This window comes from Mchenga conophoros, linkage group LG7 (genome assembly GCF_057382185.1).
Source record: "Mchenga conophoros isolate Kocher_MC1m ecotype Shallow Benthic linkage group LG7, M_conophoros_male_GT1.1, whole genome shotgun sequence".
Classification (NCBI taxonomy): domain Eukaryota; kingdom Metazoa; phylum Chordata; class Actinopteri; order Cichliformes; family Cichlidae; genus Mchenga; species Mchenga conophoros.
The window spans coordinates 50,396,980-50,541,158 of NC_140532.1; the positions used below are offsets into that span (position 1 = coordinate 50,396,980).

Here is a 144,179-nt window from a genome sequence, read left to right on the forward strand (position 1 = left end):
CTGAAACCAAATTCTATAACAACAACATGTCGAAATCTGCTCAGAAAAGGCTGAGTAACTCGGGCAAACCACATGCAACTAGCATGCTAGCTAGCGACCATAGCTACATGAAAGAAATGGAGTGTCAGGAGATGGTTGAAGAAGAATTTCCACCTCTACCAGTTACGCCTTCCAAGCCTCCAGTGGCTAAAAAACCAACACTATCTACCAGTCACTCTGGTGGCGACTCCCTGAAAGCTGATGCGGTCAACACTTTGATTAATCTGATCAACACCAGAAGTGACGCCATTGAAGAAATGGTAGGAACAGTTCGTACGGATTTAAAGGACATAAGGACAAATTATGGAATAATTTGCCCATGCATGTTAGAGAGGCCCCTTCACTGTCCACTTTTAAATCACGTCTTAAAACCCACTTTTATTCCTTGGCTTTTAACCTCAGTGAGACTTAGTTTCTTTTTTAATGCAGTAGTTATTTAATTAATGATTTCACTCTTCTTTTATTTGTTTTTTATTTATATCTCATGTAATTTTATTTTACAGTTCCAATGTACAGCACTTTGTGTCAGCTGTGGTTGTTTTAAAGTGCTTTATAAATAAAGTTGATGATGATGATGATGATGACATAAGTGATAAGATTATGGTCATTGAGAAGAGGGGTTGAGAAAAACGAAACGCTTACACAGAAATGTGACGAACGCATCTCTGAAGTTGAATGCTACAACCGCCGTTGGAATCTGAGACTGTATGGGGTACCGGAGTTGGAGAAAGAAGATGTGCGCACAAAGGCGATTGGGATATGCCAAACGGTTCTGCCTGCGGAAAAGGAAAAGTTTTCAGAGGTCTTAGACATCGCTCATCGAGTGGGGAAACCAAAACAAAATGACCCGAGACCCAGAGGGATAATCATCCGGTTCATCTCAAGGAGAATTCGTGATGCGGTGTGGAAAGCTGCCAAGAACAATACTTTCCTTCAAAATAATCATCTCCGGTTCACTGAAGACCTGACGAGAGAGGACAAAGAAAACAGACTGAAGCTGTGGCCCATTATAAAGAAAGCACGTGAAGAAGGGAAATCTGCTTACTTTGTTGGAGGTCGAGGCTTTGTAAATGGTGCTGAAATTCACACATAATCTCTTCAATATTCCCTGACCCTTAGTTCTTCTCAGGTTTGTTTACAAGGTGTTCTTTATATTGATGTGCCTGATATTTGTAGATATTAATGTTTGGCTGTCTAAATTGCTCTTTGATGTTAGCAAAAAGCAAACTTACTGTTAAATAGGTAAAACTTTTTTTGTTACGCTTTTATTAGGCATCTAAAGTTTATTTATATATATATATATATACTCTATACTGTGAACATTTTCATATTCTAGTGCTGAACTCAGTGTTAGGTTAAAAAGTTTAACTTCGATTTACATTTTAGTACATATCTTTTCTTTGTCAATTTGTGTTCTTTGTTTTTTGTTTCTATTAATGCTAGGGGTCTTCGTAACAACTTAAAACGTAAAGCCACTTTTCTTTATGCAAAGCAACTTAAATCTGACTTTGTGTTTTTACAAGAATCTCACTCTACTATCAACGATGTTAGTTTTTGGCGATCTCAATGGGGAAATTCTATATGGTTATCTCATGGAACTGAACGATCAGCTGGGGTATCAATCCTAAAAAACAGATATAATGGGGATGTTTTACATACAGAATGTGATGTCAAGTCATAAAATATAATGATTTAGTCTTAATTGTAACTAACATATACGGGTTTAACACGAAGCTAGAAAATGATCATTTATTTTTGACGATTGAAAAAAAATATCTAGCTGGTTAAATAAATTTCCAAATGCAAAATTATTACTAGGTGGAGACTTTAACTGTATTATGGATGCTGAATTAGATAAATTTCCTCCAGGACATTCGAACAGAATTAATACCACTGTTATGGTACGCCTGAAACTTACAGACATTTGGAGATTCAAATTTCCTCAGTCCAAAATGTTTACTTGGTGCAACAATTCTAACTCGAGACATTCAAGGATAGACTTTTGGTTAGTTTCAGAGAGCTTTGACAGCAATAGCATAGATGTAGGTGCTTGGCCTTCTCCAGCAACAGATCATAAAGCCATATATATTAAAATAAATCTAACTTCTCTATCTAATTCTTCTGTTGTTAAATTTACATACTGGAAACTAAACAGCTCATTATTACAAAAAGACAATGTGAAAAAGGAGCGTAAAGAACTGATCTCAAACTTTTGGTCTATAGCTCAAAAAGATTTAAAGTATGGAAATAACTGGGAATTATTAAAATTTGAAATTGGCAAATATTTAAGGAAGGTTGGCGGCCTTAATGCAAAATCCAAAAGATTAGAGGAAGAAAATATAATCTTTCAAATCACACAGTTATCTAATAAACAAATTGACACTTTAACTGAAGAGGAAAAATGAACCTTGCTAAATTACAAGATAAATTAGATCGTTTATACACAGACAAAACAAAACGAGCTTTTATCAGATCAAGGTCTAAATGGCTTGAAGAAGGTGAGCGTAATTCCCATTATTTCTTCAGTTTAGAAAAGAAACACTCAAGTATAAATAATATTAGCAAATTAATGATAAATGGGGTTATAATAGAGGATTACAGATTAATCTCTAAATATTGTAGTCATTTCTATAAGGAACTTTATAGCTCTACATTTTCTCAGGAAGCTGCAAATCATCTCTTAGAATCGCAGAATGTTAAATCTATCAGCCAAGAAGATTCTATATTATCTGATCAACCCATCTCATTATAAGAAATCAAAGATGCAATTGGGCTATTGAAAAATAATAAATCTCCAGGTATGGATGGTCTTACTACTGAATTATATAAAACTTTTTCTGAAGAGTTGTCTCCCTTTCTTCTTGAGGTATTTGCAGAAAGCATAGGAAACCAACAGCTTCCCACTACGATGAATCAAGGTTTGACTATGTTGATTCCGAAGCCTAATAAGGACCTATTGATGATTGATAACTGGAGACCAATTAGCTTGCTAAATAATGATTATAAGGTATTTGCTCTAATTATAGCTAACAGACTTAAGATTTTGTTATTGATGAAACACAATCTGGCTTTATGCCCAAAAGACACATAACTAACAATATCAGATTGGTTTTAGATATTCTGGATTATTCTGACCTCATAAATTGCAATGGTTTCATATTATTTTTAGACTTCTACAAGGCCTTCGATACGGTGGAGCATGAATTTATATTTCAAGCTCTGGATAAGTATGGTTTTGGCTCTTACTTCTCTACAGCGATTAAAACATTATACCATAACAGCAACAGCAATATTAAATTAACAAACGGTACTTCACCCAGATTTAACATACAAAGAGGGATAAGACAAGGCTGTCCCATTTCTCCATACCTGTTTTTGTTAATTGCCCAACTATTGTCTAACCATATGAAATCAAGCTATGTAAAAGGTATATCGCTAATTGGCAAAGATTTACTCATAACACAGTTAGCGGATGACACTACATTATTCCTAAAAGATGAAAATCAAATCTCTATTGCTATTGAAACTATCTCCATATTTTCCAAAGCTTCTGGATTGTACTTGAATATTCCTAAATGTGAACTTATGGCGATAAAAGAAAGTTCGAAAACACCTTTGTGTAACATTCCAATAAAACAAGAAGTTCGTTATTTAGGTATCATAATAACCAAAAATCAGGAAAGTAGAATCACTCAAAATTTTTATCCTATTCTAGAGAAACTCAAACGCAGATTTAATCAGTGGCTCTTAAGAGATTTGTCGTTAAAAGGCAGAGTATTAATAACTAAAGCAGAAGGCATCTCTCGTCTTACATACGCTGCATTGGCATTGCACCTTGATAAAAAACTTATAAAAGAGGTTGATAAGTTACTTTTCAACTTTATCTGGAAAAATAGGACACACTACATTAAAAAAACAGTTCTTATGAACTCCTATGTCAATGGAGGACTTAATGTGTTGGATTTTAACACTTTAGATAACACATTCAAAATAAATTGGTTGAAGAATCTAATTACTAATCCTACTTCCATTTGGAATACTATACCTGTGTTCATGTTTTCTAAGTTAGGTGGCATTGAATTTTTCCTTACTTGTAATTTTGATATTGATAAAATCCCTTTAAACATCTCTGCTTTTCATCGTCAAGCTTTTTTAGCATGGACTCTTATTTACAAGCATAACTTTAGTCCACACAGTTATTATATCTGGAATAACAAGGATGTTTTAATTAAAAGAAAATCTCTCTTCTTAGATAGTTGGTTTAGGAATGACATTGTTTTAGTCAACCAGTTATTTGATTCAAATGGTATTCTTTTCTCCTATGAAGAATTTTGTTTACATTTCAATTTAGCTATAACTCGTCATGATTATACCAAAGTATTTGGCTCAATACCGTCAGGGGTTTGTATGCTGTTTAAGAATCAACCTAATATCACTTCATTCCACAGGCCGTTGGCATCTCCCATACAAACTTTTGTTGGCAAGATTTGCTTTTCTAAGCAATCTAAAAACAACAATAAATCGATTAGAGCTTTATTTCAGAGTACCATAACCACGCTACCATATGTCATTTTTTTCTGGAACCGGCTGTCAGATGGTATTATGTGGAATGAAGTTTGGAAACTCCCTAATCAGTTTTTAATTACCAACAAAATTAAAGATATTTCTTATAAATTAATACACAGAATTTATCCTTCTAAAGATTATCTTCAAAGCAAATTCAAATTAGACATTGATACAAGCTGTAGCTTTTGTAAAACTTCCAAGGAATCTACTATACATCTTTTTTGGTTTTGTAACCTTGTACAAGATTTTTGGCAGAGTTTATGTGTTTTTATTTCAGAAAATATATTTAAAGGATTTTTACTGTTTTGGAAATATGTTTTGTTTGGTCTGCACAAAAACCAAAAACAATTCAACTTTGATAACAGATATATGATTAACTTGTTACTTTTAATGGCTAAATTTCATATTCACAAGTCCAAATGTTTAGGAAGACATCCCTCTTTTTATGTATTCTCCTTTGAATTTGTACAGTATCTTAACTCAATTAAGAACTCCACTAACCCAAAAGCTATAAAAACTATTGGTGTTTGTGAAAAAATCAAGATCTTTCAATCACTTTATTCTTTGGCTTGATCAGTTACTTTCCCCCTAGCATATTTATATTGTTGTTTTTGAATACTGTTCTTGTATTTGTTTATCTATGCATACAACTCTTTTGTAAGTACAACACCATTATTGTAGTACTGTTTAATTCCATTTTGTATTGTACTGATGTTTAAATAAAGGTTTGGAGGAAAAAAAAAAAAGAGGACATTTTGTACTTCAATAACTTTTCATTGCTCATTGGTCATATTTTACAGGCTATGCTTTCTTGAAGCAATACTATTTGGTCAGTTTTCACTTCTATCTTCATCCTGGTGTTGATCCCGCTGGTGCAGGGTCCGCTCTTCGGCAAAGGTTTCTTCATTTGGTTCTGTCCAAGGCGTCCTCAGGTGATGCGTTGACAGTCGGAGCATGTGCATCTCCATAATGTTTAGGGCCTGCTCATGTGTGGTCAATGCAGGCCAACATGCGGAGCCATACGGAGCTATTGGGCGGACCACCGTTTTGTAGATTTTTCCCTTGAGTTGATCTGGCATTCTTCTGTCACAAAGGACACCAGTGACCTGTCGCCATCACTGGTGTCAATCGTGTTTATTTACAAAACTAATGATGTTCTCTCCAATATCAGCTATAGTTTATGTTTAATGCTAATTAGCAAACAATAGCATGATACCTGCCTTGCATTTTTAATCATGTTGGCAAACAGAGCTTCTGTATCTATCTTTCTGTGTCTATGCCCACATGGCTTGAGAGTTGTCCACCTTGTTGAATATGATGGAACTATCCGGAAAAAATCTGTATTTCCTGACTGGAAGTTGTTCCTGGAGGTTGCTGGTTGTCTCTAAGGGAAATTGGTGACAAAGAGAGTGCTGCGCCAAAAATGTCCTTGTGTTCACCTGTAGTTTGTGTGAAAACAGACATTCACCTTTGAAGTTAAACTTGTCCCTCAGTGCTGCAGGTTTCAAAAGGTTTTTACTTTTTACTTTTAAGGGAAATGGTATCTGTTTCTGGTTTGTGCCACACTTCTCAGTTTCACAGAGAAAAGCAAGCTACTCTCAGAGTGTTTGTAGACAAGCCGGCGTGTTTGATGACGGCTGCAGGTGACAGAAAACTGACAGAAATCTGATAGTAACCAAAAAAATTACAACACGGTTTCTGCCAACTGGTTGAGGAATACATATTTTTTACCACTAACTGTTCTTTAGGGCTATGTAGCTGTGGCTTTAGCAATCAACCTCAGCAATCAGTTGCCAATTGGTCAGGGATTACTCATTTTTCCCTCACAGCCAGTTGCAGACAAGTCTCCAGGCTTGTGTCAACGGGGCCTTATTCACTTGACCCTGCCTTGTCACAATAGTTGTCACACATGCAAAACAGCAGACAAGTTAACATCATATGGTTACTGGTTACGTGTCTACAAAACCTCAATACACTCTTATGCAAGATTTTACTCATTGATATTAGAGATGGACTGATTTGATATTACATATCGGTATTGGTCCAATACTGACATAAATTACTGGATCGGATATCGGAGAGAAATAAAAAATGTAATCCGATCCATTAAATATCAAAAAAGCACCTCACAAAACTTGCGACATGGCGTAACTCGGCTCATAACCGTAGCACGTCGCAGCAGTATGCCTCACGTGATAGAGCGGCTGTGTGTATTTGTAGCCTCGCTACCAATCCAGCATTTCATCTCCGAGGAAGTGATCACAGAGAGAAGTAAAGCAAATGTGTAAGTTCATCTCTGAATGTTAGTAAATCATAACCACATTAAGCTTAACAACTGATATATGGAGCGACTGCCTCTGCCTCTCCCTCCCTCTCCTGTTGCTACTTCAATCATAAAACTGATCAATGATCAGCTGATCGGCTTTTCTGTCAGGAGTCCGTCTCTCTTGTTTGTTTTTGGCCCACTTCATGCCAGAAAGAGGAAACCAGCAGCTGAACAACAGCAGCACGTTTAAGTTTGATAAGCTGTTGTTAGAATTTATTTAATATTACTTTCTACACCAGGATCCTTTTCTACGCAGCTGACGGCTGGTAACTGTGCAGGGGCGGATCTAGCAAAGTTTAGCCAGGGGGGCCGATGGGGCATGAACAGGGAAAAGGGGGCACAAAGACATACTTTTCTTTCTTATTCTCATTTAAAATGTCTAGCTTTTAATAAATAATTATCTGAATCTTACACCCAAAATTTTAATCTGATGTAAAATGTATAGAAGTCCATTACTGAATATAGTAACTATTAAGTCTAATTTACTCTAGTAAGCTATAGTATTTTTTCCTTTGGGAAGGTACCATCTGTGCAGTCTGCAATTCTGTTGAAGAAAGATGTTGAATCTATTTAATTATTCTTGAAAAATAATTTATTTCTGTGCATTTTTTTTCCACACTGCATCAAATTAAAGTTGATTACGTCGATTAAGCATCATGAGGTGGAGGGTGGGGGGTGGTTCCCTATTTTTTTTTTTTTTTTTTTGCTGGGAGTTTGCAACCCTATTGGTTAGGTTGCTTAGTCTTTAAAATACCAGGTTTAAGTTTATTAGATTGATCAGTGTTGCTGAACTATGAAATATTTTGGGTGCAGTGTATTTTTTGCATACAGGTATAACAGAATAGCTTTAGTGTTTTGTTTTGGTTTTTTTTAACTTGAGTATGAACTTATACAAAAAGCAGCAAGATATTAAAAAACAGTTTTGTTGATTAAAAAACACTATATCGGCTTCATATCGGTATCGGCAGATATCCAAATTTATGATATCGGTATCGGACATAAAAAAGTGGTATCGTGCCATCTCTAATTTATATTGTTATCAGAGGATGAACCCTAGTCTTAATGACTTAGTCAGAGTGCCTGCCAATGTTTTGTGACTGTGTACATTTGTCCACAAGACACTGCACAAGAATGCACCAACCGTGTGCGGCAAACATCAAGTGAACTTGAACAAAAGTATAATAAAAACAGCTATTCATCTGTAGTGTCGGCAGCTGTCTGTGTTCATATTCACATGGAAAGCATAATCGCAGCCTGAGCTTTAATCTACCTTTTGCCAACTTCCTATCTGTATGGTACAACAGTGCTCATCACAGAACAAGAAAAGTTAGTAGCAACCGGTCAGGTGTTACAAGAAACATTTTGCAGTCATACAGTATATCAACAAAGTAAACTCCCATGTTTGCCGCACCGTGCTTCAGATAAGAAACAAAAACACAAGGGAGTGCGGTAAAGTCTTTACTTATCAGCGTTCCAACCTTTAATATCTATAGTTGCGTAAATTCACAAACAAGCACGCCTGTGTACACACCCACAAAAACACACGATTTTTTTTTTGTCCTTGGTCTCTGAGGTGTAGGACAAAAAACAGCATTTGATTACTTATGACAGAGAAGAAAAACTAGAATGCAGCTAAGTCTTCAGAAAGTAACACACAAACCAGGTGTGCATTCATTTAATCATCTATCCTTTGCAAACTATTGCTATTACTGCTGACTTCTTCCTCTCTTGCTTGCTTCATTGTGCACATTTTGCCAAACATGAATTCTTAAATGTACGCACAGCAGAACAGAAGGTTGCTTAGTAAAGTTAAAAAAATATATATATATATATAAACTATATAAAGTTAAAGCTAAAGTGTGTGTGTGTGTGTGTGTGTATTTTTTGGGAGACCATAGAAGGAGGAAGGAGGAGAACAATGGGTGGTGGTGGTGGAAATGTGGTTGAACCTTCATCTCTTGTTTACATTCCACACCCCCAAAGACCCTAACCACAGTACCAGCACCTAATCTCATCAGTAAATTTCCCACTTGAACAAATATCTAAATATCTCCTCTCACATAATCAGTCTTCGTGTTCACACACTCATGCACAAACACATAACTTCAAGACACACAGTTCCAGTTTGGTTCCCTGGAACTGTGCAAGAGAGTCAAAGACCTTCCTCTTGTTCTCCTGCCTGGTAGCTCCATATAAGAACTGGAGACTTTTGTCAACTTGTTATTTCTGGTGTGGACTTGCAGCACGTCCACAGGAAGTGCATGCAGAGATCACATCCTTACTTCTGTCTTTGTTTTTTTTCTTTTGTTTCAGCTGTTTGACAATCAGTAGCTCTTTCTCCGAAATTCTTTTAACTCAAAAACAGCTGTGGCTGTTCAGCAGGGATAACGAGTGTCTTTATTCAGCGCTCCAGCATTTGGCTGGCAGGAGACCCTCACTGTCATAGTGGTCACAGAGAGAGGCACGGTGTGGAGGTGGATATGAAAGGCTATATATACAGGGAGTGCAGAATTATTAGGCAAGTTGTATTTTTGAGGAATAATTTTATTATTGAACAACAACCATGTTCTCAATGAACCCAAAAAACTCATTAATATCAAAGCTGAATGTTTTTGGAAGTAGTTTTTAGTTTGTTTTTAATTTTAGCTATTTTAGGGGGATATCTGTGTGTGCAGGTGACTATTACTGTGCATAATTATTAGGCAACTTAAGAAAAAACAAATATATACCCATTTCAATTATTTATTTTTACCAGTGAAACCAATATAACATCTCCACATTCACAAATATACATTTCTGACATTCAAAAACAAAACAAAAACAAATCAGCGACCAATATAGCCACCTTTCTTTGCAAGGACACTCAAAAGCCTGCCATCCATGGATTCTGTCAGTGTTTTGATCTGTTCACCATCAACATTGCGTGCAGCAGCAACCACAGCCTCCCAGACACTGTTCAGAGAGGTGTACTGTTTTCCCTCCTTGTAAATCTCACATTTGATGATGGACCACAGGTTCTCAATGGGGTTCAGATCAGGTGAACAAGGTGGCCATGTCATTAGTTTTTCTTCTTTTATACCCTTTCTTGCCAGCCACGCTGTGGAGTACTTGGACGCGTGTGATGGAGCATTGTCCTGCATGAAAATCATGTTTTTCTTGAAGGATGCAGACTTCTTCCTGTACCACTGCTTGAAGAAGGTGTCTTCCAGAAACTGGCAGTAGGACTGGGAGTTGAGCTTGACTCCATCCTCAACCCGAAAAGGCCCCACAAGCTCATCTTTGATGATACCAGCCCAAACCAGTACTCCACCTCCACCTTGCTGGCGTCTGAGTCGGACTGGAGCTCTCTGCCCTTTACCAATCCAGCCACGGGCCCATCCATCTGGCCCATCAAGACTCACTCTCATTTCATCAGTCCATAAAACCTTAGAAAAACCAGTCTTGAGATATTTCTTGGCCCAGTCTTGACATTTCAGCTTGTGTGTCTTGTTCAGTGGTGGTCGTCTTTCAGCCTTTCTTACCTTGGCCATGTCTCTGAGTATTGCACACCTTGTGCTTTTGGGCACTCCAGTGATGTTGCAGCTCTGAAATATGGCCAAACTGGTGGCAAGTGGCATCTTGGCAGCTGCACGCTTGACTTTTCTCAGTTCATGGGCAGTTATTTTGCGCCTTGGTTTTTCCACACGCTTCTTGCGACCCTGTTGACTATTTTGAATGAAACGCTTGATTGTTCGATGATCACGCTTCAGAAGCTTTGCAATTTTGAGACTGCTGCATCCCTCTGCAAGATATCTCACTATTTTTGACTTTTCTGAGCCTGTCAAGTCCTTCTTTTGACCCATTTTGCCAAAGGAAAGGACGTTGCCTAATAATTATGCACACCTGATATAGGGTGTTGATGTCATTAGACCACACCCCTTCTCATTACAGAGATGCACATCACCTAATATGCTTAATTGGTAGTAGGCTTTCGAGCCTATACAGCTTGGAGTAAGACAACATGCATGAAGAGGACGATGTGGACAAAATACTCATTTGCTTAATTGTCACGGTCTGGCTGGGGCAGGCCATATGTGTTGCAGAGGAGGACTCAAGCGCAGACCGAAACGTGGTGTGGATTAACAAAACAAGCCGTTTAATGAGACTAGTAATGAGGGTACAAAATAATAGGGCATCGTTGAAAACTAAACAATAACCTAAACTGGGTGAACTAATAACAAAACATTAAAAACCTTAACCATAGTGAACTGACATGGGTACCTGGAGATGAGACATGGATGAGCAGACGACCTGACAAAGAATGGCTGAGAGCACACAGACTAAATGGACACAGGAGGATAATGAGGGAAGTGGCAACACATGGGGAACCAGCTGACACACATGAACATAACGACGTGACAATGGGAGAGTAAAACTGAACACGATGAACACAGACACACCAGACCTCTTCACAATAAGACAGGAAACAGTGAGATATAAACATGACAACCTGGACTGACAACATACGCCACAGACATAAAATACATGAAAGCAGGGGAGATTTAACATAGTGGAAACACGAGGGGAAAATAACTAGTAACACCTAGGCATGATAATGATAAACTTAGGAAACCTGAAGGCTACATAAACTAAACACAAAACGCTGGGTCAGCAGACCCAGGATCATGACACTAATAATTCTGCACTCCCTGTACAGGGACTACTGTGCCTTCCTTTGGAGACACAGAGCAGAGCATAGACTTCCAGCTGTGCAATCCCAACTACTTCGTGCAACTATTAAGGTTTGGATCAGTGGGCCTGTAAAGACCAACCGCCTGGCCTGCTGCACTGCTACAGTCCTTAGCCAAGGCTATGTCCATTTTTTTTTAAGGCTTCAAATGTCTGCTTAGTGGAGCAGCAAATCTAATTTGTCAGATCTTGGGGTTTTTTCTTTGGGTTTTTGGGGGGGTGGTTTGCTGATGTAGATTATTTATGTATTTGTCTTGTTTATATATAATAGTGTTTTGGGACAACTCATAGAAAGTTACGTTTTAGTTTTAGGCTGGTGCGGGTGGTGGCACGTCATTTAGGGAGAGCTAGGCAATGCCTAATGGCAGTGAGGTACTGCAACACATAAGTTGCCAGCTATATGCAAGGTTCCCCCATTCAGCTGTGTTTATTTTTTCTAAATAAAGGTAGTTGAATTATCACATTACTATTGTGAGTTCATCCGGTTGTGGTTTGAATTCTTTCACCAAAATATCATACTAAATTTGTCTAACTTAAGTCTTCTCATGGCTAAGTGCCTGGGTGTGTTTGAAATTAGCGTGACTTACATACATGTCTAAAAACCGAAGGTGAGGGCCATCAGAGGGAGGTGATAATTGGGACATCTGAGGACCTCTGTTGTTTGCTAACACCCCAGAGGTGTCGGGGGTCGGGGGAGGTGTTCTTCTCAATGAAGTGCTTTTCTTTTTCAACCCTTTATCTCCATGTAGCCAACAAAAAGGATCGTTTTCCTACAAACAGTAGCCAATGCACTCCAAACCCTTTAGTCAATACTTCATAAGATTCGCAGACACATAGGTGTGAACTACTTTCAGCTTGGGTCGATTTTGCAAAAAATCAACTGTTTTCTCAGAGCTTTATCATAGGTTTGATCCGATCATATGAAAGGCTTAGGAGATAGGGTGTTTTATCTACTAATCAGAAATTTGGTGGCTCGGTCCCTGGCTCCTCCAACCTGCATGTTGAAGAATATTTGGGCAAGATACTGAGCCGGTGCATCCATCAGAGTGTGAGTGTGTGAACTTTAGGTTAAACATGTTTAGGTTTGACAAAAAAGGATGTGTCTGAAAGGCTTGTAGTAAGATCTCTCTCTGGGAGTTCAAAGTGAGTAGAAAAGCGTTACATAAGTGCCAGTTTGTTTACCATTTGCCATTCTTCTTTTGGCTCTTACACCAACTCTACATCCATGAATCTTTTCTGTGGTCTTCCTCTTTTCATCCTGCCTGGCAGCTTAATCGACAACACTCTTTGCCCAGTATACCCACTATACCTCCTCTGCACCTGACCAAAACATTTCAGCCTTGCCTCTCAGACTATATCAGCCCTAATTTCTAATCTTGTCTATCCTGTTCACTCCCAATTAAAATCTTCAAAAAAATCACTACCTTGCTGCTAAAGTAGAGAAAATGGTACCTGGTAAGCTGCTTACTGTACTTTTTTTGGTCAGTTAATCCACAGCAAAAATAACCAGGTTGAATTTGAAGGAAGGAAGTAGTACGATTTTGCTGGCCTGTGTCTTTAGTGCTTTCTTGCAACTTCCTGGCTTTTGCTTTTTGGTGTGAACCACAAGTAATATCTCCAGCTCTGCTCAGGCTTTAAGGTCTGATAGTAGGATGACATCATGTAGAGAGCTATTATCAGGGCCTCAGTCCTCGTTCCATTCCTACTAGCACAGAAGGAAGGAAGAGAGTCTGATTGAAGGAAAATGCAATGTGCTCTAGGTCAGACTCTGAGCAGCCAGAGTTCATACTACAAATGGCAGCCACATTTATATAATCTAAAAGAAATCACTGTGTTTTCTTGAACTTTGCACCAACCTCTCTAGGTTTTGTTTCTATATTAAGCTTTGATAGAGCTTGTTTTCCTAGCACTGGGTCTTCCCTCACTCCAACCTTGTGAATCTGTTGTGGAGTATGTTCTCATGGCCTCTTATATACCCTGAAACAAACAAGCATTTCAAATCAGAGAGAGTGAGAGAGAGCGCTCAGAAAGAAAAAACGCCCCAGTATCATGACAGACAAACATGCTCTGCCAGCAATTTTGAAAAAGCTGCACGCTCTGACCAAACCACACCTCACCACATGTAGTAAGGATGCAGAAGGGCAAGTATTAACAGTACACTATGACTTGAGCTGAGCGTGTGCCTGATAGTTTTGACGTTTCTCACGGTGGGTCAGGTGCTTTCTTACTACAACGCTGCATGCCCATGCACATCTCCCTTTTATTTCCAGCAGTTTCCCTCACCACTCCAAATTTGCTTTTCTCTTGTGCAACACATTTAAAGGTGACTGCACGCACTCCCTCTTTTTTTTCCTCATTCCTCCCAGTGTTTCCCACACTTCGCGCACCTTGAGAGATCTAGCGCCCTTTGGCGCTCATCCATTTGGCTGTCATAACAACAGAAGGACCAACATGTGCGTAGGCTTCATAATAAAATAATCTTTGCCCTGGGGTGCTGAAACTCTGCAGCTACTCCCAGACAGTTTCACTTGCCCTGAGAGAGAGAAAAAAGGAATCGCTGAAATCTCGTAGAGACATGCACTCTCGCTTGTCGTGCAATGCTGTACGTTCGAGGTGAAATACAGAGCAACGGAATGTGCAGCCTACTTGTGCACAAGAAAGACGTAGATGTGTGTTGAAGAGCATGCAAAACTGGAAATGTATCCATATTTTATAATGTTTTTGTAGTTTTTGCTCCAGAATATCAAAATTCATATGGACATGTCAAGCTTGAGCTGTTGCTTTAGCACTTGACTTTACATGAAGTAAAAGCCACATCCTGGGACTATATTAAGGCAGTTTTACTTCCTTTAGTCTTAATATTTTAAATTGCATAAAGGTTTCATGCATAAAAACAATCTCTGTATTCTATTAGTAGATAATCATGACACAAGATGGTTTTATTTAGGTTTCTTTATACAGCATACTTATTTAGAAAAGGAAAACCATTTGAATTATTCATTTTCGATTCATCTTAAGAGAAATAACTGTGATTAAAGTAATTAAAAGAAACACATGCATTGAAAAGGAAATACACACGTACACACAAAACAAACACACAAACAGAAATTGAGTTGTCATTCACTTTCAGTGCAGCAGTAAGTTTTAAAATGCACGAAAGGTGTTTAAAGATGGGATGCATTTGAGATTATCAGTGCCACAGTTGGTTTCATCTGTGGTTTACAATATGAAAAAGCAGGTTCATCCTGTTTGCTTCCAAACTTCTGCTACTTGACTCCTTCGTGCAGGATCTAATGGCCCTGTTATTACAGCGTGATTAAGAAGCCTGTTCTATAAATTTTGTGTGTATAAGGGAGCCAGTGTAAACAACTAAAGCATTCTTTTCTCCTGGTTCTCATTTAATCTCTGGCAGCAGCAATTTGAATGAGCTGAAGTCATCTGACTGTGTCTTTAGGAAGACAAAAAGTGTCTGTTTGACGCATTTCCACCCTCCTGCTGAATCATGTTTGAACACAAGACTTATGGTTACATCAGTATTTATTTAAGGTGATAAATTGCTCATTTAGTCATAGCCTTAAAAACGCAGATCTCAGTCAACATGACACTAACATTTGTGACATGGGCTTTTAACTTTTTAGCCCTGCAATCAAGCATCTTTTATCATTTCTTTCCTGATAAATGTAATGTAATGGTTTACAACCTGAAAAGAAGTGACAAAGAAGTGACTTTTAACACTTAACACTTATACAAGGGTACTAGAAAGCTTGCACAAGAGAGTTCAGGCTGTGTTGAAGAATAAAGGCGGCCATACCAAGTGTTGAATTTAAAGTTCATTAGAAATACACAAGTTAGAGATGAGTGGAGCCATCCAAATATCGATATTATTGTAAAAAACATACTTCAAACATGCAATTTGAAAGATGTGTGAACCCAAAGCACTTTAAAGACAGGCACATTTGCATCCCAGGTCTCCAAAACAACCAGTTTCAAAAAACATGAAAAGCTGAAAGGTGTGTTTTATTCGTGTTAGCTAATTATTGTGGAAAGTAAAAACCAGCTTGATGATGGTTCATCTCGTAACTCAGGACACACAGCTCTCTCCTACATAAAATGTGTTTATAGGTTAAAAGTATCAGTATCAGCTGCAATACTGGTGCTGTAGTTGCAGTACAATTTGCAGTATTGCACACTGCAAACAATCACACAAATTCCAAACAAACAAACAATGTCCCCTTTACCTGGCAAAGAAATTTGGAGTGGCTTGAGACTTTTGCATGGTGCTCTGTGTGTAACACCCCTAAAGCAAACCTATCACTTTTAAAAATTGTTTATAAGACTAGGCTGTAAACATTCACCTTTTTTATTTTATTTTTATTTTTTATATTTCTGGCAAATTTAGCTGTCAAATAAAGGTTGTGGAAGTAGAAAGCTACAAGTGTAAGTATTTCTTTTAATGAGTGTTCTTTGTTTGCTTAGTTGTTTAGGTAGTTGTTTGCTGAGTGTTGGGGAAACATTCAGATCTTTTTTCTTGATATATTAGTCAAAGCAATAGCACCACACTGTAAAAATATGCCATTACAACCTCAGTATACTCTTATGTACATTTGGACATTAATTATGTGTTGTTACCAAGTATATAGTATATGGTATATTATACTATACTATAATGGTATTACATTATAATTTGATTTCTGTTACTGTTATGGTTGAATGCCATTTCGGCTGTCTTTAAAGGTTAATGTTAGTAACTAAATGGTTATCCTGTATCTTGATTTTCATTGTCTCAATTTATTATGAGTGAAAATTTAAGTATGTTTCTTTGGCAGGCTAGGAAGTAGATGCAAGCTTTAATGAAGCAAAGAAAATGGTTAAAAATCCCTATAAAATGCTGCTGTTTACTATTACCAAGTTTACTTTGAGAGGGACACTGTTTCTTCCCCCCAGAGAGGAAGCGTGATTTCGTCCTGTGTGGGAGGAGGGGAGGTGTGGAGGAATAGTGGGAGGAACTTGTAGAGTTGCCCACCGATTTCATTGAGAACTCGGAAGGCAGCAGGTTAACATCTATGAACTGAGTCCAGCTGAAGACTTTCTCTCACCCATCTCTCGCTGTTGGATTTACCTTCATATTTTTTTTTCTTGGATATTTATTTCAAGACAACACCTGGATTCATCAACTGCGGATCTATGCGAACCCAACGCGGGAGTCAACAACATTTGTGAAGTTGAAGAGAAGGAATGTATCGTTTCTTTGTGAAACTAACATTTCTGATTCCAGCAATCGCCATCGCACAAGGTAAACAATTTTTATTTATTTATTTATTTTTGAGCGTGCATTGCCACAGAGCATGACCGAGACTTATCTGTGATATTCGCAACAATTAAAGTGGGCTTTAGAGAAGTTTGTGAATTATAAAGAGGAAGAGAAAGACACTCGATTAAACTGATTTGAGTGATTTAAATGTCATGCTGTATAATTATGATCGGAGTATTAAAAAGTTGCATAAATAAATCTCGATGAAAGTTTTCCAGCTTCTCTTGGCCGTGGGAAAGTGAAGAAACCAGAAGCTGCAGTGCGCTTGGCTGGCTCCCCCGGTGTGCGCTAAATGAAGATGTCGCGAGCTATTTTGTCCGCTCATTGCAGAGCAGTCACACTAAAATCAGCTGAGCTTATGCGGTAGATGCAGCAATGTTGGAACCACGATCAAAAGCTAACTAACTGAACACAACATTTAATTTGTTTTCTTACTCTAAATTTATATCAAGAATTTTATCAACAAATATTTTTAATGCTTTATAAAAAAAAACGACATTTAGAGTTTTAGACAATAAACGGTCTATTTGTAAGCTGTTATTGGACCACTTTCATGTAAAATATGAGATAATGGAAGTTGGTGCGGAGGGACGCGGATTTTTTTTTTTTTTTTTTTTGGGGGGGGTTGCAAGCACCTTTTGTCTACAAGTGTGGGAGAGTGTTGTGAGTCCCGGGTTGGCGGGGGGTGGAGGAGGAGGAGGAGGAGGTGCTGTTATTCCCGTCTGCCCGGTAAACAATACCCGAGGAGGGTGTTTTATGGCTCGTGCTGCACCACGATTTCTTTTGTTCAGCATCTGAGCCCCGCAGCTGCTGCGCTCTCCCCGCAAAAGCGTGCGTCCCCCCGCAGCCCCCTCCCCTGAATTAAAAAAAAAAGAAGAAAAAAAGCCACGCACCACGCGCTTCTAGCCTCACCAGTGTCCACGAACAGGCTTCCCAATATCCCCTGCGGACACTTGTGGAACAAATCAATTTAAAAATCACGACGCGTGTGCATTAAAATTTGCTAATAAAGCTGTGTTAAAAAAAAAAACAACCCAAAAAACAAAACTTAACTGCTGGATAATTCCCTCATGATTTCACCTGCAGCTTAATCCCGATTAATCCCAGTGTGCTCATTTCCGTCCTGTGTGCACAGAGAAACTGTGCTGGGTAAAACATGTTTTGATCTATATATTTGTTTATGCATTCAACAGGTCTTAAATGCTCTCTACCCACCGAGGCATGCCTTAATGGAGGAAGATGTGAAGCCACCCCAAACGGAAATGGTGAATGCAAGTAAGTAACAGGGAGCCTAAGAGCAACACATGAAGATGCTGCTGCAGGCAGTGAGGAAACACCATAGCTATCTTTTTTGTGTGTTACTTGGAGCTTGTATGGTCGTAGTAGTGCACTGTGGGGCAATCGTGGTACTTCTTTACGGGTGGGGAAGAAAAAGAGGCCACATATTCCCCCTTTTAATTCCAGCCTTTGAGCGGTCTCTCTGCTCAGCAACCAGAGGCCCTTAAGTTTCCTCTGGGCTGCTGTGCTCCTGTACCCCTCCGAGAGCTGCATTGCTCTCTGCACACATTCCCTGAAAAGAAAAGACTTTAAAGGAGTGCAGAAATGAAAAGAGAGAGCAGCCTCAGAGTGCTGGGGAGATGAGAAAGGGGAGGCCGGACACACACACACACACAAAGCCCCCCCCCCCCCCCTTCATCAGCCCCTTAATGAATGCAAGTCCCCCTTCACCTGGCAAAGTGAGAGGACGCGTCCAGTCCTAAATCTTGTTTTTCTGCTCTTTCATGGGCGACAGCTGGGGCTCGCCCGCCGCCCGTCACCCATTGTCCTGCAGTCAGAATAATGCTGTGTGACTAATCTGAGTGGGGCTTCCCATCATGCCACAGCCACCCCAAACACCACAACACACACCAAACCCCTGCCATACCTCCCCCTCCTCCAAAAGGCTTCTCTCCGTCGTTTTGAATGGCTCTCTCCCCCAACCACCCCCACCTCACCCGCTTGTGATCTCCATTTGAAAGCCAGATGGCTGGGAAATGTAATTGGATTGGATGTCAAGAGAGTGAGATTAATTGGAATAAAGTGCAGAAATTTGAGGGCGAACAAGTGGGAATAGACAGGGAGGCAGCTTGTGGGGCTGTTTGTTTAGAGTGTGGATTGATGTTTTTGGGTGAGACGTTTTAATATGCAAACATATTCCCTTGAGCTGGCCTTCCTGTAAATTTTAATATAATGTAATGAGACACCAACTTTTATCTGGTCTGAGTTGGAAACTGATCCTTTCTGAAAGCATCTTTATGTGTGATTTTTACTTGTGGCGTCACTTTATTTTTTCTCCCCTCTTGAAAGAAACTCAGAGGTGGCCTGGTTTGCCCTGGGGCATGTGATCATGGCAGGCTCTCCTCTGGTCTGCGGGGACAAGGGAGAGCTATTGAAGGACCTACGCGAGTAGCCCAGGGGCACCAATTCACAATATGTGAATCTGCACGCTCTGCACACACACACAGTCACACACAGCGCCCTGCACGTGTGCGCACGCTCTCACACAGAAACTCTCTCCACCCTCCGATCCCACAAAGCTGTTATTGTGTTCTTCATCTCTGCTCAGTCCAATTAAAAACAGACAGGATAAGAGCATCACTTCACCCACCCGCGCTCTCTCTTCCTCCTGGCTTCCCGCTCATTCATCATTCATCCTTGCCAAGCTAAGCAGCTATCAGTCATGGGGACACTGTGAGATTCGGGGGGTCAGGGTAAAGTGTCTGTAGCAGAGAATCTTCCAGCAGTGGTCCATATTTTTGTGCCATGCTGTGTCACATCAAATTCGCTTTTAAATTTTGTGCTGCTGACACATAGGTGGAAAGTCGGCTGAGTTAGAAAGGAGGGGATGCCTGCACTGCGACAAGAAAAAGGAAAGCAGTGGTGGAGTTCAGCTGAGGGCATCTAAATTGTGCGGTCGCCCTCACGTGATGTTTAGGGGAAGGTCAGCAGGTTATAACACATCAAACCCACAGAACCAACTATCGGAGATACCACTGAATCATGTTCTGCTTTTGTGGTTATGCAGCATATGGTGGCACAGTTTTGAGTGGTTAAGACAGATCTGAATCCTCTTTTCGGCACAGTTCTCACGAGTGCGAGAGTCGAATCACATGCCGACAATGATGAACAACATTACACCCTTCCTCCCTCCCCCAATATTACTTCATACCTTTAGGAAATCAGGAAAAGGATTAGGTTTGTCTTCTTTATTCATGTTGCATTCACTAGAATCTGCTTTTTCTCAAGCTGATATTCAAATGAAGGATTTTAAGGTGATTTTTAACCCCAACCAACTGTAAATTCAACAAGAGTCAAAACCTCTAAAGATGGTAGCTTTAATTCATTCTACAATCACAGCAGTCAGCTTGGTAGAGTAAGGTTAGATTTAGCTAAAAGAAATATAACAGCTAGCTGTGTGGTTGACTGATTGGCTGAGATAGTAAGGTTCCCATGCTGGTTTTAAAAATGGAACAAGAATATGGTCTTAATGTGTGTGACAGCATACACCTCCAGAGAAAATCGAAACACTCAAAAGGAACAAAGGGGGAACCAGCTTTAAAACCTTTAATGCTGTTTCCTCGATTGAAGACAAATCTCTTTACATTAAAAGACTGAGTAACTTTAGGGGAAGTCGGAGAGTTTATGTAAATTGTGGCGATATTGGACACGGAAATAGCAACGAGTGTCTGCAGTGGGGAAGTACTCGGTTGCGATTCTGTGAATTAAGAGGTTATCTCAAGGTCTGGGGCTTCCTGTTTCCCACGAAGCTGCAGCAGTCTTTTTTAATGTAGGCAACTTTAAAGTTTGAGGGCACAAGCATAGTGTGAGTCAAATTTAGTTTCCATTTGTCAGACTGTAATGAGGGCAAAGTCAGGTTAAAAGGTTGTTGCCCTCGGTCTGGCCTTTACGTGACAGACTCACTGTTATTGCTGCTTTGCTGAAATGGGTGCCGTTTTGGTCAGAGATAAGTGTTAAGAATAAACATCTCAACTGTCGCCCCACATGTCTCGAATACTGCACTGACAGAAATAGACCACACGAGAGAATTTCACTTAATGTGATGTAGCTAGTAAAGGGAGCTGTATGGTGTTGTTTATTGACGATAATGCGTCTCAGTCACAACCTGAAATGATTTTTACACTCTTCCTCTAAGAATGCTGCTCTTCTTTTGTCCTCCTATAGGATTACGAGGAAGGTCTCTATAAAAGCTCAGCTCCCTGAATCAGGGACATACAAGTGCTTAGTGGGTTTAAGGTGCCTGCTGGTGTTGCCTTTTTATTTGGGGTTTAAGCTCTAATGCTGCCACTCCCCTGGTTGGGCCCATTCCCCAGATGCCAGGGGCCACATGATATAGCACTGAAAGAGGCTGGTGGGGGAAAAAAAAGGTCCCATCTTCTTACAGTTGATGTGCAATTTTCAGATATAGAACTCCCAGAAGAGAACGCATTGCATATATAATGTAAAGGCATATTTTTTCACACCTACTTTGGAGACTGATCTGGAAACCTTCAAAGCAGGAGATGCTGATGCAATGCTGTCAGAGCAGAGCGATAAGGGCCTGTGTCACTCTAGTGGGTGTTGAAAGTTCATATCTAGCAGTAGAGGCTATCAAATGAAATAACTCTTCTAGCCAGAAAATGTGTGCATGTCTTGATATTTCTAGTAATTGCATGTGCATGGGGGGGAATGTTATCTGGTTGGAATGTGAGTCACCCTTTATAGCGACCAAACAAGTAATGATGAATGAATATGTTGTGGTAACACACTTGTGCCCACCTGACTTGATGGTAATCTGAAGTAATAGACTCCAGACTACTCCATCGGCTTTCACTGATAATCATCACGAGAGGTGGAATGGCAGGCAGGTGTTTTTCCTGGTTTTGATCGTGAGCTGGGATGTTTTTACAGCGTTGTTAAGTGAGTGCAGCAGAACAAGGTGCATGACACACACACACACACACACAGGGAATCAGAGTTATGCCGTCGGCTGTTTACCGTACTTTTATGAATGAAAGTGAGCTCACTGTCAGGCTGTGCTGTTATTCAGACAGGTGCCAAATTCTTCTCATTCTGACCGCCTCTACCAACTTCACTGATTTTAGAGAGTGGAACAGAAACCGCTTTATTATTGTCCAATGATTCTTCTAAGATCCCCTTTTTTGAAGATATATGTTACTTGTAGAGAGTAATTTTTTTGTTTAGGAAGGTGGTTTGATTTCCAAGCAATAATGCGCATTTTACCGAACCAAATGAGCATGATTCAATGTTTAGTAAACACTTTATGCAGTTTAGCCCTTTTTAGGTTCAACAGCCTGAGAGTGCACAATCTTTGTATGACTATTATACACCCTTTTAATATAACAGTGTTTCTCTCTCATGGATTTTATTGCTGTAGTGGGATTTGAGAGGCTTCCAAATCCAGTGCATTTCTCATTTTCTCTAGCTGGGCTACATTGCTCCGCTCTTGGTCTTACTAACAGATGTGGACCCCAGGGGTCACATCTTGGCTAATGATGAGACACATTCAAGGGAACATCAACTAACCAGACAAAGCAAATGAGGAGGAAAGGGCAGAAACAAATATGTAATAAAGACAAAAGGACGAGTGAAAATCAAAAGAGAGAAGAAAAATAGTCGGTGATCTTGGAACGTTGTCAAGTATCATGAAAGGAAAAACCAAGACTGACAACATTATACATGCCTTTGATTACTGTACGCCACCCTCAGTCATTTCACATGACATTTTCCACAGCGGTGGCATTTCCAGCGCACAGTTGGGCACGTTTTGTGTCAGAGCATAAAGTCACCCCCAGAGTGACAGATGGTAGATCAGGCCCAGCAGGGAGAGTGGAGAGAGGGAAGAGAAGGCAAAGGGGCTGTCCCACAGTCACAAAAGTGTTTAGGGTCAGAGGTCGGGGAAGCATCTGCTCTGGCCTGAGGGGACATTGCAGCGCTGGGAGAGACCTGTTGCCGTGGTGTGTGCTGCTGGTCTTTTCAGCGTGTGGGTGGATCTTTATCTCTGACTTCAGGACAAACAAGGTCTATTACAGTCAGTTTGCGTGGGAGTTAACTACACACACACACACACACACACACACACACACACAGGATGGTACACACACACCATTATTAACACCTCGTTTTTATCATAGTGGGTGAGATTTTTGTACCTCAGCAGTGAATTACCTTTATAATTCACTCAGTGTGTTTTCCCGGTGACTTCAAAGTCACCTCAAATGCTTTTACAATCTTGCGCCAATTACAACTGTCTGGACTCCCTGTAGAGGCCCTGCTAAAAACTCCCTGTTGGTCTCACCTATCTAAGTCAACAATAGAGTTTTGAACAATCCGGTGCAACACAAGGGGAAATCTGCAAAAGGGAAACAGCTACGAGTTTAAAAGAAAAATGTCCCTTTAACAGGAAAAAATGATTCCCCATGGTAAGCTGAATGAGAGCTAAAGTAGAGAAAACTAGAAGGAAATATTTTATGTGAAAAGGGAAATAAACAAAAAAAAGGGAACAGGTAAGTAAGAGAGGAATTAAGAATAAGTCGTGTGGTTTGGAGGCACAGAAGTTGCAACAGCTGACTTCACATGGGTTCTTTATGTCCCCGGAGGAGAGGTTGGCTTTGTCAGCACCCCTGTCTGAGAAGGGGACAGAAGGGAGGGGGAGGAGGAAGGGGAAAGGAGGAGGGGACACGAGGATGGGGGAGGAGAAGGAGTCCTGACCAACAGCTGCCTTCATTAACATGCACACCTGCTCCCTGTGGAGATACTAGGAGGCCAACAGATGCCCTCCTTTACACATAACCACTCACACACTCAGGTCACAGCTACACACAGTCACACAAGCCTCCCAATTCAAATGTAAACACTTTTCTGGTGACTTTAAATGCTCCCTCACGTGACAGATGGGACTGCAGTGTTATGTACGGGCTGCATATCAAATAATGTCTGTGCATTTCATTAGCACAATGCTAAAACAGTCAATTTCTTGTACTCTTTGGTCAAAATGTATTGATTTTTTCTTTTCTTTTTTTTTTTACAAATACCCTGTAACCACAGTGGGCAGAACCCATCTTTGTGAAATTTATGAGAGAATTTGTTCAACTAATCAGCCACTTTGAGCTGTGTGACTTAGCAGTAACAGTCCTTGGTCTGGATAGGAGGGAAGCAGGCTTAGGGCCTGAATGCAGAGCTTCATATCAGTCATCCATGAGCGGCACATTCCCCTTGATCTCTACGGTCATTGTGGATGAGTATGGACAGCATGGGGACGAAAGGTAGATGGGAACAGGCTGTTAGACTGCTAGACTATTTTGTGGCGTCTGTTGTCCCGGCAGAATGTATTTTCAAGGTTCTGAGGGAAGCTAATCCAGAGAGACGTATTAGAACAACATGTTATCCCTGTCACACTGCAGTGGGACTTTGTTGGGCGGGAAACTTTTAGTTCCCTTCTACACCTCCCCCTTACACGTCAAACCCCTCATTTTACTCCCCTTTTGTTTAGATAATTGTTCCCATGCTAAAAAAAAGTCATGCTTTTCTAATCATTGCTGCTCCCTCTCTTCGCTGTCTGTTCCCAGGTGTCCCAGTGACTACATAGGCAGCCGGTGCCAGTATCCAAATCCCTGCAGTCCTTCGCCATGCCGCAACGGTGGCGAATGCCGCGCTGTTTCCCATAGCAACACGTTCGATTTCCGCTGCGTGTGCCGCCTGGGTTTCACTGACCGACTGTGCCTGACCCCCACCAACCACGCCTGTATGAGCTCCCCCTGTCGCAATGGAGGAACATGCCATCTCATTGCCCTCAATGCCTACCGCTGCGACTGTCCACCTGGATGGTCTGGTATGTATGGAAATGTTCAAAACTTGTTTTGTGACTACAAATCTTTTGCCCCTCTTTTAAGCCCTTTTTATGATTATTTCACTTTTACTATGTTACTTTCCAGGTAAAACCTGCCAGGCTGCCAACCCGTGTGCTTCCAATCCATGTGCAAATGGTGGCCTGTGCTCAGCCTTAGAATCCACCTACATCTGCAAATGCCCACGCGCTTTTACTGGTCAAACCTGCAAGCAGGATGTAAACGAGTGTGCCCAGACTCCCTCTCCCTGTCTCAATGGCGGCGTATGCGTGAATGAGGTGGGCTCGTATCACTGCCGTTGTCCTCAAGAGTACACAGGCCAGCACTGCGAGAACCCCTATCTGCCATGCAGCCCGTCACCATGCCAGAATGGAGGCACTTGCGTCCAGAAGGGGGACACCGCTTACGACTGTAGCTGTCTTCCAGGTATGGCACAAACATGAATTTACAGAGTAATGGTAGCTGCCACGTGGAGTTGTGGATGGTTAGTGTGGTAACAAAACACACAATTGTTTTTCCTGTTACATCAGTTGACCTACAAACCAGCCTGTTGTTGTAGTAAAATCTGATTGGGTGGAGTGGAGTAATCTGGAATCACCGCTCTTCCCCTCTCTCTCTGCCAGCCTGCACAGGCAGGATGCAGTTGCACAGACGTTTCCTTCTGATAATCGGTAGCGAGCCCCTACAATGGCAGAGAAACCCACATGCACACAAACCTATAGATTTACACACCCTATTCACGAGATCACAGACTCGCAAAAATAGCTTGTTTTTCACATCAACACTGCCAGCCTGTCTGCCACATTTATTGCTCAATGTTGTGGTAACTGCTGTTAAGAGTCAGGACACCAGATGTGTAGAAAGTGCACACACAATACATACGTGTAGATGTGGGGAAATAAAGAGGAGAAAAAACAATTAGGGATTTTGCATCAAACCTATACAGTACTTATGTTTAAATTATTCATACCATGCTTTCTAATTTTTATTAGAAAGTACTGTATAATTTTTCATAGAAGGTCACAGTTAGTTCCAAAGGTCACAATCTTACTTTGGAGTAGTAGCAGTGTACATTGCGGACTCTTAGGGAAAGTATTACCTCCTTATCCCTAGCACACCACATCAGTTAAAATAAAAGGGTGGTTGGATCAAGCTTTAACTTGCCTGTGTTTTTGTCTCATTATGTGGTCAGCACAGAGCCCGTTGTTTGGACATGCGGATGAATAACTGATGTTGTGTGTCGAAGTTTTAAGTCACGCTGCGTGCCAGTTGCGGGTGTCTTTGCTGGAATGCGTTTAGATAGCGCACCAGTACAGGCACCTGTGGAGCTGTGGGTTGATTGTTAAGCGGAGCTATTGTGCCTATAAAACACCCACACAAGCCTTTGATGTTAACAGAGGGGACAGGCTGTGCTCTGCCACGAGCTTGTATATCTATTTTTATGCAGGAAGGAAAGGTCTGATTATTACCCGCAATCAAGTGTCGCAAGAGCTTTTCTACATTTTGACTCGTTTGTTCTCACCCCACGCCAATCCAACAGGCTTCACAGGCCACAACTGTGAGATCAACATCGATGACTGTCCAGGCCACAGCTGCCAGAACGGTGGTGTTTGTGTGGACGGGGTGAACACCTACAACTGCCGATGCCCACCTCATTACACAGGTACCTTTCACTTAAAGGCTTTAAAAAAATCATCCAATAACATTTTAAGATAATAAATACCAACTTTTTTTTTCTCTTTTAGGTCAATACTGCACAGAAAATGTGGACGAGTGCGAGCTGATGCCCAATGCATGTCAGAATGGTGGGACATGCCATGACACGCATGGTGGCTATCACTGCGTCTGTGTAAATGGGTGGACCGGCGATGACTGCAGCGAGAACATTGATGACTGCGCCAGTGCAGCTTGTCACCACGGTGCCACCTGCCACGACCGCGTGGCCTCATTCTTCTGCGAGTGCCCTCATGGACGCACAGGTATGGCTCTTGTGACCCCTCTGTGAATGCTATGCAGACATATCATGATCTTAATGTTTAGAGAGTAAAATGTAATACATCCATGGCTACAGGTCTGTTGTGCCACCTTGATGATGCCTGCATCAGCAACCCATGCCAGAAGGGCTCCAACTGCGACACCAACCCAGTCAATGGCAAGGCAATATGCACCTGTCCCCCAGGTTACACTGGATCGGCCTGCAACCTGGATATCGATGAGTGCTCTCTGGGTATGTTATTAAGCTACCAGTTTGTCTCCTTTAGTTTGGATTACAACCCTCTGATGATTCTGATTCTTTGCAGTTAACACGCAGAACTGATTTATTACATTTATTTATTACAACTTGCATATTTAATGTTTTAGGTGCCAACCCCTGTGAGCATGGCGGTCGCTGCCTCAACACAAAGGGCTCCTTCCAGTGCAAGTGCCTCCAAGGGTATGAAGGGCCTCGTTGTGAGATGGATGTCAACGAATGCATGTCTAATCCTTGCCACAATGATGCCACCTGCCTGGACCAGATCGGAGGGTTCCACTGCATCTGCATGCCAGGTAAAGCATCGGTTTGTAATACAAGAAGACTACTTTTCTTTTGACATGTTTTTTTCCTTTACTTTGTGGTAAGAAAAGAAACGTGACCTGACCTATAACTCCCATTTCAGGATATGAGGGTGTGTTCTGCCACATCAACACAGATGAGTGTGCCAGCCAACCTTGTCTCAACAATGGCAAGTGCATTGACAAGATCAACTCCTTCCACTGCGAGTGCCCCAAAGGTGAGAAATAATCTGATTACTACAGTAAAAACAGCCACAAAAATAGCTTCCATGGTATCATTTTAACCCTCCCTTTTTTTGGCAAGACAATGGGAGCTAAGAAAAGAGGGTGGATCATTAACTATCTGTCAATGAGTGCCGTGCATGCAGTCCCCCGATTGAACGTAAATGATTTACTTCTTCTAATAGTGTCAGTGAAGCATTTACGAGTGTGCTGGACAGAACAGACAGGGCTGCAGAAACATTAGCATATTTGGCGGGCTGGAGAGTTTGTGTAAGAGCTTAGCGCCAGAATTGGGGGGGTAGGGTTTGGTTTTTAGCTGGTAAGCTGTGGACTATTGTGATGTGGTTTGAAAGAAAGATTTCACTGCACAGTAAGAGCCCGAAAAAGGAGGGGTGAAGGGAGTGTTGTGGAATGATTTGTTAGGACTTTCAGCACCACGTGGCCTTTTTTAGATGCAAATTTCAGCAATTTTCTGCATTTCTGCAAATATATTTCCTCTCAATATTGAAAGAAGTTTAATTCTCTGTTTTAAAAAAAATGCATCTGCAGGCTTTTCAGGGAGTCTCTGTCAGGTGGACGTTGACGAGTGTGCCAGCACACCCTGCAAGAATGGAGCTAAATGCACCGATGGACCCAACAAGTACACCTGTGAATGTGCTGAAGGTACACCAGACTAATCCTTTCTTCTAATTTATTGCGTAATCTTGTTTGTCTTTCTTAGAAAAAAGTTGCGGGTGTTAAAGCTGTTCTCCTACATTACAGGATACACAGGGCAGCACTGTGAGATTGACATCAATGAGTGCTACTCCAATCCCTGCCACTATGGCACCTGCAGGGATGGCCTGGCTTCCTTCACCTGTCAGTGCCGCCCAGGCTACACTGGCCGCTTGTGTGAAACTAACATCAACGAGTGTCTAAGCCAGCCCTGTAAGAACGGCGGCATTTGCCAGGACAGGGAGAATACATACATCTGTTCCTGCCCACAAGGCACTGCGGGTGAGACTTTAATATTATACAACTTTGAAATTCTTCCAGTGAAATATGCCCGCACTTTCTTCACCTTTTTTCTGCCCCTTATGTATATTCTGATCTACAGGTTTCAATTGTGAAGTGAACCTGGATGACTGCAAGAGCAAGCCCTGTGACTACGGGAAGTGCATCGACAAAATAAATGGCTATGAATGTGCATGCGAGCCCGGTTACACAGGTGAGCGCTGGGTGGAGTTTACAGGTGCAGGGGGGTGGTCACCTGAGCTTTGGGAGGGGCAGGTAGAACAGGTGGCTGACGGACCCATTCCTGTGGAACAATGGTGTCATGTTGCCTATGTGGGACGAAGGAGAAGAGAAAGGGAACACAGCCTGATACATGCACACAGCACACACAAAGCACTGACTTTGTTTCCCGTCTGAAAAGATTGTGACGTTGAGCTTGCAAAGACTCTGTAAACTGATACTTTGAAAGGAAAAGAGAGGCTGTCCTTTAATCACATATCTGATGATTATTAGTGTGTCTGCACAACAAGCCAGTTAACACTTGATTTACTAAGCAAGCCAACCTGTAATGCACTAAAATACAGAACTTTGGTGACAGGCACTCTTTAAGAAATAGACCAGGCAGGTCACATGGATCCGGTTCTGACTGGTAGTGGTTATGTGATTGTGCTAAAACCAGGGATGGATGTGTGGTTAGGGGGAATGTGTGTGTGTGTGTGTGTGTGTGTGTGTGGATGTGAAGGCTGCCTCCCCCCCCCCCCCCCCCCCCCCCCCCCAAAAAAAAAAAAAAAAAATCTTTTTGTGCTGAGTGTAGAGGGCACGGCAGGACTGAGACACAGAGGGACAGAGGGCTATTGTAACTGAAGATCAGGCAGTTGGGCCCTCCTCTCCTGACTGATGAAGAGCATAGGAGGAGGGAGCCGGGTACAAGATCAGAAAGGGGGGTGGGGTTAATTGTTACTCAGCCATGTGTGAAATAAGTCTGGCCTTCTGTCCCTGTAAACAGCCCTGGGTGAGGTTAGGTCTCCTGGATGGGGGTGGTGTGTGTGTGTGTGTGTGTGTGTGTGTGTGTGTGTGTGTGTGTGTGTGTGCTCCCCCCTCTCTGTGATTCAGCTGAAGGGCTCCTTCTGCCTATTCAACAGGGCCCTATTCAATCAATGTAGGAGAGGTAAAAGAGCCTCCAGGGGCCACCAGGCTTGGTACACATTGTATTTGTTGAATATTGAGGGAGTTTGTCTTTTTGTTTTTCATATGCAAAAAAAACCCTGCACAGATTATCTCAGTGAGCAAACTGTAAGGCCTTAAATTATATCACATGGGAGTATCCAGCTGTTTGGCTTCGATAATGGCCAGCTTAGTTATTGATCACTTCAGTTCATCCAAAAGAAACGTTTGTGACACTGTTCTTAAAACCAGATTTACTGTCTTACAGGAGCAATGTGTAACATCAACATTGACGACTGTGCCATCAATCCCTGTCACAATGGAGGCACATGTGTGGATGGCATCAATAGCTTCACCTGCCTGTGCCCAGAGGGATACAATGATGCCACCTGTTTGTCCGAGGTTGACGAGTGTAGCAGCAACCCCTGCATACATGGCAGATGCCAGGACCTTCTTAATGGGTGAGTAGGGATCCAGGTTGTATGAGGAAAAAAAAGTACACACACACACACATATATATTTCTATATATATCAATTACTGAACAAGCCTTTCTACTAAAGATACAAATGTACCTGTGACTCTGGCTGGAGCGGCCAAAATTGCGACATCAATAACAATGAATGTGAGTCCAACCCATGCATGAACGGAGGAACCTGCAAGGATATGACCAGCGGATACCACTGCACGTGCCGAGTTGGCTTCACAGGTCAGTGTTTGGCCCTACCTGCACTTTTCTTTTTTATTCGCGCACAGATTGAATGAGGAGAGCCTTGTTGGCCAACATCTAACCAAAGTGTGTTCTCTAATTCCAACTGCTGTAGGTCCTAATTGCCAAACTAACATCAATGAGTGCGCCTCCAACCCCTGCCTCAACCAGGGCACTTGCATCGATGATGTGGCTGGATACAAGTGCAATTGTTTGCTTCCTTACACCGGTACGACATGTAACTGCTTATCTCCCACTGTGAGAATTACAACTGCTAACTGGATTGTTCATTTAACTAGCACCTGCTTTTAGCTGTTTGCACACGTCTGATAGCATGAACACAATCTTCCAGGTTTCCACTGAAAAAGGATTAGATTGTTATATTCCGTGTTGTTTTTGAAAACATCACCCAGCGGCTACTGACAGGGATGTCTGGTTTTTGACATCTCTGTGTGGAAAGATCTGCTCGTCTGTTTTGCTGGGATAATAGCGTGTGTGTGTGTGTGCTTTTTGGAATAACAGGCCGTTGTGGCTAATGTAACGCAGAGACCCGGACACTGCTCCGAGCACTAGTCCCACTTCCGCCATGTCCTGTTTCCTGTCTATGAACAAACAATAGCAGGAAACAGGAAGGCCTTTCCTGTTTGGCTAAGATGTCATGGAAATGAATAAGGAAGTGGAATGGAAACTGGAATTTAAAAAAAATTGTGTTGCTTTTAAAATTGTGTTTTGCAGTCACTGAAACTGTGGTGCTTATTTTATTACATGCAGTTAGGTACTCAAAGGAGCTCCTATGTAATGCCAGAGTGATTCAATCAATGTTGTTTTTTTTGGTCATACCAGGGGAAAATTGTGAGACTCTACTGGCCCCCTGCAGTTCCAGGCCATGTAAAAATGGTGGAATATGTAAGGAGTCGGAAGATTATCAAAGCTTCTCCTGCATCTGCCCTGAAGGATGGCAAGGTATACATTTTTCCAGCTAGTGTTTTTCTTTTTTTTTGATTGTTTGGCTGAATGTGTGTGTAGTCAGTTAGTATATAATTACCCAACAGTACAATACATTTTTTTTTGTTTTCTCCTTCAGGTCAAACATGTGAGATCGATATCAACGAATGTGTGAAGAGCCCATGCCGCAATGGCGCCCTTTGCCTCAACACCATGGGAGGTTACCAGTGCAAGTGCCAGCCGGGTTACTCTGGCCAGAAGTGTGAGACAGACATCGATGACTGCAAACCAAGTAAGAAGCAAATCTAAAGCCTTTTAAGTTCCCACTTTGTGTTTGACTTAAAACAAAAGTGGCAATCATACTTCCTTTTCTTGCATTTCAGATCCCTGCAGTAATGGTGGCCTGTGCCGCGATGGCATCAACAGTTTCACATGCACCTGTCCGCCCGGGTTTCGTGGTGGCAGATGCGAGCAGGACATAAATGAGTGCGAGAGCAACCCGTGCAGGAACGGGGCCAACTGCACCGATTGTGTGAACAGCTACACCTGCACCTGCCCACCTGGCTTCAGCGGTATCAACTGTGAGATCAACACAAACGACTGCACTGACAGGTAGCTCCCCTCACTACAATCTGTTATTATTAAACTGTTCTGATGAACTGACCCAGAGGAAAGTAAGGGATTTAACATTTCCTATTTTCTTGTTTCAATAGTTCTTGCTTTAATGGTGGCACCTGTGTGGATGGAATCAACACTTTCACCTGCCTGTGCTTACCCGGATTCACAGGGAGCTATTGTCAATATGATATCAATGAGTGTGACTCCAAGCCATGCCTCAATGGAGGCACTTGTCTTGACAGTTATGGGACCTACAAATGCACCTGTCCTCATGGCTACACAGGGATCAATTGTCAGGTAGGGAGAAATACTCTTATCTTTGTCTTATCACATGCCTAGGCTTCTTTACTACATCTAAGTACCTTCTCTCTTTTTTATCCTAAATTAGAATCTTGTGCGCTGGTGTGACTCTGCTCCCTGCAAAAATGGAGGTTCGTGTTGGCAGCAAGGTGCCTCCTACACCTGCCAGTGTCAGACTGGATGGACTGGCCTCTACTGTGACATCCCAAGTGTTTCCTGTGAGGTGGCAGCTAAACAGCAAGGTACGCTCATTTCGATTATAAGGTGAAGCTTTTGATAGTAAATTTGCTATAGTCTGGTGGGCAGTTTGTACATTCTGAAACTCCTCGTTTGTCTTTGATTGTAGGTGTTGACGTGGCTCACTTGTGCCGGAATTCAGGCCAGTGTCTGGATGCTGGAAACACGCATTATTGCCGCTGCCAAGCTGGCTACACTGGCAGTTACTGCCAGGAACAGGTGGACGAGTGCTCACCCAACCCTTGCCAAAATGGAGCCACCTGCACTGATTATCTAGGAGGCTACAGTTGTGAGGTAAAAGGATATATGAGTAATTTAAAGATGAATTGATTTATTTAAGTTATCTTAAATAAAGTCCTGGACAGGACTCTGTCAGCTAAGCCAGCTTGATAAACCATTGTCACCAGGACACTGATTTATATTTGGTGCTATGACTCTTTTCTGGGAACTTCCTATATATGTGGTACTCGTAAGGCACCTCCCAACCCCTTCATGAACATGCATGGAAAGCAGGGAGCAGTGAGAGCAGTAGCAGAGAATACAACCGTTATAACAGTGATTAAGTCAGTTAGAGCATTAAATGAGGAGCTGGGATAGAGGTGGGTTGCAAAGTGATTTGCAGATGCATATGGGAATCAGCTGAGCCACCAAGTGATTGGTTGGCATTAAGACAAACTGTTCTGAAGGGATTGCAGCTGATATGGATTTAATAGTCACTCTGAAATATGATATAATAGATACATCAAGAGGCTGTTTATTTCTGGTAACCCTCTAAACTTGTTTCTCATTTAAATAACAAAATATGCTTGAATATCTTTTATTGTCAGTGTGTCCCTGGCTACCATGGTGTGAACTGCTCAAAAGAGATCAATGAATGTCAGTCTCAGCCCTGCCAAAATGGAGGGACCTGCATCGACCTAATCAACACATACAAGTGCTCGTGTCCCAGAGGAACACAAGGTATCTTATAGTTTAGCATATGTGCATACACACATTCCAAAAAATATACTTGATAAATGAATACCTAGGTATCCATGGTGTGTAACCCAACTTATCTGTTTCCCGTAGGTGTCCACTGCGAGATTAATTTAGATGACTGCAACCCCTTCAGAGACCCACTCACTAATGAGCCCAAGTGCTTTAACAATGGCAAGTGTGTGGACCGCATTGGAGGCTACCAGTGTGTGTGCCCACCGGGTTATGTAGGTGAGCGCTGTGAAGGGGACGTCAATGAGTGTTTGTCAGATCCTTGTGACCCCAGAGGCTCCTACAACTGCATCCAACTCACCAACAGCTACCGGTGTGAATGCCGCACTGGGTATACAGGTACTGAATGTGGATCAGCAGCAAAAGTACAGCAAAAGTCTAAATGTTTTCTAAGAGTAGCTGACACATGCTTTTTGCTTCTGTGCCACAGGCCAGCGTTGTGACAAGGTATTTGATGGCTGCAAAGGGCGACCTTGCAGAAATGGGGGGACATGTGCTGTTGCCAGTAACACACCTCATGGTTTTGTCTGCAAATGTCCACCTGTGAGTAAAACATTATAGCGTCTACTTAAATGTTAGCACTTAAAAAGTCCTTTTAAACCAAAGCATAGCACACTAATCATAAAGTCTGTGTCATTTCTGCCCCTGTAGGGTTTCACTGGCTCCACCTGCGAGTATGACTCTCGTGCCTGTGGGAGTCTGAATTGCAGGAATGGTGGCACGTGTGTGTCAGGCCACCTAAGTCCACGCTGCCTGTGTCCTTCAACCTTCACCGGGCCTGAGTGCCAAACTCCGACTGACAGCCTCTGCATCTCGAACCCCTGTTACAATGGTGGCACTTGTCAGATAACTCCAGACCCTCCGTTTTTCCAGTGTAGCTGCCCCAGCAACTTCAATGGTCTGCTCTGCCATATACTTGACTACTCGTTCGTTGGCGGGTTTGGCCGGGACATCACCCCACCTCCGGAGGTGGAGATGAGCTGCGAGATTCCACAGTGTGACGAGTTTGCAGGAAACCACATCTGCAACTCAGTGTGCAACAACCACGCCTGCGGCTGGGATGGAGGAGACTGTTCGCTTAATTTTGATGATCCGTGGCAAAACTGCTCCTCTGCTTTACAGTGTTGGCGATACTTCAATGATGGGAAGTGTGATGGGCAGTGTAATAGCCCTGGGTGTCTCTATGATGGTTTTGATTGCCAAGGACAAGAAGGACAATGCAAGTAAGTGTCACAGAAATGTCTTGGGTGTTTTTTTTAAAGATTTGTGGGGCGGTATCAGAATATTAACCCAGTCTTATTTTGTTTTTCAGCCCTCTATATGATCAGTATTGTAAAGACCACTATGCTGATGGTCACTGTGACCAGGGCTGCAACAACGCAGAATGTGAATGGGATGGACTGGACTGTGCCAACAACATGCCAGAGAAACTGGCTGATGGACATTTAGTTCTTGTGGTCCACATCCCACCAGATGAGCTTAAGAACCGCTCTTCAGCCTTCCTCAGAGAGCTCAGCAGTGTCCTTCACACTAATGTGGTGTTCCGCCGTGACGCCAAAGGAGAACCCATGATCTTCCCTTACTATGGCAATGAGCAAGACCTTGTTAAGCATAATGTGCTGAAGCGCTCTGCAGATGGGTGGCCTGACTGGGCTTCGATGCCAGCCAGTGTTTTGGATCAAGTTAAAGAGGGTGTGTCATCCATCGTCAGCTCCCGGAAACGCAGAGAGTTGGATCCTTTGCAAATCAAAGGGTAGGGCACAACATAGAGAGTTTTAGCTATGTTTAACATTTAATCACTAAATAATTACACTGATTTGTATTCACATCACAAAAAGGCTAAAAAAGGTTAATGCTAATGTGACTATCTATCTCTGCTCATAGGTCTGTGGTGTACCTGGAGATTGACAACCGTCAGTGTTACCAGCAGTCTACTGAATGCTTCCAGAGTGCCACAGATGTAGCTGCATTCCTTGGAGCACTGGCCACCAGTGGGAATCTCAATGTTCCCTACATTGAAGCTGTCACAAGTACGTGTCTCAGTTTCAGCCATAAGATTTTCCATACATATACACATATATGCATACACAAACACAATGCATTTCAGTCATGTAAAATAATTTTATTTTAAACAATCATTCCAGGTGTGAGACCCACTCCCTCTGATTCAGAGCTCTACCCCATGTATATAATCTTCCTCGGTTTGGCTGCTCTGGGTTTCATCTGTCTGGGTGTTCTGGTGTCCCGTAAGCGGCGACGAGAGCACGGCCAGCTCTGGTTTCCTGAAGGATTCAAAGCATCGGAGCCAAGCAAAAAGAAACGCAGCGAGCCACTGGGAGAGGATTCTGTTGGCTTAAAGTAAGTGCACTCTGAAAGTGGAATGTGAAGGTTATTGGCACTGGCAGTGGGTCACTATATTTCCTTGACTTGTATTTGCTTTGCTGTAGGTGCTCTAATCTGCAACCTCTTTTCAATAGGCCAATGAAACACTCGGACATGAACCTCATGGATGACAATCAAAATGAATGGGAGGACGAGGATCCGGAGTGCAAACGCTTCAGGGTAAGAAGAGTTTTCCTTTGCACCAAAGCTGTCCATTCTAAATTTTATCATCTCTGATACTAACACTGACACTAACTGGTGTGTCTTTCAGTTTGAGGAACAGGCCATGTTGGATTTGGGTGATCATACAGATCATAGGAAATGGACACAGCAACATCTGGATGCAGCGGACCTGCGGATTGAATCCATTGCTCCTACACCTCCTCAGGGAGACATAGAGAATGGATGCATGGATGTCAATGTCAGAGGACCAGGTGTGTAACTGGAAAACTCACAATTTCTCTGTCAGGGTGTCACAAACGAATAAAACATAAATTATCTTTTGAATTACAACTGACTGAAGATGCCTATATACTCACTGATCCACTCCCCCTTCTTTTCAGATGGTTTTACTCCCTTGATGATCGCCTCCTGCAGCGGTGGAGGACTGGAGAATGGCAACAGTGAAGAGGAAGAGGATCCATCGGCAGAAATAATCTCTGACTTTATTTACCAGGGCGCCAACCTCCATAACCAGACTGACCGTACAGGCGAGACTGCCCTCCACCTGGCTGCCCGCTATGCCCGCTCAGATGCTGCCAAACGCCTCTTGGAATCCAGCGCAGATGCCAACGTTCAGGACAACATGGGTCGCACACCGCTTCATGCAGCCGTGGCAGCAGATGCACAGGGAGTGTTCCAGGTAAATGCCCTGGAAATCCCCTCAGGATTTTATTTTCAGGACAATGTTTGTCCCAGTTTGACCCAACAGTTTAAATTAATTTAACAGAAAACATCTTGTGTCCTTGCAGATTTTAATCCGAAACCGTGCTACTGATCTTGACGCCCGCATGCACGATGGAACAACACCATTGATTCTGGCGGCCCGTTTAGCAGTTGAGGGCATGGTTGAAGAACTTATCAACTGTCACGCCGATGCTAATGCCACTGATGAATCTGGTAGCTAAAGTTTTATCAAACTACAATCTCTACAGTTTTCACAAATGGCTTATTGTGCTAGGGGTCATGATAATAAACCCCGAATTTGCACTCTCTGCAGGTAAATCTGCTCTGCACTGGGCTGCAGCTGTAAACAATGTGGAGGCTGCTGTGGTACTGCTGAAAAATGGTGCCAACAAAGATATGCAAGATAATAAGGTATGTGAAATGATATGCATTTAATGGAGGTTTTCCACAAGCCTTTGTCCTTACATTTACAGTGATTATCTAGTGTATGAAGTGTTGTTTAATGAGAAGTGGGTATTTCCACCCAGGAGAGCATACCTCCCTGCTAGAACATGTACTTGTATATCCTTGATAAGAACAACAGGTATAATAAGTCATACACATAAAAAACATGAGATGCGGTGAAAAGCAGCTTAGAGATGCAGCAAAGGTAGGCAATCTTAAGCAGCTTAAACACTGTATAAAAGTCCTGTTTGAGATTTGTTAGTTAGATCAACAACAAAACAAAAAAAACTGTTATCAGCTGCTGTCTAGACGTCTACAGTCAATTGTTGTTGCAACCTACGTAAGTGGCCAACATCATTGGTGGTGGTGTGCCCAAAAAAAAAAAAAAAAGAAATGCCTGTTTTGTTATAAATTTAATGTTATATTCGTTGTAATTTCTGCTGTCCTCTTGGCCAGATCTCTCATGAAAAACAATTTTTAAATGTCAATGGTTTTACCCAATTAAATGCAGGATATATAAAAGTCACATTGCTAAAAATCTGAGCATCTGTGATACATTAATATATCATTATTATTCCTTATACTTATTCAGTAATTGTTATTCTCACACTGATAAATTAAAAAACAGAGGGAAAAAAGCAGCCGTAAATGCATAGTTGGAATCAACTGAACCGGCCAATCACAAAAGTTATGGACTGCATCACTGCGATGTGTAGTTACATTTCTAGTGAGGTACAAATCAGATTATGCCGTGGGGCTTCAGAGAGGTTTGTAGTTACAGTGGTGTAGAATTCCTGCTGAAGCAGAAATCCCCATTTACACTGACTTTGTGGCCTGCCTTAACTAATGATAATCTCAATATTTGGTTTCTTTATAGGAAGAAACGCCGCTCTTCTTGGCAGCCCGTGAAGGGAGCTATGAGACAGCGAAAGTTCTTCTGGAGCATTTTGCCAATCGCGAGATCACCGATCATCTTGACCAGCTGCCCAGAGATATTGCCCAGGAACGCATGCACCATGACATTGTGCGTCTTCTGGATGAATACAATGTGGTCCGGAGTCCTGGGCTTCATAGTGCACCCTTAAGCACCTCCACCCTCTCCCCACCTCTCTGTTCCCCCAATGACTATCTCAGCAACCTCAAGCCAAACGTTTCGGGCAAGAAGATTCGTAAGCCTAGCTCGGGTGGAAAAGGAGGAAAGGACAACGGCAAAGATAATAGGCTGAAGAAGAAAAAGTCAGTGGATGGGAAGAGTAACTTGCTAGACACATCAGGTGTCCTCTCACCAGTTGATTCCCTCGAGTCACCCCATGGCTACCTTTCCGATGTTGCCTCGCCTCCCATGGCTTCCCCCTTTCAGCAATCGCCCCCAATGTCTTTAAATCACCTGCAGGGGAATGGAGATTCCCATCCTGGCCAGATGAACATGGGTAAGGATCTGAGTTGCATGGCTTTTGATCCTAACCCACCCCGTCTCTCCCATTTGCCAGTGTCCAGCCCCAACAGTCAGGGCGCAGCATCTATAGGTGGTAGCAGAGGGGGGCAGTGTGATTGGGTCTCCAGGATGCACTCAAGCATAGGCCAGCAAGGAAGCTTCACCCAACCACCACAGATAACCCATAACATGATGGGTCCTCTGCATGGTGTCAGTACTGCCACTCTGTCTCAGATAATGGGCTACCAGAATCTGCAAACCAGCCATCTGGGCTCGTCCGCTCACATGATGCAACAGGCTCACTCGCGGCAGCTCCAGCACCAGAACTCTAACAACACCACAGCCACTCAGTCCCTCAACCAGAGTTTCCCAACTGTTGAGCTGAATGGATCTGACATGCAGCAAAACAACTGCTCAGGCCGCACCATGCCCATCCACACGGTGATGCCGCAGGAGACCCAGATTCTTGGCACCCAGTTTCTCACCCCTCCATCTCAGCACAGCTATTCAGGCCCAATGGACAACACACCTAGCCACCAGCTACAGGTGCCTGACCACCCATTTTTAACCCCCTCCCCTGGGTCCCCTGACCAATGGTCCAGCTCTTCCCCACATTCCAACATGTCTGATTGGTCAGAGGGCATCTCCAGCCCTCCCACAAGTATCCACTCGCAGATGAATCTAATCCCAGACCAGTTTAAGTAAAAACTTGTAAAATGGACTGAACTCTTGTGTGGACTACATAAAAAATATCCAATGTTCACCATGAAAGACACAGAAAAAACTTGTTTCAAGACTGAACATGTTCTTTTTTCTATTTTCAGTTTTTATACTAATGACAAGAACAATTTTAGTAATTTTGTATTTATTTATGTGCTTTTTTGACTGAAAGATAAAGATGTTTTTATATTTATGCTTTTAAATTTTTATTGTTTTGGGGGTTTTTTTTGTTCTGTTTTTTATGTATGGGAAGACTAGAACCCATAAAAGGGAGTGTATATCAGAAAACAGCTCCTGAGTGTGTACACTGGCTATTTATTTCTGTCTTCTGTTGGTATATTTACTCGATTTATTTTAATATTTGACGTATCGGTCTTGACAGATTTTATCCTTGGGTTGCTTTATGTTTGTACTTTTTAAAAAAAATTATAGATTATTTTAAAGTTTCAGTATTAATTATATTCTAACCTCGTTTGTCCTTTTAATTTCCACAATTTTTGTTACTAAACTACATTTCACTAAGTCTTATCAGAGTCTGCTTTGATCAGATTTGTACATAAAGCATCACCTTTCATGATGTTGCTTGCTACACTATTGTCTGTAAAAAATAATGGTGGAGACAGTAACTGAGCAAAGGTATCAAAGATATAATACTTTAAAAATGTTGGACCTTAAAGCACAGAACAACTATGTCCTGTCGGCTGAGAGCTGCTTTTGAGAATGAGTTTAAATCATCTCAGTAAATCTGAGCCTATTCTATTGAATAGCAGTCTTGGCTGGCAATGAGTAATAGATTTGTGGTTATTCGTGATGCAAGGACTGTTTCTTTATTGCATACTTATATCACAAATCAATGATTACATGTTTAACCTGTTTTGTGTTAAATGGCAAACCTGTAGTAGAACACTGAAATGTTACATTTGCCACAATTTCAAATAGTGCCAGTGCTTTTTGAAACGCAGTGTATGTGTGTGTGAATTTAATTGTAAAAAATGTGGGGCAGAAATTGTGAAGGAAGCTGGGACCTTTGTATGTTTAATGGAATCACCTGCACTTTTAAAGGAGTGTGGTTTAAGGTGTTTAAATGTCACGTTTTATAAACTAATCCAGAGGTAAAGGTGTTTTTTTTTTAAGAAAAAATAATGAATTCAAAATCAAACTTCATGCAAAGTTGTAGTTTGCTAAGAAATATTTGCTGAATAAAAATGTTTTGTAAAAATGGTCTTGATTCAATAAAAGCTATTGTTAAACTTTAAAATGTGTGTCTTTCTGAATTTTACTTTATTTTCTGAAAAAGAAAATGCCTGCTAGGGTTGCTGATAAACATTTGTGTGAAACATGATGTTAACTGAACTAGATAAGAATAAATGTGTGTTTGCTACTATCGCTATTCATGCAGTGGGCTTGCTAGCTAATCTGCTGAAGAGTATAGCTGATTTGAAAGTATGCCACAAAGGAATCATGTCATTATTTACATCTCTTCAAGTTTCAGTGGACTTATAACAATATGGTGCATGTACAGAGCTGACAGTTTTTCTTCCTGGTGCCTACCAGACAGGTTTAGGCCAGTACCAACAGTGCTGTCACATTATAATGCAATACTTTTTTTAAGTACATAATTTTGCTAACTGGCACTATGTTTGCTTAAGCTTAATTAAACTAAAGATAAACCTAAAGTACAATATTTCATTCCTTTGCTGTATGTGAACCATTCTGAGTCAGATAGAACATGTTTAATTTTTATCTGAGCCACTGAGTGTACACGTTTTGCACACTCACAGCCCGCTATTTGTAACACGGGCTCGTCCACTTTTTACTTTTATAATTGCATTAAATTTTCATGGCACAGATTCAAAAAGGTGCAGGAAGCATTCTACAGAGAGTTTGGTTCATATTGACATGATAGCATCACACAGCTGCAGTTGCCCTAAAGATGGTTTTGTGGAAAAATCTAACAAGATCAACAGATTCTGAAATACCAAGAAATACCTGTCCATTTTACACCCACAACCCAACCGAAGTATGTTCATAGCCACTCACATTCTGATTCTCAGTTTCAAGTTCAGTTGCCACTATGTAATAGACTGCTTAGATATCTGAATCAGCTGAACACGTATACGTAATAAAGTGTCTGAGCCCCCCGTCCCTTTTTTCACCTAAAACATCTTATAAAATGTGATATCCTAACATAAGTACTTACACTTAAAAATGCTTTATTTTTGATTGTTTGATTTATATCTTTGTCATTTTCACACCATTATCCAGCATTCGTCCAATGTAACCACATTTATGGCTACTTACTTTTTTTGCCATGAATTTACAATTAAATTGTTTTAGACATATAAATTGACCAATACCGCCCCCTCCTGGATGTATTCCTCAATGAAAAGCAGCACACTTGTGACAAAGCCACATTTAATCACTTTGATTATTGGAGGCTGGCTTCACTCGCTGACTGTGTGAAGTTTCAGACCCACTCCCCTGCGTGGAAAAATAAGAATATTACACCTTAATCTGGGTTCACCTAGGCAGAGGGTTCTTCTTTCACTGTTTTTACATGATGACGGTGAAAACTGATGTGTGAGCCACCAAATGCAGTGATTGTCGATTTTTCATATACCTCTTTGTACCATTTTAGGTAAAAACAGCAATTAAAGAAAAACATTTCGTTTCGTACAAAATATATTTTAGAATAAACAGCTTTTTATCCACAGCAAAAATAAATGTTTAAAATACAATGTTTTATGGACGAGAGAGATAAGCATCAATTTCATTCTGTGCATGGTGATCCTGCACAAGATCACATTCACTGCTTTCCCTGTTCTATGAGTTTGGGATGGCTGCCATCTCTACCGTTTTACTGTGCCTTATAAGTCACCGAGCTCTGTGTGCTGACTCTCACACGTGCTCATTTCTACAGTGGATATAATAAATAAATAAAACAATAAATAACATTACTTGTAGTTATGAACTTTTTTGTCTGTTTAAAACAAATATTACAACAATATCCAATAGGAAATTAAATCAAGCAAATAATTGCTTTATTAATTATATCCAGTCTTATTAGTTTTAACTTTTGGTATAAATTATTTAGTTCTAAATGATTGCCTAATGCAACAATCTTATGTTTTAGGCTTTACTTTTTTATTACGTTAATTTGTTCCTGATTTTTTTTCTTATCTTTTATTAATCTTCACAGCTGTTTTTTTTTTTTTTAAAAATAGCGCTGCAGCGCCCTCACCAGGTGGCTATATGTAACTGGCGGTAACACCCGTCCCCATAGAGACAGGCTCCTACAACAGGGTTGCTCGTGCACCGTTAGAATCGCCAGTCCTCCGTCAGAGACGATGACAGCCTCAGTATGAAAGAGCCAGCTATTTGACATTAATGATTCCATCGAAAGCAGACTTCTGTGGTGGTTGCCAATCGGAATTTTTATTATTACTGTTATTATTATAATTATTGGATTAACGACCATCAGCCACCAGGCGAAGCTTTATCCTGAGAGGCCGGAGATTTGTGTCGCTGGGCAGGGAGGAGTCTGTTATTTCAACGTTAGCTGAAGCCAGGCCAGCATGTCGGCGTTTTAACAATACATCCATCTCAAATACAAAGCTTCGGAGAGGATCCTAATGTGCTCTTAGAGGTGAGTCTTTGCTACATGTTATATTATTGCTGTTAAATGTTGCAACGCTAGCTAACCTGCCACTGATACAGTGGACATAGCGGTGCTAGGTTAATATTGGGTCGTTCTGTTCAACTGGACTCACAAGAACCAGCTGTCATTTACTAAAAAAAAATTCTTTTTGGTTTCATTTTTGAAGCTAATTCTAAAAGAACACAGAGCTATCATTTATGCCCGGAAGTGCCCTATAGTTACTTCAGTCTAAGACATTATTAGCTGATAATCAGATAAATAGCCAACAGCATACATATAGAAGGTGTTTTGGGCTCATATGAATGGTCGTGCTGACTGACAGCAGAGGCGACTACAGCACCTGCAGGTCAGACGAGGTGAGTCTTTGTGAATTTCATGTTAACGGAGCCGGTGCTGTCAGTGAGCAGGGCCCCGGTTGTTGTCCTGAAATCGATGATGTAATGGTGTTGGCTTCATGAGAAGAAGTAATACCCGTGTGTCTCTATGTTCAGGATGGATGTGGAGGTGAGTGCTGGCAGGGACAGCACTTGGAGGAGAGCAGCGGCAGCAACAGCAAATGATGATGGTGCTGGTGGTGGTGGAGGAGGAGGGGTCATGGAGGCTCAGGTTGTACCGCTGGAGCTGTACGACTGTGCAAGAGCCAAAATAGACGCAAATCTCCGCTGGTTGTTTGCCAAAGCCTATGGCACAGGTAAGACTTTCTCTTGTGCTGCTGAGACCTTCTTGGATGTCAAGAATGCAAGAGGATTCATATCTTTTTATATGGATGAATATTTTATTGTGCATTTTGTCCTAGTAGTAGAAAGAGAGAAAGGTATATACCCTACAAAAGGTCCATGTCTAGAATCACATCTGAGTTGTGTGTAGTTATACAGATGCTACTATGACACAAATGACAATTTTAATAAAATGAAATTTGTGACCTTTTCAGTTTAAACATTATTGATTTCTAACTGTGTTATTAAACAGTCAGAATAACTGAAAACATCAGGATATGTTGACGTTAGGTTTCAAGTTTCCAGTTACTAGTCCTTTGTTTATGCAGATTGAGACTTCAGTCTACTTGGAAATCCACTATCCTATTTTTTGAGTGTTGATTTTCGACCACAACAATTGCAAATGTATTTTATGAGAATTAACTTTTCATACCGCGACAACATAGCAGCACTCCAGAGCGTCATTCCTGCGAGTGAATCCTTGGGCTGACATCTCGTGATGAGTCTTTCATGCACAGGTCACTGGCTTTGTCAGCTCTGATGAGGTCTGTTAAAATATTAAAAATGATTGCTCTACATAGGCAGGCTGTAAGTACTGCAAATGTCTGGAAATCACTCTTTGAATGTGGGTTTTTATGCCACGCACTAGCAGATCTATCAGGAATGTGATCAGGAGGTCAGCTGTGCTCTGCAAGTCTCAGTTTTTGTTTTATCAGTAACAATAATGTATTTGGAAGTTGATCCGGAGGCAGTCATTTAGGAACGGAAAACTCATTGTTCTCATATCCACTTTATGAGTCAAGCAGTTGGAGTGCCTGCAATTAAAGTGTATCCATTCCTGTAGATGACTCAGGGAATTGACGCTGACATGGGAACTAAAACTGAAAATGCAGGGCTTATAATACCATAGAAATGAAGCCGAATGCTAAATTCTGCTCCAATCTACACACTGGGAATTACTGTATCTTTCAGATGACAATATAACTGTCATCTTCCATCAGTCATGTCAGCATGAGCAATCTCACATAAACAGATGGAGCATTTTAGTGTTTTACCATGAATGCGCAAAATATTGTATGCTTTCGTTGTGTAGACTAGAGCTTGGTGTTTGTTCGGGGCAGAGATAAGATGTCCATAATAAACACCAAACCATTACCATTATCTCAGAAAGCTTCCTGCTTCCCTTAATCTCATTGGCTCTTCCTGATGTGTGCCAGGGACTCTGGTGTCCTGTTTTATGCAGGCATTGATATAAAAGTCTATGAGGATTATACCAATACTATATGACATGGGACTCCTCAGTTTATTAAGCTATCACAACTATTTAGGTAGTAGGGAAATGATGAGCTAGATTGTCGCCGCCATTTATTCGCAGCTGTCATGTGGCGCTTATCATGACAGTCAGTTTTTGTTCCTGCTTAGCTTAATGTGGTGTGCAGCTAGCAATTATCACTTCGACAAAGAAGCAACTGAGACCATAATTAAGCAGGAAGTGGTAAATGTTTGGCACTTTTCCTTTAAAGAAATACTTAAATGATAAATTGAACACTTCAATAGATATACCTGATTGTTGTTGGACCTCGTTTTGCCTTCTGTCTTATTTCTTTATAGCATAGATTCAACAAACATTTCTCAGATTTTGGTTAATATTGGCATCATGCAATTGCTTTGCCAGCAGCACGTCCATGATGTGAATCTCCTGTTCCACCACATCCCAAAGGCGCTCTATTAGATTGAGATCTAGCGACTGCGGAGGCCATTTGAGTAAAGTGAGCTTATTGTTATGTTTAAGAACAAGTGTCTTCTGGAAGCAACCATCAGAAGATGGGTATGCTGTGGTCATAAACAGCTGGGCGCTTAGCAATACTCGGGTATCGTGCAGCTTTAAAAAAAATGTTCATCTGGAGAGAAGAGATAAGTGTGGAAGACAGAACCACACTATCAGAACTCCTATTAGAGTGCAAACTGACGAACACACCGACACAGCAGTGCCGGGAGGACCGTATTGTCTGTTGTGAAAGTCAGCACAGCAGTCACATGATTAAGTGTTTAATGGGATTGGACCTGAAGGCCTGTGTCTCTGAACAACACAGCCCGTTTGTTTAGACTCATGACATGTTTATTAATGGCCTGTGGAGAAACACTGAACGTTCCTGCACTGGAAACAGTTTCAAAGAAGAAACAGATAAACGGATAGTAAAAGTGTGTCGCTTTCAAACTACATAATTACTTTTTATGTACAGTTTTAATAGCTTTTAACAGTTGGAGTCAACAGTCTTATGTTGTATAATTTGTACAATAGTGGGCTCTAAAGGTCAGGGATATTGCTTTTATATTTTCTCCCACATAATGCTCAAGTGCTCTGTCACCTACTGTACAGATCAGTACAGTCCATAGATTTTTTGTTCTGTGCTTTACTTGATAAAAAAAATAGTTTTGAAATGGAAACTGAATGCCGTTTGAATGAACCGATACTGGAATAGTTGGATATTTAGGTAGATGTGGAAGTGCTGAGATTCTCCTGGGGCGCAGTTAGTGCTATCACCTTTCAGCTTGAGGGTTTCAGGTTCGAACTTGCTGAGGTCTTGCTCTCAGTTTGTTTGCCCTCAGTAAGCCTACATGGGTTTTCTATAAGTGCTCTGTTTTCCAGAAGCAAAGTTTTGTTTTTGTTTGTGTTGTTGTTTGGTTACTTGGCATATCTGTATTGGCTTTATACTTGGATGGTAGCAAGAATGGTTGCCTGTGCTGTTCACTCTGGGATGGACTGGCCACCTGTTCAGGGTGTATCCTACCCTTTGCCCAGTGTCAGTTGGGATAGACTCCAGCTCCCCTGTGATTTCAGTTGGATAAGCAGTTAGAAAATGATACATGGATGGATGGCTGTATTAGTGATCTCTCATGCACAATAATAAATGCGTACAATTAGAATAAAGGATCTGGAAAATTGGTGCCCACCTTTTCAGTTCTGTCTGCTTTGCCATGCTTTCAGGTGGGATTGGCTTATTGACTTACAGGCTATGTTTGCCCAACATGCTGTCTTCAGGAGGACTGTTCATTGAGCCGTCTTATTGGAGAGAAATGTTGCATACCCCTGCAGAGCCCGGAGTCTGATAGCTCTGCCTTAACTGTCAGCAGGATTTCTGCTGGTCAGTCTGACCTTTGTGCTTGAAAGAATAAGAACAAAGACTCATACATGCACACTGGGCTGGGTTTAAGTCCTGGATCAGATAGACGATAAATATCTAAGCAGTATTAACTACTAGAATTATGGAGGAGAACCTCTCCTTTCAAATTTATTGCTGCACACACACATACACATGCACACATCTCCTGATGTCAAGGTCCGTGAATCAATTCACTGAGCAGGAGCCGGGACAGCATCCCAGCCCCCGCCTCCGGCCTCTCCATCACCACAGCAACCAGGGAGGAAGAGGAACCATTCTGGGACAGCTAAGAGTGAGGAAGTGGGGGTATTTGTAAGAGGAAAACAAAACAGAGGAGCTCAGACATGCAGGGGTGTGTTTTCTCACATGATCTAGAATTCTCATTCACATATGGCAGCGCTACATCAGCGAAGCGTGCAATAGATCCTGTATGTGGACCATGACAAGCAAGCAGTCTGTCGTAAAAGACACAGCTGAGGTTTTCGCAGTCAGATGTAGTACCGAGCCTGCTGTGTGTGCGTTTTCCACTGATGGATGTTTGTCTGTTACATCACAGTCAGCATCATCCCTAATGTGAAGCAAAACGAGAACACATGCTTTTGTTAACTGATGCAAGTATAGCTGCTTATCTTCTCTTCTCACACTTTTATTCATCACTGTCATCGCTCAGTTCTGGAGATGTTTGACTTAGAAACAAACAGTCCCTCAAGAAGCCTGGCAGGGTGTAACTGCTAGTCCAAACTAGAGATGGCACGATACCACTTTTTTATGTCCGATACCGATACCGATATCATAAATTTGGATATCTGCCGATACCGATATGAATCCGATATAGTGTTTTTTAATCAACAAAACTGTTTTTTAAAATATCTTGCTGCATTTTGCAAGTCTGCAAGTTCATACTCAAGTTTAAAACAACAACTACACTAAAGCTATTCTGTTATACCTGTATACAAAAAAAAATTTCATAGTTCAGCAATACTGATCAATCTAATAAACTTAGACCTACACCATCCTCCCTATTCTGGTATTTTAAAGAGTACTTAGCGTAAATATTAAGCAACCTAACTAATAGGGTTCCAACTCCCAGCAACAACAAAAATAAATAAATAAAAAATAGGGAACCACCCCTCACGCTCCACCTCATGATGCTTAATCGACGTAATCAACCTTAATTTGATGCAGTGTGAAAAAAAATGCACAGAAATCAATTATTTTTCAAGAAATATTAAATAGATTCAACATCTTTCTTCAACAAAATTGCAGACTGCACAGATGGTACCTTCCCAAAGGAAAAAGTACTATAGCTTACTAGGGTATATATATTAGACTTAATAGTCACTATATACAGTAATTGACTTCTATTCATTTTACATCAAATTAAAACTTTGGGTGTCAGATATTTATTTATTAAAAGCTAGACATTTTAAATGAGAATAAGAAAGAAAAGTATGTCTTTGTGCCCCCTTTTCCCAGTTAATGCCCTATCGGCCCCCCTGGCTAAACTTTGCTAGATCCGCCCCTGCACAGTTACCAGCGTCAGCTACATAGAAAAAGATCCTGGTGTAGAAAGTAATATTAAATAAATTCTAACAACAGCTTATCAAGCTTAAACGTGCTGCTGTTGTTCAGCCGCTGGTTTCCTCTTTCTGGTGCAAAGTGGGCCAAAAACAAACAAGAGAGACGGACTCGCGACAGAAAAGCCGATCAGCTGATCATTGATCAGTTTCACGATTGAAGTAGCAGCAGGAGAGCGAGAGGCAGTCGCTCGTTAAGCTTAACGCAGGAATGCTTTACAAACATTCAGAGATGGACTTACACACTTGCTTTACTTCTCTCGGGGATAACTTTGTCGGAGATGAAATGCCAGGTTGCTAGCGAAGCTCCAAATGCTATCCAGACCACAGGTCCCCAGCCGCTCTATCACATGATGCATACTGCTCCGACATGCTAACTTTCTGAGGTGAGTTACGGCGTGTTGCAAGTTTTGTGAGGTGCTTTCGTGATATTTAATGGATCGGATTACATTTTTTATTTTTCTCCGATATCCGATCCAGTCATTTAGGTCAGTATCGGACCGATACCGATACGTAATATCGGATCGGTCCATCTCTAGTCCAAACCAATCATTTGATAGAGAAACCATAGATAATGGCAGTTAAAAGCAGTGCATTTTAGGCATATCTGTGTATGCGGACATTACAATATTTTAACAAGACAAAGATGTGCAAGGAAGCTCTATCTGGCTACCAGGTTTGCTGTACTGTCAGAGAGATAATTTGACATTTTGGAGCGATACACTTGTTCATTTTCTGCTGAGTTAGATGCAAAGATCAATATTATTCTCTTGTATGCACACCATCTCTGAAGCTGGAGCCAGAAGCAGTTAGCTTATCCTTGCAAAAAGACTGTGCACAGAAGCAAACAAACAAACCTAGCTCTTCAAAGTTAAAAAAAGAGCTAGAGTCTCCTAGAGACCTCATCATTTGCTTGCCAACATTCCTTCATTTCTGTGGTTATTCAAACAAGATGTAATGTAGTAATAGCTGAGCTAAGAGGTGCTGTAGACACAGATTTACTGCTTCCCCCTCCATCCACTTTTACGTTAACCTACACTAAGCACCTTCTGGTTTTTATTGTAAAATAGATACCACTGTGCCTGCTACCCATTTACTGATTTATCACAGAAATAAATTATACAGTTATACACTTTGTTTAGAGCAGTACACACCCACTCATACCCCTCTATGATGGACAGAACTACTAAAATACTAAATCCACTACAAGTTCAGGTCAGTTTTACATTAGCTTGCATGCTTATAATATTCATTATCAGATGGCTTTGAGGGTTTTTTGTTTTTTTTTTTTGGGGGGGGGGGGGGGGGGGTGACAAGAAACAACAGAGTTTCAACACACAGAAATTTCGTGAATGCTTCGGGCCTTAACTCCTGGATTAACATGTCCAAGACATAAAAATAGCTTTGGCATGTCCATGTGCATGAGCAGGAGCTGGAGAGTGCTAGGCTGGCTTGGACGACACCATTAGCTTAACTATCACCACTAAGTCCCCGTTGGCTAAGTGGCTTAGGGCTTCAGGCCCAAGTGCTGTTTAACCACTGACTTTGAGTGCTCTCCTCATGCACTGGTTTCTTCTTAGACGGTCTAATACCCTTTAAAGCCTGTGTACTAGGAGCTTCTCTGTTACATAACACAGCAAGGCATTGGTTAGACACGTGTTGTATAAAAATAGTTTGTGTGTGTGGTTGTAAAGTGTGATTTGTACCTTTATACAACTTTGATAGGTAAAAAAACTTGCTGCTCACATTGTGGCTCTCATTTTGAAAGCATTTTGTTTGCCATCAATCCTTCCCCCAGATCATGTTCCTGCAGACCTGCGGGACCCCTTCTACACAGACCAGTATGAGCAGGAACACATCAAACCCCCCATCATCCGCATGCTGCAGTCTGGAGAGCTCTACTGTCGTGTGTGCGGGCTCATCCTTCACGCCGAGCAGGCCAGCTCACTCCAAAACCACCAGTCTGTCATCCAGGCTCTGTCGAGAAAAGGCATCTATGTCCTGGAGACCGACAACGCGCCAGTTTCAGATCTGGATCTCAGCGCTTCTCCCATCAAAATGGTAAAATGTGTCTTTCTAGATTGTCAGAAAAAGCAGACTCAGTTTTCTGAAAGATGAGTCACATTTCGGCAACGTCCCAAAGCCAGATTCTGTGATTCATGTGTAGCAGTTGTAACAGTGACAAAATAACAAATATTTAATTTGCTTTCATTTCACTGATTTACACACCTCCCCAAAAATCTCTTTGTTTTTTTTCCCATTGTGGTTAGTATTCCTCTGTAATAGTATAACCCAGTAACCTGGCAACCCACACTTACCATCTGTTAACAAGCTAATCTGACTTTCCAGAGCCAAATGTGAGCTAGTAGTGTTGGAATAAATAATGCACCAATGTAACAGAATTATTCATCAGGCAAAATGGATCAAAAAGTTTTTCATGAATTTGCTCTAAATGCAAAAACAACACATAAAAGGGAATGATTATTATATAAAAACAATATTGTACCATTACCATTATACCATTACTACTATACTAAAGTGAATCTGTGATTCCCAAATATTTAATACATAGAAAGACTTCATGAATGTGGGGTTGTCACAGTAGGGGGCAGGAAAAGTCATTTCCGCCTAAGGCTTCTCAAATGCTATGTATCTAATGATGGATTCAAAGATAGCTCTTTATCTGTTCTCCCAGAGCGCACACATCCACCTCATTGATTCCCTGATGATGGCCTATACGGTGGAGATGATCAGCATAGAGAAGGTGGTGTCCAGTGTCAAGCGCTTTTCAACCTTCAGTGCCTCAAAGGAGCTTCCTTATGACCTGGAAGATGTGATGCTGTTTTGGATCAACAAGGCAACAATTAAACAGTGTTATTGTTATGACAGTTGGATTTGTGTGTTCGTCTGTCTGTGCTAACCTGCTGTATTCTTTGGTGTTTTAGGTGAACATAAAGTTGAGGGAGATCACAGAAAAAGAGTGTAAAATGAAGCAACATCTTCTTGACTCACCGAGTCACCAGAAGGTAATGATAATATAATAACAACAATAATAACTTTATGTATATAGCACCCTTTAAAAACAAGTTTCAGAAAAATACACTCACTGGCTACTTTGTTTGGTGCACATGTTCTGTTGCTTGGGGAAAAGCCAGACTGCTTGCATTTGATATGATTGCAGCAGTAACTCCAATAACCACTCCTTACAACCAAAGTATGCAGATGAGTGTTTCTGAATGCAGAGAGTAGGGTGCAAACACCCTTGCAGATGAGCTACAGCAGCATAAGACCACACCGGGTGCCAGTCCTGTCAGCTAAGACCAGGAAATGGAAGTTATAATTCAAACAGGCACATCAGAATTGAACAATAGTAGATTGCCTGGTCTGATGAGCCTTATTTTTCTGCTATGACATTCAGAAGTAGTTTAAACGCCACCTCAGCATTATTGCTGATCTATTACATCATGGATGTGCAGCAGGCAGCAAGTGCATGATATTAACATGTAAATATGGACTAAAATCTCTGATGGATGTTTCCCTGTTCTACATAGAGTGAAGGGAGTGCTGAAGGCAAAAGGGAGTCTGAGTATGAGCAACGTGCACATAACAAAGTGTTCAGAGAGTGTAGCTTCCCCTGTCTTGAAAAGAGTCTGTCTTAAGTGATGTTTTTTGCCTTTGTCTAATGTCCTACATGTGTGCATCTTGTCCTTAAAATACATATTAATTGTCAAGTAATCAGTTCTGTCTTCTACTGACATTGTCTTGCAAACCTGTGATCAGATATTCAAACATTTTTATTTGTGTGTGTTTGCACCTCATGCTTAAAGGATATATATATCATGCTTTATATTTTTAAACTACTGTCCCTATTATTTGAGGGCTTTAGGATAATTAAGCTGTGGGATTCTTTGTGGGGAACCAGTTTTTAATGTATTATATTTTTAACATAGGGATTTTTTTTTCAAATTGTGTCTGTCATCATTAAGTTTGTGCTGAGTAAGCTTTTGGTAGTTAGTGTTTTAACGTATCAACAGATGTGCAGACAGTTGCCGCTGGATTGACGCTTGCATTAACTAGCTGCATCATTAGTAGCACAGTGTGTCTTTTGAGCTATGTCTCATTTCAGTTGTTCCCCCCTGATTCCTGAATAAATAGATATTGCTGATGCTTTCATTCGAACCCTTTCCGGTTATCTTTAAGACCAGATCTGCCTCCTTCCAATCAGGAGAAGATTCGATTCCTTCTGGCTGTGTCTGACCCTTTACTTGTCTGTTGCTCTTCCTCTTTGTGTCTCCCTCCCAAATTAACTCCCTCGTGTGCCTCTTGGATACTAGTCTCCCTCCAAATGGTACTGGAAGCTTGTACCTGTAAGTGCCACTGCTTGCAATCACCTGTGTGAATGTCAATGTGTCAACTGGAGGTGTGTGAGGTTGTGTATGTGTGTGCATCAGATGTGGCAGCGTAATGGAAAGCTGGGAAAAAACTAGACTAACAGGATGAAGGAAAAAGGGAATATATTTATGGGTGTTATATAAATGCAGTAAATTGTATAAGGAAGATGACACAGTGGCCCTTACTGGCAAAGGAAGGAACATCACCATGCTCGTTTGCTTTTATTTTCAAATCCTTTTTTACATCCTTTAATATTCAGCTGAGCTCATTCAGTCCTCAACTTCCTCCTCCCAAACCATCCATTTATCCACCCAGTGTTAGAATGGCTCATGGCTTCTTTTATTTCACCATTAACTTCCTCCCAATATCATTTCTTTCTGACCTCACTAGCCTGATATATTGCATGCTCTGGCTCATTGCTTACTGGAACCTGTGGAGTTCTCTCGTGTGGTAAAGTATTCATCATTAACCCCTTTCGTTACTTCATTGTACGGTTTATGACTTTTTCTCTTGCATATCCACGCAATACTTATCTGTGTTATGCTTAGCTTAAATATTTTATATGAGAATCATTAGCACCCTTCCCGATTCGTATCAGCGAAGACACACATTATGCACCACATGACATGTCACAACCAAGAAGCCCTAGACCCCAGTTAGTGCTGAAGAGAAGCAGAGATTAGTTTACAGCATGTGAGATGTTATGTTTATCTGACAAGTGAGAGTGTGATTCAGTGATTCATTAGACAAATGTGTGCACACTGTGTAATCCTAGGCCTTCTCTTGGTGTGTAGGTGCGTTACCGCAGAGATCACCTATCAGGTCGAACGCTCCAGCACTTCCCCTTGTTGGACGACCTGTTGAAAGACATGTGTGATGGCACAGCTCTGCTGGCTGTGATCCACTTTTATTGCCCAGAACTCGTTAGACTGGAAGGTACTGTAACACAGCTCTATTCAAGCCAGAAGTGTAGCACATACTGTAGCTGTCAATTTATCCTAATGTTATATAAGTCAGGATAGTTTTACCAAGAGGTGAATTAAAAGATCAATACGACTGTGAAGCAAAAGGAGCAGTATCTATGAATTTAAAAGGTTTAAGAGTACAGAGTAAGCCTGATAGCGTTGTCCTGTTGTGTGCAGATATCTGTCTGAAGGAGGTTCCCTCTATCAGTGAAAGTGTTTACAATATCCAACTACTGATGGAGTTTTCAAACGAGTATTTGAACAAATGCTTCTATCTGAAGCCTGAAGACCTGCTGTACTCCCCACCGGTACTAAAGGTGAGCTTGGAAACATAAAACACTTTTATAGTTACAATAAAATCACTGTACATTTATTTTTGAATAAAAGTAACGTTAAATTTAACTGCTTAACTATTATACCTCAACAAAAGACGTGTTTTATGGATTTGTCCTTGTGGTCCTGCTCCTCTTGCCCTCAGTCTCAACACCTGATAGTGAATTGCTTTAAGCGATGGATTAAATCTAAAGAATACATATAAAGCCCAGTGTGCCTTGATCCTGTGCTATGCTGCTTTTTTGTCATGTCTTGCTTTTCTTCCTGATAGCGTCAGTTTTTGATGTCTTACAGAATAATGTGATGGTCTTCATTGCCGAGCTGTTTTGGTGGTTTGAGATTGTGAAGCCAGACTTTGTTCAACCCCGGGATCTTCAGGATATCAGAGATGGTATGGCACACTTTCTGCCTTCATCCATCAGTTTTGATTGAATAACACAAAAAGCACAGTCGCTACATGTACACAGATTGATTTGATGACTATATATATATATATTTGTATTTACTGAAATGTTAGTGGCTGTTGTGAAAACATGCCATTCTTCTATTTCCACAGTGAGACTGCTGCTGCAGCCTAAAACTTCTCGATCCTATGTACCCATCTCCAACATCACTAAACGAAGTTTCCTGACATCATCGCACTCTGCTGACACCCTGGCCACGCCCACAAGCCCTGACCTCAGGTATCATTACAAAAAACATCTATTGAGTCACTAGTCCAGAAAAAAAGAGTTTGGCTGTCTTTTCCCTAAGATCAAAAACAAAACAAAACAAAATTAACTAATGTTTTAAAAGTTACACATATACAAAATTATACAACATTAGGGCTAAACTACTGACACGATTGAGGTCTTGGGTTTATTGCACCAGATCATTTAAGCAAAGTGATTGGCTTTTATATTTCCCAGTTTAGCTTTTGATTGGGTCTTTGGTCACAGGACCCAGACAAGCATCATCTTGGCTCTTCTCCCAAATGAAGATCTGTGGGATGATTCGGAGTGCGGTGTCTCTCTTTTGTGTCTCTGCGGTAGTGTTTTAAATGCCTCTGCACTAAATATTTAAGCAATGTAAACTTAGTAAATTAAGAGGTTATTAATTTATACAATGATATAGATATACAATAATAATTTACACAGCTAATATCTCTCTCTCTCTATCTCTCTCATGCAGCACTAAATCAAGCTCCACAAGCCCATCTGTGCTGCCTCTGAGACAGAGACAACAGAAAGTGGTTGAGGAGACCACTCCAGGTAAAAAAAAAATCATCTGTGTTCTGAGCTGAGGTTTCTGCCTGAAGTCAAGAAGTAAATATATTTTTTCCTAACATGGATCATGTATTCTTTGTGCAGATATAAGGCATAGGCCTAACTCTCTGATAGGCCCAGATGCGCAACATCAGGGCTCCAAAATGGCCTGGCCAGAGAGAAGGACGAGGTGAGTGGTATACAGTAATTGGTTTATTCAGTTTCATGTTGCAGAATCTATCAGTATGACAAATTCTTTTGTTCAGCTTACCTAACTCATTTTCCTCCTTCTGTACTATTATCTCATCCAGGCCTTTATCCCAGCCTGCATCCTATGCCCTGCATTTTGCCCCAGAGGATGATGCAGACAGTATCAGTCTTGCTCGCTCCATTAGCAAAGACAGCTTAGCCTCCAACATAATGAGCATTACTCCTAAACACATGCTGGGTGCGGGTCTGTCTCAGCATAGACTTAGTGGTCAAAGCCTGCTTAGTCACATGCGCATAGAGGATGAAGAAGAAGAAATAGAAGAGGAGGAACTGGTTGCCGTTATCCATCCTTCTGTATTTTCTAGACATCGAATCGGGAGCAACATGGAGCAGGACGAGCTGGAAATGCAGAGTGCAGCTCCTGCCTCAAAAGTATGTAATGCTTCTCGTCCTTCCTGTTTCGATGCGGGCCCTTTTACTCTGGACTGCCGAGGCGACAGCTATTATCTGGAGCCTTTGTTGCCTGCCATCCCTAAAATGGCCAAAGAGAAAAGCATCAGCCTGAACAAGCAGGAGGAGAGCGGTGAGAGTCGCTGCAGAGGCACGGGAAATGCAAGAAATGCAACGGCCGGTGTCCCGCGGACCTCACAGAGGAAATCCCCCAGCAGCTGTACACCCACGCAAGTGGTGGAATCAGTTCCTAGCTCTCTCAGGCAACTGATCGAGGATTCAGCAGTCGACTCTCAGCCTGGAAAGAAGCAATCTGAAGGCTTTTTCCTTCACTTGTCAGATGAGCCAGACCAGCACAGTTCTTTCTCCATAGATTGCATGCCAGAGGCAGGGCCCGATTCTGACTCTGACATCGCAGACCTGGAGGAGGATGAAGAGGAAGAAGATCAGATGGAGCTGATGAAAGAGGAGGTGAAGGGAGGGAGGGGAAAGTGCCCAGAAGAGGACGACACGGCTGAATTTGGAGAATTTGGAGAGGGAGAGTCAGCCAAACTCAGAGAAGACATGAAGGTAAGCGAGCGGGAGGATAAGGAAGATTGCAGTGGGCGCTCTAGCCCTTGCCCTAGTACCATATCATGGGCGAGCAGCTGCAGTGCTTCGGGCAGCGCCAGTGTCAAGATGACCAGCTTTGCAGAGAGAAAGCTCCTCAAACTTGGTCTCCGTGACGGATACTCAAGTACCAGCAGCTCCCAAAAGACAACACCTGATGGCTCTGATGTCACCCCCTGCCCTCCCTGGCAACTGAGGAATGACTCCACCTCGGGTTTGCTGGGGAAAGAACCGAGCACTGTGATGGGGAAGAATACGGCACTTAGTTCTCCAGTTGTGCCTTCAGAGCTACTGCAACTTCACATGCAACTGGAAGAGCAGAGACGCGCAATCGAATATCAGAAGAAAAAGATGGAGACGGTGTCAGCCAGGCAGAGATTAAAGCTTGGGAAAGCTGCTTTCTTGAACATTGTTAAGAAGGGTGGGGGGCGCAGCGACACTCTTCCTTTACCCCTCAAACACTCCAAGGAATCCTTGGCGCTAACATCTGCTGACAGGAGTAAATCAAAGAGCCAGACCAGCAGAGATGATTCTTGTCTTGATGCTCTAAAGGTTCGAACAAAGGGAGGTCAAAGAGAGGAAGGACCGATGAACACAGACAACAGATTAAACGCTCTCTCCCAGGATAACGGAGCTGAACCTGATATAAATGAGTGCTCCCGTTCCATAGAGCTGCTCAATGAAGCTATTAGTACTATTCAGCAGCAGATGATGCAACTCTCATTACAGCAAAACCTGCTCATGAAGCAGAGCGTGGCCTCCCCTCCAGACTTGGTGCCGTCAGGCCCAAGCACACCCCCTGACACAAACCCAACACAACAAACACCTTCTACCTCAGACTCCAGATCTTATGCAGTTCACTTTGTAGATATCAGTGCCGGCAGTGCTGCACCAACTCGTCGTCCTCCCAAGCTTAGCTCCAGCCAGCGCAGCAAAGCCCCAGAGCTGAAACAGAGTAAAGAAAACAGCAAGAGTGTCAAAAAATCAAACATCCAACTTCCAGAATGTGCTGAAGGGGAGGAGGTGGAGAGTACTGCTGAGAGCTCTAGGACTGAGAGAAGCCTTCAGAGGAACACCACCTTCAGGGTCCAAGACAGCACAGGAGAGGGAACAGGGCGCCTCTCAGACAAACTCAAATCACCAGACCCACCAGTTATCTCCAGTACGACTCAATTTCCATCACAGGATGGAGAGCAGGAGAAGGACGCAGCTGTCAGGTCAAGGATGGAGGTTGCCAGTGGGGAGGAGAGCACAAGAGTCAAGGGTCAGCTGATTGAAGTCGACTTGTCAGAGCTCAAAGATCAACTCGAGGATGGCACTGTAGACGCCCCAGACTGCGTGGCAGAAGGCGAGCAGAAGAACGTGTTGGGCTTCTTCTTCAAGGTGAGATGAAGATGTTTACACATTTTGTTGTACTGTGTAGGGCTGCTCAATTAATCGAATTTTAATCACGATTACGATCTGGGCTTTCAACGATCATTAAAAATGACTGAGCCGATTATTAGCCCCTCCCTCATTTATCCGCGACACCTTAAAGGCCGGTCCGTGAAAATATTGTCGGGCATAAACCGGTCCGTGGCGCAAAAAAGGGTGGAGACCGCTGATTAAGAGGACCCGAGGGAAGCTCGGAAAGCTAAGCAGAAGTTATTTGGAGAGTGACTGCCGTTGGTTGAAAAGAGAGTTTAAAAAAAAAACTTCAGTGGTGTTGCACACCATTTTATATTATTTTTTTAAAGTTGTTGTTAACCCTTTAAAGCCGGTCAGAGCAGCACGCTCCGTTTTGCGTAACTATTTTTAAATCCCTGTAGAACCTGAACCGTGTAAGCTAGCGCAATAATTTGTTTTGCACATGAAACCGGAGGAGTTGTACTTACATCTGATGCCATCAGCTTGTCCTCGGTCACGGTTTCGTTCCACATATAGCTTTGCAAAAATTGCATAAAAAGCGCTTGCAGGAACAAAAACATAATATTCCAGAAACACGCTTTGCCGTTCCTATCAGCTGTTCGTAACACTTCCCACAGTGAAATGATGCACATGCTGTTTTCTTTGCAAATCTGCATCATAGGATTGTTTTTTGTTTTTCCTGCAGTATATAAAAATTGCTGTATCTCCAAAATAAAACTATGAAGACACTCAAAATAAATTTCCTGTGGTGGGAAACTATTTTTTGCAACTTTATTGTATTTAAAGTTTTGAGGGATAAACTTCTTAAATTTCTCCAAGTAGAAATATATGTAAACAAAACAAAAGCGATTTTCAATTTTTTTTGTAGTTTATTGCACTTTTTTGCAATTTATGTAATTACTATGGACTTAATGCATACATATTATTAAAATATGGGCTATAACAGTTGTATTGATGTATAGCAACTTGAAATGCTCCCACAAATGGCACTACAGCATGTAAAAAAAAAAAAAATATAAGCTCTGGTGGACTTGGTTCTATAGTAGGTCTTAAAGGGTTAAATAAATATCGTCAAATAATCGTGATCTCAATTTCAGTGAAAATAATCGTGATTATCATTTTTGCCATAATCGAGCAGCCCTAGTACTGTGTTTTAATTTCAATGTGGTATATTGGAGGTTTTTCTTTAATCTTCCAGGATGATGAAAAGGCAGAGGACGAAATGGCGAAACGTCGCGCTGCCTTCCTCCTCAAACAGCAGCGCAAAGCCGAAGAGGCGAGACTACGCAAACTTCAGCAGGAGGCTGAGAGCGAGCTCAAGCGTGATGAGGCCCGGTGAGTTTGGACATGAAATCACATGTTAAGAAATGATAAGGAGTGGTCCAAGGCGTGGGTGGGCATCTGGCCGCTGTATTAACTTTCCTTCTGTTTGCTCAAGGCGAAAGGCTGAAGAGGATCGCATTCGTAAGGAGGAAGAGAAAGCACGGCGAGAGCTGATTAAGCAGGAATACTTACGGCGGAAGCAACAAGCCCTGATGGAGGAGCAGGGTCTGGTCAAACCTCGCCCACGGACCAAAGCCCGCAGGAACAGGCCTAAATCGCTGCACCGTGAAGAGTCCAGCGGTCTCTCCAAAGGATCCGCTACACGTAAGAGTGTCTCTAGTACTTAAGCAGTAAAAATGTGATCGTGTTGTCGTCCTCTGAGTATCTGTGTGTGTGCGTGTGTGTCGTGCAGGTAATTCTCTGAAGGTTTCCATGTTGATCAAAGCCCAGGACTCTGCAGCAGGCTGCAGGGGAGGTGAACCTTCTTAAGCTGCTCTGCATGATGTGGACACGACTGATAAAAATAGGAGTGGATTTCAGAATAGGAAGATCAGTCCGTCTTTTTTCAGAGCAGACACTTCTGATTGGCTTTGATACACTTGTTTTATTGTTTTATGTGCAGCTTATTGTGTCTCTTTGGTCTTACATGTGCTTTTTTTTAACTACATTGTTCTTTTTTTAATTATTGCTGTGAAAGTGCAGTAGTTCAGGCATAAAACTGGGCAAACAGCACTTGGCTAAGGAAAGTAGCTGATGCTAAATCCTTCTGTCTCCATTTTCAGCCGATCTGAGCTGCAGTCATCGAGGATCAACGCTCTCTTTGGCAACTGATGCAGACAGCGTTATCTCCGGAGGGGCAGAGTCAAACAGGTGAGAGTTTGGCTGTATAAAAGCAGAGAAAATTTGTGTCCATGTTGTGTGTCTTTGCACTAATTTGATTTTGGTGCATTTTTTTAGGGCTGGATCTGTGTGCTCTATGGAGTCATTCCCCCTAAGCAGGGCCTCCAGCAGGAACATGGAACGGGACTGGGAGAACGTCTCTATAGCCTCTTCCATTACTTCGAATGAGTATACTGGTGAATAGAAATGCTGAAAAAAAGATTTATTTCCATCATCACAAAACCAACATTTATTTTTAAAGATTGGTGCAAAACAAATTTTCTATTTTGTCACATTCTTAATGAAAGAGACATTTAGATAAATGTGTTTTTATGCTATCTGTCAATGAAACTGTGAAAAGGTTGATGGCTCTTCTGTATAACCAGGCCCAACAAAACAGTTAGCTTAGCCTTAAGCACAGATTGTAATATCCACTGGACCTCAAGCCATGACTTCACAAACTTTGCTACAAGCTTGAACAGCAGTTTGCCACTGCATCTACTCCCTCCTTCAGTTTTGATGCTAAGCTATGCTAGGCTAATCGGCTCCTTATTCTAGCTTTATAATTGCTTTAAAAATATGAGAGAAGCATTGATATTCCCATGTAACTCAGCAAGAAAAGAGTTAGGCCTGTTTTCTATTATAACCTAAACCACTCCTTAAACGGTTAGAGACCTGTATGTCATTTACTGATCTTCTTGGTTTGGTTCATATGCTATAGGTCCCAAACTCTTCAAGGAGCCGAGCTCCAAGTCCAACAAGCCAATCATCATCAATGCCATCGCCCACTGCTGCCTGGCCGGAAAGGTTAATGAAGTGCAGAAGAGCGTTGTTCTTGAGGTCAGTGAACACACAGCAGTAATACCTATGAAACTGTCTGGGAACTTTGTGTATATCATAGTAAAACATTTTAACGTGTTATTGAAACAGTACTATGCAAAAGTCTTGAGCCACCCGTCCTTCCTTTCTATTTTCCTTTCAAGAAGCCAGACTTTCTAACATAAGAGACAACTTAGCTAAGGACCCGTTTTAAATTGCAAGCTCACAATTTTAGATTAGTTTAATGTTAATGTAATGTCAAAGATAACACAATTTGTTGGGCAAATAATTTCATTTTTCCAACAATAAGGTGATTCCCAAAGAGCTATCAGCTGGAAAGTTCTATCTCAGCATGGTGTGCAGTGGACAAGTGGAGGACAAAAGAAGAAGTAGTAGGCCTTAAAAACTATATACAACAGATGAACTTTATCTGAAAATCATCCCAATGTTTAAATGGTTGTTAATATATATGGAGGAGGTTAGGAAAGACATGCAACAATATGTGAAACACAGTGGAACAGGTGGTCATACCAAATATTGACTATATTACCATGTATGTTTGCACATTTCAATAAATCACTGCAGCTATTTTCAGCAGACTACAAAGAAATAAGTGGAAGCTGAAGACTTTTGCATAGTACTTTTAACTTTTTACCACATTCAAAAATTCAGTTTTAAATTCTCAGGAACTAGAAAAGTGCGAGTCCAATCACCTGATCATCCTCTTCCGTGACGGCGGGTGCCAGTTTCGCGCCATTTACTCGTACTCTCCGGACACTGAGGAGATCATCAAGTTTTCAGGCACAGGACCGCGCACCATCAACCGAAAGATGATCGACAAGCTCTACAAGTACAGCTCAGACCGCAAGCAGTTCACTGTCATCCCCGCCAAGACTGTGTCGGTCAGCGTGGACGCTCTGACCATCCACAATCACCTGTGGCAGGTCAAGAGACCAGGGAGTGCACGAAGAAAATGAGAAAGGGGGACATTTGTAACCATTTCTGGTCCCATCTGCTACTGTTGGGCAGGCCCCAATAAGCGTGGAGACGACTGTCATGTCATTAGAGGGTTCAGATATTCAAAAGTATTGCATTCTGTTGTATTAGCTTTTTATTCTGTATGTCACACTGCAGGGTTTTAATTTGTGGGGATATCCTACATTTAATTAGGCACTTCTTTTTATGTAGCACCCCCACTACTGAATCTACTGGTACCAAGTGCAAGTGTAGACACGCAGGGATGAACCTGACAGTGTCTTGTAACATTTACTGTTCCAGCTTGGCAAAGAAGTACCCGACTGCTGTGATTAATCCAGGCTGCGCATACAGAGGACTCTTCTACTACTCGTATGTGTTTTTATGACGAGGGAGCTTCGAACAGACTTTTTTTATGTCCGTGTGGAATGGATGTTAGCAAGTGGTAGTCTTCTTTTCTATTTAGTGTGTTTGGAGAAGTGCGTCAGTCTTTGTGTTAGGGGGAGGGGAGAGCAGACTGCAGTTCTTCTGCATTTGGCCCTGAATGTGTTTACTCTTTTGATCATGCTTTAAATCTTCTGACAACCAAGCAAATGTTTTTCGGGGGGGGGGGTATTTGTGCTGCTGTTACAGTGGAAAACAAAATAATGTTGTTTTTACCTTAAGGGAAATTGTACTGGTATTTATCTCAAACCTGAAGCAATTTAAACACTGCATTAAAGGGCAGCCTACGGAAATAATCGCACACATATATAAACATATATTCCGATGTGAGCCCTGTGAGATCACCGATTAGCTCACATCACTGAACTAAAATTGACTGGTCTATGCCACTGAGCTGTTTGCCTCTCACATATAACCGCTGGCTGGATGTTGGCGAGATGTTCGTTTTTAATGCCGCTTCTGGCGCTTCACACTAATAATTTCCTTGCAGTGACTGATGTCAGCAGCTGGTACAGTGTTTGGGAAAACTGCACAATACTTGATATTTGTTTGCTGCGTTTTGTACGTTTTTGAGCAGTATTTTTTGTACGTTGCGTACAAGTTATGTTTACAAAAAAAAAAAAAAAAAACAGGCACTATTTCGAGGTTTGTTCTGTTACAGGCATACAGAGCTGAGTCTTGTCCGTGTTATATTGAATGTTTATTTATTTTGATTAAATATAATAAATGCAGCTAGGTACATTTTCTTGCTAAAGTTGCCTTAATGTGTCTTTTTTCTGCTCTCCGTTTCCACTCTGTATTTACTAAACGAGGGGGATGCACAAGTCCTTTTTATGGATTGCTAAGAACTACTAAATGCCACACAGTCAGCACCTGCAGCTGGCAGTTAAAGCTAGAAAATGAAGATCTGCGGAGGACATATGGTCAGGAGAGTGAGCAATAGTTATGGTTGCTGATCAGGAAGTACAATTAAGTCCAGTTAGAAAAACACTGCACAACTGTGACTTGTTTGCTATGGTTACCAGTAAGTACATCCCATGATTCAGTCATTTATAGGAGGACCTGAAATCACCCGCTAAACAACCATCACCCTCACATGGCCATGCTTAACAGTTAGTGTCCGGGGTTTTTTTTTGCTGATATGCTGTTTGGTTCTTGCCAAATCTGGTCCTCTGTATTATGGTCAACATCTCCCCTTTGGCACAAAAGCAAACGCAGCTTATCAACATTTATGGTCATGATTTGGATTTGTTTTGCAGCAGGTGATTTCAGGTGCTTCTATAAGCATGAAATATATCTGCAAAAAGTCCTGTGAAAAGTTTCTTTTTAACACAACTGTATATGCCAGTCTCTTGTACATTCAAACAGACTTTTTTGAGCAATTATTATTTAAAAATAATCAGCATATTTTTCAGACTTAATAATTACCTTAATGAAACTATCAGGACTACTAATAGATGTAGCTAAGTAAAACATTGTACCACACTGCTACTCGGCAGTGGGCTATTTATGATTATTTGGTTTTAATCAAATTTGCATTTTAATTACAATATTACGATGATTTTGTTGCCTTAGAGCCACAGGGAGCCAGTGGAAATATGCAACCAATCCATAGCTCCGGTGGTTCCCTGCGACTTTAACAAAAAAAAACTATCCCAGTACAAATATGGAAATGTTTTAAATGATTATAATTGCTGTAAATGATCTTTTATATTGTCGTTTATTAAAGAAAATACACTTAATGATGTACATAGAATAAGCAAATATCAAATTAAAAACAAAAGTCCTGATAAATTAAAGTCACTAAAGAAAATGGAGAATTTTACTGTACATCAACCGACAAGTTTGCTCTCACCATCTAACACTGATGGCTCACCGTGTGCCTTGTTTTCCCAAAAAGTGATTATTTTTCACCTATAATCTGTCAGACCTATCTCTCATTAATGTTATCAAGTCATTTTGTATTTGAAAGAACAAGTAAAAATGTGAAATCCCTTTTTAGCGAGAAAATTCCATTAAAAATGCTTCAAAAATCACCAGCAGCATAATTACAGATTCCAGTTTAGTGACGCCAATCAGTGGAAGTGAAGCAAAGTATACACCAACTAGCTCCTGTCAATTAAGGTAACCATGGCAATAGCACCAGTGTTAGGTGCATGGGTTTACATATATGTATGTTTTTTTGCATCAGACATACTTTTTAATACTCTAAAGAATGGTCTTTTAAACAGGGTACTTTATGGGGATTTACTCACTCGTGCAGTCAGCCTCAGCGGCCACCAAAGAAAGTTGACGACTTTCAGCTGCAGTTTCCTCCTGCTCATCGGGGCAAACACATTTCTCATAAAATCAGGTCAGGTCTCAAAAGCCAGTTAGAAGGAAGCTGAAGTGTATAATCTTTCAAACAGAGATCAGAGGGAGCGTCTCACTGATCAAACCCACTTCATGCATACATTCAGACAATTTATAAAACAACATTTCTCTATCACAACCAAATCATAACTTCCTGTGATGGCAACAACAAAAATCAGATTTCACCTTGAACGTATCCCAATAACTTGTTTTATTAAATAATAGGACTTTAATAATCTATAAATAATGTATTAAATGTCCCATATTTTCATGCAGGTACATAAGTGATTTGTGTCTGTGCATTTAGAGGTGCAAGTTTGTTCTTCGGTTTATTCATTAACTAGCTCTGGGTTGTTGAGAGAAGAAGAAGAAGGAATAAACAGAGGCTTGTATAAACACAATAAACAATCCATAAATGATATTTTCACAATTCAAATAATTAAAAAGCCTAAATTAGATTTAACATGTTACTTAGCTCAGTCTGTTGCGGCCTCCGGGTAGGTTAGTTGCTCCCCCCATTTATGGTGCTTATCTTAAAGTAAGCTAACATTTTTATGAAATTATCTTAAAACAATTTAAGCAGTAGCATTCTTCTCAAAATTCTTGCAAAGTCTCTAAAGCATCAGACTATTCCTTTAATGTCATTGCTTACTAATAGACAGGTTTCTATAGTAAAAAAAACAATATAGGCAACTTGAAATCATTTCAGTATGTTGTGTTCATAATACAGCACTTTAATGTGCGAATAAAATAAGACTCAAGTATAAATAAGTTCAACACTCAAATAAGTACGAAGTCAAAGAGTCAGAAAGACTCTTACATTAGGCCAAAGCAACCACAATTGTATATTATGAAGCAAAAGTGTTTCACTTAGCGGTGCTGAAAGAAAAATGGCGCTCTCTAATTACTAATATAGTGTTAATCAACTAAATACTTTATGGCACAATATTGAATACATGGCACAGCCTGTTTAAAGGGTTGAACTAAGCTCTTGTAGTAGTAAATACTTCATCCAGTCTAAGAAATGCACTGCAGCAAACATATAAGTAACCACCATTATTTGTACATGATACTAATCTACACCACTAAAAATCTACTTCTATTCTTCAGCTGCAAAAATTAAGCTTTGAGAGTTTAAAGCATATATTTTTATTTGAGTCATGTAGTGTTGCAAGTTACGCTTGAGTTTATGCGAGTGGTGGTAAACAGAAAATGTGTATCCAGGGAAATTCAAAATATGATCACCTGATATTCTCAAAAAAAAAAAGCAAGGAAAGAGGATTAAATCCTGAACTTCAATGTCACAATTTTTCTAATAACGATACTTCAAACCAAACCACCAGAGTTCTGTAGCTTTCAGTGACAAATACATATTTCTGTGCTCATACTTGAATGGCTAAATGAATTGGATTCATTCTAACCAGGGCCGGCTCTTTAGCTCTGATGAAACTGACTGGCATTCCTTCAGTTAGCTCACTTCACTTCATAACAAGCATGTCCCTGACTGCTCATTTTTATTTTTATTCCTATTTTCACTTGTATTTTTATTTTTATTCCTATTTATTCTATTTATCCCCTTCGTATATTTTATTTATATTGTCTCTGTATTTATATATGTGTGTGTGTGTGTGTGTGTGTGTGTGTGTGTGTGTGTGTGTGTGTGTGTGTGTGTGTATATATATAATATTCTGTAAATCTGTAACTTCTGTCGGTGCTGTGCTTTTTTGGAAATCGAATTTCCCAGAGGAACCCACCCGAGGGATTAATAAAGTTAATAAAGTTCTATCTAAAAAGAGCTCTCACAAATATCAACACACTATTTTTACAGAGTTTGTGGCAAGAGGATGAAAATGTCACTGATGACATCAGCTGTCACCTGACAAACATTAGGCACTCGTATAATACAGTGGCAGACTGCAGGTGCTGAAACTTTGTAGCACAAATTGTCCTCTTTCAGACTGGACCCGCATGGATGCAACGAGACCCCCACAGAAGCTGAAGCTGGGTTAATGAGTGTAGCAATAAAGGTTGGCAGGGTATCAGAGCTGGGTGTCCTCTTTGGTGTCCATGCTGGACTCGTGTCTCTCTTTCAGGCTGCTGCTGTGGACAGGGGGCTCTTCGGGGACGTGAGCCAGAGGGTCCGAACGAATCAAGTAGCTGGGTGGGAGAAAGAGAGCAGAAAGCAATGAAATGCTGATGTATCTCGCTCATTATTAAAACTGCTCCATACTCACTCAGCTCACTGAAGAATGAAAGGACCAGGACATCTTAAAGGCCTCATTGTATCATATCAACCCATTAGAGTGCTTTGCTCTAATGCTCTAGGAGTTACTGGTGGTTCCTAAGATACTTAAAAGTAAAATGGGAGGCAGATCCTTCAGCTTTCAGGCCCCTAATCTGTGGAACCAGCTTCCAGTTTGGATTCAGGAGACAGACACGCTCTCTAAATTTAAGATTATGATTAAAACTTTCCTTTTGCTAATGCATATAGTTAGGGCTGAATCAGGTGACCCTGAAACCTCCCTTAGTTACGCTGCAACAGATCTAGAGTGCCGGGTGCTTCCCATGAGTGTTTCTTCACCACCTTTTTTCACTGTCTAAGTGTTTATACACCACTCAGTATCTAATAATTAGATATTATTCATCTCTCGCTCTCTTCCACAGCATGTCTTTTGTCATGCCCCCCTACACCTTAGCCTTAATTGGTCATGCCCTTCCCTGAGTCTGGTTCTGCCAGAGGTTTTTTCCTGTTAAAAGGGAATTTTTCCTTCCCACTGTCACCAAGTGCTTGCTCATAGGGGGTTGTCTGATTGTTGGAGTTTTTTCTCTATTATTGTAGCGTCTTTAATTTACAATTTTCTCTATTATTGTAGCGTCTTTAATTTACAATTTAAAGGCAATTGAAGCAACTTACTGACATCACCTTTATTTACCCCTCTTTTATTTATATTCATAAGAGGTGTGCTTCTTGCCACCAGACAAAATTAAGTCCAGTACACTCAAAAAAATAACTCTTTGAATGAACATAAAAAAATCATGGAAAGAATTTCCACGTAATTATATTGCTTTATTTTAGCATTAAGCAATTCTGTTAATCCAACTTAATGTACTTGAGTTGGACTAACTTGATTAATTAATGATGAATCAACTGTTTTACTACAGTTGAGTCCAACTTAATTTAATTGAGCTGATCCAACCAATGCAAATTACGTTAGTACAACAAAAATGCTTAATTGTGATAGAAAGCCATTTATTAATGTGGAAATCCTTTCCATGATTATTTTACATTCATTTATAAAGTTATTTATTTTTGGAGTGTTCAACAAAGTGTAACAAAGTCTAGAGTCTTGTTAACATAAAATGTTAATGGATTTATAATAACTTGCACTCCTCTTATCTTTACCAGGGTTGCAGTGACACTGGGGCCTATCCCAGATGTGATAGGGTGGGAGTCAGAGTACTGGACAGGTCACCAGTCTATCGCAGAGAGACAGACAACCATTTGCACTCATGTTCACAGATATTTTAGAAACACCAATTAACCTAAACCTAATTTATGCATGACTTTAACTGTGGCAGGAAACCAGAGTACCCAGAAAGAACCCACTGCAAACTTGGCCAGATTGCAGATTTGAACCCAAGACCTTCTTGCTGCGAGGCAACAGTGCTAACCACTGTGCCACCGAGCTGTCAATCTAGAGTTAAAAAAAATAGGGAAACTATGATTACAAGGCTTTATATAGAATTTTCTGTACGTTTTTGTCCTTTACAGGTTAAACCACAATAAATAGCTAATAGTGTGTGTATGGTTGTCTGTCTCTTCTAACCCCAGTGATTTTCCTGTGGTTTGAACTCTTGTCTGATCTTGTGAATTTTGTGAATCCAGGCAACTAACCACTCTTACTAGATTGTATCATGTCATCTCAACAAGAATAAATTAAGTTGCTGGATTTCATGCAGATCCTACATGATTTAATTACGTTCACCACAGAAACATGAAATTATTTTGTTCACATTGCAAGTTTGAATTTTGTAAACGTAACAACCACTCAATTTCATTTTTTTGAGTGTACTCTTTTCGATGTCTGCTCATTAATTGCAACATAATCTACTATTAAAACCAGCTAAGTCTTTATCTCTTTACAGCTTAGATGCCTAATAAACTGACAAAAATGTAAAGTTGTAGCATGTAAAATTAGTTAATATGCCATTTTTATGGATTTGCTCTACAAATTACATTCATTCATTAATAACATAAAAATATTGGCAATTCACTTTATTTTAATTATAGTGTGCACTAATATCTTACTGGCATTTTTTTTTTCTTTTTCCCTCACCGTTGAATAATTTGATGTCATCAGACATGTAAATACATCGAAATACAACGATGTGGAGGAAGGGAAATACACAGCGCAGCAACATAAAGTAGTAAAACTTACACAACATCATTGAGCTCCAGCCTAGTGTCAGGAGATGGGTTAATAAGGACATAGGAGAGAGTATTTTGGTGATCGTTCTGTTCATCTGAAACACAAACATCATCACAGTCAAGCACAAAAGGCGATGCCATGATCAAACTGTATTTGCAGGATCATGAGTTGAATACCTTGTAGGTAACCCAGATTAACTCTGTTCATGACGTCACTGGCTGTCAGATTTGTCAGGTCATCTACAGGTACACAAACAGCAGTTAGATTAAAAACAATTAAATACCGAGCTGTCGGTTTTCTCGTGTCTATCATTACCATATCCAGATGTGGGGAGGCCCAGGTGCCTCATGCGGTTGCGGACCAGTTCTGACAGCTCTTCCCTCTCAGAGCGCCTGTAGAGGTTGAGGCGCTGCTGGGCAATGCGCTGGGCGTTTTCTTTGTTCGAATCCCGGCTCGCCCCCTGCCACCGCACACTTTTCTTACTCAGACGCCGAGCCCACTGCATGCTCTTCTTCCTCAACAGGGGGTGATCGGATGGGTCGTTGTTGCGAGACTCGTCCCCCTTATCCTTTGTGTCCTCGCAGTCATCAACGCTGACTGACACCTGCGACTAAGGTGGCGAGACAATAAGTTACATTTACACATCTTTAAAGAAGGGAGGCTGACCATAATTCATTGAGGTAAATCATTTTCTTCTGTTTTTAGTTTTTGCTCAAGCACCAAAATGAGATCTCAATGGAAATACATCACTGCATACATTCATTTGTTTTTTGTGTATTTAATAAATAAGTTCTTGGACTGGAGATTGATAGCCTGACATCTTGCTTAGATCTCACCTCAGAAGTGCAGAAAATGTGTGACTCAGTTCGATAGATCCCAATAGGAATTTCAGCACTAGAGGAGCAGAGCTTCTGGAACAGTCTCCCGTAAGTGCCAATCCACAGATCCTCCTCTTTTACTTTCATCTAGAACAGCACATGATAGCATATACTATTAGGGCATATGGGCTGCACTGTGCTTCTTTCTTTTCATTAATTCTGTTCTTCTGTCACACTCACAGCACACAGGTATCCTGATCCTGGGGTGGTATCCAGCCCCAGCAGCAGTCTTGCAATAAGGATCATGTAGTCCTTCACAAAAGACTAACAAAGAATAGCAGAAGATTACTTGTATCGCTTCATACATACACATACACATAGCCATGACAGCTATAAATGCAATAGAAAAAAAAAAAGGGAAACCTTTTAATCAGTCACTGAACACAAGAGGGCACTTGTGCTTTATGATGGTAACACTGCTCACCATCTTCAGGTGATGCTGTTTTTCTGCTGCTATGAGCCATCATTCAGACATTACTCATTTCTTTCACCTAGTGTTAAAAAAGAGTCACCTCAGACTACGCGTTTCGCTGCAAGTGTGTACCAACCTGGTAGAGCAGGGTGTCCAGCATGCTGATACTGAAGACTCTGCCCGCAGCGAAGGGTAGGCGAAACATGAAGGCCAAGTTGGAGCCTTTGTCACGCTCCTTCTGTGGGGGAGAGACAGGACACACATAAAGCAAAGCATCTGTAAAGGCCTACAGGGCAACTAACCGTAAGCTCCCTCATGCTGTTTTTACCTTTTCCAACTTAGAGAGAGAGTATGAGTAGCAGTCCTTCGCTCTGAACTGCATGAATCTCATGTTGGATGGGTGAGTAAGCTCTGTGATTATACTGAGACTGGGAAACAACCTTGAGTGGGAGAAAGTGATAGAAAAAAAAAAGAGGAATTAGAAGCTCAGGCATCATTTCATAACAAACTGACTGCGGTTCATGAATAATATATGAACGACTGGAAAAAATGCTCACTTTACCTGAACATTGTCTGCACGTTGACAATAGTTTTGGCATCGGCCATGTAATCTTCCTCGGCGCTCATGGTGCTCTCTTTATCCACAACGACCAGGTTATCGGCGTAGATGATCCCACACTGGAGCAGGCTGTCCAGACTGAAATATACACACACAATAAAAAAGCAGAATATAACATAAAAAAGTAAATGTAATAAATATCAAAACTGAAAATGAAAGCAGAAAATTATGTGACATTCTCACTTGTCTATGGATCCAGCCATGTAGTAGACCATTGGGAAACAGCAGATGGCCTCCAAGAAGTGATTATCAGGCCTGAGGGAAGTATATATGGTGCATTTAGCTTCCATGAACCTTATTACATGAATATATAACAGATTTTAAAGAGATAAGTGTATCATTCAAACATAGAAAAGTTGTAGCCCAAGCTTCCTTTCTCTGAAAACATGTTGGCTTCCTCTTGTACTTTTTAAATATTTTGCTGTGTGTAGCCACACTTCTGATATTATGTAAATATAGTGTTACTAATGATGTTTATCTTTCTGTCTTATGTAAAGAGTGTTGAACTGCTGCACTGTTAAAAAGAGCTACACAAAAAGTGAATAGTATTTCTTGTAGACATGCCATTTCTTGTCATTTTGTTTAATGTGCAGCGATGAATTATAACAACATGAGATGGGCCAAATTTGAAATATTGAGCATTTGATCATTCAAATCTCAGCTGGCAAAATGAAATAGCCCTGACGTCTCCTCAAAAAAAGAAGACAAACATAAAATAAAGTCTATTAAAGTAGAAAGCATTAAGATTTTTGACTATAGTAGCTGCTATGCTCTTATAATATGTGCAACAGTGAGCACAAGTTCCCCAAAGCACTTAAATGGTAGCTTTAATTCCCTGTTAGTGGCTTCAGGCTGAGGGATGAGTCCACTCAGAGAGATTTAGCTGCTGACAGAACGTCACTGCATATGCATCTGCCCAGTCCTGCTGACTAGAGACCCAAGGCTGTCGTAAATGCGTGGGTGTTTGTATTTGTATGCGTGCGACACCAATAGGAAGAGAGAAAGAGAGAGCGCCGCATGAACGGAGAGTTATTGTTATCTGTCTGTTTCCATGAGAGTCCTGAGAGCTGGCATGTGGGGGCTGAAAGGGACACATCAGGGCTGTGGATGAAAGCCTGCGTAGTGCTCTCCAAAGAAATCATTTTCTCCATCTTTTCCTCCCCTTGTAGCAATCTAAATCATTCAGGTTCAAGGCAAAGCAAGTTACCATGGTGACCGTCTGGAGGTACAGAGAGCAGTGTTTTTATTTTCTTTGTCACTCAAAACACACCGTCACTGCAAGCGGTACAGCACTAACCTAACATCAGGGCTGACAATGGAGTCCCGCCTCCACAGCCGTGTCCTAAGTGCTCGGCTGACGCAGGCTTTTAACATACATAATGTTTCCCGGTGTGAAACGGTGAAGGATGGAGTGAAGGGAGAAGAAAGGGACAGTGTGCGTATGGCAGGCGTGTGTGCGCGCCGCGAGGGCGAACTCACGGGTTATCCAACAGCAAGACAATAGGGTTGAGTTCTTTCCTGGGTCTGTAATAGGCTCTGAGAGGCACTATGAAGTTATAGAGACCGTTCCCTGCTGTTTCGGCTGAAACGATTATGAGCTTGTTTTTAAACCCGTACGCTTTGGCATCCTCGAAGCTGTTGTGCCTGCACCCCTGCAAAGACAGAAAAAACTCAGAAACATGGAGGTATTTCAGGATTGCTTTTATGAAGTGAAGGACAGAGAGAGGAGAGAGGGAGTGATTGAGGCAGTAAGTAATTTGAGTGACTAAGTTGAAGGAACATCGACTGCCCACCTGGTCCAGACGTAGGCAGCAAAACGGGGCTTTTTCAGCCAACAGATGGCAAAGGGTGGGCGAGCTCCCAATGTACGGAGAGTTAGGGGGATAACCTTTCACATACCTGGCAACGAATCCAAAAAGCATGAACGACACATTTCATAAACCATACAGGACTTTCCTTTCCTTTATTTTTTAATAAAAACACCCAAACTGGCCTCTGTTACTTGGAGAGAAAAAAGGAAATATGAAGGAGTATCTTTATTATATGTACAGCACATTAGCACGGGCCACTACAGAAATCTAACAGGTAAGAAACATTGTTTGTTTGTTTGAGGGTTGTTGTTTTTTTGCATAATATATAGGCGGATACTACAAAACAGTGAAGAAAATAGTTGTATTAAACATTAAGTTTGTCTTAATTTGCACATGGATGTATGCCTGGTATTCAGAATGCTGGCATATATTAAATGTGTATTTTATGTCACCATGGCTGAAGTTCATGTTGTTCTTGTTCAAGTTGAACAAGAACAACATGAACCCATGCCAGCATGCTAAAGTTCATGTTGTGAACTTAAACAAGAATGCAAACTTAAAGCAAAAATACAAGATTACAAAAAATTATGTTCTATCTGAGAAAAATTTAAGCCTAATAAATAACGAGTAATCATACTCGCTAATAATACTCCCTGCTGTTTTTTTTTAAATCAGTTTCTTTAGGTGTGGTTTCTGCTCGGTCTCCTTGTAAATAGGTTTAAGAATAGACTGTATATAATAGATGGAAGTCGCTACCATCTAAAACTGTGTCATATTTTACAAAACAAACATCAGTGACAGTGACTAAGACCATAATATTACAAAGTTGTTAACTGAAGTTATAAATAAAATGAGCAATGGGCTCGTAGACTTCAATACCTTTTAATTGTGAAGCCAGATATTTTGAACCTTGCTGTTCAGTAAAAACAACGTAGATTCAAAAAAGATACATAAACACTATGAACACAGAGGCTATGTCCATCTTTTAGATACAGTTAATGGCTTTAACGTGCATTTTCACAGCAAGAGAGTCCTGGTTTTGAATCCAGTTACCATCTGCCACCTTTTTGTGTGTGTTTTTATGTCCTCCCTGTCAGCTGGTAATTCTCAAAGATGTGAGAGTGAATGGCTGGCTCTCTGAGAACAACATGAACTTCAGCCATGGTGACATAAAATACACATTTAATACCTGCCAGCATTCTGAATACAAGGCATACATCCATGTGCAAATTAAGACAATCTTAATGTTTAATACAACTATGTTTGTCTGGCAGGGTGTGACCTGCCTTTCCCTCTATGAGAGCTGGTTTAGACTCCAGTCTTCCCACTACCCCGAACTGGACAAGAAGTTAAGAAAATAGACTGGTGGTATTAAACTGTGTGTGTTTACACGTGCACAGAAAACCAGAATCCTTACTCTGTAGATGAGTGGCCTTTTTCATCTGTGAAGACCGAGTCATCTTCTGATTGGTCACTTAGCAGGTCACATGGCAAGATTGAGGCAGAGTCTGCTAATTCCTGAACCGGAGCAATGCTCGGCCTACGACTTCCAGTTCCATTTACTGTAGGTGGGACCAGTTTACCTACTGGGGCATCAGGAGGGGTTGTATTCTGAAGATCCATGGCAACCGTACCTGTAAATACATCCATTCTGGTTCATATGAATCTCAGTCCTAAGTTTGATCGAACGTGATCAGTTTGTTTTCTTTCTCACCCATGCTGGCAATGATGCTGTGGACAGGAAGCTGTGAAGGCCCATCAAAGAGTCCCCCAGCAGGACCACCCTTCTTCTCCTCCTGGTTGAAGATGAAGGCTGAGTTTTCCTCCTTGGTGATGTTGATGTAGTAGCATGTGTCTGTAGAAGCCATGATGTGGCGCGGCCCAGGGTTTAACAGGATGCTCTTGTTGTCTTCCCTCTTTATACCAATCAGACAAACACCATACCTGGGGATCACATACCTGCCGTTAGACTAAAGCGCCTGAACGACCTGCTTGATGGAAGACTGAGGACAAAAGAAAAAGAGCAGTTCTACTCGTAAGTTTAAAGACTAGATTTTCAGATTGGATGAGCACAGAAACTTCAAATTAAAACTGAAAATTCAGTAGTAAGTCTTTTAATTGCTTAAAAGCTATTAAGAGCTTTAATAAGATTTGCAATCTTAAAGCATATTTGTTGGTGTTTCTGCTCGTTCTTTCTCATCTAAACAGATATATCTTATCAGAGATGTCATCAAAGAGGTATAAGTTTGAGGTATTATTAGCTAATTATATTTTACAGCATGAAAAAAAGAAAAACTTTAATTTGCATCTTAATGAGAGCTCCAAGATTAATAATTAACCTCCATGCATATTAAATGTACTTGTTATTCCTATATCAAATAAATTTTCATTATAGCACTTTGCTAAAATTATACAAAACAGGTGTTAAGAAATACTGAGCTTTCCTTGATAACTGATACAATCCCACAAAAGATCTTCTGACTGATATTGTTTTGCAGCTAGTTCAGTTGCTAATATGATATGCCGTTCTCTCTTAGAACCCGATGAATAGTAGATTTTAGTTTGAACACAACACTAATACCACTCCCTGATGGCAGGACTCTTCCAGCAGGACAAAGCGACTACTAGACTGTACATGAAAGACATGGGAACACAAGAAAACCCCCAAAGTGGAGCTTCTTACGTCCTATTTTGATGGAGCATCAGTATGATTCTTATGTCATGTCCAAACACAGCCACATGCTCCTTATCCAGGGGTTGAAGGAGGTTGGAACAATCCAGAATGGCATCTACAGTTAACGAGTTGTTACATCTGAGTGGTAGTTGCACAAAATACTGTCAAGCAACATCTGTTTTTACGAGCTGCATTGTGGTTCTCCTTTTAACTGATGCCACTGAGGGAGTTAAGTCAACAGATGACCCCGCCTGCATGTATCCTTTTTTTCATTTCATCCCTGCAATGCGCTCATGGTTCAGATAAGAAGTTGTGTTTGTGGTACTTGGTAAGTGGAGTAATTTTTTAAAAGTAGCACATAATTTCAAATTGAATGTTTCAGTCCATTTTACTAAAAAAGATAGTAAGAGCAGGTTAGACTGGGTAGTTTTTCAGTGATGTTGTTTAGTGTACAGTGATGAACTGTGTTAATTTAATTTAGTGTAATTTTACTTTATTTAGAAAGTGGGGCAATACACATTAATGAACATTTTAACAAATGTAAATATGCCAGATTATAGCCCTGGGCTAATTTCCATCTGCAGACCCTCTGCCAGGTTGGTGTTACACACAAAATAGTCAAAACATACAAAGACACTATTTACAGATCATGTGACAAGGATTTAAACAGTGATTACATCATATTAGAACAAACAATGACAAGAGGAGTGGACAACAGAGGACAATACAGAGAACAATAACGGAAACACATCAATTATATTGCACAAACCCCAGTATTACACATGCCCTGACTGTCGGGTTATTGCACTGACCCATTACATTAATAGTTGTTTCCCTTTTTGTAATACACTAACTCTTTTTCACGTCTAATGTAAAGCATGATTAATTAAACATGATCACATGTTTGTGCGTCCCTCAGCCACCCTTTTAAGTGACTCTTAAAGATACAAAGACTTGTACTTTCCCTGACAGTGGAAGACTATTCCAGAAGCTCACTCCTTGATACGACAGAGCATTCTGTGAAAAGGTGGTCCGTCTAAATGCCCATTCACAATCACCTCTCACAGTGGCTCGAGTCAGTCGAGACCCGACAACACTGCTAGACTTTTGTTTAATAAGATCACTCATTGGTGGAGGTGCCAGACCATGTATAACTTTGTATATTAGACAGACAGGTGCTGAACTGGTGCAGGGCAGACTGTGGTATCTTTGGTCACTGCTAAATTAGGTTGTGTGTAGCACCAGAGACAGTGTAACAGAGAGACATGAGACACAATTCTAAATTGAAAATTATGGAACATTATTGGACGGAAAGAAGAAGCCCCTAAAGTCTTATGTGTGTGCAAAGCCAGCATAATTTTAGGCAGCCTTCATCAGATATAACTGAATATACTGGACATGAAGTTTTTAGGTCTCATTAACCTTTGAAATGAAATTAATTTAGATAAAGCTTCAAATTCATTCTAACTATTTAATCTTGAATAGTTTTTAAACTTTAAACTCTGCCCTATGCAGAACAGTTGTTTGATGGGTCTTAAAGCTGCTGATAGGTGGATTTAGATACCTTTGGACAGAGACAAGCTAACGGCTCTACTTATTTCCGGTTTTCAAGCCATGATTAGCTAACTGATTGATGCTAGTAGCTTTATTTGCAAAGGACGGATATAAGGATGATATGAACTTCCTTTTATAATTCTAGGCAAGACAGTATTTGGCACAGCTTTTTCTTCAAACAAGAGCAGAAGTGTTATTTAAACATGCATGAAATTAAAACCAGTGTTTTTGTAGTCTGCGGCACACAGAATATGACTTTCACCAGAAAAGCACTGCTGAAGCACTTAATGCTGTGTAACACTAAGCTAAACAGACAAGCAAACATTTTAATCTCTGAGGGAGATGCGTTTGCTTACAAAGCTACTCACTTCTTGTGAGCATGAAAGGAGGCATATGTGAAGCTTTTGCCATTGTACTCTCCAAAGAACTTGCTGTCACACACTTTGATGTGGTAGACCTCGTTGCCGGAGCAACATCCATACATCCTCTGCCATTGCTCCGGGGATTGCTGTCCTTCTCTGGAATCATTCAGAGGAAATACAGACGGATGGGTAAATTTAACACGTAAACCTATTCAGTCTATTCAGCATCAGTGATAATCATCAGTTGTGAAAGAAAAACTCTCTTCTTTGCTGCACACCTACCTCTAGACCCTTGGGGTCTCAAAAGTCTCCTGACGAAAGCAGGCAGCTTAATTTATCTGTGTCAGTCAGGCAGTTTTGTGCTAATATGCCCTTTGTAATGACTTCCGGTTATTACTGTAATTGTTCAAGTGCTTTGATGGAGTTTAATGGGCTGTGAGAGATGCTCAGAACAACCCCAAGGTGGTGGTTTACAGACTTGCTTCTTAGTAGTTATTAATATTTGCATAAGAAGACATGTAAATTGGATTTCTCACTCTAACTTTCATATTTCTGAGTAAAAGGAAAAATAACTTGCTCGTGACGATTGGTAACTCCTGATCCCCTTTTATTTCCCACTGCAGCGCCATGATGAGCTGCATGTCACTAAAACCTAGCGTTTCACACAAAACGCCCACACAAGCGAAGGAAACATGCAGAATGAAATACGGTACGTTCAGGTACATATTGTTACACTTGTGTGGAAAATGTCTGCAATTTTAAAAATTTAGAATAGAAAATACACAAGCTTTTTTTTTTCTGAAGGGTTGACAGGAACACAGCAAGCACTAACTAAAGCCTATTTATTCTTCATTAATGCTGTTTCCCTTGAGCACTGAAATCAGCTTTTAAGCGAGATCTGTTTGCATGCTGTGAAAAAATCATTTTCCACTGGAGTGCTTTTCATACGGCGCTACAAAGGAAACACATGCTAAAAAAATCAATCTCGGTGGCGGCTGTTCTCTCTTTTGGTGCACTCTCTCCTACATCCTGCTGAGCTTCACAATGAGCTGGGACTTTTGTCTTTGGCTTGGCTTTCTCACCTCTCTGTGGCAGCTCCATGGGCCCTATTTATGCATCAGCAGACATGAAAATGTGAAGAAATTTGAACTTTGCAGTCTCACTAAGGAGTAATCAAACAGCCTGAGGAGGTTTTGTAGAAGAACTGACCGTCCACGGGAAGTGTGTACAAGGAGTGTAACCAAAGTGGAGGTGGCAGGACAAACACAGTTGAGAGCCAGCATGGCGTACTTGAACTCTTCCTCGCAAACAACATGATCTGAAAATGAAGAAAATAGTTGATCAGCAGAGCCGAGAACTACTCACAGTACTCTACAACTTGCACTAATGTTATAATGGGGTGATTATATTATGTGTCACTGTACAAAGTTGTATCAGCCCCATCATCACTGCAAAGGCAAGTATATGATAAGGCTTAGCCAAGGTCATGTGTGCATTTACTTGTGTGCACAATCAGAGCTGTCTTACAGATTTGTATTTGTTAACAAATACACTTAACTCCCCAAATTCTTGCTAAATCACAATCTCATTAATTTTTACAGTACATGCTGGTGTTATGGGGAGTTACACATTTATGCCGAGCTAAGCTAATCAACTCTTGGCTTTCGCCTGACATTTAAACCTGAAATAGCTAACTGTATGGGCAGTTGTTAGGTGTAAAAGAACAAACTGGAAGGTTTATAAATGTCTGATTACCACAGACTGAACAAAAGCTACTGGTAAATAGACTCACTGGCCATTTCATTATGTACACCTAGCTAGTACTCGGTTGGACCTCTTTTTTCTGAAGTACTCAGAACACCCATCTGGCACCAGCAACCATGTCATGTTCAAAGTCACTTAAATCAGCTTTCTTCTCCATTCTGATGCTCACTTTGAACTTCAGCACGTCGCTTTAACCAAACATGCCCCCTGAGCCAGGGCGACCGTGGCTCAGGGGGTTGGGAATCGCATCTCTAACCGGAAGGTTGCCGGTTCAATCCCTGGGCTCTCTGTCCTGGTCGTTGTGTCCTTGGGCAAGACACTTTACCCTACTTGCCTACTGGTGTTGGCCAGAGGGGCCGATGGCGCGATATGGCAGCCTCGCTTCTGTCAGTCTGCCCCAGGGCAGCTGTGGCTACAATTGTAGCTTGCCTCCACCAGTGTGTGAATGAATAGTGGTATTGTAAAGTGCTTTGGGTGTCTTGAAAAGCGCTATATAAATCCAATCCATTATTATTATTATCCACTAAGTTGCTGCCATGTGATTGATTAGCTGCTTGTGCTAACGAGATGTTGAACAGGTATACCAAATAAAGTGACCAATGAGTGTATATGAAGGGAAAGAAGTGGGCTGTAAAATAATTCCCCATTTGCTTTTTTTATGGGCAAAAAAATAATTTCTGTTATTTTGTCTGAGCACACCACCACAGTGCATTTTAAACCACACAATCAAGCTTTGATTTAAAGTTCAGACTTTAATTCAAGGGGTGAATAAAAGGGTTTAATAAAAGTGTTGCACTAGCTGTTTAGGAATTACAGCCATTTTTATATATAGTTCCTATTTAGCCAGATGTCCAAAGGTCATTGGACTGATAAACAGTTTCATGGTCAGGTGAGGCCTCTCCCCTCATTATTCCATATCAAATAAAGCGGATAAAAACTCTCAGCTTCAGTCGACCTTAACTGTTTACATTTAAATCCACCATGATGATGTACAGAGGCAAAATTACAAAACAACTGTGTCATTGTCCAAAAAGTTACTGACTTGACTGAACATGTATTTGCGTGATTGCTTCATTATTTCATTTAGAAACTCTCACCTGCAAATTTAACATGGAACTTATTTTCAGGTTTGAGTATCTGGACATATAGGGGACAATTTGGAGCAAAGTCTTTCACTGCCCAAGCTCTCAGGATGGTCTGATGGTCCTGAGGGGGGAAACAACAAAAATTATGCAGCTGTCTCTGTGACAGACAGCATTAATTTCTGAAAACTCATAAATCAGAATTACAGCACAGTTCATAATTTGTCATTTGTTATTTTTTGTCTTACTGCAGCCATGCGATCCACCTCGTTACGGCTGCTCAATATGAAACAAGCCTCTGCATCATCCATTCTGCAGAATTGTGACAAAATTGACAAATTATTAAATGTCATGTTACACAAAAAAACAAAACAGCGGCAGAGAAAATACAACCCACAAAAGACAAAGCTGAAATGATAATAGTGAGGCGAGACAACAACAATCTTTGATTGAATTTTCAGATTAGCATTGCTCGCTTGCAGGCAGACAAAACAAGCTGAAATAATATATACTGTATACTGAAGGTGCTGAGAATATGGAACTGATTTTGCATATGATTAACAGAGCCAAGAGAGTGCAGAATGCAAAACAAAGTGTGGGAGGATTTGAAACAGTGCCAGATGCAGAATATAAGCTCTACACGCCCAGTCCTCGACTTCTAATTGCTCTGTCAGAAACCTGCCAAATGTATACAGTGAATTTACACAATCCATTACATCAATGTAATTTTGATTTGAATAAAGTTAGGACATGCCGTATGGTACAGCTGTACAGTCAGCACAGGACTGAGAAGTGCCAGGGTGTGTTTATGTTTACAGTTATTAATTATTATTATTAATTATTAATAAAATGTTTTCAAAGATGGCAGCTATGGTGGGGGATCCCCTGAATTTGCTCTCTAATTCTTATGGTTCTTTACTTTTAATGGAGGAAAACACATTACATAAAAGTTGCAGATTGATATGCATAATTTTAACTGAAATAAATAATTGAACCTATTCAACCTGTCTATAAAATCAGTTTTATCCATTCCCACTTCTCCACCACCACGCAAAACCAAATAGCTGCCGAAGAAGATCAAGCATAAGACTGTAGAACTGCACAAGGCTAGAATGGACTACAAGACGACAACAAGGTTGGTGAGAAGGTAACAACTGTTGATGTGATTTAGAAATGGAAAAAAATATATATATAACTTCTCCTCCTCCCCTCACAATAACAGGAGACCTGTTTTCCTTCCCTCATCCCCAACTGGTCGCGGCAGATGGCCCCGCCCCTCCTTCCAACTGTCAGCAAAGCGCTTGCTCATAGGGGATTATATGATTGTTAGGGTTTTCTCTGTTTTCCTGGTATTATTGCGGAGTCTTTAACTTATAATATAAAGTACCTTGAGGCAACTGTTGTTTAATTTGGCGCTATATAAATAAAACTGAACTGAAGTCACCACTGGTAACACACTATGCTGTGATAAACTGAAATCTTGCAGTGCCTGCAAGGTCCCCCTGCCAAAGAAGGCACACGTACAGACCTGTCTTAAGTTTGCCAGTGAACATCTAAATGATCCAGAGAGAGCGCTGTGGTCACATGAAACCAAAATCAAGCTCTTCAGCATCAACTCGGACTTTGAAGAAAGATTAATACTAAGTATGACCCAAAGTCATCCTCACAGTCAAGCACAGAGTTGGAAAAATAATTTGGGGCTGTTTTTCCATGACCTTGACCCAAAACATACTGCCAAGGTAACAGAGGCGTGGCTAAAGAAGAAGCACATTAAGTTCATATAGTGGCCTAGCCAGTCTCCAGACTTCAATCCTATAGAAAATCTGTGGAGGCAGCTGAAGCTTTGAGTTGCCAAGCAGCAGCCAACAAACATAAAGGAGAGAGTTTCTGGAAGGAGGAGCGGAACAAAATCCCTCCTGTCTGCAACTACAAGAAACATCTTGCTGTCGCTGTTGCAAACAAGGGTACCAAGTACTAAGTTATGTTTTGCTTGAGGATCGAATACTTATTTCACTCAGTCATATGCAAATCAGTTTCTAACTTCTATGTAATGTATTTTTTCTGGATTTTGTTTGATATTCTCTCTATTAAAATTCAAATGAAACTACCATAAAAATCAAAGACTTTTTTTGAGGTAAGCAAACTTACAAATTAAGCAAAGCACCAGATAATTATTCCTTTATATCCTTTACTTTACAGGGAGTGCAGAATTATTAGGCAAATGAGTATTTTGTCCACATCATCCTCTTCATGCATGTTGTCTTACTCCAAGCTGTATAGGCTCGAAAGCCTACTACCAATTAAGCATATTAGGTGATGTGCATCTCTGTAATGAGAAGGGGTGTGGTCTAATGACATCAACACCCTATATCAGGTGTGCATAATTATTAGGCAACGTCCTTTCCTTTGGCAAAATGGGTCAAAAGAAGGACTTGACGGGCTCAGAAAAGTCAAAAATAGTGAGATATCTTGCAGAGGGATGCAGCAGTCTCAAAATTGCAAAGCTTCTGAAGCATGATCATCGAACAATCAAGCGTTTCATTCAAAATAGTCGACAGGGTCGCAAGAAGCGTGTGGAAAAACCAAGGCGCAAAATAACTGCCCATGAACTGAGAAAAGTCAAGCGTGCAGCTGCCAAGATGCCACTTGCCACCAGTTTGGCCATATTTCAGAGCTGCAACATCACTGGAGTGCCCAAAAGCACAAGGTGTGCAATACTCAGAGACATGGCCAAGGTAAGAAAGGCTGAAAGACGACCACCACTGAACAAGACGCACAAGCTGAAACGTCAAGACTGGGCCAAGAAATATCTCAAGACTGGTTTTTCTAAGGTTTTATGGACTGATGAAATGAGAGTGAGTCTTGATGGGCCAGATGGATGGGCCTGTGGCTGGATTGGTAAAGGGCAGAGAGCTCCAGTCCGACTCAGACGCCAGCAAGGTGGAGGTGGAGTACTGGTTTGGGCTGGTATCATCAAAGATGAGCTTGTGGGGCCTTTTCGGGTTGAGGATGGAGTCAAGCTCAACTCCCAGTCCTACTGCCAGTTTCTGGAAGACACCTTCTTCAAGCAGTGGTACAGGAAGAAGTCTGCATCCTTCAAGAAAAACATGATTTCCATGCAGGACAATGCTCCATCACACGCGTCCAAGTACTCCACAGCGTGGCTGGCAAGAAAGGGTATAAAAGAAGAAAAACTAATGACATGGCCACCTTGTTCACCTGATCTGAACCCCATTGAGAACCTGTGGTCCATCATCAAATGTGAGATTTACAAGGAGGGAAAACAGTACACCTCTCTGAACAGTGTCTGGGAGGCTGTGGTTGCTGCTGCACGCAATGTTGATGGTGAACAGATCAAAACACTGACAGAATCCATGGATGGCAGGCTTTTGAGTGTCCTTGCAAAGAAAGGTGGCTATATTGGTCGCTGATTTGTTTTTGTTTTGTTTTTGAATGTCAGAAATGTATATTTGTGAATGTGGAGATGTTATATTGGTTTCACTGGTAAAAATAAATAATTGAAATGGGTATATATTTGTTTTTTCTTAAGTTGCCTAATAATTATGCACAGTAATAGTCACCTGCACACACAGATATCCCCCTAAAATAGCGAAAACTAAAAACAAACTAAAAACTACGTCCAAAAACATTCAGCTTTGATATTAATGAGTTTTTTGGGTTCATTGAGAACATGGTTGTTGTTCAATAATAAAATTATTCCTCAAAAATACAACTTGCCTAATAATTCTGCACTCCCTGTATATCTGGGCTGTTCCTGGTGTGGTTCTGTCTATTGAACACCTTCATCTTTATCACCTTTGTCACAACTTCACTGAAAGAATCCCTGTGAAGTTTTTCAAACAGCCGTACATAAATCAAGACTGTATACGATTACCACAAATATGCAAATTAACTGTAATGCGCTGTACAAAATTCCTGGATTTATCGCTTAAGCTTGGCTGCAGCTCTGCATACTGGATATTTGTCAAATTGGACTTGTATGAGAGGTACGACATAAATAAAATTCAACTGAGTCATAGATGTCATTATGGCTACAAAAATAAACCTGACTTGACATACAGATTGACAACAAGTTTTTATGCCTTTCATCATTGTTACAATGTTCCATAGTCTCCCTCATGAATCTTTCACAACTCCAAAGTATCAGAAGAATGTGAGACAGATTATGTTGCCTTTCTTCAGAAGAGCAGTCCCTCTATCGGTTCACTTTCAAAAGGAATGAGTATAGCTTGAATGAATAATTACAGTGTTGTCTGAGTATGAGGCCAAACAATGGCTCTGACAAGCCTATTTACTAAGAAAAGAAGAAGAGAATATCAGGGTAATATTAAGGATTGGTAGGACAATAGTCTTTTAAGTCCTACTGACAGTTTGCAAGAATTATCAGTACCTTTCCCAGAATGTGAAATATGAACTTTTGGGAGCCACTGTAGATGATTTAATTGGAAACAAATGAGGTGCAGATGTCAGATGATAAAAGGAATCCATAAAACTGTCTTTATGAATATGACACCAGTACATTATTATATTTTTAACATAACCAATCAACAGGAAACCAAGAAAGACAAACAAACTGAAAAAAACAGCACACAGAGCTATTTGACTGAGAAAAAAGGGGAAAAAGACAATTTCAACAAAGGTCAGTCTTGAAACCATTTCATTTTTCAACTTTCTCTTTCAATATCTATGTTATTCTTTGTAATGGGAAGTTTGACATTTATCTTAACATCTTAACTACGCATTTGATCCAAGCTGTATTTCCATTTGTTCATTTTCATTCTAGTAGCATTCTTTTGAAGTCAAGCACAAATACTTTGGGGCCCAATTGAATTTATTTAGAAATAAAATTCTCACATCACTCTGACCTCTTCTCAAAATGTTTTCTCCCTTGCCAAACACAGTGAAGCAAACACAATAAAACAGTATTTTATTATGACTATGTTTACACTTACACTTAACCACTTATAGTGGGTTTCTAAGGACTGCATTAACTAATAATATGGGCTTCAACAGCTCAACTCCCATCCTCTCCCCTCCCAATATTCATTCTGTGCTTTAATACTATTCTGCGAACTCAGTAAAGATTACACAATGATTGTAAAATTTTATATAATAAAGCAATTTTTAGTCTCCCACAAAATGAGCACCAACATGGCGCATTTCAGTAAATGATGGACAGTGTTCCAAACTTTTACCACGTCCCTAATCAATGTTATTGACTGCAATTTTCCTTCATTTCATTGATGTTTGTTGGCATTTGTGTCAGAAGCAGCTGTGTAGCAGGCAGAAGATGGATGCAAAAAGCAGGACTTGGAAGACAATGGGTAAACTTAAAAGCGGCTAAAATGCTAAATTTACACCAAGTACAAAATAATGCAAGTTAAAAACAAGAAAACCAAAACTTCTAGTATTCAAGGGAAATATAGAACTAGGAAAAATACAACAAAGGACAAAAAGGAGACTGAGGCTTTATATACAAACACAGGATAACATGGAAACAGGCAACAGGTGGGAAAACAGCTGAAACTAATTACAGATAATGAAAGAGGGGAAGCAGAATTGAATACAAAACACAAGAGACAAGAGGTTCCCAAAATAAAAGACCAGGACTAAGGAGACAATAAACTAACAGTGTGGGGAAAACAAGAGGGACATGAAACCATAACACCAAAAGAAAGTGCACCAGGCGTAAGGAAATAATAAACAAGATTGTAGATTTGTCTGGAGATCTTGGTCCTGTTGCACGACCCAGTTTGAGCCCAAGTTTTAGCTGTTGGACAGATGGCCTCACATTTGGTCTCATCTGTGCAAAGGGCATTGTTTCAGAAGTCGTGTGGTTCAGATGCAACTTGGCAAACCCGCTGTGCTATGCTGTGCTGTTATGTCGCTTTCTCCCTTCCAAAGAAGCCAGACTTGTTCAGTCTTTTTCTCATTGTACTGTCATAAACCTTTACATTTAACATACTAGCTGAAGCCTGTAAAGTCTGAGATGTAGCTCTGGGGTCCAGTTTCTCTGAGAATTGCACAGTGTGACTCCTGAGGCTGTTGCATTGTTTTAATTGTGTTAAGATTAGCAAACTGACAAAATTTTGTAGAGGTGTTCTAACTTGCTGATGATCAGTTAATCAAGTACATTTGATTAGCAGGGCTAAGTGTTACTTACCCTCTTAATTCCTATTGGAAGCGGGAAGGGTGTGATTAGTTTCTAACAGGACTGCAAACAGTCCTGTGAAGAGTCTCTTTTTTTCACAGGATTATATATTGGAAAAAGTCACAGTTAAAGTATAATCTAGTTATAGGAACTGTAACTTACTTGGCTCTAAGCAGATCCTGATCTTTGAGGACAGACCCTTGCAGATAGATGACTCTTTGAGACCACAGAGGGATCTGCAGCACCCTTCGCACCTGGAGGTCCATTTCAGTTGGGCACAGGATCACCACATAGTAATCCTTGAAGATTATGTAAGAACCACATCAGTATCTCAAAAGAGGAATTTCTATGTAAATGGAGACACACCATGTCAGTCATTATCACTTGTAAGTAAACCTCGAGCACGTGTATGTAACGGTCGTTACCTGCAGTCGTGGATGAGCGTAGAATTCATTGAGAAAGTCCATGAGCAGGTCTATTTTGAGTGCGCTGACACACAGCACAACATGTTTCTCTGTCTGTGCTCTGTGGCGGCTGTAATTCCCCCCAGACTTCTGTCTCTCCATCCACAGGTAGATCAGCTCTTCAAACTGACAAGCAGCACGTGATGCAGAGGTCACACGAGGAAATGTAAATGGATCCAAAGATTATTTCAGTATCTTTGTACCTGAAGAGGCAGCACCACCAGGGCCACGCAGATCATGATGACTACCAGTAACTGGGAAGGCCATATGCGGGGAGTCACATCTCCGAAGCCCACAGTGGAGAAGGTGACAATGCAGAAGTAGAACGAAGTGAAGAGGGAGAGGTTTTTGCCTGCTCGTTCCAGGTGCTGAATCCCACACGTGCTGTATACAAACAAATACGAAGTCAGCATATACAGCTACAGCATGTAGGTTGGTTATGAACCTGGACATAGAGGCCACAAGGAATAGATAAATAAATATGCTGTATTAACAACTAAAAGGTTTGTTTAAATATTAATAAAAAATAAACATTAAGCTTTTGTTTGTCATTTTGACTTCATAACTGATATTTTAATTCATTTTGAGCATTTCTCAGCTAGCAAAAATGGTTTGGATCACTCTTCACCGTTACAATTATACTTTAACCAGTAGTATAGAGTAGAAGAAATCAAAGCACAAAGCTGGTGGGTGCTTTTCAAAGTTTTCACTGTAAATTCTCTTCTTTTAAAGCTGTTGCATCAACCTCCACTGTATAATCTGACAATGTCTAAGTTCCTGTACGGCTATATCACTGAAATGTGATCTCATACGCTTGTTTTGCACTCGGCTGCGGCAACGGTGTCACATTTACCAGGTCACAAAAAGCAAGAGTATACAGCAAGCTGAAATAACACAAAAACACGGTGGATGCCAGGAGATGTGACGTCAGCTGTCTCACTGTGATGGCATCAGCCACACATGGATAAATCAGTGGATTTGTTTACTTTATTAGTTTGTTTTGCAGTTTTCTTCATTAATATAATTATGATTATGATCTCAATTGCTAGTTTTGAATCATCTGTATAACATGATTTTCATATTTTTAATTTTATGGCCCCATTCAGAGTTAAATAAAGCAGGGTATATTTTGGAGTCCGCCTGCCTTGTGATTGGCAGGTCGCTACCATATGAGCGCACAGAGTCACTCGATTTCTCAGTCAGAGCCAACCATTGCTTGTCACCTCTGGTTTCCAAAAACCAAGACGCTGATGGTGAAAATGCTCAGCTCCAGGCTTCAAAACAACAGTTTATAAACATCTCACATAATCATGGTTACATCTGTGTTTTACGTACTGTCTATGAGTTTAACTACCCTGCAGTGAACTAAACAGCACTGTCAAAGTTATGCTCCCATAATATTTGGAATTATCTGGATCACCATTTTTAGTATCGCTTAGTAATTATTAAAAATATAAATAAAAATCTGCACAGTTCTTTCACATTTTAGCAAACACAGACAGAAGCACAATATGTCACCACTCTGAACAGAATGGTTTTACAGTCCCTGCAGAGGCAGGCTCACCCAGTGAAGACGAGGCAGAGCAGGGTGCAGATCAGAATGAGGACCTGGTTAAACATGGCCGAGTTGGTCCTCTGGATCGCTCGATGGACATCGTTCTACCATAAACAACATACAGCAGTTATAGTTAAAAACCTATTCATTTTCTTCTGCTTATCAAATTCAGAGTTATAGGGGGAGGCTGAAGCCTATCACAGCTGTCACAGGACGAGGGTACACTGTTGTAGGGTTAATACACAGAGACAGATAATAGGTCACATCTAGAGTCAATTTAGGATCTCTAATTAATCCAACCCCATGCATGTTTTTTGGATTGTGGGAGGAAGCTGGAATACCTGGAGCAAACCCAAGCAGACACAGTGAAGGCATGCAATAGGACCAGTCTGGATTTGAACTAAGCTCCTGCCTGTTGTGAGGTGACAGTGAGTACTACCACTGGACCACTGTGTTTCCCAAGGATACAAATGCTTATAATCAGTGACACTGCGTCTACCCCTGTTCCATTTAATTGTGAATTCGTTTAGCGGTTGCAGATGCTTCTACTCTTGTATGCTCCCCACTGCAGTCTGCAGAGCAACATGATAAAATGCACACAGCACTGAAAATAATCCCTAATGAGCTCCCTCCTGTGTGCAGCACAAACAGAGCAGAACCAAAGAAGGATTTTTTGTTGTTACAGTGTGGATGTCGGGGAGTACGAAGGCCTTTATAAATCAGTGCAGTTAAAATGTCTGAAGTAAATCAATAAGCTGTTGAAAACTGGTCATTAATAGACAAAATTCAGTTAACTGCTTTGACTTACGATCATATTCTCCAAAGCACATTTGGCCAACCAGCAGTTGAGAAACACAGGAATGAAAATGTTCCTTATCGAGGGCCAGAAAATCTGAGGAGAGGTAGAAAACACTTCATTTCAGAGTTTTCTCAAACAATAAAAATCTCACAGCAGTGGGTCATATGTCTGCAGCTTAAACGTGCTACCTGTGAAAATTAAAACTTTTAAGTATTATTGTGTAACGTTTTTATACCCAGAATCATTAAAGAGGAATACTCTGCACTGTCTTAGTCAGCTATGATGTTTGTAGTTCTATCTTCTCTGTCCATGTAGCTCAGTCTGCACAAAATGTCAGTGTTACCTCTCTAGTACTTGTTGTAGTTGAGCATTTTCATATAAGAGCTAATCAAAGCAAGCATGCAGCATTAATTACAGCAAGGGCAATGATTTGAATGTTGATGACCCTCTTGTGACAGGCAGATGCACACTTGTCCTGCACATTGATGTAGTTTGGCACCAACAAACTAGCCCTTAATGAAACTTGTTTTATCTTTTAGAGTAGCAAGGCCAAGACTTCTTTAAAGAGACAATTCTGCTGAGCTTGAAATGATTATTTTTTTCTGGCCATCTGGCCACCACAAATCAAGGTGCCATCCATTAGAAAGTACACCCTCTTTAGATTCTATCTATCTTAATATAATAAAAAAACATTATCTTAAGAACAGATAAATACATTTGGAGTAACAACAACATGACAGTAAACCTAAGCAGAAGAGTGTGTAAAAAAATCCAGTACACCCTACCAATCGGACCTAAGAGGTTAAGTAGCAGCCAGGTGCTGATTAAGAGACCATCATTATGCGTGAGTACACCTAATGAGGGTATTACAGGAGCAGAAGTTTTTGCAGTTTGCTGGTCCAGAGCATTCAGTGTGCTTTAACACAATACGGAAGACGAAAGAACTCAGCAACCATCTTTGAGAAGCAACTGCTGCTGCTCATCAATCTGGGAGGGAGTATTACGTCCATCATTTATACAATGCATACAATCCTTCATACAATGAGAATGATTCTTCAAAAGTGGAAAACATTCAAGATAGTAACCAATCTTCCCAGAGGTGGACATAGCATAACACCTTATACCAACTATCAAATCGTCACAGTAGAGGGGTGACGATTTGTTTATTTTGCAGCAACAGGTGCTGGCGACCTTGCAGTCTTAGAATCAACCACAAACTCCTCTGTATAGCAATAATTCCAGAGGCCACATGTTTAATGAGCTCAAGTAAAGCATCAAATCTATAACAAAGTTAAAAGGGAGTTTTTCCTTTCCACTTTTGCCAAAGTGCTTGCTCATAGGGGTCATATGATTGTTGGCTTTTTCTCTGTATGTATTATTGTAGGATCTACCTTACAATATAAAGCGCCTTGAGGCGACTGTTGTGTGATTTGGTGTTGTCTAAATATATGGAATTGAACTGAATTGAATTAAAAGAGCTGTGCATAAATAAACTGCAAAACTCAGTGAACTGAAGCAATGTTGCAGAAGAGAGTGGGCTAAAATTCCTCCACATCAATGTGAGAGAGTGATATAATCATATAGAAAATGGTTGCTAACTATTAAAGTTATTGCTGCTAAAAGTGATTCCACAAGCTTCTGAATCATAGGATGTGCTTAATTTTTCATGGAGTGCTTCTGCATAATAAAGCACATTTCAGGGTTGTCATGGTAAAACTTTTACCGTAATGATGAAGGGAACTGTGTTGATCATCTCTAGAAGAAAGGACACCTGGAATATCTGCTCCCAAATGTTCCCCTAAAAGTAAAAACAGGCACAGACTTTTAACACTTTCATCTGTAAGCACACAAAAGACAGTGAGTCACTGCAGAGATTCATTGTTGTCTGTCACCCTGCAAAACCACTTATTCCTTCACCTCAGCCATATCCTGCAATTACTGTCTGTCTTTAATGTAGCCTTGACAAATGACTTGGTCTAATTGCACCACTTATGGATTGTCAATCTAGCACATTGTAAGTGATTAATTGTACAGAATGCATTAATCATGTTTGAAGCCAGAGTGCTTTTTTTTAGCACACTCTGTCTTACCTTGTAACTCAGATACATTAGTAACATAGTCTCCAGGAAACTAATGATGGCCACAATCACCTGTGCAAAAACAGGATATAAGACATACTTAATTATTTACAACAGCGTTGTCACAAATAATCTTCTAAGAATGACGCTCACCATGTTTTCACATGACGATCAGACATTTATGGTTTGCATTAGACAGTCAAATATTTGGTCAACAGCACAATTGAAAGCAGAGATGGGATCACTCCAGTTGCAACACCTGTCAATATGCTGATGTTCTGACACACGACCCATGTAGTCACTGCTACACTGTTACCTGATCGTGTGAGTACACATGGGTCGGAGAACCCCCGTCTTTAAAAATCGGCCATCATTTTCAACTACACACCTGTAAAGTATCTTGAATCTTGCACGGTTGTGACGCTATGCTGTTGAAATCTGTCCACAGACAGACAGACAGACAGACAGATATACAGAGAGACAGACAGACAGACAGATAAAGACCTGCCCGAGAACTCAAAATGGCTTTGTGGTAGTTCCACTTACAGAAGATGTTTCCAGGACAATTTGTCACAATGACACACACATGCACGCACACAGACACTCACAAGGTACAAACTGTACCAGCTGTGCCAATGAGGCCGGCAAACACACACACAAGTTTATGCAACTCAGTGAAAGTCATTGAAAGTTTTGCTTTATGTGCTCTTTCTTCTCTTGTGACTCACTTGAATGGCCCAGACAGGAAGCTTCCTATCCACCCAGAAGATCAACTCCCTGACAGAGAGAGCACACAACAGTGACAATTGTACTACATTTAACAACAAATTCCCTCCAAATCAAAGAAAAATTGTACATGATTGGTGTCTATACCATCAGTGACAACGTGAGATAAACAGAAGACCAAGCTGGCAGGGATCTATTTACATAAATGTTGATAAAAAGGGAAAATCCGATAATGAAAACACCGATGGCCTGCCAGAATAACTAATAAGGTGAATGGAAGAAATGAGGTATCAGACCAAACAAAGAGCTGAAAGAAATCACACCTTTTGCTGCTTACCAGTTAATTTCTCTGTCCTGCACTGAACCGTTCCACTGACAGTCGACACTGTGGAGTAGTGATGATGGTAAGGGAGGAAGGCAGCAAAATAGCAGGAAGTGAAACATGAACATGGGAGGATTTCTGCAGCTGAACTAGATCGTAGACACGTCAGTTTATTAAAGCAAAGTATGAGTTCCTAAATCTTCATACTGAATTAAAATAGAATGCTAGATCTTTTCACACTTTTTAAAAATTTTAAAAACTTAAATATGAAACATACATTTATTTATTAATGATCATTTGATTTGTGTAAAAATTAAAGCACACAACAAGCCAATTAATCAAGTTAACCACCCAAAGGAGCTGGCCAGCTCCTCATAGATAACTGTATGGAAAAGAGAAAAGGCTTCCTGTTCTGTCCTATAAGCAAATCTTTGCTTTATCTATTGGTCCTATAAGACATATCTTCAGTCATCAAAGTTGAACCTTTGTTATATTTCTCATATAACAAAACGCTTTTATACTCACACCTACAGCCAATTTAGAATCACTGGAATTAGTATTAAACTGAAATGCCTGATGTTTGGACTGTGGGAGTAAGCCAAACTAATTCTGGGAGAAACCATGCAAGCACAAAGGGAACATGCAAAATCCACACAGAAAGGCCCCACACTGCTGGTGGAGTCAAGCCCAGGAGCTTCTTGTTCTGAGGTGACTATCTGTGGAATCAAACTCTGATTACCAGTTATTCATGGTCACAACAGCAGATAGATAAAGCACAGCAAAAAGTTGATGGGGCAGACACTGGAATGAGACATTACCTCTACAGATCACCACTGACTGGCCTAAAGTTATCTAGAGTCACTGAGAGGCGACTCTAGATGAACAGATGCAAACTGGGAGGTCTGCACTCGTTTGCGTGTAGCAGCTCTAGAATTGGCAGTTTTACACATAATATTTATTCAATTCATAATAATTTGGTTTTTAAAAAATGAGAAAGGGACCACTTTCATGAGTAAATCATAGTATGTGACATTTAGGTCTTATGATGCGTACAATAGATACAGTATCCTATATATAGTATCGCACATGAGCATGCTGTGTCATCTAAATGACACCAAAGGAGGCTGCTGTTGCTGTGATTACGCAGACTCCAGGGCTTCTAAATAGATATTATGATCCCGACCTGTGGAACAGTCCTCCTACATATAATATGCAGAGCAACCTTAACCAGTAACCTTATATTCAGTACTCAGTACTCGGCATTTTATTTGCAGTTTAGCTTCTTTTTTCACCTTTTTTTGTTGCTTTCCTTTAAAGAATTAATCAACTGCAATGGATGAATAACAAATCTTAACATTATAATTGTTTTTTTCATTTTTTGAGAGTGTTGTGATAACATTGCGTTAGAATGTGCTTGATAAAAATCCTCGACTTGACCTGAAAACCTTTATTTTAAACAAACCATTTGTTGTTGCCACTGGGAGCGTTTTGCTGTGCAGCGCTGTGGCTGGCGCCTGCGCTCTGAGCGGGGTTGTCTGTCATTACTCTGATGATGTACAGCAGACAGGTGAGCAGCTTCAGGGAAAAGTTGAACACACGAATCCTGAGGCCTGAAGGCAAAAGAAAATAAGATTTGTATAAATAAATCTTATTTGTAAGTAAGATTTATTGTGACAGTGTGTACATAGGCTTTCCTGTGTTTAAGTTTAAACTGTATTTAACACAGTGTCATTTCTTCAGAGTAAATCTCTGACAGGTAAGGAAAAAACATCTGGGATTCTCCACAGGTGTTCTCATACAATGGTGGAAATAATCATTTGATCCCGGGCTGAATTTGTAAGTTTGTCTCTAATTTTTAAAATATTTTTATAATTTTTATAGTTTTTTGGAGAGAGACAAAACATCAACCAAAAATCCAGAAAAAACAAATTACATGAATTATATCATTGATTTTCATGTCAGTGATTCTTAAGCAAAGTCTAACTTAATACTTGGGGGAGAAACTTTTGTTGGAAAGCACAGCGGCAATATGTTTCTTGTAGCTGGTCACCATGTTTCACACATCTCAGGGGGAATTTTAGCCCACTCCTCTATTTTCAGAAACTCTCTAAATCCTTTAGGTTTCGTGGTTGCTGCTTGGCAACTCAAAGGTTCAGCTCCATCCACAGATTTTCTCCAGGACTGAGATTTGGAGACTTGCTAAGCCACTCCATCACCTTAATTTGCTTCTTCTTTAATCACTCCTTTGTTGGCTCTGTGGTTTCTTTTAAGTCACTGTCATGCTGGAAGACCCATCTTCAGTGTTCTGGCTGAGAGAAGAGATTTTATGGTACACTGCCCAGTCCATTGCCCCATTAATCCGATGAAGGTGTCCATCATCGGATTGCCCCAAACAGCCCCAAAGCACAACGTTTCCACCTCTGTGCTTGACTGTGGGGATTGTGTTCTTTGGATCATATTATTATTAAATATTTCATTCAAAATAAGACACACAACTACAACGTCGGAAAAGACCCAGGGAAACCGAGTTGACGATAGAAACCCTGAAAACCACAAATTCCACACCAGAGTCTCAACTCTCGCGGCTTAAGATGGGCCTGTACATGTGCCCAATTGAGCAGGGGACATGGCCTGTATTTATATAGCGCTTTTACTAGTCCCTAAGGACCCCAAAGCGCTTTACATATCCAGTCATCCACCCATTCACACACTGGTGATGGCAAGCTGCCCTGGGGCGCACTGACAGAGGTGAGGCTGCCGGACACTGGCGCCACCGGGCCCTCTGACCACCACCAGTAGGCAACGGGTGAAGTGTCTTGCCCAAGGACACAACGACCAAGACTGTCCAAGCCGGGGCTCGAACCTGCAACCTTCCGATTACAAGGCGAACTCCCAACTCTTGAGCCACGATCGCCCTGCAGGGTGCAGCAACATATCAATCTATATCAATTCCTTACAGTGTAGTAGTATGTTACCAGTGGAGTTCTTGGTGACTGTGGCCTCAACTACCTTAAGATCATTATCAAGCTCCACCCATGTGGTTTTGGGTGATCCACCACCTTTCTCGTGATCATCCTATGAGGCAAGATCTTGCATGGAGCTCCAGACTGAAGGCGACTGATGGTCATTTTATATTTCTTCCATTTCTGAATAATCACACCAACAACTGTAGCCCATTCCAGCCTTGTGCAGGTCTACAATCTCATCCCTGATGTCCTTTGGCAGATCTTTGGTCTTGCCCATGGTGGTGGAGCAGTTGGAATGGATGAAACAGATTCTGTGGGCAGGTGTGCTTTATACACATAATGACTTGAGATCAGGACCATCTCTAATTGCTTGGCTGATTTTTTGATTGATTGCAATTGACACATACTACCAATCTGCAGGAATCAGAATAATTCTGGCTGGGTTGTAGAGGATCAAATACTTATTTCACTCAGTGACATACAAATCAATTCACAATTCTTCATATAATGAGTCTTTTCTGGATTTTTAATTGATATTAAAATTAATATATAACTACCATGAACATTTAAAACTGTTCTTTAGAAGTCAGCAATTTACATATTCAATCATTATTTCCCCTTCTTTACACATTTGGGTCTTATTATGCACAGCTAAGGGCAGGGATAGCTCAGTAGGTAGAGTGGTTGCCCCATGATCGGCAGGTCGGGGGTTCGATTCCCCTTAACAGCTACCCTGAGGTACCCCTGAGCAAGGTACCGTCCCTACACACTGCTCCCCGGGCGCCCAATGGCTGCCCACTGCTTCACTGAGTGAATGGGTTAAATGCAGAGAGCAATTTCCCCACAGGGCTCAATAAAGTACAATAATGTACACACTTTCTTCTTCTTCTTTCTGGGTTTGCTTTTGTCGCGTTGCCCTTTAATGTGCCCTTTCAATTAAGCAGCACTCATCGTAAGAACATGAGATGGTGGCCGGTACCATCCACTTACTTGATCTTTGGTTTTTGATGAAGAAAAGCTTCAGGCGCTCCTTGAAAGTGTTTTCGTTCACATAAAACTCTACCTGCACCCTAACAGGTAAGAGAGGGAGAGAGACAGTCACACAAGAATCAGCAGCATTAACAGAGATACGAAGATGTTTTTCAAACCGCATGAATATTCATAATGCTGTTTTTGTAATTATCTGCCTGAGGAGAGTTATGTAATTATCTGTGTCTGATTTAGTTTCCAATTACATGACAGGACTCCTGTAGGCCACGCAGTTTCAACTGAAGAAACCAAAGAGCAGCTGCTAGAGTGGAGCATCATTTTAGCCAGGAGTGAAGTTAAAAGAGACGAAGGTAAATATTTTTGCACATTTTTTGTATGCAAGACAACAACATTCATATTTTAAAAGGAAAAGAGAAGAGAACAGAGCCTTTTTTTTCTATTCCTCTGATATCATCATTAAAAAGGTCATATAGTAGATGGGAACAGTTTATGCAGATATCACTGTGTCAGTGACATCTATCAGTGGCATTGCTAGATTTCCATATCAGACCAAAGCATGTTTTATGATGAGAAATCCAACATCCAGAAATGGAATGAAAAGACGCGCTTGTGCATAAATGAATATTAGATTTGTTTCTGCACCATCCCACAGAAGGATTACACATGTTGTGCGAGACATTGTGCACACCCGTTTGTATTTGCTATTAAGAATGATATAATGAAGATGAAAATGTATATTCATCAGTGACTCCTTTACAAATTAACTGTGGTTATTGAGAAAATATCTTGAGTGTGAGGAGATTCATTTTTATTCTGGTATGCCTTAGTAACATTTTCAGTATCTCTCATCCTAATCCTGTTGCTGCTCATATTTATGCTAAATTAGAAATCACTGCATCTCCCCACACAGCTGCGTTTGTGCACTCTCAAAGCTGTCAAAGACTGATCCTCCTGCATCCCTGTGACAGCATCAGCCCATCCATCAGGTTTTGATGTGGAGGTCCAATCTAGTTTGAGTGCCTGTGACATTTTTTTCAAACTGTCGTGACTCCCAAGGAAAAACAACACGGGCACAATGAGAACATGAAAACTCCCAAAAAGAAGACACTTCAAATGTAAGACCCTGTTGCCAACAACTGACTGCCTGTGCTGTTGCTACTGTATCGCTTGGCTTATTACTCGTGCCAGCTGGTGAGATGCTTGAGTCAATATAGTACTGTGCAAAAGTTCTGAGTCACTCCTATTTTCTTATATTTCTCTTTGAAGGAGGGAGACTTACAACTTCTTTAAGGTTGTCTTGAGGAAAGGTTCACCAGACTTTCTGAAGGTCTTTCAAAGTTTTTCTTGCTGTTTTTTCACTAATTCACATTGTGCCTACACATACCAGAAGCAACAAGGTGATTCCCAGAGAGCTCTTAGCTAAACACTTGGTATATATCTGAGGAAACGTGTTGCAGAGGAAACAAGGTTTGAAGAAACTGGACAGTCAAGTCCAGGATAGCTGAGGATAAAATCAGAAGTGGCAGGTCTAATGAAGTACCTATAACAGATGAACAGTATTTTAAAGTCATGTCATTAAGAAATAGGGAAGGTAAATCCAGCAAAGACCTGACAAAAGACCTGGGAGTTGCATCTAGCCCTTCCAATTATCCATCTTCCAATTATCCAATGAAACCTTATCAGAAATGGTCTCAGTACAAGGATGGCTGTCAAGAAGACATTCTTAAGGAAGCTGTTTGGCAATAGCTTCATTTTTCAGCGAGGTGATAATCCCAAACACAGTTCAGTAAAATCATACCACACAGTGAAAACTAAAACACACCAGGATCTGCTGAGAATTGGCCTCGTCCTATCCTGGCCTCAACATTATTGAAGCAGTGTGGGATCATATTGACAGAGAAGGGAACAAAAGGTGGCCAATATCCATAAAAGAGCTTTGAATGTCCTCCAAGAAGCCTGGAGAACTATTTCTGAAGACTACATAAAGAAATGACAAGAAGGCTAGGCTAAGCGAGTTGAGGCTGTGCTGAAGTTAAAGGTGGTCAAACCAAATATTGACTTTTGTTAGAATTCTACCAACTCTGTTTTATCTCATTTACCTTATTTCCATCTATGTTTGCACAACTCAATAAATCACTGCATCTGTTTCTCATTTTCCTAGTAAAGTATTAGGAAATGAAGAGTGACTCAAGACTTTTGCACAGCGCTGTATACCTCATCAAATTATGCTAAATCCAAACTAGCTGGGATTAGGAGAGATTCCTTGGGAAAAAGAATCTCGCTTGTAAGGGGCTGGATCTTAGCTGAGCTGACACGGGCTGAAAGATGGGAAGAACCGAGGACAGCACAAACTATTACAGGGCTAACACAGAAAGAAAGGCAACCACCACACACTCTCACATCCACATGTCCATCCAATTTAAAACCACAAATTAACTTAACAAGCATGTTTTTGGACTGAAAGAGAAAACCAGAACACCAGGGGAAACCCACACAGGTAAAGAAAACAACAGTGAACCAGGAGGTTTAAAAACAAGCTTCTTGCTGTGTGGCAAAAAGAGAGAAAGTGCAAAAACTCCTTTGATCGCTATGAATGAAAGAGAATTTCAGTGCTGTCTTTGCAGTACTATTTTCTGATGCATGGGCATGGGAAGGTATGAAAAGGAAGGCATGAGAGAGATTAGCAGGATTTCAGAAAGGGTGAAAAACTGCAACGCTTCACTGATGCTCCATTAATCTCAAGTTTTGGCTTGTGGCTGAAAGGATCACAGTGGAAGGGAAAGGGCGGTGTGGGTTGTTGGATGCGGCACTAAAATGGCTATTACAGTTCTTCACGACACTAAAACTACATCACAGTGATGGAAACCCTTCAGTGAAAAAAACTGAGAGAACCGCTCTGCGATGAGAACTAAAAACATCTGTAACATGGGGCCAGCAGCGGGACAGAAATGGGCTCTGGAGGCAGAAACACTTCAAATGAGAGGCTGTGCTGTCGTATATGAGAGTCCTACAGATTGATCTCTGTCTGTGTCTGTCTGTCTGTCTATCGCGTCCTTATACCCTCCCACGCATACATAGGCCTAATGGGTACAAGTAATGGCCCTTAATCAGCTCCTGTTGAGCACACAATTACAAACTGAAGAGGTCTGATATTAGTCATACTGCAGTGTCACGTCGGAGTTTCAGGCAACAAGACGCACACTTCTGTGACCAATTAGATCTTTTTAAACGCTTGCTTGTGGCTCAGCGAGTGTGTGTGTGTGTGTGTGTGTGTGTGTGTGATCATTGCCTCGCTTTCATTAAATCAATGCAGCTCGAGGGGTTCATCAATAACAGCATAGACCTGTTGCTTCCAATCCAAAAGGCCCATTCATCAATTGACAGAAAATATATGGATTAATATATATGTAAAAAGTCCTCAAGCAAAAAGTCCCAAAAATCTTACAAACTTTCAGTTAATTTGTTTTTTCTTCTCATTTATGTGACACTAAGCTGACTTTTAAATTACCGCTAAAACAAATCAATTATTGGTACGACTGAAACAAAATGTACAAAGATTCAGTTCATGTGCGTCTCAGCAGTCAACATTTGCGCGTTTTCGTGACTGAAGACCTTTCCGTTTTCGACTACTTTAAATACTTCAAATTCGCGAGTGGGGGTTTTCACACTTGAACAAAAGAAGTACAGGAGTAACTGAGAACATAATAATCCACAATAGCGACCTTAAGATACCGTTTTACTTTCTATAATAGCAGAAGTGTCGATGCGTAAAGAAGAAATGACTTTCTGATCCTGGCCCCTATAAATAAATAAATAAATAGGAAGGTTTTTTTTGTTTGTTTATTTTTCCACTTCTTATCAAACTCCTGCTTATCTCCTAATAACTCCTAATACGTAATAACTACGACTCTTCCCGCCTGAAAATAATAATTCACAGCAAAGAGAAGGGGGGAAAAAAGCCGTGGACAGCATTATTCTCCCGCCTCTTTACCGGCGCATCCACTTCCATTAACATTTGGACATCGTGCGCACTTCGGAGGGTAAATTCTCCTCTCCGCGTGGCCCTACCTCTGCCCGGCGTCACCACTACCAAACGTGTCCGACCTCCAGGTTGGGATGAGGATCTCCGGATCCATCGTGCAGGACACCTGTAGCTGCGTCGTGCAACCAGTTTGAATTCCTACAGATGACCAACGTGCCTCACTGCAGCTCTAAAATACCAGCGCAGCACTGCCGGAGGATGAACTGATTTTAGCTTTAACTTATGAAACGACACGATAAAGATAAGAAGATAAAAATAAGAAACCATAGACGAAGCGGTTTTTTTTTAATATATTTTATTTTCAGATGCTTGTTGGAGTATTTTTAGAAATATATTCCCGCAGCTCGTTTTTATTTTTTATTTTTTCCCTTCTTTGCGCGGGCCTGTTGCCACAGCAACGTTGCTTTGACAGGAATAACCCTAACTGCTGCTGCTGCAGCATGGTCCTCTCCAGCAGCACAAAGCTGTAAACATTCACTGTGCCATATCAGAGAGATTGTCAGATGAACTCGGATTTGTTTTAATTTGCTGTTGGCATCAGCAGCATGTCAGCAGACTACCCTCAGCCTGTTGGAAGGAAGTTTTCATGACTCGGAGCTCGTACAGTCTCAATGAATGTGCCGCCTTACCGTCTGTTCTTCTGTCTGATCATGCTAAACACAAGTTGGTGATGACGCTCGCTTTGCTCTGCAGGATGTGGTGGATTGAGACAAAAACAGAAAGATGATGCACTTTTACAAAAAGAAAAATGAACAGGCAGTGCAGATGAAAGGAAAATCAAGAGGACTGATCTGGCAGTCACCCTCCCTTCAGTCTCCCACCTCTTTGTCTCCTCTAAATTTGCGATGTCTGAAGTACTAATTTATAGATGACCTTGCCCCCAGCAGTCAGTGCTTTTGAAAATAGGAGGAAAGGCCATCCCTCTTGAACCCCCTTTCGCCCACACCAGTACAGCCACTCAGTGTGGCTTCTGAGTTGCACGTGAACACCCTTACATCACAGCCTCTGCCTGTAAGACACCTCATGGTGTTCAGGATCACAAAGTTTAGATAAAAATCAGGTAGGGGATAGTCAAGGCAGGGCAGTCAAACATAAGGCTCGGGGGCCAGAATTGGTCTGGCAAAGACTCCAATCCAGCTCAGTGGAAGGCTTTGGAAAATCTAAAGGGGGGCATAGATCATGAACGTTTAACAGTATTTTCATGTTTTACAGCTTTTTCTATTAATAAATAACTTTATCATAGCCATTTATACTACTTTAAAAGTTACATAATAGATAAACAATTAATATCTACTTTAGATATTTTCTACTACAGACAAAACAAGCTTTAATATAACACAAGACAGTCTGGGCAGTGGACCTTTTCTGTTGTTTTACACATTGATCATGTAGCAAACTGAGACATATTTTTGAAATTGGACTCAGTTGTGGCAAATTATGTTGCCACTACTGAGTGTTGATTCCTTTAGAAAGGAACCTTTGAGTGAGGGATGATTCCCCAGACAGATGTGACCGGTGACATTTGGGGTTTCAAGACACAGCTCTTGACTTGACCACTGGAACGCTAACCTGAAGCATCAGTCCCCTATAAACAACACTATCTCCTAAGGACAGAAGATGCGCTCATTTGCAGGGACAGAACAGAAAAAAAGACGGGAAACCATTTAAATAGGAGCTGGAAAGGTTTGGAGCTTTCTCGAAGAGAAAACGAGGATAGCTGTGAGGACAGCTGGAGAAAAGGTCATCTTTGACTAAAAGCATTGGCAGAGCTTGTTGTTATTCCTCATCAAACAAAACAGATATGACAAATATTACAAACAGCTCTACAGTCTGAAATGCTTGCTGCTGCTGTTATCACTTCTAAAATTACATCTGATCATACCTCTCCAGCGGTCCATCTGGAGAACACGCGATTATGCACTGAATAAACATCCCGAGGACGTTTTAGCTTTTTAGCTGACTTACCCAAATTATGAACGTCAATTCACTTCAAAACGTTATGCTGTAAGAGAAAAAAGAGTGCCTAATTCTTATTCTTTGAGTTTGTGCTTAAACTAATGAAGAAGGTCTCTAAATTCCCTAAAGTAGAATGTTTTTTATTCTCAGGATGGAAACCAGTGAAGCAGATCTCAGAAAAACAGAAGCATCACACACAGATGCTGCAGCTGAGTAGAGCGCTGAAGGCAGAAGATGAGGAAAGACAGATAGACCGACGGAGAGATCTCATTTTCAATTCTGACAGTGAAGTAGGTCGCAATGTTGTCGCAGAAAAGAAAAATGTGTTTCAAGTCAAACTTCTTCAATCTTCAAATACGTACACAGACACCTGCTCCACAGCTTCTCATGCACCTCCCTCTTATTCAGCACCACGGACAGCGCCGCAAATCCTGCTACGTTTCTGGCACCTTTTAAACACAAACGCCACTTAGACCGGAAAAAGAGAACACTTCAGACTGCGCTCCTACGTGCTAAAGTCTGGAGGGGGCAAACACTGGTAAACACTCCATGAACAAAGCCTTTTCAGCAACTACAAAGAGGTGAATCAAGTGGGATTAAACTCCAAATAACAGTATTTGTCAGGAATAAAAAAAAAAAAAGGTCTGGCAATCAGCACGCTTGATAAGTGAAAGCAACATGCGCGGACGACCAACAGAGCTGTGATGAGATTTAATTCAATTCAATTTACTTGTTTTTTTCACCCTGTATATGTCTTGGGGCTGTTGCAAATAAAACACTAATAACTTACATAAAATTCAAACAGTTGGAGTCAAAAATTAACAACAACAGCAGCCACTTAAAATAAAACAGGGGGAATAATGGATGTGTGCTCTTTTTTAGATGTCGTCATTTTACACTACTTCACTTAATGCTTTCATAACGTTTTATAGAGGCTGACCAACATCAATTAATCTGACAATTTATTACCACAGTTATTAGTAATAGTAGATTCATCTTCACAAAATGGTGCGAAAAGAAACCAAGGTCTTCTTTTCTTTATTATTAGATTTACCCCCAAATAGTCCACATTAAAGAGGATTAAGCAGCATTTGTTTAAAGATTACAGCTGCTTGCTTTGGGATACAAAACTAAGTAGGACAACTAACCGATTCTGACAAAAAAACATCCACCGTTTAACTCAACTGTTACACTTGCTTGCTGAGAGAGTGCTAGTTAGCAAATAATGTTAACTAACTAACATTAATCATTCACTAAAGTAAAGCAAAAATGAGATCAATAGCCAATCTTATTGGGCAAACAGCTGTTTGCTAAACGTAAAGAAATGGTGCATTGAAAGGATAAAAAGCCGGCATGTTAGCTATAATACTTATAATACTTAAAGTAACAACTAAATGTTGAAATAACTCAAATTAGTAAACTACAAATAGCAAAACAGCTAATTATATATGACCAAAACCTAAGAGTTACAAATAAATGTTGCAACAGCTCAACTTAGATGAGTAAAAAGCAATAAACAGCTAACACAGGTAGCTCAGCTAAGGGTCAATAGTCAAAATAATTTGTTAAAAGTAATAGGCAAACAGCAAAAGTGCTGAATTTAAGAGACAATTACCTGAAATACGAAGCTAAATTCAATGTTGAGAAATTGCTAAACTGGTGTATAGACAGCTGAAATATTAGGCTACCTATAACACCCATTATAAAGGTTATATGTCTATGAGCTGATGCGTCTGTCAGAATTGTACAAATTTTAAGTTTGACAGTTTCTTCTCAGCTTACTTCTTTCGGTTCCTGACCACCTCAAACACCACGTCTCAGCCAAGTTTGTGTGTTATAAGCAGAGCTTCCTGCCTACCTGTCATCATTCGGGAAGCTCTGGTCCCCAAGAAGAAGGTCTCTGAAGCGGAAACGGGGTGGCAGAGGAAGCACCTCGCTCTCTAGCTGCTCCATCTTGAGAGTAGAGATGTCTAAGATAACCCCAGTACTGCGGCTGCTGTTTTTGGTCTGGAGTGGGGCTGGGGATGAGCTGGGGGGAGGGACAGGAGAAAAGTAAAGAAACAGAAGGCAGAGAAAGTTGTGCAAAAGTGAAGGAAGCCAGTTGAGCCAATGTTGAAAGGAAACAAGAAGCACAAGGAGAAGGAAAGGAGGCAAGGAAGGTAAACATGGGATGGAAAAGTGCAGTTGACGGGGCCCGGGTATGGAGTTACAGAAAATCAGACCAAAAAGGATAATGCCCCTAATGAATACTTTATATTGTACTGTAAAGTTTATATTTTTGTATTTTTAGTAAAGATAATCCCAAACAATGACCTTTGCAGCTAAAATCTTTGTGTAATGAAGAACCAGCCAACATATGTTCACCTGAAGCACCATGCATTGTGGCTTCTTCACTATCCTGGGACAGAAGCAGGGACAGGCTAAAATGCTGCTGCTGTGTGATGATTCAGGCTTAAAAGCAGAAATTAGCATGCATTCAAGGTTATGTCGCTCCTGTGCTGCTTACAGACCATAGAAGACAGACCTGAGTACTTTCCACAACTTTATTAATAAGATTTAACTTTGTTAACAGAAGCGTTTGTTTCTTTAGATTAACAGAGTATACACATGCTTGCATGAAATGGAAAAAAATACCCTTTCTTTTTAGACACGGATCAAAGTGCCTTCTTTCAATTCAGGGCATGTTCATGTAGTGGTATATTTTTTACATTGTTGTACTATTACTTCACTTTTCCAAAATATCCAAGAGTATTTTGTCCACCACCAGGTTCAACATATGGCTCAGCTTCAAGTACACATCATTCATATTATGAATGATGATTATGAATCACTATAGATTCATAACTTGGATTAAAGTTGATCTCAACCAGTGGGAAAGAAAGTAAAAAATCTTCAGCTGCTGTGTTTTTCTGAATGGCTGCAGATGCTGAGACACATCTCTCTAATGTGCAGCCCGAAAGCCTGAGTAACATGCAAAGGTTAAGTACAGCATAGTGGGATTTTACCTTTACTGCTGGAGAAGATGATGTGGGAAGATGAACTGATTCTGTCGCTTGAAGAAATGAGATGAATTAGAAACTCCAGAGTGAAGTGAGCGGCGTTATTTATGCCTTAATATTTTTAACTGTGTGGCTGTCGCAGCATGGATGGATGCTTTTGTGAGATTACACTCTTGCTTTCAATATTTGTTAAATGATCAGCGCCGGTCAGCACATCACCTTTATAATTAAAATATTGCATCCTTTGATAAAATATGACTCATTGCAGGGTAGTTATTAATGCAAGTGAACCTGGTTTGGTGTGAAGACGAATAACGTTTTCAGGCTCTTAGAATTGCACAAAACAGAATCTCCATCACTGTGTCTGTCAGCTTTGGTCCTCCATTAACCTTGTCAAACTTAATGCATGATTGATGAAGGGGATGTTTTGATTTTGATACTGTGATTTTGTTTAACTCATCCATCTAAGCAAATACAACCCAGGAGTAAAGTTCACCATTCAGCTCTCATAAGATAAGTGAAGACATGAAAAATGTGTTATTACATTTAAATAGTTCAGCACGTATGGATGCATGTGATATATCTGTATGGCTTCAGTATCCATTTTTTAAGAGAAGATGGTTTTTGTTTTGGCCAAAAATCATCCCAAATGTTCTTAAGAAAGCATGTGCGTGCACGGGTCAAACCAGGCATCACCAGCCCTGGTAATGGATTCATATGAGCTGCAGATAATCTGTTATCTATAGGCCAACACTGAAAGCTGAGACAGCACACCGGTGAACAGCTGGACACAAAACAGGTGATGACGGATGAGCAGATTGTGTATGGATGAGAAAAACAATGCAACACGTTTACGTCACATCAGTCACATTATTCAACAGGCAAATTTCCTGATATTTTTTTTTAGAATCAAATCCCAAACTAACCCGCAAGTGAATATACTTAAAAATAAATAAATAAATAAATAAATAAATAAATAAATATATATATATATATATATATATATATATATATATATATATATATATATATGAATACAGGATCTAACTTCATCCTCGTCAATCACATAATGGATGAAGTTCGCCGGTTGAGGCTACTTGTTGGAGTCTCTGAGCTGTTGCTTGTCTTACCGTGGCTTGTGGTCGTTCACGCTCCCGTCATCGTTCACAAATGACTGATTCACGTAACATTCACTGCACATTTTGGCCGGAGATCCGGCGCTGCCGTCGGACTGGAGTGCTGCGGTGGTCGGCGTTGAGTCTCCCTTGGCGAAGTCGTCTTCCTGGATTAATTGCATCGGAGGGTGATCTGCCAAAAAGGAGTGTACTCCTGGAGATAAAACACGCGCTCCTTTAAAAGTGATTTTGACCGTGCGCGCGCGCGCGCCCCTCTCACCTATCCAGGTGCATTTCGAAGGTGAGTTTGTGTCAGCCTACGCACAGACAGAGGCTGCCAGCGATGTGACAACCGCCCGATGAACTCTTCAAACGGACACGCTGAGTGAAATCATTTGGCTGTCAGCGTGTAGAGTGGGAAACACTGTGGGACGCAGAGAGGACAGGTCTGCAGCAGCAGCGAACATCACAGCTCTGCTTATTGAGGTGCGGGTACACCTCATGACATAACTGTCGAATTATCACCCAACTCTTGATGATGAGGGAGACAGAGACGGAGAGAGAGCGAGAGAGAGAGAGTTTAGCACCATCTGTTGGAGGCTCTGAGTCTCCTCAGAGACTCCAACAGAGCTCAAGTTGAAACGGGAACATTAACATTTAGGCAAGGACACAAGAGATCAGCGCATTTCAGCCTTCAACATAAGCATGACCACGGAGTCTGAACAACGCTTGGACTTTTTATTTATTTATTTATTTATTTATTTATTTATTTTAAAAAGCTTATATTGTGCTGTACTGCTGTTTTTATTGGATGTTTGCCATCTTAAGCAATTGTGGTACAATCAAGCAAAAATACTGTTTAAGGGGGAAATGCATTCAGAGTGCAGAAGAAAAAGTGTCAGCAAAATCCACTTCAAGCATCACAAGTAAACATCTGCAGAGAAAATAGCCCAGCTGTGCTTGATATATAGATATTTTATGAGGGTTGTGAGACAATGAATATGTTAATTAATCAATCAATCTAATCTAATCCGCATTGAAACAAATGCACACAAAATCAGTGAAAGCCATTATATTCCCATGGATAAAAAAAAATGTTGACCATTTCCCCTTTTAAAAGGAGTAGGAGGAAGCTAATGCGTATTATATCCTACCTCTGTTTAGCTCATCTTCTATATCTGCTTTGATCACACCTTACAAAATGTACATAGATGCTATAAATAAATATGGCTATGTAATAGCTCACACCAAGGACAACATTTAGTGAATTTGCAGTGAAGCATGGCCGAGATCCCAGATTTAAGACCATAGAGGAGATATAACATACATATATATATATATATATATATATATATATATATATATATATATATATATATATACATATATATATATACATATATTGTTAGATCTATGATTATATAACTACACCTGTCCAAAAGTACTGCTTTATCATATGTCATGAAATACAATTATCCATTTAATTATCCATTTTAATGTATAGTACAACCACATACATATTTAACACCCTACCTCATCCATATAGTGTATTATCTGCATGAACCCAGCCATACCACTTCATATACAGAATGCATTGCCATGATAAATTCAATAATTCTAACTTTCCTGCAACACACTGGTGATGGGTTTGTGTCTCTTGCTGCTCTGTTATTCCACAGCAAGTAATGCCAAGCGAGATGACAAATTATAATAACAAATTCATAAATGGAAAAAGACATATTTAAGAGTATTTATTTGCCCCCTTCCACAAGTCAGGTCATAGTATAAAAATGCACACACAGACACAGTTACATGATATGCATCTATAGACTAATGATGGTGACTGGACGATGCCCACTCAAATGAGCTCTCTCCTTTGTGCCTGCTGTCAGTTTTCTCTCAGGTGTAATGAGCTGAAGCAGAAAATCACCCTCCATGCAGAGGAAACCCCGCCATCTTTACCATCGCACAGCAGGGGAAAGATGAGAGCCCAGCAGCTTGGCAGGTATTAACGTGCAGCTTTTCAGATAAGACGTTTCAGATAAGCTTTATGTTTTAGCAATCATTGATACACATGATTAGTCTGGTCAAAATGCACGAAGACTCCGAATATGAAATCTTCAGACTAGCTGAGTCCAAAAACTGTTTCGAGATGTCTTTCAGTCCCTGTGTTATAATTTTATCCTTCAGGAGAAGGTCACTAATGATGAACACTAAACGATATGTGGGAAAAAAGAAAAAAAGAGCATAGCTGAATGATTTCAACAACACATCCAGAAGCGCCAGAAGAAATAATAAAAATAAATAAATCTAATGTACAGAGAAAAGATTGACTGACTGGATGTTTTTTATTATTTATTTCTTTGTTTATCTGATGACGCAAGCTGGAGCAAGTATGTACAAGACGTGGGTGAGGTGATATGATTCACTGGGACGGCAGTGACACGAGGTTGTTGAAGAGTTTGAAGCCGTTTGGGATTGAGTCAGTCATTCTCACTCCGGGGAAACATTTCTAATGCTGTAGATAAAGAGTGCATACATGAGATTAAGGGATTCCACCGGGAGAGATGTGTAAAGGTTTGATATCGAAAATACCACCAAGCGCTTGCTCACAGGGAATCATTGGGTTTCTCTCTCGTATATTACCAGGTGTAAGTGTTGTTGTGAACTGGCACTTTATAAATATAACTGAAGTCAGATTAATTGATGTGGATTCATTTTATATTTATGCCAGGCAGTAAAGTCCAGCAAAATGTTTGTAGGCTTTTGCTTGTCAGCTTGTTTTTCAAATACTGATCACAGATTCTAGATCAGAATGAAAGAAGATGGTCTTTGAAGATCTTTGAGGGCTTTTGAGTATGTTCAATCCTTGAAAAGAACGTATGCAATGTGTATGGACATTCTTCACAAAGCACATTAAACACAACATTTGCGCTTCAACCAAAAACCTTTTGCATATGACTACAGTAACATCGTGCTAAAGCCGGGCTGATCTCTACAAATAATTACTGGATTGCAATATAGTCTTATTCCACTCATTCATTATCTCAGGTGAATCCAGCAGCTATGTATTTAGTATAGTGAAATTAAGTGTTAAGTGTTTGTTATGTAGGTTGAAAAAACTCCTAATACTTTCTTATACTTGGATTTTGTACTCTGACCTAATGTCAGCAAGCAAACATGTTCAAAATAAGATTGTGAGAATGGAAAAAAAGCCAATAATATTTTTAAAAAAATGTCTACAGACATCTTATCTTGATTTTCTGTAATTTGTGTGTGTTGTTGGAGGAAAATATTAAGAACAACAGTGATTTTTTTAGCAGGATTATAGATGTCACAAGTTTCACAGTCTAACTGTGGGAAAGATAAAGACGCTCTGCCATCCAGACAAAAATTTGATGAACTACAATATTATATTATAAAGTATAAATTAGAAAAAAACCCCAAACATATTTAAGTGGTTGCTGGTGGCTTGTGAAAACTCATAAATTCTTCTGCTAATCAGTCTTGGTGCAGTTTCGAAGCACTTCGTCTGTTCCCGAGTCACAGCATAGAGTTGAAAAGTGATTTTTGTAGAACATCATGTCATTAAAGTGACGTTAACCTTTGCACATTTGGATAAAAAAAATCTCCTCACTTTAGATGTTCTTGTTAAATGTGGTAAAATCAAATTAACTCTTGAGTCATGGCCATAAACCCTAAAACAAACAAACACAAAAATCACAGCAGCTTCTAATATTTAAATTATAATTTACTTTTTCCTACAGCCTCAGTGAAAATTTGTGCAAGATGTAGTGATAATCCCTCTCAGGTTTCCCAATAATTTTCCCAACTAGAAGCAAGGCCACGGCTACGTTGAGCTTTGACTTCAAAAAACAAATCCGTTCTTTCCTCTTTAAGTGTGTGTGAAAAATTTGGAAGTATTTCAAATATACTGCATTTAAGAAAATGGGACAAACACACAAACACAGCAAGCTTCAGCCTCAGTCACCGAGAACACATAACTGTGTTCCAGCTGTAGATGCTACAGCTACAGAGCTGCTTACTTCACGTTCTGCCAGCTCTGTATTTACAGTTGTAGTGACGTGACACACCGATAAGGATGAAAACGACCAGTGTCTGTAACATCTATCATTAGCACAAACTGCACTGGTTTTATCTTCCGTGTCTAAAAGCTTACATAAGGTGCGATACTATCTTCAGTGAGAAGTTGGACCTTTCCCCTGTGCCATCGCGGTCTCCATCTGGTGTGCGGAGCCACTGTACTGCCCTGAGCTCGAACTCTCCACTTCGCAGAGTTCAAATTCTAAAGGAAACCTAAAACAGTAACACGACTGTTGCATTTGGTTTAATTTTTCTATGTTAAAATCCTTGTACTTTCCGATTTATTGGGTTTTTAGTTTGTTTAAAATTTAAATTGATGGGTTATTGGCAGAGAGATGCACTATGTCATTTGGATACTGCATACAACATAAAACCACTTGTTTACTACTTTATTTGTACCTTAACTAACTGGTTACTTTTCAGTTTACCTTTTATTGTTTTAATTTAAATAGTGAGAGTCTAAAGAAAAAAGCAATATAAGACACTTATAGGTTAATGACTTAGACATGTAAGTGGACACAGTATTCAGTGAAAGCAGTACTTAAAACCTATTTGCTTATTTGTGATTTAACGTGATGGTTTATAAAACACATTTAACAATATGTTTTCATATTAAAGTATATTTGTAGCTACTGCATAGCCCAGATTGAACTGAAAGTAATCTTGTAAAATTGCCACGATTTTCATTCAAACGGCCATCACGTTATAAATTTCACAGAGAAACAAAAGCAAAGATTGAAAAAGGTACAAAGAAATGAAAATAGCTGAAATGCTGCCCTCTGGTGGAGATGAGTAAAAAGTTTCCAGCTTCTGTCCTTGCACTGAATATATACTTAGAATATCTACTAAGTATTATCAATTTTTAATTATTATTGTGGTTAAACCAGGGCGTTAAATCATTTCCCATGAAAGTTCCCTCAATTTTTATTCATTAATTTTTTTACACTGACAGGCACAGAAGAAATGCTATGGAGAAAAAAAAAACCTTTTCCTCTCAGTCTCACCCATGTTATATTAGTTGGTTCCAGAGCTTTTACTTAGGTTCCCATTATGTGCTACATGAGCAGCAGAACAACAAAGTTAATCAAGGACCATAACATGGGTATTAAGGCAACAATTACAGTATTTAAAAAATTACTAATCCCCCAATACTATTATACAGTATGCAATGATGGAATAAAATATGTTCATTAGGGGGATTAAAGTTTATGAAAAGTAAAGAAACACACAAGTTGCGAGACAGAAACTTTAATTACAAAAAAACTAAAAAATGGAAAGGAAAAAATGATGAAGATGAGTTTTTTTCCTTTTAAATCGTTTGGATCCAAATACACTGATGTGGAATTGTATAAGTGTGTGGATGTTTTGTTTTCTTTAATTATTACTTAAGTATTGGCAAAGACGCTTAAACTAAACACCTTAACATAACACGCTATGTGGGGACTTTATAGATAAGACGTGGGTATGCTGGTATAGTACTCATTCATTCATTAAGTTCATCTTGTTTGACCTCTACTGTGCGCAGATGCTTTATGGGAAAAATATAGACTGAATTCAAGCTATAAGATAAGATACTCAAGAATTTGCTGATGTCATTGCAATCAAAGGAGGAAAGGAAATCAAAGCTGAATCTTTCATTAGAAACCTCTTAACTTTTTTGGTTTTAAACGCAAGCTTTCTGAGTGTAATTAAAAAAAACTTTATAGCAACAAAGTGACACATGTTTATTTGTTTAGTGGTTACCGATATGGTTCATGGAGAAACTTTTTGTTATTTTATAAACAATGATCTATGTACTGCAAACTGCAGTAACAGAATATGACTGAAGATAAGGATCAGGAGTTTAGTGTTCTGCCAAAAAAACTGATAATTATTGAATGTAGTGCAGCTGCAACCTAGCCGTGCAAGTACTGAAGATAAATTATTTGTTTCTAAGAACTTTTAATCAGCCTTTACATGGTAATTTTTTATCCAGATGCTGTAGGGTTTGCAGAGCATGTTATATTAATCCACAGGCAGATCACTCAGCCACTTATCCATTACTTAAGCATCAACTAGAAGCCCATGAAGTGCATTTGAATTGGTTTATTGTTAATTTGACTCAGTCCGCTCCCTCGGTGCTGACTGCGGCCACAGCTGAAACATAGTAAGGTCCTTCTCTGAGGTAAGACTTCACGCGGATGTAGTGCTGACTGCCCAGGATCTCAGCTGCTGTTGATGAACCTGCAAGTGCCCCAATCAGTTCAAACTTGGCATCTTTGGCCTCCTTCGTCTGGCCCGTTGAACGATCCAAAACGAACTCCATGAATCCAGGAGTGTTAATCATCAGCTTCTGGCCCCATGGCTGAGTGGCAATGGCCTGGCAGACACATATGCACAGACATCCAGTGATATTATATAAGACAGTGATATTATATATCAGAGCAATATACGCTTGTGCCCCCCTCCAAATATCACTATCAGATAGAGACCTTTATTTCTACAGGTAACCAGGTGGTCAGAGCCACAAAGAGGAAATATTAGAAGGTGAAAAACAAAAACAGTGCTTACAGTGAATATCCGCAGTGCTCCACAGTGCAGCTCTGGAAAGGGCTGAGTGCTGATGTTGCGAATCATGTCCATGGGCTGGCTGGACAAAAGGTGGAACCATGACTCTGTCAGGGCCAAAAGGTCTTCTGTCTGCTGCTCTGGCTGCGATGCATAAATTGACCAACTTGCACTTTTGTATCGTTGTTAAGAATTATTTTATTAAAAATGATTTTTCTTTACATGTCAGAAAAATACCTGTAGGGAGAGAAGTTGTGATATCGCGTCCAAGCTTCGAACTCTGAGCTCTGTAGGTCCAGAACTGGCAAGCTGGCTCATTTTTGACAACACAGCCTTGAACTTTTCTCCTGAACAAAAAGAAAACAGTCAAACCATAAGAATGGTCAAAAAATACAAGACAGTCTTGTTAGACCAAGACCTTTCAAAGTCATGTCAGAAAAAAGAGAATAACTTTTAAACTAAAATTCACTCAGATTCTATTTTTTTTCTTTTATAAGAAAATGTTATGTAGAAAATTTCTTTCATAAAGCCAAGGATACCGAGCTAACCTGTTTTCTGCAGGACCTGCTTCCCCTCCACATTAGATCCCAGTAATCCCAAAGTGTCCAGAGCCACGCCGATCATCACAGGGTCCGGATCAAGCGCCATCTCAAACACTTTGTTCTGAAAAGCTGGATAGGTTTCACAAACCTGCTGTGGACTGTCCATGATGGCCAAGTTCCCAAAGAACTTCACCAAACCTGCAGCAGTAATACTCACATCATAAAGTGCAGAATAATGCTGAACTGTATGGATAAGACTGTAAAAGGCATTACATTATACTGTTGTGTATTAGACAGATAAATATATATTTGGGTGGGGATGATACAGACACTCACCTGGAAGGTAGAGGGAAGAGAAGGGGTCAGTCTCGGCTCCTCTGATCATGTTTGAGATCTTATCCATGATACCTTGCTGGGCCAAATACTGCCGACCATGCTGACTGTGTGCAAGAGTTGTAACCATCTCTACAGCTGTGACCCTGGTAAAAAAGTAAAAAAACAAATTAACAGCATAAACGAAGACGAAATGCATATGAAAGAAGGAGAAAAGCAGTCAAACTTAGTTTGTACTACCTGACCAATACGTCGTCTCCTGTTAATTCGCTGAGCAGCTGAGAAATGAGGCCGCTGTTGGCACAGTAACCGAGAGAAATGGGAGATACAGATGAGATCTCCACCACCAGCTGCAAGCAGAAAGGACAAAAAACTTCATAAGATCATTTATATGAAAGTGTCGAACTCTGTACATGACATGTATACAATATATAAAATGACCTAAGTCAGTATGTGTAAGTAATGTCATACTGTCGACCGATTCCAACTAAGTAAATCGAATTTAAAATCATTGGGTTGCTGATCCTATGTTATAACCCAGTTTGAACATACCTCATATATTCTGTATCTAATAATGTCACTTGTGGCCATCACATCCTTCATGACTTGCAGCAGGTCAGTCTGGAATAATTTGTCTAATCCAGGCTTGGAATGACTGAGCTTAGACAAGGACTGAATCGCCTGAGATAAAACAAAAGAAAAGCAGATACTCCAGGCACTGACACTTTATAAAACGTGAGGAGTGTAATTATAATGCTTTATTCATCACCTGCTTTGCCACAGCTATCTTCTCCTCTCCGATGCAGCGGATTGCTGCTCGGAGGACGTCGTGGTTGTTGAGGATTTCAGTAACAGCATCAGGGTCCTCCACCACTCTCCCAATCTGACACAAGAAGGTGGGATTAACTAATATTTTCAGTGTTTTACAAGATACTTTCTGTGCGTGTATGTGTGCGAGCAGCCTACCTGTGCCAAGGCCAGTATCTTAACAGTGTCATTTGGGTGAGTCAACCCCCCCTGCAGCTCCGCTCTGTAGTTCTGGACCACATGCACAGGGCTCATGGCCATTAAGATGCGTTCAAGGATGTCTACGCATAGCTCCACCTGCGTCCTGTGAGTATTTATTTATTTAACAATCAATATAGCTCCTTCTTATTTTTTATTTTAACTACGGTTATTCTGTACAGTGTTAGACAATGGTAAAATGGAAAAGTGAATGGTATATACCATTCACAGCTGTCAGTGTAGAAATATTTGATGTATCAAAGCACCTTTAAGGCCAAATTCAGTTAACCTTGAAGCTAAGGAAACCAGTAACAAGTCATTTGAAGGAAAGCATAAACCCTTGTATAGCGTAGAATAGTTCCTGCTATTACAGGTTAAAAATTACAACACTAAAAATGTCTTCTAAAAACTAGATGGGACCGGGAATGGCGATTATACATAACAGTAATCAAATCAATCTAAAAACAGTGCTTGGATGAACTCGTTCAGCTGCATGTTTACAATTCAAAAAAAAAAACTTAAACAACACATGTAGTTTAAATGCTAACTTTGAGCATGTTTGTAATCATAGTTCACCAAAAACCGTAGCAATTTCATTGTCCAAAAAGGGCACAGTGGTTAAAAACATGTTCTAAACATGAAGGTTGGTGTTTTAAATGTCAAACAGTGTCCTGCTGGGGCTGTGTTATTAGTAACACTGTAACCAGTTAGCTTGCTAACAATTAGCTCAGTTTCAAGCAGCTCTTTTAGGCTAACTAATAAACCCTTCTTGTACGTTAACCTAGTGTCAATATAGCTAACTGTTAGCAATACATATATTATACCCACTGACTGACTCAGCAGTTATTCGCCAACGTTTAGCTGATGCACAGAGCCAAACGCACCTGTCACTGGAGTTGAGCAGAGAGAAAATGACATCTAAACGCTGTCCTCTAATTGAGTCCTTCAAGACACTGACAGGAATCGCTAACAGAGCAGTTTTTAAACTCTGAAGTTCTTCAACTGGGTCTTCAACTCCAGCGATTTCCTCCAGTAGGCTGTCAATGGAAGCAGCCATATCTTCCAGTGTTTGGGGAGACTTCAGCCAAACGTATCCGCCAAAATGATTTCTTCTTCATCCGGTTCCGGATACGGTGGCTATCTAACATTATGGCACATTACCGCCACCTGCTGGACTGAGAAGGATGCTCCACTTATTTCGGTCCTTGTTTTCTTTTTCTTTTCTTTTTCTTTTTTAAAAATTATTTTTATTTCTTGCCAAATTCTTGCTAATAACCAAATTATCTAATAGTTATATATGTTTACTTGTTGTACGTCAGTATGGTTTGGTACTTTTAGACAATTCAAGGGTAATTTCAACATTTCTGACCAATGTTATATAATTTTTTTAATCAAAATTTTCTCCCCGTCATTCATTAAGCCATGAACATCATACTAGTTCAAAGAATGAGAAGTCACTTTCCCAGTCTGTCGAAAACTGCTCTGCTGACACACAGTTCATAGCAGTTCAAAGACTTAAATGTGCTCCCTGCACCTTGGCCAAGTTCCACTGTGTTTGACTGTCTTTCCACATCAGGTACAAACTCTGACAATAAAGACTTTATATTTGACTGATCATAGGGACACAGCAGTGGCGTACATGTTGGTTGGTCCTCAGGTTTAATCTGGCTCAACAGCCTTCATTTCTGCTCTACATGATCCCTGCCCTATCACCTCCTCCCTCTCCATGTGTCCCCCTTAATTTAAACAACTTGCAAAGTGTAACTTCAATAATAAAATTACGCTGTATTATAACTTTCAGGTTGACACCAACAACTGACATTATTACTGGTAATGGAAAGATCATGCATCTAATAGTGTTGCATTTTCTTTTTCTTTCCTTTTTTTTTGGGGGGGGGGGGGGGTGCATTTCTTTTTGTTTTTATTGTTATTTTTCTAAAGCATTTTATTTATCCATCCATTCGCTTCCGCTTATCCTTTACAGGGTCGCGGGGGGCGCTGGAGCCAGCTGTCATACTTAAGTTTATGACAATATACATTTATTTGTTATGGTTAATTTGTTGCTAAAACCTCATAAGCCTGTAGACCCTAAACCTTAGAGGAGCAGCCAGTGTCTCCATATCAGATTCAGAGTCTGTAATGTGAGTCTGTAATTGTAATCATGGCACAATATGAGCATTTAGGATCCGCAACTAGTGCTGAGTATGTACTAGTGAAAAGGGGCTAGAAATGGCAGATGTAAAGTTAAAGAGTGAGGTTGCCTAGTGTAGAGCATGTGTGAGAGGGCAGCACTCTGGTTACTCTTACTCTGGTTACTTCACTTAAATTTTCCCTTAAAGGCCACATAAACCATAAAATTGCATCTCTTTTAAAATAAGAACAATATAGCCTTCTTGCTAATAGACTATAGGCCCATTCTAAATACAAGTAATTACAGATTACAGCAGAAATTTTACAATGTTGGACTTATTTGACATTAATGCTACATTTGACTGCTACATTTGATGCTAGATACAGAGTTAGGCACTATATATATCATGTATACCAGCAGTCCCCAACCTTTTTTGCACCACGGACCGGTTTATATCTAACAATATTTTCACGGACTGACCTTTAAGGTGTTGCGGATAAATACAACGAAATAAAACCAGTACCGGCACCAAAAAAAGAAGATTTATTCATAACACATGGGAAAATACCAGAGAAACCGAGTTAACAATAAAAACACAAAAATAAATACATTAAAAACTGATAAAAAACCTGAAAACCATAAATTTCACACCTGAGGCTCAACTCTCGCAGCCCGGTACCAAACGACTCAAAGACCGTACCGGTAAAAGTGTGTGGGGAAGCGCTAACTGATTAAAGGACGGGGACTACTTTGTGTGACTTGTATAGTGCACAGTTAGACATTGTACAATGATATATGATGAGGAGTTCTTCAAGGATCCATTCTGGGGCCACTTTTGTCAAACATCTGCTTTTTCTTGTGTAACCCAGATTAATACATCATACATAATTAAGATGTATAATAATTATTTTAAATTAAATGAAAACAAAATGCAGAGTAATGTTTTAAACACAAAGATTAAAGTTATTGCTTAGTGCATCAGATGCTGACATCTTGGCATGTTGGTGTATTTTTGGACCTAAAGCAAAATTTCAGCAGCTACATTTGGCATTTACAAAATTAATTGATTATAAAGAACTGAAAAGCTTGTGTCTTGGCATGATTTTGGATAAACCTTTGCAAGGATTTGGGTTCAGTAGGGTTGTGCACTGTAATTATGTCTTTAGTTAGATTCTTTAAAAAGTAGCAGTTGAAGATATCCCAGATATTTACACTGGCTTCCTGTGTGGCGAAGCATTGATGTTAAAATACTACTATTGGTATACAAAGCACTTAATGGTTAGAGACCAAAAACACATTTGTGATCCACTGATGTCTAAAGTCTAAGATTATCTGAGACATCTGGTTTTCTTTCTATTCCCAAAGTCAAAACTAAACATTGGGGAAGCAGCATTTAGATTTTATGACCCGCATAACTTGAGCAAGCTCCCAGAAAACTTGAGGTCAGCTCTCGCGCTTAGTTTTTTTAATCAGACCTTAAATTTAAATGTGCCTGAGGCCTGATAAGACAGCATCTAGTTGTTGATCTTGCCAAACAATATACAACATATCACCATTTTAATAAGTTCTGTATGCTTCTAGAAGGAGGAGGAGTTTTAGTGTTTTGGTACTTTTTTTAAAAAACATTTATAACATGCAGAATAACTGTTCTGTTCCTTCTAGGTGTCATTAATGTTGTATGGAGGACGCAAGGTACACTCCTCTTAATGAGGTATTGACTCTGGGCTTCGGTGCAAGGTTACATGCTGCTAGAGTTTCATGAAAATGAAAACACTGTCTGTCAGCTAGTATTGTCCTAAAGCCGACCAGTGCAGGAGGTCCTCTGGTCATTTGTTACTAACAAAAAGAACAATAACAAGTTGATGGAAGAGGGTGTCATGCAGGTACAGAGTGAACTCTTTGCAGTTTTCAATTTAATCTAAGTTCTATTAACTAATTTTTGTTCTAATTGACTATGCTTCATCTTTTTATCTGCTGATCCAGTTCTGTCTGTGCAAGCTACGTACCCACCAGTGGTGCTTCCTCTTCTTCAATGTGCTGCTCTTCCACTGCTTGTTATTTGGGGCCGATTTCATCGAGGAGTACCTGCTGCAGCCTACGCCTGGGGTTTATGCTGATGGCACGGTTGTAGGCGTGAGAGAGAAAGCAAGGAAACTGGACCTGAGCAATGCCAAGGAAAATGTGTCACAGGCTTATCCTATCGCTAACCCTGATGTCTGCAAAACCTCTGACCTTTTCCTCCTCACTCTTGTCTTCAGCTCTCCAGATAATATCACCCAAAGAGATGCAGTTAGGAGGACATGGGCCAATCAAACACTCATCCAAGGCTTTCCAGTGCAGATACTGTTTATCATCGGATCAACTCAGACTTCTGCTGCACAGGAAGCCCTCGTGAGCGAGTCTGAACGTTATGGAGATGTGGTTCAAGGTCATGCTACAGCTGACTCATCCCTCCATGGCCCAACAGAGAAGACAGTGCTGGCTATCCGCTGGGTGATCACCTTCTGCCCTCTGGCACGCTTTGTCCTGCTGACCAAAGAGTCTGTGTTCGTCAACCTTCCTGCCATTGTAGGCTATCTGCTTGGCTTACACAGGCACCCTGAGGACTTCTATCTGGGCAGAGTGATCCAGAGAGACTCTCCTGACAGGGATCCCAATAGTCCTGGCTACCTGCCCCCATCTCTCTACCCAAGCAAATACCTTCCTGAATACTGTGAAGGGGCAGCTTACATTCTGTCCCAGGACGTGGTCCGAAAAGTGTATGTAGCGTCCGCAGAGGTCCGCGCACCTGTGCCAGCTGATGTTTTTGTGGGACTTTGTGCTAAGAAGGCCGGTGTTGCACCAACACACAGTGCCAGGTTCTCAGGAGGAAAACACATCCGCTACAATGCCTGCTGTTACCACTATATGTTCAGCTCAGCAGGAATGGGGAGCCATGAACTAGACAGAGTGTGGACTGACCTGAGACAGAGGGATGGAAAATGTTCGCTGTTGCAGACCTATTACGGACTGGTGGCCTGCAAAACCCTCACCTATCTGGATAAACTGTCCTTCTTCAACTCACAGGAAGGCAATTAATTTATATATGGTACAGACAACATGTAGAATGCATGTAAAGAAAAACGCAGGGTAAATCTAATAGGAAAGTGCATGACTTTTTGTTCTATTCACCATTAGAATTGCGCACATAATTGTTGGGGCTTTTTTCTTAAAGGCTGGATGATAGGTAACGGTGACAGGCGGTTTAAACTATAATGAGTTTTGTTATCCCTGACCTTTTAAAGTTATTGTGCCTGTTTAGATGTGTATCTGGTCATTATAAAAGCATGGTTGTAAATAATAAAAGACATACATACGATTCCTTAAGTGGCTTTGGTTCATTTCCTGGGACTCGACATGCTGGTGCCTGCTGGCTGACTCAGTCTGTCACGAGTCACTGGAACATTTGCATATAATGAAGTCTTGTTATTAGCAGCATTTGTGTGTTTGTGCTTTGAATGAAATGTAAAATAGGCTCCCAGGGTGTCTTTCCTTTGGTACACATAAAGAAAAGCAGGCAAGTTAGGGGGCTGTTAGTGAAGAACAAACCGTATATGCCCACACAGTCCTAAGAAGAGGTTTAATCAGGCAAAAATAATTGAGAACCCCTGTGTGGGTGGACATGTGGCATGGCAAAAGAGGGACCAAAAAAAAACCCTCTGGTACAATATGACAAAAGTGGTCCTTTTTGTGGTTAAAATCCACTCTAAACGTATGAATAATAACAAGTGGTAACACAAATAACTGATAACTGATCTGAGCCAATAAAATCTAACAAGTGTGTGTAGTTGACATAAGGCGGGTTTCCCAACTTTAGGGAACTAGTTGCCTGCAGTTCACTGAAAACACTAAGGAGGATAGTAAGTGTCCCGCATAATGCATAACAGAATAAGGTGACATTCAGGTTTTGACTATCTTTTAAGGAAAAGTCAAAGAAATGCTTTTCTTGGTCTTAGTATGTGTTATTAGCTCTTTATTTGCTATTTAAAAAAATAAAATAAAATCTGTGAATCTCTCCTCATTATTACTGGTTTTAACTCACTATTTATAGAGCAAAATGAACAGAATCAGCATTTAAAATACAATCAGGGTAAACAAAAAAATCCAGTTTACTCATTTATTTATTTAGTTTCTGCTGCACTTCCTTTCTAGAGCTTTCTATATTGGTTTTGGCATTATGAGCTAGTTTAGCGTGAACACACAGCAATTAGTATTACAGGAAATTAATCAGTTCCAGCTCTATTTTAGATTTCCCTGCAATTTTATGTCCTTCAAATGTTGCTTACGCTGCTGCTTCTCTCTCTAAATTCCACAAAAGGAAGGTTTGGCCTCTGTCCCAGGCCACAGGCTGACCAAACTAAATGTTTGGGTGTTCTACAACCTTCTCCTCTTCAGTGGCTCGCGCTGCAATTCTTAAATCTGCCTTGGCCAGGTTCCATTGTGTCTGCAAAGTTCACCTTGGCTGTCTGTCTCCGTGCATCAAGCCAAAGTATTCAAAGAATAACATCTCAGCACGTCTACGATAATTCTGGCTGCTGACCAGCCATAGCAACAGTTTGATTGGCGTACCATCATCTTGAACCCAGATCGCTCTCCGGGATTAATCAGGATGAATTAGCATCAACACATTCAATCCACGGCCTGAACACCACATGATTTCTGGCTTCTCTGTCAGTCTGTTCCCTAACAACTGACCCCATGATGCTTTAGTTTTAGATCTGATGTCATGTTATGGTCGCTACCATTCCAGTTATGTCATGGCTTTCTTTGAAGTATAACAGAAGGTCACAAAAGTATCAAGGATATTCTCTGTTAGGGAGAATAAGGTTTTTATATTCCTATATTAATCAGGCTTTTCTTTTAGTATTGGATTGGTATTAATAGAAAAAAAAATGGAGAAAATGTGCTCAGCTCCAGTAAAACTTTTACTCTTGCACTATAACAGAGCTGCTTTACACAATTTCAACAGTTCAAAAATCCCCTTTTATCTTATACTGCGCCTCAGTGAAGCCCACTAAATTCATTAAATGGTCCATTTTAATTCCCTTCCACCTCCCTTTAAGCCAACCTTTCTTCTAATTGGCTGCACCCTGCAAACAAAACATTTGAAAGGCAGGTGGGTGGCGTTTCTGATCTGTTGACATCAAACAGATCTGAATACAAAATATCTAAAACGGAAGCTTAGAACAGTTAGATTTACAGGGGTTACTTGTACCTATGTGTTTAATGCGAGCTTCTGACAGTGTAACACTGAATGTATGATATAAAATCATGAAAACCTTCACAGTAATGCTTAATTCATTCTTTTGTAGCAAACCTGCTTGCTTTCAGTGCAGACTGACGCTTTCTCTCTTTTTCTCTTGTGCTTCTTTTCCTTTCTTTTCTTTCTCCCTCTCTCCTCACTGTGTCTCTGTGTGGAGTTAATTGCTTTCCATGCTGTTTCGAGGCTCTCTCAGGTCTGTGGCTAGAGCTGGTTATACAGTTGAACACTTGTACTCAATCAACTATTCACTCACCTACTGTATTTAAGAGAGGCTCATCCACCCACTTGCTGTTGCAGCAGTACAACGTGCTAAGCAGCACTACGCCAGGCTCCCTCAATTTTCTTGCTCAGCATTTGGTTCCTTGTGCTTATTCGTGATTCCCGCCTCAAAGTTCCTGCCAGTTTGGCCTTGGAAAACTCTCCTCTGCGGACCTCCCCTCTTGCCAGACTCACACCTGGGGAAACTATTTGCCACCTCAGGCTTTGCATTTATCTCTCCACCCTTGCTCTGTATTTTTGAGTTCATCGATTTCTTTGTTCTTAGTAAGATTTATACCACTGAGACCACTCATGGAATAATCCACATGATCCCCCATAAAAATCACTTTTTTCAATTTTAGTTGAACTGCTATGACAGGGAAAATTGAATTTAAGTTGCCGCTTTACCACAGTAGCCAGCGAACAGTAGGAAATCTGTCCTATAAACCCCATCAAAAATTGTGTAAAACACATCCCTGAACTCCATGCAAAAACCCAGATGTTCCTTTGCTTCACCAAGACTTGTTCCTCATTTGCTCCACACCTCACACTTTATTTGTGGCCTATTGACTTTCCAGGACTACACAACTGCATTTCCTTTCTACTTAAAAACTATAATCCTGCAGTTTTCATTGACTTTTCCACTGAAACCTTCATTGAAGGTTTAGTAGTAAATTGGTTTTCTTCTTTCAAAACTATCCCTATAGCCACACTTAAGAAATAAATAAATAAAGACCATAAGCGCAGATGTGTGTGTTTCCTTGCTACTGTAGAACTTAAAAAATAGTTGCCAAAAGCACTTGTCAGTACAGTTATTCTACACAAAGTCCTCAACACAAACTGCTGGATCAAAAAATTCTGTTGAGGTCTGGTAGGATTTTCCAAGGGAAAGTGGAAACATGGTCAGCAGAGTGGGAAAGCTAACAGACCCCCCAAAACCACACGTAGACTTGAGCGCATGCAAGCACACACATATGTAGATGCACACTGATTACACAGCCTGCAGAGATTGGTAATGTGAGGTTAAGGGCTCGGTAAACTGCATGTGGGTGGTGTGCTCTAATGAATGCTTCTCAGAGAGGCGCATCTCTGCAGGGACAGACTCATCAAACCAGAGAAGACTGTTTTATTTGGAGTGTTTACACCGTCCCTGGGTTTTTAAGCCACGGCCACTAATTTTAAAGGACGTTAATGTCACAGCTGATGAAAGAAATAATTGTCAATTTTGCATGTGCATATAACTCCTTCAACAGGACATGTAGCGTGCGTTTTAGTACATAAGTGTAGAATCCCCATAGGCTGCTGTAAGTTTTATGTTTAGCGCTGAAGCCCGGTATTCATGTGGCCCTCCCGCCCACGTTCATTTACGTAGAAGCAGTAACCTCAAGGATAAACCCTTTTTTGACGACATCTGTGGTTTCTGTTGCTTTCCCTTTTTGTAAACTCCATAATCTTTCCTTTGAGGTTTCGGTCACTTTGCCAAGCCAGGAGTATGTGCCTCTCTGTGGAGCTGCTTTTGACTTTTTGTGTTTTAATTATGCATTCTATAGCTTTCGCCTGACTATTTTTTTCTCCAAACTGCTCCATCTGGTTGAAATTAGGTGCATTAAACATGAACGATTGACTCCACTCCTCTGCCTGAAGGTTCTGGGAGGGAAGGATACACAGATGAAAAGTATCATAGTGTTAACATCTTTTTTCGAATAGTGAAGTGAAAACTCAAAATATTAATGAAATATTAATGAAATATGACATATTACTCATTAAGCTGAATGTCTGCACTTTTATGGCTATTAATTCATAATAACTGACAGCTGAGGCATACAAGCGGGTATGACCATTGGATGCGCACCATTATAGATGTATACATGACTTATGGTGATGACTGATAATTTAGTTGAGTGTTAACAGCATACTATTGAGCCAACTCTCGATCTCAGTGTGAAAAAGAGCATTCTTTAAATCACAACCTTTAGGATAAAAGAACAAATAAAATGACTTAGTACTAAACACAGCTTGATAGAGAATGGCTTCAATTTGGAAGGTATTTGACAACAAAAAGTCTAGGTCTGATATAATCTTCAGCCTAATGACAGCAATAGACAAAAGTTTAAAGTCATGTGATAGCTAGTGTCTCTTTATCATCTGCTTCTTATCATTAAATCAGTCAGTGTAGATCAAGTTAAATAAAAACTTTTGTTTATAACTTTTGTGAGACGGTGATTTAAATCATGTGAGATGTGTTAAGATAAGCTCAAAGTGAGTGCAGCTCTGTTCAGTCCGGTGAGGTCTTTTTTTGACTGACGCTTGCATGTGCTTATGTATTGTACACCGCCCACGTGTCTCTAACATTACATAAATATCATAAAATAGTCTAGATACATTTTATTCTTGCAAGTCTGAACATTCAGCTCAGCTCTGCGTTAGCCGTTCTAATCATCATTCAAACACATGGCAGCAATTCGGTACATTCAGGCAGTTTAAAACCCAAATCCAAAATAAGCCAATATTTAAAAACAAGAATAATACAACTTCTCATTTCCAATATTTAAAGTGTTCTTTTACTGTTCCTTGCAGTCCTTCATTTTCTCTTAAACTTGTGGGAAATTAGAGTGAGCTGGCTTCTTTTCCCACAGACATGCCAAGGTTTGAACATTTTTAGGCTGTCAATGCAAAAATAAATCTTTGGGTAATTGCTACTGGTACTGGTGTGAGCTCCAATGGGTTGGGCTCGTCAGCCCTGTCAGTGTCCCGAGGCACTGACTGATTTATCAAAGGATCCTCAGTCACTGCTGTCACGATCAGTGCTGGGTGGAGACTCAGTCTGCAATGAAGCATCACTTTATTAGAGGCTTGTACTTTATTTGTTTATGAGTCCTGTCTTGGCAGTGCAGTATTTTCCCTTTAGTTTCAAACGCTCTATGCCAGACGATAAAGACATCTGTTAACATTGTAACACTTTTTATTATTTTTATGCCTTTTATTTCTGGCACTTACATTCAAGATACATTGTTTAATCAATTGACACTCTGTATAACTAGAGGCACTTTAAAAGTACATTTCCAGTTTACAGTTTAATTAAAACCCAGTCATTAGTTATCTTGGCAGGAGACACTCTTCCTGGGTTCCATAATAGCTTAAATAAGAACCATAAAACACTTTATTAATGCCATATAACACACTGTAAGACAGTTCTAAATACATATAAGAAATCTGTAGAAGACTGTGTTCATTAACCATTATAAATTTTCCTTATGAATGCTCTGTTACTGATATACAGCTGTTTCAATATTGAGTGATCTTTCTTTTCTTTTTCTTTTGGCTGCTCCCCTTAGGGGTCACCACAACAGTTCTTCCTCTGGATGTTCTCCTCCACCACGTCCATGAATCTTTTCTGTGGTCTTCCCCTTTTCCTCCTTCCTGGCAGCTTCATATTAAAATCCTTTGTCCGGTATATCCACTAGCCCTCCTCTATATATATCCAAACCATTTCAACCTTGCTTCTATAACTTTTTCTCCAAACCTGAGCTGCCTTCTGATGTACTCATTTCCCGTCCTGTCCATGTTTGTCCTTCCCAGTGAAAACCTTAACATCTTCAACTCTGTCACCTCCAACTCTCCTTCCTGTCTTTTTTTTTATCAGTGCCAAACCATACATCACAGGAGATCATTCTTGCTGCTATCCTTCTGTCGCAAATAACTCCTGACACTTCACTCCACCCACTCCACCTGTCTGCACTCTCTCCTTCACCTCTCTTGTTATCTCTCAGGTGCTTTGGTGTTAACTCCAGGTACTTAAACTCATCTGCCTGGATTATCTCTACTCCTTGCAGCGTTGCTGTAACACTTACCTCTCTTTCATTCACACACATGTATTGTGCCTTGCTTCCACTGGCTTTCATTCCTCTTCTCTCGAGTATATACTACCACTTCTCCTTGCTCCTTCCAGCTGCCCCCTACTTTCAATACTGATAACAATTTCGTCTGCAAACATCATACCTTATGACCTCATTAGTCAACCTGTCCATCATCACTGCTAACAAGAAGGGCCCCAGAATTGATGTAATTCTACCACCACCTTGAACCCATCTGCTATTCCAACCACACACCTCACCACTGTCTTTGTCCTCATACATGTCAGTGATTTCCATCTCAATTCAACTTTATTTATATAGCTTCAGTTCACTATAACAGTTAGCTCAAGGTGGTATATTGCAAGATAAAGACCCCAGCAGTCAGACAATCCCCTGTGAGGAAGCATTTGGTGGTGGTGGAAAGGAAGAACTCCCTTTTAACAGGAAAAGAGTTTTGATCTATGCTCAGAGAGGGACAGCCATCAGCCTTGAACTGTTAGGGGATGAGAGTGAGAGCAAAGAAAGATTGCATACAAGAACAAATGATGTATTATAATAGAAATGAAATGTTTTAATCATTAACAGGAAGTTTAAGAACAGCTTGTAAAAGTGTTCATAACTCACCAAAGATGTATAAAATTTTTTATATCCATCTGTGTTGTAAGCATGCTAAAGTGTTCATGTCCTTCTCATGAATGGTAAAAAAATTAAAGTAGGGGGTTTCCAGTTCTAAATGAAGTCTTTTCTTTTCTGCGTTGGTTAATGGTTGGGGTAGCAGTGTGGCATCGCTTTACCTGAAAGAAAAGAAAAGAAAAAATCCCAGGGCTGGACAGGAAAGGGTGAAAAAGCGATAGAGAGAGAGAGAGAGAACGAGAGCGTGTAAGTATTTTACAGGGTGGTTTGACTTGTAATAACAGTCATTATAAAATCTGGGTTTCCCAATAAAACCAACACATCTTATTACAGGTTCCTCCTCAGAAGCTCACAGGAACTGATGGGTTATCAGTGTCAAAATCTACGATGGGGTCAGGGATAGTTGTCTTTGAGCCCACGTGTAGAATCTCCATATCAAACCTAACACTTGTGGTGATGGTTGAGGTTTAACGCTCCAATACGCTGACCATAGATCTGTGCTTTTTTATGCTTGGAGCTACAAATCCCACAGCTTGATCCCGGGTCAGTTTTACTTCTCAATGCTACAAGTTGCAGATGAGCGTCAGTGTGGACACCACCTCGCTTTAATAGACGGGAAATGTGAAACCATGCCTGACATACAATTCACTGTTGCATCTCACTGTTGAGCTGTTGCTCTCAGCCCTCGTGGCAACAACATTTAATTGTATCTTCAAAAAAAGAGCAGGGAAAATGAAAGGAAATGAGACAGTAAAAGCAAAGGGCTGGCATATATTTGCTTGTTTGTGGAGAGTCATGGCATGCACACAAAGAAACATTTCAGCCAGGTTTTTAACCGCCCATCTCAGGCACATCTGGATTGGATGTGAAAGAAACAGTCGGAAAATAGTAACAAACTTTAAAATGTTAGCTGCTGAGCTTTTCAGGTGCTTAGCAGGTGCTCTTACTCTTGAAAAACTTCCTAAGGGGTAGCAGAACTGTTGTATTAAATCAAACTCTTGCAATTATTTTCAAAAACTGATTCTTTTTAAAAGTTGGAAATTCAGCAGTGCAAATAGCTATGCTGTGATTAATTGTGCTGTATCTTCTTTTACATGTAGATCTATTGTGCCAGCACGGCAGATGATCAGACAAGGAATGACGAAAATACACAGACTAAATACACACAGGACGTGATCAGGGGAAGTGGAAACACTTGGGGAAACAGCTAATGAACATAATGACAAAGGGGAAGTGAAACTGGACACACTGAACATGTAAACAGACTCTCCACAATAAAACAGGAAACATAATGAGATGCAGACATGACAACATGAGCTTGAAAACATAAGACGTGCACACATGAAACGCGACAGATTTAAACAAGCAGACTTAACATGACGAACTGACAAAGGAGACTTAAACACAGGGGGTGATAACACGAAGGGGGTCTAAGAAACAATGAACTATAATGGCAAACTAGGCATAATAGAAATGGGCTTAGATAACGTAATGAACTTAAATATAAACCATAAACATCAAAAAATGTTAAAACTCAAAACGCTGGGTCAAATGACCCATGACAAAAACAAACAACACTTTGGTCAACTTTGTTATATTATTATGTGCTATAGAAATACATTTTGATTTGACTTGATTTGAAAAATGTTCAGATTTAGGACAGTCTGGGCAATTAGCTGTCAGAACTTCTCCATAATTTTACACATTCTTTGTTTATTGCATCAGCCTTTCTCTTTCATGTAAAAAAAACCCAACATCGTGTTTTTGTTTGTTTATTTGTTTTCTTGTTTTTGTTAGACTTTCATACAATAATATATTATATATATTTAGATGTCTCTGGGATTAAAAGTACAGTTAAACTTTATAGTGACAGAAAGTGACGTTTCACTGGTCTCACCTGCTGAAAGTAAGACTGGTCTGTATGTGGCCCATTGTGTAAAGTGAGTTTGTCGTCCCTGCTCTAAATGTTTGAAATGTGTCACAGTTTGCAGTTCAATCTTGAAAACGTTTAGATATGTCCTACTGGCTTTAGCTGCCCTCATCCCAAAGTCAATGCAATCCTCTCTATTCGGCCCTCAGAACTTGATCTTACCCTGACCTGAATGAGTTTTCGTTTCAGAGAGGTCTTTGAACCAGTCATATGTGAGGTAATCTGCACTAGGATGCTTTTCCACTGTGAGCGCTGCAGGCAGAGATTTCATAGCAGAAAGATTTGTAGCTTCAGCTAGTCAGCGGATTTTACTGGAGACTTTTATCTGCGCATAATATAGGCACTCTTATAATACTTTTTTATTTGTCTCCCTGCTTGAAGCTTGAAGTTTACTTCGCATTTGTAATTTTCTTTTACTGAGTTTTTTTTTAAACCTCATTTTTATTCGAAGGATCTTCCAGTGGATGCTTATTGCTTAGGGATAAAAACATGCCTGTGCTAAAATGGACACAGCGTATTGTCTCTTTCTGAGGAAGAGAAACAACTATTCTGTAATGATAGCTCTGACTTGGTGCGGCTGTGAAGCACAAAATTATTCTGTCTGTTGGATCAGGTGCCAGTGAACTGGCTTTTGGATTCTTGTATGTCACTAACCCTCTTATTTCATCCTTTTTTTTCCTCTTTCTTTTAAATTTTGAAAGACACTTCCTCACTTTCACTGCTCTCTCACAGCATTTTGCATGTCTGCATCCGCATACTCAGACATGCAATGACGCAAGTGAAACACAAACAGAGCAGATGAGTGACTGGACCAGTTAACAGTCACCAGTGTGATTCTAGCACCATGAGCAGTGCCTGATTCCTATGGCCTCAGGACTGTCACAGAGTTAGCCTGCTCTGCTCTGTGTAAATCAGCCACAGTGTGAAGAATGCTAAAAGTGTTTCGCTGCTGTCTTGTCATTTCCTGAGGGTGTTCACTCTGTTCATCTGTCTCTCATCTCCCTGCGGGAAGAAGGGTTAAAGAGACACTCCACAGATAAGATTTAAGAAAGCACTGAAAACCTGAGCGCAAGCATTATGAAAAATGGGGCCAATCACCAATGAGTGTCTAGAAAGATTATAAGAAGTGTAGGATGCAATGTTTTTGGCCACACTGGGGACTAAAAGGCTAAATATATTAGGATATCCCAGGGTATGCCAATTTTAAAGACTTGTGATAAATAACAGCAGGAGTATGTATTTAATTCTGTAAATTGCGTTCTCTATTTCAGAGTTGTTCTGTGTGTGTGTTTTGAGGCACTGTCATCCCATTAGGTTAAAATGGTTCATTTCATTAACGATAATATTGTTCACTTAGTACTACTTTCTGCTAATTTTATGATTTTTTTTTTACTGAACTTTCTGTACATCTAATATACATATTACCAGAATGTTCCCATGTAAGAGCCTCCTGAACAATATCAGACGCTGCAGCTTCAGCAGGGTGTGTGTGTGTGTGTGTGTGTGTGTGTGTGTGTGTGTGTGTGTGTGTGTGTGTGTGTGTGTGCACACAAAAAGAGGCATACCCACATTCTCTTAAATGCATGAATAAATCCTACTAAATATACAGGGATCAGGCATAACATGACATGATAACACTGATCATCTCTTCATCATGGCACCTGTTAGTGAGTGGGGGCAAGTGGACATTTTGTCCTCAAATCTGATGTTAGAAGCAGGAAAAATGGACAAGCTTAAGGATTTGAGTGAGTATGGCAAGGACCCAATTGTGAAGGACCGATGACTGGGTCAGAGCATGTTCAAAACTGCAGCTCTTGTTCCTGGTCTTGGGTGAGCAATGTCTGTCAAATGTGAAAGTCCAATTAAGGAACAGTGTTGAATCAGCGACAGGGTAATGGGCAACCAAGGCCCCTTCTAATGGATAATACTAATAATTAAATTAATTGTGGAGGGTGCATCACAGTTGGTTGTGCATGGGCCTACATGGTAGCAGACCAGTCAGGATGCCCATGCTGATCCCTCTCCATTGCTGGATGTGCCAACAATGTGCATCAAAACTGGACCACAGAGCAATGGAAGGCCTGCTCTGATAGATCACATGTTCTTTTATATCACATGGATGGCTGGTTGCAGCATTTAGCTGGGGAACACCTGGCAAAGTTTTGGCATTTTGGAAGAATAATCCAGGTTTATCTACTGTGATTCATAGATATAGACATAATATAGTGGTCCATGTGTGGCCCTTTGCTCACTGTATTAAGTCAGTATAGCCCTCTAGAGAAAAATGTTGCCTACCCTGCTCTTAAAGGACAAGAGAGAGCAAGAGTCAACAACGTACGCAAACTAACCCACACTTAAAGGTCAAGTCATCTTTTTTCCCTTTAATTTATCACCTGCCTTTTTCTTAGCTCCACCTCCTACCACCTGGGTTAAAGCTTAGTCAAGCTTAGTCAAGACTGTGTAAGGCACATGTTTTATGTTTCAATCATAGCCTAGTGTTGCCTATATATTATTCTAAAGATACTAAACAGAAACCTTTGCAGCTTCATAAATATTTAAATGTTAAAGCATAGTTATGCCATTTTGCTGGCTGCATATGGACACTGTTGTATCTTCTATGGCAGGGGTGCAATTTCCTTTGATGCTCTGTGTGGTTCTACATACAGCGTGTATGCTTGAAATGCACCCACACACATTCCTTCTAACCCTGAGGCAGGCTGAATATAGTCTTTTAATGGCAGGAAGAACGCTGCCTCTTTATGTAAGTTAACGAGCTTTCATTTCATTTTTCATGTCTTCATTGTAAAATTTTCGACCATCTTAAGGTCTAAGTAAAACCCTTCTTTTGTAAAATGTTGCTTTCTGTAACATTTTGCATAAACCCCCAGTTTATGCCTTTATTTCTTAGCAACAGTGATGATACATACAGAAAACATTGGGAGAGAAAGGAGTATGTGGTTATGCGGTAATGGACCCTAACCATTAAAAGGGATGCCATCAGTTTCCTCATAATCTGGAAAATAGGGCGGTTATAACAAATGTTTCAAGTAATAGCTATTGAGAGGGCAAATGTACTCCTACTCCCAAGACCGCTGTGAGATTCTGGATTAACCTCATATATCTGATTGACACTTTGTGGACACTTAGTGCACCTAAATAGCAATGAACAACATTATGGTGAGCCACAAAATTACCAGACATGTAGACATAATAATAGTGGTTGCATGGTTTATCATCCCCTGTGCAGGTGCGTGAGACACATTATTACCAAGTAGAACTTGAACGCAGGCTGAGGCCTTTCTGTGAGGAGTCTGCTTGTATCTGCGAGAGTCCTCTCTCGATACTCCGGCTTCCTCCAGTCCAAAGACTTGCACGTTTTGGTGGCCTGTCCAGCATCTACCCTGCCTTTTGCCCATATGACTGTTCAGATAGCCTTCAACCTAACCATGACCCTGAATTAACTTGATGGATGAATAGATGGTTGGATGGTTGGATGGATGGAAGTACAAAGATATTCTTAGTTCATTTTCATTGTGTTGAAATAAAGCTATAAGTGCAGTTACACTGACCTGGTTTGAGTGGCAAACTATATAAGAACTCTTTGCAGTGCAAGCTGCTGGCCTGGCCACGGGGAGTCATTGGGACCCAGTGTTTTGCTTTGACAGGTGGAAAAGAGAAGCAAGCAACTTGGGAATTAATTTGTGCTTGAAATCAAATGTGCAATTTACAGCCAGAATTCAGAAAATCATAATAGGTTATCTGTATTGTTAGGTAATAGCTGGTGTTTATTTACCATGGGCACCAAAAGTATTTTTATATCTCACCATAACAGAAAGCCTAGTAGTGATTTAACCCCCACATAAACCTCCGCCTTCACTGACAAGCTGAAGAAAGTGGCTCAGAGCTATTTCTATAGCTAGTTCCTGGCAGTGGCCAGTTGAGGCTGGCTCCAAAAGCAAGTCAATTACCATAAATGCCATGTGAAAATCCCCAACTCTTTAACTCGTTTCAGGTTGAATTTTGCTTTGTTGTTATTTGTTCTACTAGACAATGTAACGGGAAGAGGACCCAAATTTGGGACATTCAGAGTGAAAAACGGAGGTCCAACTTAAAAAAGGAAAAAGTTCTTGCTCGTAGGGGGTCATCTGATTGTTGGGGTTTTCGCTCTACTACTGTAGGGTCTTTACCATACTGCTGTTGTGATTTGGCACTATATAAACACGATTTTATTGAATTGAATTGAAGACCCGATTTCAGTGACTGAAATGATAGTGTTTTATTAGTATGTTACTAAACACTTATAGGGGGCATTCAAATATGAAAACTGAGATGGTGGTAGCTATACCTAAACTTCAAAACAGCAGTCATAAACCAATAGGGGATCACTGTCCATCTTTTACATACAGTCTAGTTTACTTAGCGAGGACACAGATGCATAAGAAGAAGCTTATTATTTTTATTGTAATTTATTTTTCACCTAGAGGACTTTTTATGGTTGATGTAAAACTGTACAAGCTTACAAACATGCACGTTGTCACAGCTGGGAGTACCCATGCAGCACAGACCAAGTATTTGATTTGCTGAGGTGAACATAAACTTACTTTTCCATCACGTAGCAAGTATGAGGACTTCATGAGGACTAGCATTAAGCATGAGAAGCAAGGAGCCGTATGCAGGCATTGCTTTCGATGTTTATGCACTGAAACATAAACAGATGAGAGAGTCAACAGGCCAGGCTTAGGGCAGAGGAAGGAGTTAAAAAGCTCAGCTTTCATCTCTGGTTAAATGAAGCCTTTTGATGGATGCTTTCACTGAAACAAGTCACAGTGATGCCTAAGTGAGTCCCCTTCATAAAGCTCGGCTCTGGTTCTACACAGACCTGCTGTTCTAGCAGGAGGCAAACATGGGAAATTCTCAAAAGTCCATCTGTCTCTTCTGACCTGTTTGGTTTTCTGCAGGAAGTTCAGCCAGCGAATATAGGTGTGACTGTACTATGATATTAATGAGTTTTGTAGAAAGGCCCTATTCAAAAATAGCCCCAGAAAAAAGAAGAAAAAATACACTGCCCCACTGGAATTTCACTGGAGCTTGGGTCCTGCCTGCTTCAGAGAGATCCAAGAAGTGGAATCAATTATAAACTGCACACTTATATTCAGTTTGAGTTGCTGAAACCCGAAACATCAAATGACAAATATTTCAGTACCCCAACCCACCCCTCTTTTCTTTTCTTCATTTTATTCCACAGCTGAAATAACACTTTCTCCCATACCCGGAAGCAAAAAACCTGAACAACAAATGAAAGTCAGAACAGAAGATATAGAAAATAGACATAGACAAATAGAAGTGCCCAGAGGCACTTTTACAGACTCCAGCTTTAGACAAGCCTATCATTAAGGTTTGGTTTACTGGGACAAGTGTGGCTTTTTCAGCCAGGAGGCTTCATATGACACAGGACTGCAGAAGACTGAATCCTTGTTGGGAAATGACAGTGGCCTCAGCCTGATTGCTGCCACTAAAAATATACTGCTGGGGATGGTTAAGGACTGGCTTTGAGACATATATATATAAAGTTAATTATCGTATATGCTCAAAAAAAAATATAGTAGGCTATAGCTTGCTACTAATTTTCTCTGTGTCTTGACTATTAGACTTTCAGTAACAAGCCCTCTTCATGTAAAATGCTGATTATATGGTTGTATTTGTGTAGTTGTTCCATATTGAGGAAATATTACTATTTTCCTGTTTATTGTAAATGGACAGTTTAACCCAAAATGAAACACTCGTTTTTAACCTCTGCCCTGTAACCATCAGGATGTATACCTTCTCTCAAATAAAGACATGGAACTTGCCTTGCGGTGCTCAAATAAATTTTTAAACCCAACAAGAATGTATCTTTTCAGAAATGTTGTCCTGATTATACAGAAAAAAAATCCCCACAGTTGTGAACAGTTGGGACACCAAAAGTAAAGTGATGACTGGTTAAATTATTTTAGAGAGCAGACAAACATATTTGCAGTGAAGATCTTAACAATTGGGCAACACACACCAGAGTAATCCAGATGGACAAATAGCCCCACATGTAAAAGGAAAATGAACTAGTTTGCAGGGTTAGGCAAACAGTAATTTGCCTAACCCTTAAGAATTGGTTCTGCAGCATGCATTGTGCACATGCAACCACCAGAGGTAGCATTGTTCCTCCACAGGGGTCTGTTCCTCCACAGACCCCTCGCTGCTCAGCTTTGCATGAACATTTGCAGTCTGGTGTGTGTGTTGAGGAATATCAAAGAAATACTCTGGAATACTCTGATACATCTTTGCTTCTCACTGATCCGAATTGTTGTAACTTTACTGAGTAGAGCATTCTGAAAACATTCAGGAATATTTCTAAATTTGAGAATGGTTTTGGTCATGCTGCTGGTTTAATGGTCAAGAAAAGACATGCTTCCACCTCTGCCTAAGACGTTGTGCCTTTTTTACATTGTGGTGTGCGCAGCCGGTGGCCACAGTCACCAAAGTGACTCTGAGAGCCTTCATTTACCTGGATCCAGGAAAAATGAAAGACAGCAAGGGGCAGTGGGAGGTTGTTTGTTGTACTAAAAATGAGAAGACGGGAAAGGAGGGTTGTAACAACACTGACAAGATTAGTATGCATGAAATAAGGGAGCAAAATGAAATGGAAGGAAATGTATTTAATTAGAACTGTAGGGATGGAGGGATTAAAAGGACAAGAAGGTAGCTAGATAAGAAGCACAAAAGTGATAAAGACCACACGACAAGCATGACTGTGGCCTTCTTCTTCTCCTCTACACCTTGAAGAAACTACCCATGAATCCGGGTTTTGTGATGTAACAGTGTATTGACCCTTGGAGGCGCCCCTACCAAAAGAGAGTGTTTTCTCGAACACGCAAGGACCTCTGAGCGCATCACAGCCTCCTGTGCTCTGAGAGGACCAGCATTTGTTGACGGCCACTGAAAATGGCACTGGAATGGCCCGTCTCCCTCCCTCCTGCAGAAATAACAGAGGCACATAGAGACTGCATTCAGCATAAGTATAAGTCAGTCCGGCTACAGTCGGTCACGTGTTGCCTGAGGTGCAGATTAACATGGCTCCTCATGCAGTGGGAGTCCAGTTAAGCACAGGCGAGCTACGGCCTCTGACAGACTGTTTGTTTGGAAGAGTATCACACCGTCTGTCATTAGCGTGGACACTGTTATCACATAAAGGCCAATTCACTCCTTAACTTAGATAGGGTATCATCACCACATGAAGGATCCCACTGAGAGCTGATGTCATGTCTTGAAATATCCCAGAGGTTAGACAGGCTTGCCTCATGAGATCAGGAGCTTTAACATCCCTACAAGAAAAGCTGTGAAAGTGTGTCAAAAAAAACAAAACTGCAGACTAAATGTCAAATGTTTTGCGTCTTATCACTTTTATTTCAGTGGTTTAACCTTGTATTGAACCAGAAGCATTTAGAGTGAGGCCAGCAAGGATGTTGCTTTGGCATGTAGCTTCAGTGCAGGGTGCAGCATTAAATTGTTGGCATTAAATATCCAGCTCAGTGGCAAACCACATTTTCATCCAAAGGCCAGAAGTGACAGTTTCAAGAATTGGACATAAAACTGGAGGAGCTGTACCAGAGATGATGAGGATATACACCAGTTAACCTTATCTGTTTGTTTGAAAATTAAGAGAATCTGGAAAAGGTGACTCACTTGAAGGATGTGCTTGGCCTTATCGTAATGTCTCAGTTTAGTGTGACATTAACCAAACTTTAAGTGCGTGAACGTTTTGAGTTTATGAGATTTCTGTTATCTAAAAATGGGGTCACATCCCATAAATGTTTGTGAGGTCCATCACTAGTATTAACCATTAAAAGACCAAGAGGAAATCAATAAAACAACAACAACAAAATAAAGTAATCAATGAGCAGGAAGATCAGAAATGTGCTGCATTACATCACAATGCACAAACTAAAAGACACATCATCACCGTGCATAAAAACGATCCTCGCCCATTTTCTTTTTGAGCAGAAATCTTCACACTTCTCTTATTCACTCGATGAGAGAGTGGAAACCAACAGAAACTGACAATAAAGACAATATGAGGCAAGATGGTGGGAATGTGCAATAAACGCGCTTACTGTTACAGTGATGCTATGGAACAAGCGCCTTCTTTGTGTGCAAGAAAGGCAGTTATTCATACGGTGTTGTAATTATTTCCGAAATTATTTGCCTTCAACCTTGGATCTGTTTTAATGCGACAATTTTGCAAATGTTCATTTTAACAGTTTAACGCTTGCAAAGTCATAAAACGATTCGACAAGGTACGGGAGGGTGAAATCTCTGGAATATGTGGCTGCTGTGAGTTTATTGCTGCTTTATTATAAAGCTTCATTCCTTCTGTCCTTTTCCTGCTCTTATCATTGTCGCTTTGCTTTACCGGTGCCCTTTCAACCCACTCTCTGATGTCTGTCTTTAGTTTGTGTCACCCTTTGTTTGATCAATGTTACTTCTTCCTGTTCCTGAGTCTCTTCACTTGTCTGTCAGCCCATTTTCAGTTTGGGTTCCTTTGAAATCTGTTTGGACTTTTTGGTTTTGATGCTTTGGACTATAACCTTCCTGCATTATATCTGTAATGCCTTCTGTTCACTGCATAAGTATTTAAGTTTTGCATCTGCCATTCAGTTTGCAACTGCGTCCACACTTGGGCAAATCATGCTACTACGTTACGTCAAAACCTCAATGAGTTCCTTTAATCCTAAGGATTCTTCCATTCCTGCTCATGCTTTTACAACGCTGTTGCTCAAATAACAATAATCAAATAACTCTATTCAGTTAAGTTTTACTTATATAGTATCACATTACAACAACAGTTAATCAATGCGCTTTATATTGTAATGTAATGACCCTACAAGCATACAGAGTCAACACCAACAGTCTGATGATCCTCCCCATGAGCAAGCACTTGGTGAAAGTGGGAAGGAAAAATTTCCTTTTAACAGGAAAAAAAGACGTGTGTCAGAACCAGGCTCAGAAATTAGGTCAGACAGTAATTACAACCAAGAGCTACTGTGCTAATGTGTTTAGTTTGGTGTGTTGAAATTTAATGTTGAAGGACGCCAAAGTAAACTAGCGATGAATAAATGTGTTGTTCCTACTATCAGCTTGGAGGATACGTAAAAAGTTAAAGTGAATTCACCGAAATCTGAGGAGAATAATAAGGAGACTTGTTACAGATGACCCGAGTTTCGACCTGAGGTGTCGGACTGGTCGGTTGTTTACTAGTATGTCAGAGAAACACTGAGATTGCAGAGCACAAAGGGCCTTAAAAACAAGGATTACATTTTTAAAATAAACTAGTGGCACCTGGAAGCCAGAGTATTGACCTCAATATATTGTGTTTTCTTTTATAATAAAACTCTGGAGTAGCTGAGGTTGATTAAGGAACTTTTTTGAGATTCCTGTGAACAAGGCATTGATACAGTTCATAAAAAAAACACAGATATATTTTCCAGTATCCACTTGGGTTTAAAAAATCCTATGATTTACAGTATTCCCTAGGTTTGCATACATTTCTGGACTCTAGGAAAGTATGTGAAATTTCATGCCTGTCCATCTGGCAGATGTCAAGCTCTTTCTTCCCTTTACTCAAGTGAATATTTTGACCCACTGGATTCAGCACTGCTGTTCCAAATTTCAAAACAAGCTACAGTAAATCAATGCATCCTTTGCATCTTATTGCAAACCATTCAGTAGTTGTTCTGATATTCTGCATTGACCTGAACCAGGTCAACCTGATCAGCCATCAGTGTGGCTAAAATAACAAAATAAGCTAGGAACTACATTCAAAATCAGACCATGGGGAAATCACCAAGGCCAAAGTTTAACTCTCTACTTAGGAAAAATACATGAATTAAGGGAAGAGAGTCAGGGGCGCCTCCAGACATTTTATAGGTGTGGCCATATGGGGACCACTAAAAGTATTTGGGTGGCACACCAAAAAAGAAAGAAATCATGAAGGATATACAAAGTGACACAATATGATTGACAAAAATTGTATGTGCAGGAATAAATTACAAGTAAATTTTTTTTAACTCATTTTAAGGTGTCTTCTTCTCTTTTGTGCTCATGGTTATTAAAATTATTACTAATACAGAACAGTCTTGCCAGGGGTGCCCCCCCCCCCCCCCCCCAGCCCCCCTTTGCCAGGGGTGTCCCAATTTTGGGGGGATGGCCAGTGCCCACACTTGGTGATGCCCCTGACAAGAGCAACAATGTTGCTCATTTCTCCTGAAATAAATTAAGCATATAGACTGATGGGAACATTCTGTCTTGCAGCCTTCTCACAGCAGTATTTTTTTTATATTTAAATACAATACAGGTACACACACCATAGCTCAAGTATTATCATTACTAGTATTTATTTTGGCTTTGGAGGAAATGGTAATGTGTACTGGGTGTAACAGTCTGTTGGAATAATAGGCAGTTTGGCACTTTGGGCGTAAAGGGTCCCTGCGTTAGTCTGGCAAGATTGGAGGCAAAATATTCATAGATGATCGCTTACAAATATCTGCTTTATTAAAGCATTTCTAACTATTCACTTAATGACATTAACACAAGCAAGCACATGGTTCAAATGACGTCTGTGCAGTGTCAGGTTTCATGGTACCATGGACTATACAATTTACGTAGATTTCCCTTTTTGTTGTGTCACTTTGGGCACTACAGCCACTTTACAGGGAACAGAAAAAGCCAAATAAGCAGGCAAAGGCTGACAAATGACCATATAAAAGTCTAGAAAATTCCAGCTTGTTGTAAAACTGCAGGTGAGCAGAACCCACCGAGGCCAACAAGGATGCTTTCCTCTACGTTTTTTCAGTACTTTCCTGGCATTTGATCAAATCTCTGCCGTTCACATGGCTCTGATTTTGATGGGAAACATCCTTCTTTTTAGTTTTAAATATACAGTGCACAGTCACAATTAAAGGTCATTAAGTTCAAGCAGAGCCATGTTTATGGGCTGGGGAGGCTCCCTTAATATTTCCTACATGGAGGGTGGAACTTGTGTCAAGATGATGGAAAGCAAATTTGGGGGGGTTGAAAAGCAGAAGGCAAAGTTTCTCTTACCAAAATGCCCCCTCTAAAAGCATATTCTCAAAAATCTCTGTGGTCTTTATCCCACCATTATGGGATATGTGGCTTGGCTTTCTTCACTACAGATCCAAATGTAAAAACATACATACATCTAAAAAGTGCATCTATTGAATCAACCAAACTCTGTAATAATATTTAATAATAGCTGAAGAATATTTAAAAGCTTTTTGAAGTTGACTTTTAAGAACAACATTGCTTTACTGTCATCTCTTTGCTCAAACCCCCAAAACTCCTGCAGCAGATGGCCGGCACGCCTGGAGTCTGGAAGTCTCTTCCTGTTAAAAGGGAGCTTTTTCTCCCCACTGTCGCCAATAGAATACACACAGAGGGTTGTCACATCATTGGGGTTTACTTTCTAATATTGTGAGGTTATTGCAGGGATGTATAATATATATATAACTGAACTAAAAATATGTTAATACAGATTAAATGTTATTATCATTTAGCTAAGCTTTTTGATGTCTCCGGAAAAGTGACGAGAAAAACGGTGAAGGAATCTGATAAAACTGACACTGTAAAGTTATCAAGTATAATAGACTGCTAGCTTTTTCACACGAGCTGTGCAGCACCAAACATTGCAAAACATTCCCCAACAGAGGCAGATTTGAGAATGCAGATGACCAGGTCGCCTGTAACAGACATTAAACAGTCTTTGCCCTCCCAGCTCCCTAAGTGCAAACTCTGTGTAATGGGCTGATGTAAGAACAGAGGTAATAGGGTGAGCATCATGTGTGCTACCTCCTGCACACTCTATCCAGGCAGCAACTTCACTTAAACCAAACAAAATATTCCCAGTGATGACAGCTGACAGAATCAGGATCTTCTGCTGTGTGAGAAAAAGCAACAAAATCCTGTACATGTGTGAAAGTAGCTAAGAAGAAATTATCATGAACTGACATGCGCCTTGCTGAATAAAACATGTCTTCCTTTATATTCTTTGTTTAAAATAAAGCAGTTCAATCCTTCCCCAATAAGAACTACTCATACAAAGACCTTCAAATACCGGAATAAAATGAAGCCCAAGAAACACAGAATAACAAGCATTTTTTAGTGGCTATCTCTACTCTTTTACATCATATAAGCCTTCTCATTGCTCGCCAGAGGAAATGAAATGTTTATTGTATAACCCTTAGGGCTTTTCTGCAGAGAAAGTTTTGATGGACTTAAAGAGAGGATAAAGCTTTTCCCCTCTCCTCTCCAAACTTGGCTTTCTCCCGTGATATGTGAGAGGCACGAGGTAAAGGTGGGGTCACAGATATAGTAGAGTTAACACAATGAGGACTCTGCCAGTATCCCACACAGGTCTTGACCTGTACCCTCCACAGGACGTGACTAAGCAGAGTCCAGGTCCATTTGTCCAAATAAGACCTTTTCCACACCTGTGACACCTCTGAAGCATGTAAATCTTCTTGACCTCTGTATGCCATAGTGTTTTTGATGAATAAATCCTAAATTTGTTTGGTCTCTCACTTGCCCTGGGGATTTTTGATAAGTGAAGGTTTATCAAAACATGATGAAGCAGATAGATTTAGAAATAAATGCATTTAATTGGAGCCAATGAAGACCGCTTACCTAAGGGCTTGTTTTGCTACAGGAAACCTAATTCAAATGTCTGAATAGCAAATTTTGAAAGAAAAAAAAAACAATCTTCTTATCTGTAAGTCTTGAGTTATCGTAGAGATGTCATTAATGGAAAGCCCAGTGCTTCAGGCTAAGAGGGGTACAGTAAGCCCCATATTGCTGTGTAAGGACACTGCGCTCCAAGTTAGGGACTTTTTAATAAGAAGGAGTATTCGGTTTGGCCACGCTAATAGTAACGGCTTGTGTCACGGTCCGGAAGAGGAAGTCACCTCACTGGTGTGGACAGGACACAGGGTCATATGGCTCCGTTACTCATGTCTATAGGAAAAATTCTCCAATTTCCTGAACCCATTGCAGCCACAGTGAGTCAGATAATATCCAGCAATCAGGACCATCTGAAAGAGATTCCCAGGCACAGTCACTGGCCTCTGAAAGTTTGGCTTAACAGAAGAGTTTGAAGGTTAACATACACATGCACAAAAACACACAAAGTTTTATGTACGATGCAGCTGAGCAGAAACGTGTACGCTGCTTATGTCACCCTGTACAGACTCACACACAGTCTTAAATCATTGTGCTTAGTCCTACTGAACTTTTATCAAATGCTCTAGTGGTCTCCATCTGTTAGTGCAACAGTTTAACATTTTGGGAAACACCAAATTGCTTCCCAGTAAAAATGTTGTCTATTAGAAAAGTGTGAGGGACTTTTACTGGACTCTGCTAGTTCTTTATTGCTCTAAGAATTTAATTAGCTAGCAAAAACTGGGAACAGTTATCAAATTACCACATCATCATGTCTTCATAGTTTATAGTTCATACTTCATAGTTATACTTGGCTTGTTAATCCACTCAAAACAGTATCAAATCAGTCTGCATGACAGCAACTCAAAGCAACAGCTCTCTCCACAATAGGATTGGGGTTGGACACTGGCTAGGCCACTCCATGAGCTTCTTCTTTAGCCACTCTTTTGTTGCCTTGGTGATTTGTTTTGGGTCCTTGTCATGCTGGGAGACCCATCAACTACCCATCTTCAGTCTTCTGCCTGAGGGAAGTAGGTTCTTGCCCAAGATTTTACGGTCCATTGGCCCCTCAACTGTGAGTCATCCTGTACCCTTAGCAGAAAAACAGCCCCAAGCATAATGTTTCCACCTCCATACTTGACTGTGGGGATTGTGTTGGGTCACATTCACCATTTCTCTTCCTCCAAACACGGCAAGGTGAGCTGATGTTAAAGACTGCGATTTTGGTTTCAGCTCACCACAACACCTTCTCCCAAACCTTCTCTGACTGATTTAGATCTTTACTGGTGAACTTAAGATGAGCCTGTGCCTTCTTGAGCAGGGGTACCTTGAGGGCGGTGCTAGATTTCAATCTATTGGTAGTGCATAACCAGTGGTGTCCTTTGTGACTCTGGTCCTAAGTGTCTTTAGATCAGCTCTTCCTGTTTTGCCTCATGGAGTGATCATCCTAAACTCATGTTGCCATTAAAATTAAATTACCATAAAAATTAGAAACTGTTCAGCTCTTTGTAACTGACCAAACTTGCAAGTTGATCAGAAGATCAAATAATTAATTAAGTTTGTCTCTGTGAGTCTCACAAAAAAAGTAAATATTAGCTTGTTCCTTAAAAACTACTATAATGACTGTGCCAGGCTACATTAGGAAAATGTATACACTCAGTCTCCTTCTCTTGAGGGAAACAGTTTGGGTAAAAAAACAAAACATGGAGGCTTGGCTCACCTGAATAATCTGAGATAGTAATATGTGCACACTTGCCATGCTTATGGTTTAGAGACATGAATCTGTTATGCAGCCACATTGTGGGGATTCGTTGTCCTCTTGACAGCAGTAAGCAACTCCTCATGATGAAAATTTGAAGGCAAAGACCTGGTTTAAGGTTTGGACATGTCAATATGAGGGGGTGTTTTTGAGTATAATGTCACCTGAAGTAATAAAAATATCACTCTGTGTGTGTGTGTGTGTGTGTGTGTGTGTGTGTGTGTGTGTGTGTGTGTGTGTGTGCGCGT

At 40.5% G+C, this 144,179-nt stretch overlaps 5 protein-coding genes across 10 annotated transcripts; 3 read left to right on the plus strand and 2 right to left on the minus strand.

Annotated features, from left to right (window-relative positions):
* Positions 1–16,703: 16,703 nt before the first annotated feature.
* Positions 16,704–40,745, plus strand: notch1a (notch receptor 1a). The gene is made up of 34 exons (XM_085279973.1): positions 16,704–16,952; positions 18,164–18,245; positions 24,596–24,858; positions 24,962–25,300; positions 26,415–26,537; positions 26,620–26,853; positions 26,946–27,101; positions 27,236–27,421; positions 27,532–27,645; positions 28,199–28,312; positions 28,412–28,645; positions 28,746–28,856; positions 30,075–30,267; positions 30,368–30,513; positions 30,629–30,742; positions 31,357–31,476; positions 31,598–31,750; positions 31,842–32,070; positions 32,172–32,373; positions 32,465–32,618; positions 32,723–32,907; positions 33,441–33,573; positions 33,682–33,939; positions 34,031–34,143; positions 34,252–34,823; positions 34,913–35,353; positions 35,485–35,630; positions 35,745–35,958; positions 36,078–36,162; positions 36,254–36,416; positions 36,546–36,844; positions 36,954–37,101; positions 37,202–37,299; positions 38,210–40,745. Exons 1-34 carry the CDS (start codon positions 16,895–16,897, stop codon positions 39,470–39,472), a joined length of 7,443 nt encoding a protein of 2,480 aa, XP_085136099.1. The 5' UTR covers positions 16,704–16,894; the 3' UTR covers positions 39,473–40,745.
* A 2,026-nt stretch (positions 40,746–42,771) lies between these two features.
* Positions 42,772–63,406, plus strand: camsap1a (calmodulin regulated spectrin-associated protein 1a). Of its 6 annotated transcripts, none has more exons than XM_085279975.1 (20): positions 42,772–43,133; positions 43,637–43,836; positions 50,401–50,663; positions 51,298–51,459; positions 51,548–51,628; positions 52,937–52,969; positions 53,789–53,930; positions 54,137–54,276; positions 54,587–54,683; positions 54,849–54,975; positions 55,463–55,542; positions 55,642–55,726; positions 55,848–58,188; positions 59,411–59,547; positions 59,651–59,859; positions 59,948–60,010; positions 60,318–60,405; positions 60,493–60,611; positions 61,136–61,254; positions 61,920–63,406. In XM_085279975.1, exons 2-20 carry the CDS (start codon positions 43,638–43,640, stop codon positions 62,208–62,210), a joined length of 4,776 nt encoding a protein of 1,591 aa, XP_085136101.1. In that variant the 5' UTR covers positions 42,772–43,133; position 43,637; the 3' UTR covers positions 62,211–63,406. The 6 variants fall into 6 exon arrangements, with proteins under 6 accessions (XP_085136101.1, XP_085136100.1, XP_085136104.1 ...); XM_085279974.1 differs by lacking the exon at positions 52,937–52,969 and adding an exon at positions 53,385–53,444; XM_085279978.1 differs by lacking the exon at positions 59,948–60,010.
* Positions 63,407–64,355: 949 nt separating this feature from the next.
* On the minus strand, positions 64,356–107,233 carry kcnt1a (potassium sodium-activated channel subfamily T member 1a). The gene is made up of 31 exons (XM_085279980.1): positions 106,790–107,233; positions 104,519–104,689; positions 96,663–96,742; positions 94,169–94,316; positions 92,722–92,769; positions 92,387–92,435; positions 91,671–91,730; positions 91,304–91,378; positions 89,590–89,673; positions 88,791–88,885; positions 87,430–87,610; positions 87,188–87,352; positions 86,925–87,061; positions 80,839–80,902; positions 80,606–80,714; positions 78,954–79,062; positions 77,751–77,900; positions 74,869–75,098; positions 74,572–74,788; positions 73,137–73,242; positions 72,823–72,995; positions 71,527–71,598; positions 71,287–71,421; positions 71,053–71,164; positions 70,861–70,962; positions 70,493–70,576; positions 70,271–70,399; positions 69,750–70,044; positions 69,611–69,673; positions 69,444–69,528; positions 64,356–67,161 (listed from the first exon to the last, which is right to left on the minus strand). Exons 1-31 carry the CDS (start codon positions 106,954–106,956, stop codon positions 67,044–67,046), a joined length of 3,813 nt encoding a protein of 1,270 aa, XP_085136106.1. The 5' UTR covers positions 106,957–107,233; the 3' UTR covers positions 64,356–67,043.
* Positions 107,234–112,110: 4,877 nt separating this feature from the next.
* Positions 112,111–116,427, minus strand: psmd5 (proteasome 26S subunit, non-ATPase 5). The gene is made up of 10 exons (XM_085279981.1): positions 116,190–116,427; positions 115,267–115,411; positions 115,070–115,183; positions 114,853–114,981; positions 114,541–114,650; positions 114,304–114,446; positions 113,974–114,165; positions 113,663–113,772; positions 113,429–113,569; positions 112,111–113,237 (listed from the first exon to the last, which is right to left on the minus strand). The coding sequence occupies exons 1-10, from the start codon at positions 116,360–116,362 to the stop codon at positions 112,980–112,982; spliced, it is 1,515 nt and encodes a 504-aa protein (XP_085136107.1). The 5' UTR covers positions 116,363–116,427; the 3' UTR covers positions 112,111–112,979.
* Positions 116,428–119,254: 2,827 nt separating this feature from the next.
* On the plus strand, positions 119,255–120,759 carry b3galt9 (beta-1,3-galactosyltransferase 9). Its single transcript, XM_085281259.1, has 2 exons — positions 119,255–119,319; positions 119,420–120,759. Exons 1-2 carry the CDS (start codon positions 119,299–119,301, stop codon positions 120,512–120,514), a joined length of 1,116 nt encoding a protein of 371 aa, XP_085137385.1. The 5' UTR covers positions 119,255–119,298; the 3' UTR covers positions 120,515–120,759.
* The last annotated feature ends 23,420 nt before the right edge of the window (positions 120,760–144,179 follow it).

Coding starts and splice junctions, on each gene's coding strand:
- psmd5 (XM_085279981.1), bottom strand. CDS start 116,362: ATGGCTGCTTCCATTGACAGCCTACTGGAGGAAATCGCTGGAGTTGAA. Junction 114,651..114,852: donor TTAGATACAGAATATATGAG/GTATGTTCAAAC, acceptor TTCTGCTTGCAG/CTGGTGGTGGAGATCTCATC. Junction 113,570..113,662: donor CACAACTTCTCTCCCTACAG/GTATTTTTCTGA, acceptor TATGCATCGCAG/CCAGAGCAGCAGACAGAAGA.
- camsap1a (XM_085279974.1), top strand. CDS start 43,638: ATGGATGTGGAGGTGAGTGCTGGCAGGGACAGCACTTGGAGGAGAGCA. Junction 50,664..51,297: donor GCGCTTCTCCCATCAAAATG/GTAAAATGTGTC, acceptor CTGTTCTCCCAG/AGCGCACACATCCACCTCAT. Junction 55,727..55,847: donor TGGCCAGAGAGAAGGACGAG/GTGAGTGGTATA, acceptor TATCTCATCCAG/GCCTTTATCCCAGCCTGCAT.
- b3galt9 (XM_085281259.1), top strand. CDS start 119,299: ATGGAAGAGGGTGTCATGCAG. Junction 119,320..119,419: donor TGGAAGAGGGTGTCATGCAG/GTACAGAGTGAA, acceptor CTGCTGATCCAG/TTCTGTCTGTGCAAGCTACG.
- notch1a (XM_085279973.1), top strand. CDS start 16,895: ATGTATCGTTTCTTTGTGAAACTAACATTTCTGATTCCAGCAATCGCC. Junction 32,619..32,722: donor GGTGGCAGCTAAACAGCAAG/GTACGCTCATTT, acceptor CTTTGATTGTAG/GTGTTGACGTGGCTCACTTG. Junction 33,574..33,681: donor GTGTCCCAGAGGAACACAAG/GTATCTTATAGT, acceptor TGTTTCCCGTAG/GTGTCCACTGCGAGATTAAT.
- kcnt1a (XM_085279980.1), bottom strand. CDS start 106,956: ATGCAATTAATCCAGGAAGACGACTTCGCCAAGGGAGACTCAACGCCG. Junction 77,901..78,953: donor GTACACACTTCCCGTGGACG/GTCAGTTCTTCT, acceptor GAATGATTCCAG/AGAAGGACAGCAATCCCCGG. Junction 75,099..77,750: donor TCCTTTCATGCTCACAAGAA/GTGAGTAGCTTT, acceptor TGTGATCCCCAG/GTATGGTGTTTGTCTGATTG.